The sequence below is a fragment of the Zonotrichia leucophrys genome, chromosome 5 (assembly GCF_028769735.1).
Source record: "Zonotrichia leucophrys gambelii isolate GWCS_2022_RI chromosome 5, RI_Zleu_2.0, whole genome shotgun sequence".
NCBI classification, from domain to species: Eukaryota; Metazoa; Chordata; class Aves; order Passeriformes; family Passerellidae; genus Zonotrichia; species Zonotrichia leucophrys.
Window position 1 is genome coordinate 45,230,339 of NC_088175.1, and position 102,482 is coordinate 45,332,820.

At 38.3% G+C, this 102,482-nt stretch overlaps 1 protein-coding gene across 1 annotated transcript; it reads right to left on the minus strand.

Moving 5' to 3' along the window:
- Window positions 1–3,832: 3,832 nt before the first annotated feature.
- Window positions 3,833–90,677, minus strand: PDE3B (phosphodiesterase 3B). Its single transcript, XM_064715009.1, has 16 exons — window positions 89,511–90,677; window positions 22,208–22,258; window positions 21,332–21,577; window positions 18,778–18,923; window positions 16,249–16,355; window positions 15,881–16,091; window positions 15,254–15,327; window positions 14,650–14,753; window positions 13,783–13,917; window positions 12,187–12,298; window positions 11,344–11,457; window positions 9,570–9,769; window positions 8,054–8,257; window positions 7,665–7,826; window positions 6,144–6,396; window positions 3,833–5,789 (listed from the first exon to the last, which is right to left on the minus strand). The coding sequence occupies exons 1-16, from the start codon at window positions 90,486–90,488 to the stop codon at window positions 5,563–5,565; spliced, it is 3,324 nt and encodes a 1,107-aa protein (XP_064571079.1). The 5' UTR covers window positions 90,489–90,677; the 3' UTR covers window positions 3,833–5,562.
- Between the last annotated feature and the right edge of the window lie 11,805 nt (window positions 90,678–102,482).

A 102,482-nucleotide genomic window follows, 5' to 3' on the forward strand; every position in this document is an offset into this window, starting at 1 on the left:
AGGATCTCAGTAAGTTCTGCAGTTCACTCATCTGGTCCACTAACAGTTTTACAAAAAGCTGTTTTTCAGACTTTTGGGGTTTTTTTGCAGAGACTTTCTTAATAGCCCAAGACAATCTATTTCAGTGAGTCAGAGCCCTCTCAATCCTTGGACAATCAGTCATGTTTGAGCCTTGCCACCTGAAAGTGTTACTTCTTGTCCTAAACACTATAAACAGTGAAAGCATTATTCTGATTACTCTTTGAAACAGTCTCATAAGGTAACCTTAGAATATCTCACTCAAGTCTGATTTTCTCTAGACTAGGAAAAAATCTTTTTAATTAATTTTATATTTCTCCTTCTCTTCAGGCCACATCATCAGCCCGACTGGTCTGTACTGTAAATCTCTCTAAAGGACAGGTGTTTTTCCTGGGGTGTGGCTTCTGAAATTAGAAACTCTATTTTGGTAGTGACTTGGTTATGATGAATTGAATTAAATGACTATAAACCCATTCTCGAAGACAGAGGGCCTTACTTATCTGCTTTTTTGACTGAAAGAAAACTTAGTTAATATGAGTCAGATAAACTGGCAGTACTACAGATTAATAAATTCCACTAGGATGAATGTCATGATAAAAAAAGGGGGCATGCTAAGCCCATTTGAATGACTATATATAGGAGCAAGTTTTCACATCTGACAGGCACAGGAGACAGAACCTGCACTCTGCTCCTCATGTGCAATAATTAATGTCAACCCTATCCTCAGTATTTTTGGTATGATACCTGCATTTAAAGCTAAGCATTACCTTTTGTTTTATATGCAATTAAAATGAAGATATTTTGATCTCACTCAAGGTGCAAAGGGTTCTGCTGATCCAGAGAGATGAGTCAGAAGTGACTCATCACCTGTTTTTTGGCAGGATGTTTAGAACATGGACAAACCACAAGGTGAACGGTAGGGATCATTTGAAACACCGTGGTCTCTCACCAGTACTTAAAGGCTGGCTTGGTTAAACATCACGGGTTTTTTTTTTTTTTTTCCTTCTGAAACCTCACAGATAAACCAGCAGACAGAAAGTACCACCCCACTGGAAGATTTTTATACCATGAGATTCCACAGATGGCATCATTCTGCCAGGGAGCAGAGCCTGTGTAGCAGAACCTACCACAGGCACCAGCAGCTACCTCCTGTGATCTCTTTCTGTGTCCAGAAATCACAAGATGACTCATGGTGCACAGATTCCAAAAGAAACCTTCCTGTCAAACATTTCTGGTTGTGTTGTGCCCTTCTTAAAGGGTGTCTGAAGTGTCACACAGAACCAAGTAGGTCAAAATCACTTACACACCTAAAGCCAAGTGCAATGGAATGTTTATCCTGTAGCGGCTTGATCCATCAGCTCTCTTTCCTCTAAAAATGTTTTACTCCTTCTCATTAAGCAGAGGACAAATAAACTGATTGCTTATAGCCCTTTTTAGCCCTTTTAAACTAAGATCAGACAGATAGCAGTTAAAAATAGTGTTCTTTTGTCACCTTCATTCCTGAGAATCCACAGTATAATTTCATAGCAAGTTAAAGACTTACTTCAGAAGATATTGCATAAAAATTCCTCATTGGAAAAGTGAAAGTAATTCATTACCTCATTTGCCTTAACATAGACATGACTGAAGCAGCACATTGTCCAGAGACAATTCTGAAGAGAGCTGGAACAAAAAATGCAAAATAAATACTGCCTTGGTCATATTTCTGGTACCTCATTTAATCAACTTGATATATTTGTTTTCACTCATTTCATTTTTATTGGCCACTGAAGGATCAATTGCCTAAAACTTCTATCACAGCTTAAGTTGCGATGACTGCATCACTATTTCCATCACTATTTTAATTTCATTTCTAAAAATCCAAGTATTCTTGCTTGATAAAGACATACTGTGTTATGAACACAAACTGGCCTGAGACTATCAACAGTGCCTCTCTTCTGAATATCTTAAAATATTTGTGTGTCTGTGCCATCCTTACCCTCTTGTTTCCAGTTCTCATCATCCAAGCTAATTCCATCCTCTTAGTCCAAAACATCTCTCAGGCTGGGATTCCTGCTCTCACACTCACCAGTGTATGAGACACAATTCTGCACATCTCCAATGGTTTTTTGGACAAAAGGAGAAGTGCTGCCATGTGAGTGCAGGAGCCACAGAGAATCACAGGATGGGTCAGGCTGGGAGGGACCACAGGGATCATCTGGTCCAATCCCTCTGCTCCAGCAGGGCCATCCCAGAGCACATGGCACAGGATTGTGTCCAGATGGTTCTGGAACATCTCCAGTGAGGGGGACCCCACACCCTCTATGGGCAATAACACACTCTGGATTATCTCAAACTCCGTCTGTGCTTTCAAAGGATCCAGAAGCCAAGATTCAACTGCACCTACCCCAGGAGCAAGCACCAAAGCTGAAACTTTGAGCTCTTGAATTCTGCTAACTCCTTTTGCTGATTCACCTGCTCCTGGTTGTGGTTAAATCTGGATGTAAATACAAAGAAACTGTTCTGTGCACAGAGCAAATGAAGTCTTACACAAACTTTTTTACTCTGGATTTACCTTAAGTAATCCCAAACCGTTCCTTTAATTTTGAACCTTACACTCACCATTTAACTTTGTCATGGAGGGAGAACTCACAGGAAGAGGTCCCAAGTTATTAATTTTGACTTGCTTAGCACCTCCTCCACATCCAGAGGACTCCAGGAAGCACAGAGAGAATTTTGCCCTTATAGAAACTTTGTAGGTCTAGTTCTGTGCGTATGGGTGCAAGTAATCCAACACACGTTGGAAAAGAAGGCAATGAGAAGATGGGACACTCAACTTAAACCTGAGAATATTATGCATAAAAGTTGTATTTCTGCGTGGCATAAACTTCAGTGTAGGATAATTTGTTCCACTTCTTGGGGGGGAAAAAAAAAAGAGGTAGTGTTGCATTAGAAAGTGTTTTAAGTATGTTCCTTTGTGTGGTTTTCAGCACTACTCAGCATCCCCTGGCAGCTGTGAATTACTGAAGTGTGATCACAGATTTAAGAGTGAAATGCCTTATATGGAAAGATGCTATTTTTGACAACAGCTCAATCAACATTCAGAGGACCCTCCATTACCATTTTTGAAAGATTTAAGACCAGCTTCAGTTACAGCCACATTCACTTCAAACACTCCCTGAACCAGCCTTTGTTAGTCTTTTTTCCAGTCTTTTCCCTTTGCTCTTAGAGTAACAATTAGTCACATACTGTGCACACATTAAAAAAAAAAAGGCACTTTAAAGTTGATTTAGAACACATTCATAATTAAATGTATCTTTGAAGCAATCTATTATAAATATCTAATTGGAAATACATACTAGCATTACAGTTTATTAAACACTGATGTTTGCTGCTTGTCACTGGATTTTAAAATTGCTTCAGTATTCCTAAAGAGTTTAAGAGAAACCTGAGGTAAGAAAGTTGCTGGCAAAGATGTCACCACATATTAGTCCTGCCAATGCTCTAGTAAAACATAAAATCTTAATTCTTACCTTGTTATACTTTTGTTAATTTTTAAATAATGACATTTTAAGGGAAACTAAAAAATGGAAACTTGTAATGTAAAATAACAGAACAGAAACTTTGGACAAAATAATGAGTATCATTTTTCAAACAAAGCAAAATGATATTAAACAATATTAAAATGATATTTGATGTACACAAACACACTATCTAAACACAAAAATGCTGAGAACACAGCATACTGAAAGAATCAGAATTTTTCTACATTAACTGTAAGAATATATGACCAAAGAAATGTCAAATACCAGGTGTATGATCAGTAAGTGCCAGCTTCAATAGTGCAACATTTTATTAATGACAGAAATATCTGGTTTAACACTGCTCATGTTACAAAAAAGTGCAGTGACAGTGATAATGGCAGCAAAGGGGAATTTGGCACTGAAGATACAGCAAAAGCACATTTCAGTGGTCTTTTAAGTGCATCAACAAAAGGCTCATTAGTGAAAAGAGCAAAAAGAAAAAAAAGCCCAAACCTTTCAGTTATTTAAACTGGCCAATGAAACAGCAGAAGGAAAATCTGTGTAAAATAGTGTAGTACAGTTTGCACAAGGTTATCTTTTTTTTTTTTTTCCAAGTCAATTGATGCAAACACAAATATGCTGAGACACATTTAGAAATAGCACACGTGCATTTGGGTTTTATTCAGTTCAACTACACAGCATTTAAGGTTCAGTACTAAAAGGAACACTTTTAAAACCAGGCTTATCTCTGGCTTGCTTACCTGTAGCCTAATTTTCAACTTTTTTGTTTGTTTGTTTACAAATTAGACCTACAATGGTAGTGTTTCTAAAAATACATTGGGGTGGAATGTGTAAGTTTGTTATTTTAAAACTCAACAATCTAAAATGTGGTACAGTACAATGATTTTTATCTTGTATCAGGCTTTACACAAAGTTTCCACCTTCTGGTTTCCATATGTGTATTTCAGGATGTACATCAAGCTTGAAGGCAATAAAAGCTGTGTCTGTGATGGAAAAAATGTGTGGGGCAAATTAAAATAGCCATTTTGCAACAGTATTTTATGTCTTAAAAAAAAAATCTTTAATTCTCCTAAAGCTTTACATACAAAGAATAAATGAGATACGATCTTATTTCCTTAAAATTTAATATGGGAAACGGGTGCAAGATAAAAATCTATGATGTGGTTGACTTGTTTTTAAAGTGGACCTGAGTAAGGGCAGGAAATACAACATTATGAGTAAAAGAATAAAATTCCTTCATAATTTAAGTAGCTGAACAGGTTTTTAATGTTCTACCACAAAACAGCAAGGCAACAGATGAGAATGGCCTTGTATTCAATGAATTATCATGAACATCCACTGCAAACCTGAATATTTTCTGCAAAAATAAAACATCAGATTATGCACAATAATAAAAAGCATCAGAAATAGATGCACCTGGATTTTCTTTCCTCTTTTTAAACCACAAATATCAGAATTCAGCACTTCTGTCACAGTCCTTGAACAGTTGCTCTGAGATGACTACATGAAGCACACTACTGCACTAAGCAGACACCCCACAACAGGCTTGCACTGCAGCAGTAACATGGTTTTCATGTAGGCACAGACTTTTTTTTTCTCATTCATGTTCAAAAACAACATGAAATAAGCAACTCAAGAAAACATTAGGATTCATCCCGCGGTTCCTGGTTAGCGAAAAGTTCTTGCCACTTTGGTAATCAAAGTTCAAATCACTGAATGTTTTTTTAAAAACTGCAGGTACCTCAAGGAAAAGTGGAGTTCCATATTCAGCAAGGCAGCATTATATCAGGATATTTTATACCAACTAAGGCATAAAGAACTTTGCATCAGGGTATACAATACTCAATCTCTGAATAAAGTTCCGTATTCTGTGTGTGGCAAAAGTGCATAGGAGTGGGATTCCACCAGAGCACAAAGAATCCTCTCACAGTATTAAGGCCTTCGATTTTATGTGTGTGAGCTGGAGTCAGCACAGTGGAAAAAACAGGCTGTCATCACACTGGACACCACTGGAGCTCCCTTAGCACGCCTTCTCTTCCCCTAGCTGTCGTTCATCATCTTCATCAGCTTCCTCAATAACCTGAATGTCATCTGCTTGAGGTAAAGATGAGATTTCAGTCAGCAGTTTGGCTCCTTCTGTCTTGCTTTTCTCTTCCTCTTCGATCGCTTTCTTCCATATTTTGTGATTTTCACTGAGGTGGTGTATTAGCTGGCAAAATATTCGTCTACCTTTTTTTCTTTGAGCTTCTGTAAAATTACAAGCATATTGGATTGTTTGACATTCTGAGTAATTGTATTGTACACATACAAAACCAACGGCACATTGCAAGCAAGATGTAAATTTCCGCAAGGCACGTGGATTATTCTGAATATTTAAACAGAGGCATGGCACAGGATATCAACAAGTTTCTGTTTTAAACTGCACATCTCCTGGTAGCAACAAAATTTTTGTTAAAAGAGGAAAATTATGAAGCAGCATAATAATAATCAGCAGCATAATAGCAAAATCTACAAGGTTTTTACTGCACAATTTCAACTGCCACTGCTACATCTGAAGCAACTGAAGGACAACCAAGCACCAACTGAAACACAGGAACTTACTTAAAATAAGATCATCTTCCATTTCTTCATCATCGCTCTCTAACTGTGCACCATCATCATCTTCAGTGCTTTCTACATCCTCCTCCTCCTCTTCATCAACCCACTGCCCTGGAAGTAACCCAGCTGCATTGTAGGAATTACAAAGGGGGCCAACTATGTGAGTGATGAAAGATTCCTGCAGTTTCGCCAGCTGGGGAGATGAACGATCCATGAAGGGGCTTATAGGTAATCCAAGACTTGCTTCCTCATCACCCTGAAAAAGAAAGGAAAAAAACTTACCAGAATTTCTCACAAAATTAATTTTAAATTCTTATTTTAAAAATTACTTTTAATGAACTGAGTAATCTCCAGCTTCCTCAGGAGGGGAAGCACATGGAAAGGCACTGATCTCTTCTCTCCAGTGAGCAGTGACAGGGCTCGAGGGAATGGCATCAGACTCTGTCAGGGGAGGTTCAGGCTTGGTATTAGGAAAAGGTTTCTCACCCAGAGGGTGTTTGGGCACTAGAACAGCTCCCCAGGGCAGAGCTCACAGCACCAGCCTGACAGAGCTCAAGAAGCTTTTGGACAATGCTCTGAGACACAAAGTGATTTTTGGGATGTCCTGTGCAGGGATAGGATGAGCCCTGTGGTCCCTTCCAACTCAGGATATTCTGTGGTTCCATGAATCACCACATGGATTGTATTCTTTTACTGGGGAGAATAATTGTACTGTACGGACTAAGTAAATGAAAGTGTAATTAGGCCAATTTAAAATAAAGACACTTTATGGCTCAGACTTGCACAGTCCATAATCCTCCCTCCAGCTTTGCTTGTGTTTGGATGAAGAACTAGTTCTACTGGAGCTGCCATTCCTCTGCCTTTACAGGATGGCTTCAGAGCAGGCAGAGATTCAACTTCAACTGCTGAGCTGATGAACAAAGTGGCAAAGTAATCAGCCATAGCAAGGCATGCTGGTAATGACATCCCCTGCAAGGCCACAGGAGAACGAAATGAGTTATAACATCCAGAGTGAAGTGGTTTTTTTCCCCTCCATTTTATAAACTGGAGAAGAATAACACTGAACACTTGCTCATTGAAAAATCTGAGCTGTAATTACTTATCTCAGCATTTCCATGGACCTGAGAGTTTTAGAGCTGAACATACAGTTTCACTCTTGTGGATTTGGAACGTATTTTCACCTAGAAACACATCTGCAAACTCAACTTCTGAAAGTGGAAGAAGTTATTTTGATTTATTATCATCATGCTAAAGAAAGAAGCTCTCCCCCTCAAAAATCCCCTAATATCTGAAAAATGGAGAATACTGGCTGGAAGCTTGTTTTCTAATACAATTATTAGAAACTAAAAGATCATGCTAGTAAGCTACCTGTGAAAATAAATTTCAGTATTCAGAATGAGAAGATGGAAATACCTTACCTGAAGATTTAAAACAAGGAATAAAGCTTAATTTAGTTAAACCACTGGTAAAACAAAGTATTATCTGCCCATCATTAAAAGGGAAAATTGCTCTTTTCATACCCACCTGCTCATAAAATTCATTGACAATGCCTTCAGTCCATTTCAGGTGCAGGTCTCTGATTTTGGCTGGGCCATTGATGTCAGCCAGTTTGATGCATATCTGACAGGCCAGCAGGCGATCGTTCTCATTGCTCCACTCTATGCCATTGCTGTTCATGTCATTGACCTGGGGCAGGCACAGACACCCAGTTCAAACCATGGGTTTATTGGGCAACCTACAAACCATCTACAGCCCGTTTGTACAAAGGAAATGCTCTACTTGCATTTCAATAGCTTAAATTTAAATAATATAAAATTTTAAATGCAAGTAATTAAAACCAACAATAACTGAGAAGCAATGATAAAATCTGTATATCAAGACCAGATCAGTGCAGACACTAAAGTGGAACAAACCTTGGCATTAAATTCTGCCAGGAAATCAAAATGCTTCTTGAGGTCTGTGGCAAGGATTGCTTCAATCACTAAGAAACGAAAGCGCTTGAACTCCACGTGATCAAGGTTTGATAAAAAGTTGTATTCTGGTCGTGATAAGAAAAGATTCCAGGCAGATGCAGCATGGTGATTTTCTAGGACTGATCTGTCATTGTAGAGAACAGCCTACAGGGAAAAAAAAACCAAGCAAGGAATCATAAATTACACAGAGAAGTTTTAAAGTTAACATTAAATATTCTGGAATTTCAGAGCTAGTCAGAAACAACATTAGGTAAAAATAAAAATTATGTTTTGTCATCTAGTTTTGGGGTTAAAGTGACACTATAATTACAGATGAGGGAACCCAGCCCCCCCCAAATTTAACAATTACCAACATTCTTTTTTTCTTTAAAAGTTTTTAATGATGTGTTAGTGACAGCTACATTCAGACTGCAGGCACACACACAAAAACCACTTAAGACTTTGCACAGTGTATGTGTGGAGCAGTGTGTTTTATGTCACACAGTGATGTAAAAAAAAAGAAAAAATATATCTATGTTTTTAATTCCTCTTAATTGTATTGGAAAATCAAAAATGACAAAAACCCCAATCCAACAAAAACCAAAGAAATAAACAAAAAAGCACAACAAATAAAAACCCCACTAGAAAAAGGACTCCAAAACAAGTAAGAACTGTCATAATGGAAAATGGTGCAAATTATCACTAGTTTTCAAAGGGCTATGTTTAATGCTAACGCACAAATTTTAACAGCAAACAAGCTAACTAAAATATAAAAACAGTAGCAGATTTTACTCACAGCTTCCATGTTTCTAAAAACACCCTATAAAATAATTCAATACAGATTACACAGAACCTGAAAATAACTTAATTTTGCCAATGCTTTTTGCAAATTTTCAAGGAATGCTTGCATTTTTGTGACTTGTGTAGTTTGGTGGTGTTCTTCCTTGTATGCTGTTTTCAGCAGAAATACTTAAGTGCCTACATCCTAAACTCCTTTGTAATAAGAAGTTGATGAAAACTAATTGGAAAGTTCATTTTCAAATCCTTTATCTCCTAAAAAGCTGTACCATTTTCTGATGTATTGTTATTGTTGGTGTTTTTATTATTATTTAAGTTTCTCATCTGCAACTTACTAAGGCATCCAAACAGCCATCATGGTTGATTAACAGACCTAGGGCCAGCTCTCTATGAAATAATCCTTTACTCTATCCTGCACTGGTTTATATTGTTATTTTCAATTTTGCAAACTAAAAGTTGTTTCTGCAGGCATACACAACCAGTACGTACAAAGGACATCAGAATTTAACAGGATAGAAAAATAAAAATATTATGCAAGTATAGTACATGTTAATTTCCCCATTTCTTAAATCAGGCCTTAAATACTTCAATCCTAAACAACTTACTTTAGACATACAGAATAGAAAAAAATTCTTTATATTGATTTCAGACGGAAAGAAGCAATTTTCTGTGTTCCTACCTGAGGTGCATTTGTGGCCACCAGAAAAGCATTTGTACGTCCAGGATGATCATAGTCGTGCATGGCAGCTGCTACATACAAAGCCATCAATTCCAAAGCAGGAATGTTGGAAGCCAGGCAGCCATAACTGTCATCAGTAATAGGACAGCTTTTTGAAGAAGTGTAGATGACTTGAACTGGAGCAATACCACTGGCTTCATCTAAAAAAAAAAAAAATTCAAAGTACAAAACCAGAATATTTTTTAGAACATTATTTCATTCATATTTGTAATACATTATAAATATATATAAACAGCCAGACACTGTTGCAAACACAGTACATTTATCCTTGCTGTCATGAAGCTGAATAATTGTCAGACTAATACTTTAAAAAAGAAAATTAATGATAATTTTTATAGATTAACAATTTTGAAGAAAATTTGAAGTGCCATTGAGTTGCAAATTTGTAGCACTAACAGAGCATTCTATTGCTTGTCTCCAACCTGAATCTGTCCAAGAAAAAATTAATCAGCACCTCCTTAGTATTTTTATAATTTTCCCAATTCTTGAACTTGCAAACCTACAGGAAAACTTGGACGGGGGCAGTGGAGACTACTGCAAAAGGAATTAACTCCATTAATTTAGAAATAATTGCATGATAAGAAGACTCACAGTTTTATTATCATCTTTCCCATGGACAAAGTCACTACTTTAAAAAAAAGGAAAAGAAATAGCACTTATTTTATCAATGCATAATATCAAAGGAACTCCCTTGCCTTAATAGAATAAGTAAGGATTAAAAGCCTGAAAATATTTATACTGGAAGAGTTTCCAAGCAATAAGATCATAATTTCTTATTTTAATTTTTCTTTTTTGTAGAGGAGAATAAAATTATTGTTATCACTTTTCTCCAGTTAAACCAGTCCCAACCCATTTAACACTTGGAGAAAAAAAAGGCAATAGGGTGCAATCAATATATTGGATAAAGAGAAAATCCCAGCCTTTTAAAAGCCATATAACTTGTGTCTTTTTTTCTACTATACACTTAAAACAGAGTTCTTGATTTTATTTTATCTGAAATACAAACCACTTAGCATCAAAGTCTATGTTTCCAATCTTTTTTTAAATCCTTGACTTATAGGATACGATTAGGTAAAAATTACAAATACTAAATTTAAAAGTTTCTTCCATGAAGTCACAGAAAACACAAAAGCAAGCTTCACTGGAAGTACCTTCACACAACATTTGAATTTGGAGGTATTATTTCCTTTTCACGGATGCTCTTATGCAGTTATTGTTGGGGTAGTCATTTCAGTGTTTGAAAGTCTGCATGGGATACCTAACTGAGAATTCTAAAATAATTTTTATACTAAAGCCATTAAGGAGAACTTCAATTAAGTTAAATACTTTGGTATTTTTCCTTTGGTCTATTTAACTTTCCAATAAAGTTAAGAAATATTAGCCTAATGTATTTCAAATGCTAAAAATACCCTGACTATGGCAGAATACAGAGGTTTCATTCAGCATAGAAAATTTATTAAGTGAACCAGTTTTCTTGGCTAACAAACTAACCATTACTCATCTACTAATTTTTCTAAAAGTCAATTCCATGATATTTCTGAGTGGTGTGTGCTTTGTGATTTTTTTCTACTGCATTATATTAAAGTACCAAAAAAAAAAAAAAGTGAGTCATAAGAATAATTCTATATTTTCTTCCAGACTAATTTGGTTTATCTGCTGTAGCTTCATTTTAACATTCTTCAGCAAAACAAAACCAGCCTGTGTGAATACACACCTATTTCACTCTCCATTATGTGCTCACTACGGATTTGCTGGAATCCAGGAATGGGCCGTGTGGTCAGGTACCACACTGCATGGAGAACATCCGTGGCATGGATACGATTGTGATCTGAAAATCAGCAAGATACAATTCAGAAATTGTTACCTGAAATGGCACCACATGGAATAATAAAAACAACAAAAAAAGAAACGTACGAAATGTACTAGAAGTGAGATTTTGATTAAATCTAAAAGGAAAAATAGAATTTAAAATGTTAGTGGTAGATGTATGTATCACTGAACATTTTTAAGAAGGCAGTTAGATAAACAAACAGTGTCTATGTACACTTCATCCTACCTGGGCCTCAGGAAGGGATTAAATGGCCTTTTAAATCAATTATGGTGAGAAACAAGCGTGGCCTGGAATCTGATACCTACAAGCACCCGAGCTAGGCAAACATCTGTGGAGTGGGGAAGTGTGGTTTTTTGTTTTGTTTTCCAATAAATTTGGCTGCCTTGCACAGCCAGGTGAATAACTACCATCAAAATTCTCCATTTTCTCCTTACTTTGTTAAGGACCTCACCCAAATTTCTGTTAAATCAGCAACTATTCTCCCATTGACTTCAGTGTGTTTGATTCCACCACTATTTCAAATTACCTAAGATTATCTTCAAACTCCAAATTAACAAATTCACTTTCAGAGTCCACCCGCTTTGTCCTGCAATTCTCTAGACCCATTCTAAGCTCTTTCAAATGCATTCACTAAAAACACACACTAAGCTGCCCAGAAATACAAATTCCCACACCAAAGGAGAGCCACTGACAACAAAATTCCATGTGACACCAGGGAGCACTTACAGGGAATATCCCGGTAGCCGTTCTCCAGCGCACAGAAGTAATTCATAAATTCTTGAGTGGGGATCTTGAAAATTTCAAACAAGCCAGTGTCTTGAAACAAGGTATAAGTAACCTAAACAAAGATTTAAATTCATTTAAATCTGAAAGATTTAAATACTGATGCACGTTTTGCTTTTTCAACCTTAAAAATATTCTTGTTTTTAAAATTGTACTTGCCAACAGGCATGGACATCACTGAAATTCTACTAAAGAATTATTGGGATACTATTGTCATAGAGATATATTTAATATATTTTTAGCAGAAAAATGTGGATTTTTATGATCCCCTCAATAACGAATAGTAAAAGCTTTTATGTCAATACCGATAATTCTATGCACAACTCATTTGTAATAATATACCCCAAAAGTTTTTTATAAGGCTAAATAAGCCATGCTTTATTCCATTAATGACCTAAAAAGAAGAAATTTACATTCAGACTTATTATTCAGAACTTCAAATGATTTAATTAAAACAGCAAAGTCATTAATAATAAAACAAAACAAAGAGAAACAAGCAACACCAGTCCTCCAAGTTGTTTTGAGACTTTGGCAAAGTGATGCTATTTCTTGTATTTATTATGATTTCTCTTGAGTGTTTTTAATAAAACTAGCTGGTAAATGAAGAAGTATTTCAAAAAGGTACTCAGAACTTGTATATATTTATATAGACCATATATTATTATTTACATGTAGAACTCAGTGTACTTCAGTGCCTAATCCCCCCATCACCCACAGCTGCAAATATTTTAAAAAAATTTAAAACAAGTCACTGCTACTCATTTTTATAACCTTTTTTTCCTAGACACAGGAGAGGAACAAGAAGTTCTAAAGCGTGGGAGGTGCTCAGAGGAACAGAAGCTGCAAAATTAGGGGACATCACTCCAGGGTGGAAAACTAAGGTACTGGAAATAAAACTGTTTAGCGGTCAGATCAGAATTGGATTGCTAAATCCACTCTAAAGAAAGAGGCAGAAGCTTCCAGATGACCTTGATGAATGGGACAAGCTGGGGAAGAGCAAACAGGATCCTATTCTTGCACCTGCCAGCAGGATTGGCTTCAGCAAACATGGAAATGCATGGAAATAAATCAGAAAGAGCTAAAAGAGATACTACATGCAAAAAGCAGAATGGAAAAACAAATCCGCTGTTTGTAGGATCAAGAGGTAAAAGGCTGCTTAAAAGATCACTTCTCTTCCCCAACAGGTGGGGCAGAAATATTTTACTGAAATGGAGAAAAAAGTAATGGTTGCCAAGCAGAGTAATAATTCTGAAAGCAGGAGATAATTCTGCACTGGAAATTATGGCAAAACCTCATCAGTGTGAGTCTATTTACATTGAGAAGGAAATTCAGAAAAACTGGAGCATGTTCTCTATAGATAAACAATTTTTTTGGTTTACAATGACATGGAGTACATGCGAAGTCATATTTCTGCTTTTGAAGATAGTCACATAAATTCAATTTCAAGTATTCACAGGAATGTTGACTGCAAAATTTCTTCATGGTTTAAATAAAGGACAGCTTTACCTACCCTCCCTCATATAATAAAGGACAACAAACCTGGCTGAGGATCCTTCCAGACTGATCTCCCATTTCTTTTACAAGGTCAAAAACTTGGAAATTCCAATTGCTCATCTTCTCCATCAGTGAATCATGGTCTAATAACATTGTTTCTAATGTAGAACTCTGTTCCACCTGTATGAGATTAAGATACTTTATCATCTCTAAAATAACAATGAAAATTAATTTATCAGTTGTGCTGGCAAAAAAAGCCTTGAAAATGATAAATCATTAGTGAATTTATTGAATGGAGCTGCAACTATGGCTATGAGAAAACCATAAATCAATATCACAAATAGCACACTTAAAAGCTTGAGTTTCCCTGTTTTGGGCAGCAGATTCTGGGGCTGTCTGAGATAGTGCTAAATTTTCCTTCTTATTTTTTTTTTAGATGAGTTAATAAAAAAAGTAAAAATACACATAGGCTAAAACCAAAGATTTACTGAGCTTTAAGAATAGGTTAATTGGACAAGTCTTAGAAACACCTGAATATAAACCCAAAATGTTAATAGCACTGTATTGGACATTCATTTCTGTGTCTCACTGCCACAGCTGCATCTCTCATGAAGTTCCAAAAGAAAATATTAGCCAGTGTTTGAGCATACCCTCTCAACATTAAATCTACACAAATCAATATTGATCAACAAAATCAATACAACCACAAGCTTTCCTGACATTTGCTAGTGACATTTATGCAAGACAAACAATTGTTAAACGAAAATTTGAATTCCAACCATGCATTGTAACCCTTTAGAAATTACTATTTTAGCAACATAAAGGCCTCTTCACAGCAAGTTAGAAATGATAAAGAAATAGTGAATTGAGAAAAGTTATTGCAGGGGGGTTTTTTGGCAATTACATGCTTACAAGCAGTGTATTTTGTGTTTGATCGATCATTTCCTTCTTTTCATCTTTCCTCTTCTCTGTATGGTGGAAAGATTCTTTGGAGACATTAGCACTTGCAATTTCACCTTAAAGAAAACATACACAGAAATACGATATCAGTAACTGATTTGTAAATTACTCCTGTCTAATAATTTTTTAATTGATCATTTGTCACAGAAATATAAGTAATAGCTTGTTTCTAAACTATTTTATTTAAGAAATATGCAAAAAAAAGTCATTGAGGATAATATTTATTAGACAAAACCTATGTGAAGATAATGAAAAGCTATAAGCATAGCTTTTATTAAAAGTGATTAGTTTAGCTTAGTTAGTAAAGCACTTGTTTGATACATGGAATACAGAACTATAAAGGTATTAGTGGAAGCCTGTTTTAAAATTCTTACTAGGAAGCAGGCAATATTTCATCTTATTTTGATTATTCTAAAACACAAAACTAAGTAAAATGCATACACAGGTTAAAATATAGGAAAAATTATACAGAAATACTGAAATTTTAATTTAACTGGCTTGGGGGAAGAAAAAAGCACTAAGTTATATTAAGTATTTGTCTATTTTGAAACCTCACCTGATTTTCTCTCTCTGTATTCTGCAAAGTCTGGTTCTGGTATTGGAACAGGCTTGAGTATCTGACGTCCACAGCTTACAGAATACATGAAAAATATTTACAACATTCAGTAACTTCCTTCTTTTGCTACTGCTGTCTTCTACTGAAAAATATCTGCAGATTACTTTTTTTAAAAAGGCTTGTAAAGGTTTCTTCAACAACTGACCAGAGTATTTTCTCCTAAATTTGGCACACATAGATTTAGTCTGTCCTTAGATAATAATGAACCATCACCTCCCCCAGACTTAGACCCCTGAATTATTAAAGTAGAGCTTATAACTAAGAAAGTATTCAGAAATGTAGAATCCAATTCCCAAGTAAGAAACCCTCCTTTTCTAAAATTCCACAGAACATTGCTCCTCTTACAATAACAGCTGCGGAGGAGGATGGGCCATGTCAAAGCAGCAACATACACTCAGCATTCTTTATTCTCCTCTGGATAACACAGTTACAGATTATTAGGAGATTTATGAACATTTTCTATCCTAGTAGAGGCACAGGTCTTGATTTTTTGTTTTCGTTTTTATTTTAATCACATTCTTTTCAACCCACATGAAGCGACTGAAATGATAACAGAATTTACAGTACCTGCTACACATATAACCTACAGGTGTTTTAACTGGCTGCTGCAAATCTGGAGAGCTAGGTGGGTGTCCTGGAGGCTTGTGTATATTAATGCTTGGTTTGGTGAGGAAATCAGCAGTGTCAGGGAACTCCACAGGTGACCAGTTGCTGAAAGCCCCGCTGGAGACAGATCCATGGCTTGGTGAGCCCACGGGACTCAGGCCGGGAGAAGCACCTTCCAAAACAAACATGACACGGGGTCCAGATGACAATAAGATCATTGCTGTTTACAAAGGGAGGATTTCAACAATGAGGGACATGCTGAAGTTATTTTAGTGCTGTGTTTACATGTGATGTGCCATCCTGTTACTGTACAAATGGCATGATCCTACCTGCTCGTCTGGGAGCCATGTGATGAGCCAAGGTCACAGAGGATGATCTTTGCTTTGGTATTGTCAGCAAGTTTGCACCAAAAGACCCATTTGAGTGAGATCCTTGGCTGAAAAGAAAACAGTGAGGATTTTTTTTCTCATTGTTTCTTCATTTCTCTTCCACTTTTATTTAATAAAATGCTTTTAAAATAGCTACACTGCCCTGTGACAGGTCCACCACCATTCAAGAAAAATACTACAAAGCTGTCGAATTCAAAACCAGCTAGAAAATACATGTCAATTTCATGAAATAAAAACTGCTATGTACTGATTGAAAACATCAAAAAACTTAACACATCCTAAAGCGATGCAGTAAATATACTCAGATTATGTGTGACAGGTTTTAGTTTCTAACACGCTACTTTCCTTGAATATTTGAAGCAGGCTGTTTCCTAACAGATTTGAAGGTTGATCACTTTGGAAATACATAATTAAAATTACTAAATAATTAATAATTAATTCTGTGGTTTTAGAATAATTAAAACCTTACACAGCCACAAATTTTGCACACTCACTTAGGTGTTTTATTTATTATAAACTTAAAACTGAAGCTGTTTTTGACATCAGTGTTTTGCTTCCCTGGCCAGGTCCTTAAACTCGATTGCTCAATCCTGCCATCTGCTGTTCCAAGAACAAAATTTCACTCCGTGGTTTAAAATCATATTTCCTTTAGGGAACAAAAATGTAGTATGCAATTAAAAATAACTATAGTGTTCACTTCAAAGTGAAAATAGTTAATTTAAAACTATTTTTCTTCAGGAGGGGAATATAGTATTTACCAAAAGGTCCAATACAGAATTAATTCTTGATCTCCCAACACTAGTTTAAATACATGAATATGAAAAATGAGTTCAAGAATAAACATGGATTTATTCCTGTGTATCTCCAACTACAGGAAAGGGTCCAGTGGAGGCCATAAGATGATGAGGGATCTGAAGCATCTCCCATATAAGGAGAGGCTGCAGGAGCTGGGCCTGGTTAGTAGAGAGAAGGCTGAGAGGGGATCTCATCAATGTATATAAATATCTCAAAGGAGGGCTAAGAGGATGATGCCAGACACTTTTCAGTGGTGCCCAGAAAGAGGAGAAGGAGCAATAGCCATAAACTAAAACATGAGAAGCTTCACCTCAACACGAGGAAGAACTTTACATTTTGAGTTTGTGTTTGAATGAGAAACCAAGTCAAAAAATCTGCATACGAATAAAACAGAAGTTCCCAAGAGCTGCTTTTGAATAGTAAGGAAAGTGAGGAAGCCCTCTGAAAATGTACACTGAGATTGCAGCAGGAGCGCTGAGTCTCAAATTGAAATCCCATGGTTGCTAAGGTTAAAGCAATTTCTCTGGTCCCTGGTTATTTTCAGTGGGGAGGTTCATATATTTGGACACCAGCAACCAGGTCAGCATGAAAATATAATCTTTTAATGACTACTACTGCTTGCATTAGAATCTTCAATTGTAATTCATACACAAACCGCAATTAAGTTTAACAATGTAAAAACTTAAAGATCATCTTTTATTCAAGGGAGAAAAAACACTGAAAGGGACAAATTATTCAAGTGGCTCACTTTAATATTAAATATAATGCTGATAAGTAAATTCTTGGACATGTGTATGTAAATTCCCATCTACTACTAATAATTACCAGTTATCAGCATAACTCATATTTTCTTTTCTAAAAATGCATGTTATACTTTCCTTATGACCTGTGTAGAACCATTTAAAGAAAAAATACAAACAAAAAACCAAATCAAGTGAAACACTCAAATAACCGAACTGAAACCCAAACAAAAAAACCAAAATCAACAAGAGAAGCAAAACCACACACATTTTTACAGATTTGAGAAATAAAGATGCACTCATTTATACATTTAAATAAAATTAAATGTGTGAATTTTCACTAATATACAACTTTATACAAAAAGGAAAAAAAATCCCATTCATCTTAATCCTAATTCAGAATGTTATCTTGATTCTGGAAATAAAACCTCTATTTGCACCATATTTACTAACAAGTAGAGAAGAGATTACTACATTAATTTATCTTGAAACTTGCTTGATGACTGGAGAAATAATAAACATTATAATGTCCACAACAGCAGATATCAACCACAAGAAAATTGTCTCACCTTTTTAATTATGCATGGGCGTATGGAATTTGGCAAGTGATACATATATTAAACAAAAAGAAGGAGGCAGTCAAGACAAGATTAGAGACTAGTTTGTTTTGCAATCATGTATGCTGGACTTTTTTTTCATTTCCTACTCAAGTTTATATCAAGTTCTACTTACTATGACAGAGCACACTATTTAACCTCAGAACAACCTGATTTCCACTTAAGATCAACCTGAGTTACACAGCATAGTACATCATTAACTTTTCCAGTTTATGCTGGCAGAATTTGGAGCCTTAATTCACAGGACTTTACATCCAGTACTTCTGCTGCCAAGTTCCACCACTATTATTGCCCTTAAAACGCTGTTCAGTGCTTACCTTGGTGTGTTATATTCCTGATGGGATCTCTTGCTAATGCTACTCCTTTCCCATCTGGATGATGTTGATTCCATAGATGACAAGCCAGAAACTCCTGAGGATCGTCTCAGCTGTGGGGTTGGCAGGCTGCTCCTGCTACTTAATCCCTGTTGAGTAATTTGACCATGGTTAAAATCCATGCAAGTAAAAGCAGATGTTAAAATTTTATTTATGGTTTGTAAGGGCTATTTACTGCTCATTTTTACAGCCAAACAGCTGATGTGGTACCTTACCACAGGTATGGTCTCTTACTCCAGGTGGGGGTCTCCCAAGGCCAGGAGATAAGAGATGTGCACACTCAGGGGTTTGCCTAGACAACTTCTACTTGCCTTGACTGTGAAATCTGTTAAAATCATGACTGTTAATAACAGCAGAAACCCACCCATCTGGAAAGCATTCTACTGTCATACACTGGGAGATCTGGGGACAGTTCTAGGGACAGTCCTGATGGAAGTAGAAACTTTCTGTTGCAGAGTAGCCTTGCAATGTTTTTTGTCTCATATCTAATTTTTTTTTCTGAATACTGGGCAGTTCACACTTCCAAGAAACCCACAGGGAAGGGTCAGAATTAGATAAGCAGTTATGACTAGCCCAAGGTCTGAAGCCCATTTACGTTCTTTTCCCTGTTTTTAATTCCTTTCCTATACAGGAGAGCAGGCAGCTCAACACTGAATCATGGAATGGTCTGTGTTGAAAGGGACATTAAAGATCCTGAAGTTCCACCCCACCATGCCATGGACAGGACGCCTTTCCCTAGACCAGATTGCTCACAGCCCCACCCAATCCTGGCCTAATACCCCATCTAACCCTGCCCTCTTTCAGTTTGAAGCCATTCCCCCTGTCCTGTCAATACATGCTTGTGCAAATTCCCTCTCCATCCTTCCTACAGGCTCCCTTCAGGTGCTGGAAGACCACAATAAGGTCACCCCAAAGCCTTCTCTTCTCCAGGCTGAAAAGTCACTGTAGGAGAGGTACTTCAACCCTCTAATCAACTTGATGACCCCCTAATCAACTTGAAAATTACAACTGAACACACTTTGGAAGCCACTCAGGGAAGAGAAATAAAGATGATCCACAGCAAAAAACTATGGAGAGATCTTTTATATTCCAAGTCAAGGAAAGAGAAAGTGGGAACCTTCCAAAATCATCCATATTAAAGAAATACTTTCATGGTGTTTTCTTTGCTGCGTTTTAACCTGGATTTTTTCCTCATATATCTGTTTTTTAAAAGCAAAAGGAATCTTTCTCTTGCAGTAACACACATAGCCCAATATTTGGGCTTACTCTTAAACACACCAAAGCCAAAGAATTATTGAATGACTGTGGCAAGCACTAGAAAACTTTCTATACAGGAAATCTCCAGAACTTGAGGAAAAAGTTACTTTTTAGGAAGGAAAAAAAGAGAGCAGCTGTGAAAAACCATAATATTTCAACCTCACATATTCTTTATAACTGGTCTCCAGAAATTATTATTTTTCATTTCACACTGTTTTGACTAGCTATAAGGAAATTTTAAAAATCAAAAGGTATGCCAATCCTTAGCAGCTTTTAAAGACATCCACAAAGAAAAACATGCTGAATGACTGCGATCCCTGCCCAACTGATTTCTGCAGGTATCCACTGTGATATTCCAAGGAATTTCATACTTCAGTGGTTCTTCAGGATATTCAACAGAGTAATCTATAGGTACTGAGTTTTTCCCCCCAGAAATATGGTTCCCAACACACATTTCACAGGCTGATTCAGGCTCCAAAACACTAAACCAACCAGATGATCAGTTTGGGCCATGTTGCCCACTTCCTGGAAATGTAAACAACTACAGGGCATGTCCCAGAGCAGCCTCCACAACAAATCGCCTCAAGCTGTCAATACTGGGCTAGAAATATTAGCTCTGGTGCTCTGCAGCTGAATTCCTATATCATAATTTTTTTCTTTAGCATTTCATATAGTAACTGCACTCTTGCATTCACTTATTAACCCAGGGTAATGGAGAAGTGACAGTAGATTTTACACTGGTCTCATAAAGTGATTTGCTGAAGAAAAAGAAGGGATACTTTTCCTCTTACATAGCTGATTTGCTTTTGTGTGATGGCTGGTTTGCTGTCCACAAGAGCAAATTTCTTGGGGAAAAAAGGTCAATCAAAAAACCACATTGACAGTAATGGTTAGATAAAGAATGCAGAAGAATCAAGAACAGCCCTGCTTGTCCCATATCATGAGACTCTAACACCTTCCGTTTATATTTGCTATTATTTTGAGGAATGTTGTGGTCAGAGTGCAGACCAGTGCTTGCACTGTCTACCCATCAACCACTTGAATTTGCATTTTAGTACTTATCTCCACTTCATTCAATGTGTTTTCACAGCTGCTCCCTTTTGACCTTAAACATTGTCCCCAGGTACCCTCTAGAGAACCCACTGTGCATACAGGAGCATTCCTTCTAGACGAATTTGCCTTTATCTATTTTTTTTTTTTATTGCAACACACGCGCAAATGCAAATAAAAGCTGTTAAACCTTGAGCAGCTTCCGGTCTTTTTCAGCAGGATCCTCTATTTCAGGACAGGGGAAGAAGCCAGGGAAGGGAGTGAATGGGCTGGCCTTTGGCCTGCACGCTCCTGAGACAGCACCGATGAGGCTGTTAATGCTCCGGAGGGAGGAGATCACGTGTGGGGGCAGGCATGGGTCACTCAGGAGCTCCGTCAGCAGGTTCCGAGCCTCGTTCAGCACCGAGAGATCCGCTCCACTCCCACTGCCAGCGCTCTGCAACACACGGAAACACTGAAATCTATCAGCATGCCAAAACACTTCATGCTATTCTCTGTTTCAAGTATCTTGTGCGTTGCAAATTTAGCAAAAATAAATTTTTTTTTAAATCAACGCAACACAATTTCTCTTAAATATATATAGACATTCAGACAGCAGTGTCTACGCAATAAAAAGTAATCCACAATTTAACATTGTCTTTCAGCTTCCTTTTCTCTATTTGAAATCTGTCGGCAATTTTTAAATCTCTACATTCATTACTTCGTCTCAGAATTAAACTTGCTATTCCTTCTCTTCCAACAATATCAACAAATTTGGGCAGTCAAACTGTTAGAGCCCCTTACAGAGGTACAATTTCCACAACCTCATAATTTTTATTAACCCTGATTCTACTGGAAGAAGTTATAAAAAATTTATCCAAACAAAAGTGATTCATTTTAATTTTGCATAATTCTCTGAACAAGAACAAGAAGAGCTTACTACAATGTAAGAGACAGCGGGAAAAAAATAGGTAAATACAGCATCAACAAAAGAACAGTTTGACAGTTTGAACAGTTTTGAAATCTGTACTCAATCACATTTCACACAAAAAAAAAAAAAAGACAAGTAAATTCATAATATACTGACCTGGTAATAGGGCTTGTACCATTGCTTCAAATCCCAATCCCAAAGTATCATCTGTAAAGATAAAAAAAAGTAGAAAAGATTAATAAAAAGGTAATTTGTAAATGGTAATTAACAGGTAAAGGCAATTAATAAAATGTGATGTGTTAATGTTGAAAAACAGCAGTGGCATAAATTTTGATTATGAGATGCAAAAGGAAATGTCTCTCCCTTTGTTGTTTCATATGTAATTAGGGCCATATTCTCAGTTAATGCTCTCCAGCAAGAGCCCTAAAGAAGAGTTTAAAGAAATTGCATGCAACAGAGACATTGTGATGACAGAATAATATGGCCTTATTTCAATATTTTTGGATTGCTCATAAATCATTCAACATACACATTAATTTTGATGGTGATGCTGCTTTCCTGCTCCTATTCACTTCAACATAAAAAAGCAAATCCAGGCTAAAAACTCTAAAATATTTTTTCTTTCAGAACCATTGAAACAGAAGCATTTTTTGTAAATACAGTGAAGAAAGCATTACATTAAATCATGCACTTTTAAAGGGGGCAAAAATCTCTCCAAAGAGGTTAAAAATTGGTCTTTTTAAAAAGATTTTCTTGCAGGAGGTTTTGTTAAGCTTTGCTTGAACATTGCTACAAAGCCCCGTGTTCTGAATAACCTCACTAAACCCACCAAACCCACAAAAGAACGTCAGCAACACAATCTGAAGATGCTATCAGCTTCAAGTACGTCAACAGCACTCACTTAATTTGTCTTTTATACTGACAAAAAATGAAAACAACATACAAGAAATGAAATTCAGATGTCTGTTCTGTTTCAAAAGCTTTCAGTCTTCATGACTTCTCGACAGACTCTAATTACTCTTTGATAAATTAATCCATTTGCAAAACGAGTATTCACAAATTAAACATAGCTTTTCACTCTTTTACATTGCTACAGAGCACAAATAACATGCCAATACCCCACTTGGCAGTTAATACTTTGCAATCCTGAAAGCTCTTCTGCTTATTTTTACAGGTGAGAACTAGGTATGTTTTTGTTCCTCTGGCACTAACAGCATTTCCATGGAGAAAACACAACGTTCCAGTCTGGTGCTTGTCCAGAGGAAGGTGCAGAAAGTGTCAAAAAAGAAACACAGGTGGGGACGTGTCAGCAGTGCCCGGGCAAGGGAGGCACTCAAAGGCACTTTTTCTCCTCAGCTGCCATCACAGAGATGCCACTAAACTGTGTTTAAAGTTAATAGTTATGACATCTGCTCGCTAGGAAAACTGAAGAGATCAACCACGAAGCATGTGCTTGAACTGGGAGTAAGTTGTGCTCTATCAGAAAATCATACTGGGTAATACTGGGTAAAGCAAGCAGATCAAAATCAAGAATTAAGAATTTAGGTATTTGAGAGTTTTGGGGGATTTTTAAAGTGAGTAATCTAGCTACCATGTCTTTTTCTTTTTTTTTAACTGTTTGTCACTGACAAACAGAAGATAATGACCAACATTCTGTGGCCATACCCATTTTGCCATGATGCATTTGGTTTCAGCAACATCTTGCCAGACTGGGTTGTTTCTTTTCATTTGTTTGTTTGTTTGTGTGGTTTCATGAAATTTTCTTCATTGCAAAGCATCTCTTTCTAGACTAACGTTTCCTTACTGTATTGAACATCAGTAAATCTTTTGGTTTCATTCTGTCCCCGCACACAGAGACTGCATTAATCTGCTTCATTAACTTTTGCCTCAATCAGCAGCAGAGATCAGCTGTCCACATGGGTTTTGTTAGTTGTATTAGTAACCTTTGATACTAATGGGCCACAGAGTTGCGTCAGCTCGCTCGTAATCGTGCAGCCTCCATTAGGGGACACAAAAGGTTTTCCTCTCAGAGTATTTTATTTTTCTTTTGAATATGTGGTATGTTAGCTGATTTTATTTGTCTGCTACAAATGAGCTCACAATAATAATAAAAAAACCTTAACTAACAAACAAAATACCAAACCAATAAACATCTTGCTTACTCCAGAATGTTTCTGAACCAAATCATTGGCTGCAACTCTTTTATTCATCCTTTAAACAACATGTACTCGTACACATGTTCACATAAGCTATGATTTTGGGGGTCAATCTTTGTGACTAAAAAGGTTCAAAGCCTTCCTTTTTGTATAAGCCCTGCTATAGTAAATAAACAGGTTCTAATGACCCATGCTCACCCAGTAAACACAAGGCAGAAAAATCTTCCAATCTACTTTCCATGCAAATACTTGTCCGATACTTTAAATGACAGGGCATAACTTTATGCAGTTTTATTTAAATTAAAAATTTCACAGCTTGGATTCATCACTGAAAATTTTCTGCTGTCATTTAAACCAGAAGATTTAAGCTTCTTCACTGCTACCAATTTTACAGCAAAAAAACTAAAACAGTTTTGAAATTAATACAACGGCAGTTTACATATACTTTTCTATCAGATTTTTCTTTAATTCATTATATATCACCGTTAACTAGAAGCCATATCTCCTGAGAGAAGACAAGGCAGTATATTAACAAAGCCAGCAGCTACCACAGCCTGTCACATTTTCAGGGGTCATTCCACACTCTACACATCAAAGTTATTAAAATGGACTGATGAGAAGTTGAGGTACAAAGTAGCAATTTCTGCTGCTAAGCACGACTGGAAAAAAATGCAGATCTCTAAAAACAAGGAATATTTTTCCATGATAAATCCGACTTGGTACATCTCTGCACTAAGCAAATCCTCGCAGGTTAGTAGTAGTGAAAGGGGGGACACCTTTCCTTAGGTGCTTAGAAGGCACCACAAGATGGCACTCAAAATCCAGAAAGCCTCCCCCACAACCACAATTTCTGGAGAAAGAAGCAAAACACAGCACGATATTCCATAACACACCTTCTGCAGAATTGCCAGGGTTTGAAAGTCAAGGAGGGTGACGATTTTAAATGGTAACAGCTGATAAATTCTTTTTCTTCGTTTGAATAAAAATTTTCTCTTAAGAAAACTTTATTGTTTCTCTCACTACCTACCAGACTTTAAGTAGCCTAACTCCTTGCATTGCAAGTTAAATCTGGAATACAAAACAAGCAGCATTTCTGGCATTATTTTTTCTTGAGAGCTTGGCAGTCTAAGTTTTATTTCATTACTGTGCATCAACAAAAGTTAAAGTATTCCCAGAGTCACAAAAATCTCACAACAGGAGTGAAAAGACACCCTTTATTTTGACCTACTGTGAACAGACCCAGAGACCTTAAAATAGGTCTTAGGCAGAACCTCAGCAATTTCTGATTTTGCAACCATGAGACTTGTTGCAGAAAGATCTGTACTCTGTAATACTAAGATTTTGTAATCCATTGCACATAACGTTCTTCCCTCACCTCCTCCATCAAGAAACACCTTATCTAGGATGGACTTGAGTCATAAAAGTTCCAAGCTGCAACTTAGACCTCTGCTCAGTAACTCACACACTTCGGCTTTGAGCATCCATGATCAGTGGCAACATCACAGCAATCACATTGGAGCCCCTCTGAAAATCCAAATTCAGTGGGCTCTGATACTGCAGATGAACCTCTGAAAGGCAGCAAATCTACAGCCATTCCCACCAGAAATGTGTATAGGACATGCCCAGTCAGATTGGAAGAGAAGTTCTCATTCCAAGCCCAGAGTCTTCCCAGTTAATCCAGAGAGCCATGAACACTCTTTCCTGGTTTTGTATAATTGCCTGACAAGCTGGTCAGGGGTTTGAAGGACAGCTTCAAAAGAAAATAGCTTCAAATAGGAAAAAAAAAAAATAACCAAAACAAAAACCTACACGTGCACCACACCTTGTTCTGTAACAGTCAGGGTCTGTATTACTTTCAACTATAATAATTGAATCTATTTAGTCTCTGAAATAAATTTCAATGTGGCTAAAAGAAGACAAGCCAGCTTAGACAACTCCTTTAAGTACAAGTGACTTTTCCCTATTTGGCCATCATCAGCCAGCATGGGTCAAACTGAAACTTGTCACTCAAAACAGCCTAAGAGCCTCAAGAGAATTAATTTGCATCTCTGAAAACAAGTTTTTAAAGGTTAAAAAAGTTGTTAAAGCTCAACAAATTCTCCCCAAAGTTGCTGTTCTGAGCAATGAACGCTGTATTCTGTACTACGGGTGTTCAGTCAGATCTTGGGAGACTTTAAATACCTGTCACTTAGAGGATATATGGAGTAAAAAAAAGACAGTAGGCATCAGGCCTGTTTTCTCAAACCATAAAGACAATATTTCCATGTACTTCAGAAGAGATCTCATGCTACTTGAACACAAGGATATCAACCTAAACATCACCAAAGCTTAAGGACAGCACTGTGGCAAAGCACACACCATTAGCAATATCAGAAGCATGTTAAAAAAATAACAAGGTAATGGTGACAGAGGCCTTCCCTAAACCAGCTTCGAGCTGCAACAGCAGCACCAAGGCAAAGCTGCTTTTCACAAAATAAAAGGCAGTAAGTGTTCCTCTGAGAAGTTTATAGTCTAAGCAAACTAAAAACAGATGAGAAATGGGAGAAGACAATCAAGGCAAACCAGCAGGGCTTCAGGGGGTTTGTTGGGTTTTTTAATTCCTGTTCCATGGGAAAGGTTATCTTTCCTGTGGCAGTGCACCCAGTGGTTCCAGGGCCAGGAATAGATGTGCCTTTCAGAAGAGTTGATGCCATGGCGGGTGGAGGCTTTTTACATCATCTTTATACAAATACCACAACTCCATTTGTCTAAAGATCTGTTTGAGGAGCATTTTCAACTTCCAAAGGCTTAAGCATGGTAAAAGAGTATGGATTTTACTTTTGTCAAGCTATAAACGACTGAAATTACGATAAAAGTACATTAAGCATTTTTAAACCTTTTTAAAAAAAATTAATCTTAAAATATATTCGACTAGACAACTGTGCAATAATGTTTTCTTAATAATTTAACTTATAAAATACAAAATCACATCAGCTTAGCTACTCTAGAATTACTTGTTTGTGACACGTTATAGTAAGAACAATATTAATGCTTATGTAGAGATTACAAATAAACAGCTACAAAAAAAATTTTGGAGCTTTAGAAATCTAAAAATAATTTTTAAAAGCTGAATAAAACCAACGATATTCTCCTTTTCCCAAGCTGAAACGCGCACACTAAGGCCACACACAATGTTAAAATTTGTATCACTGCTATACAATTCCCTAAACCTAAAACAGGATTTCATTTCACTGATGATACTTTTTAAGAGATTCAGTGTGCGCTTTACTGCCCATAACAAAAAGAAAACTTGTCCTATTTGAGAACATCCGTTCCATTCCCCGTTCCAAAGTTATAACGGAGAAAAACGAGCACAAAATTGAGTTTCTACTTCTGACTGAGTCTTTCATTGATCAAATATAAAGGATTCCTAGTTGCCAGTAGCATCTGTTTGACACCATTAGGCATTAGCTCCGTAAATAAGTATTTCCATAGCAACCAAGCATAGAATTAACTAAACAATGAAACCAACACCACAGCAACTTGATTCAGAAATCAACTCTGCAAAAAATCACCTCATTCAAAAGGCAAATTCTACAACTAGACAAGAAATAAATTTATTGCAAAATATGAAAAAGATTGTGTTACGTACCCATTTCTTTTCATGACTGCCTCTCAAACAAGATTGATCCATTGCTTTTATTTCCAGATTAGTCTTTTGTAGCAGCTTACAATCAATTACCGTTTTTTATCCATGTAATTTAATAATGCAAAAAAAACCCCAGAGCATTTTACAATCTTGAAGCCTTAGGGGTCTTATTTATTATTAGAGGTCTTTTCCCTCTTTGTAGAAAAGGTAGACGTTGAAAAAAAGTATGTTAATAAGTAGTTAAATTTTATACAGTACAAACTAAAGGTGATGCAACCAAAGAATGAGTCTCAAAGAAGAGGCAGCATTATTTAGATAAAACAGACAACGTTCTGTTGTGAAATCCTGCAGGCCAAAACAGCAGCCACTTGCTGTGATCAAGACAAAATGCAGTCCTCAGTACCATACCCTGGGCATTTAGAATCATCATGGTATTTCTCCACTCCCTAAACCTTCCCATGAAAATAAACGGAAGAAGGGAAAAAAACCTACGGTATTTTTGGAACCCTAATACTTATCACTTCCTGACTCTATACACAATTTATTTATCCAAGGGTGTAAAATGGCCAATGGGTTGTGAAGTCTGCAGATAGCCACAATCTTTGAACAGAAGCTGTGTGTGCTTTCATGGTTCTGAGGTTTGGACACATATCCTGACGGAAACAGTCACATCCCCTGTCCAACGACTCAGTTGTTGACTCTGCTGCACTCTTTTATGAAAGACATTACTTTTGCTTTTTTAAGAGGCCTAAAATCTTCCTTCAATGAAAAGAGATTCACTTCTTCTTAATTGACTTAATTAACACTCGTCTGTACACTAAGTAGTACCTGCAATATATTTGGCTGGGCACGTAAGAACAGCACTGGATCATGCAGGTGTCTTGCCACCACAATGTTTCCAGCAGACTCCAAGTATCCTGATCTCCCTTGCAAATACAAATCTTTGACAAGAGCTGCACCTAAGTAAGCTTTAATAAGTCACTTTAAAGTTTTCACAAGCTTAGTTACTATTTTCAGTAGCTTTGCCCTCAGCACAGATACAAAAACAGAGCAAAAATGCTCCAGTGTATGCTAAAGCTTCAAAGAAGCCTTGAGCAAGCTCATTCTTACAGCTAATACTACTCCCTGCAAGCAGATTTTTTTTTGTTTGGCTGAGGTTTTGTTTCTTTTTTTACATGTTTGTTTCATTTGTTTTTTTTAAAAAAGACATGCTACTTCTGCTTTTGTACCCAGGAGTATCAGCAGGACAGCGTCTACTTTGTCTGCTGTAGAAAGTTCTCAGTTCTTATTGCCTGTTTTTTTTTTTGATCTGATCTTTTTTTAGATATATTTTTTAACATCTTTAAATGTTTCAAAAAGGTTCTAAAAGGTAGAAAGTTGAGGGGTTTTTTCTTATTATGTAGGTAATGAAAAAAAAAACTGTCTAAAACCACACTTAGATCATTTCCTGTTCCTTCTAGGTTTTGTCAGACTTGCACGTCAGAGTAAAGGCCAACCAGTAATTTATGACAACTGGGGGAGGGAGGGCAGAGGGGGGGGGGGGGAAAAGCCTGCTATGTGCAGATCCTTTAATTGCCCATTATAAGCATTTTCTTTTGGAGCATGTGGTTCTAATCACCATCAAAGGAAAGCAATAGTGCTAGGTGGATTACCGCTCTGCTCCGGTGCAGTTGCTTTGGTGTTCTGGCATTCTGCACCACTTTCACTGTCATCCAAAACCCAAAGCCCTTTATTTTTTTTAAGTGATGTTTATTTTGCAGAAAGCAAGATCTAGAAATTGCTCCCCAAACATCCTTTTCCCATTTACCTATTGGCATTATTTTACAATTATACACAGTAAAAGCCTTTACTGCTGTGTTGACACACTGTTAATGCATCATGTTGGAACAGACAGAGGGAATAACATCACATTTTATCTTCCTTCAATAGAAGGATGTGCAAAAATCTTATGCTGGAATATTTTACTGCATGCTGATGTATGCTTAATGCAGTAACTAGAAACACTAAGAAATGAACCAATTTCTCCTTCTTACAACTTACATTTTTCAATCAATTGACGTTTTTCCACCTATTACCCTGAAATACAGGTTTGAATTTTTTTATTTTTTTCCTTAACAGCAAAGAGAAACTATTCCATAGGAACACAAGTGGGTTTTGCAGAATTCAGCTGAAAAGGGGGGATACTGAATTTTTCACTCAGAGTTTTCTCACAAATATTCTCTGTAAAATCTCACACTTATGTATAAAATTACTTATATTTTCCTCTCTCCCCACTCCCTCTCTAAAACAAGAAGCATAAAATTAAACTGTATAACTCATTTAGTGAAAAATTACCACAAATCTGAGAATGGTTAGCATCAAATGAATTAGACCAAATTATCATCTAGTTCAGTATCTTGTCATTAGCTAAGGATATTCTTAAGAAAACAGCAACAAAGCCCAAGAATCCGTATGTTAGAACATTTATTTCATTAATATTACAGAAGTCAGTGGATTTTTCACCTTTGTCTTTCTCAGACCTAACATAATGTTCCAACATCACGCACAAAAGCATTTCAGAAATTAAATGCACATTTTGCAAAGTTCCCTTTCACTGTGGATCCGTTGCACAGTGAGGAAGCAAACAACCAGCAGCACTTTCATGCAGCTCACCCACTGAACAATTTGTTTTTGCAAAAGCTCCAAGATGTTCTCCAGCTGACTTCAGGCACAAGACAAATTTTTTCAGACTACGAGGCTGCATTTTCATATCCCTCAGGCTACTTCAGGGACACAACACCTTCAGCAGAACAAACCTCTAAATCACTGAACACCGGCACTTTTCACTCCATTCTGTTAATTGCCATCTTAGGAGGTTTTTTTTCGGCAAAATTGCCACAGGGTACAGGCTTGACTCAAATGACTGTTGTTTTCTTTCAATGACTTGAGGATGACCCAAAAAGAAATATTAGAAGGACTGGAGTTAGAGAAGTAAGCTGAAAGAAGCTGGTCAAGATGCCAAAGAAGATATTATGTCATAAAGGAAAGCAAATATTGCTGCAGTGCTTTGGTTGGAAGTTATACAGTGGGCCTGAACTGACTCCATCCTCAGCTGATGAAGCTAAAGACTTAAAAGCAATAATTTAAAGCCAGATGAGAATATAATTATGAGGCTGATTACAAGAGCAAATACGTTAGTGAAAGTTAAATCAGTATTAAGAAAATTAATCTTAATGGACAAGTTTCTGGTTGAAGTGCCAGGAAATACAAGATGATATCTCTTAGGGGGAGAAAAATATTGAAAGTCTGAAGAATGTAATACAGATTGCTCTCAGTAAGAGAGGGGAATGCAAATTGCTGCATTCTACAGAAAGTGCCAATTTACTTTTCTCTAATGTATTCATGGTAAGTAGTACTTTAGTTGGCAGCTTCGAAAGCAGCTGAGAAAAGAACCAAATGACAGCAGATTTGAAAAAAAGCAGATTCCTTTTCCCCACATAGTAACACTGTGATGCTGTTCTAAATGAAAAAAACCAACAATGATGCCTTCCCACTTGTTCCAGCATTAGGCGATGACTAACTTAAACAAAATGACTTGGGGAGATCCACTTTGTGCCCAAAATGCAAATCTTGCATAGATACTTGTTTATCTTACATGTGCAAAGTGAACACAGGAATTACCACCACCAGTATGGGAGGGTCACAAACATGGTTGCACCTTGCCTTATGATCGATTCATCAAAGAAAATATGCAGTCAGACTGCTCTGGCAGTGGCTACCATTGACTAATATGGTGAAAGAGTTCTCTGTGAAAATACTGAAGGCTCAGATTTCAGCTAAAAGAGGGAAAAAGATTCCCAACCAGCCTCAAACTCCAGAAGTCATTGTGAAATACTGTGGGTTTAATAAGGTTTAGTAGCACATACTTCTTTACATTATCTCCTTTATGTAGGTGTAAACTGGATTTCACATTCTGCTAATGTGGTAACTAGAGGTGCCTTCCACAATCATAATTTCCTAAATCAGATGTTCTTTTTTTCACTGGCTTTTCACATATTAGGTTCCATTCTGCTGTTTCAACTATCACAGGACTCTCACACACTTAAATACACAAGTGTGCAACCTACTAAACACACAGGTAGTGGAAAATTGCATCCAAAAGCCTATCTCCATTCCATTGTTTGGATTTACTCTCTAAGCTACTTTGCTACCCTATTAGTAGAGCACAAGTTACAGTTACCTACAGCATTCTTATTGCAAAGGTTTCTAAATACCATCAAGTCAAAGCCTAGCACAAAAAAAACCAGGGGAAAAAAATTTATGCTGACTTGTTCCCTAGTTTTGTTTCTATGTTTTCCCACAATTTTGATGAGCGAAATCCTGATCCAACCTCCCCTGAACTAAAAGAAAATATTTTTTTAAAAAATCAAACTTTTGTTTCTATAACATAGGATGAGTAAAATCATTACTCAAAACTCCCACTCCCCTCCAAAAGAATAAACTTCTTATAAATGCCCAGACTCAACAAAATCTCTTTTTTTCCTTTCACTTTGGTAGCAAAACTCAGATGGAGAAACTAATAAGAAAGAAAGAGGTCAAGATGGGTCAAGTGTCTTCCAGTGCCTGCAAGATAATAAGGACAGCTTGCCAGTTTTTCCTATACAAGCAGAAAAGCATTGGAATCTTCTTTTAAACTGCAAGACAATTTTAGCAAAATCATCACAATAGTGAAAGTTACATAAACATCTACAGAGAACAACATTGGCAGTGAGAATATAATTTGCCATTTGGGACAAGTATTACTTACAGTAAAGTTGCAGTGTAGCATGCCCAGTAAATCCATCAAATTTTATAAATGCATGCAAAGGAATTTTCCTTGGGGAACAACACTAATTTTTTTGTTTCTCAGCCTTTTTTTTAACAGTGTTTAATGTATTTGCTATGAAATCTTTTTCAGAGTGTGTTTTCAAAATAGTTGCTAATAAGACAAACCTAAAAGAACGAAGCTTACGCTCATCTGTGACTAATTCTATGTTCTTATCAACAAATTCATCTCTCAACCAGCATCTCATAGAACTTGCATATGTTTTGATTTATTTTCTGTAAAGCAGAAAAGCGGAAAATACCAAGAATTTTAACCATAGAAAAACAATGGGACGCCAAGACTCCCAGCAATATCTGACTAGAAAAATACTGTCCCAGTGAGAAAAGCAGGAAAGCATTGACAAAACTTATCAGACCATTTTAATTTGCCATTCCATAAAAAAAAAGTCCCCAAAACCTCATAATCTTTATTAAAAAGGCAAATATTTATATAGCTTGGGGGTTGTTAACCAAAAGCTATGCACCTCATGATTTATAAACAAATGTTTCTTCCAATTCAGGTATTATAATTTTACTCTCAAATTAATACATATAAAAATATAATCTGCAGCATTTCATTATTTAATTTAAACTGATATGAAGCAATTAAAATTTTCTCTCTATTTGAGTGTTTTTAACATATGAGTTTACTTATGACATCCAAAATATGTATTTTAATCAAATACTCTTGCAAAGCACATACAAATTAAAGTATGAGAATGTCTGGACAAAACAAATATTCAGGTATTTAGTCATTCATGTAAGATAAGATTTTATTGTAGGAACCTTCAAAGGAATAAAATCTGTACATTGTGTTAAAATCAATCACAAACTATGTCTTGTACCATAGGACCAGAAAATGACAGCTACACCATCATCTTTTAAAAGGATGCATAAAAATGTAAGGAAAATGTCAGAAAAATTGGGGGGATGAGATAGGGACAGAACCCTACGAAATTAATTTATAGCTACACCATGTAAATGTAATATTGACAAAATCAGTAGGATTTTCTTCACTAATACCTTGCCAAACAAATCTACAGGACTTTTTGAAACAGACTGCAACACACCAATAAAAGTGGACCAGCCAGTCAGTGTGCTTTGATTTAAAAACCAAACACAAGCAAAACACAATGAGCAATTTTGATGTGGCCTGCCTTTAGTGATCCTGAAGAAATTACATTTACATGGGAAGAAAGGAATGGCTCTCCTCAGGATGAATGATTTGTTAACACATAAAAAAATAAAGAAAGAATGAGAGTGGAATGTTCACAAAAAATAAAAAAAAAAAACCCAATACGTACTTCCTCAAAGATTCAAGCTGAGATCTACCCTAATCAGCCCACTCGAAATGAATTTAAAGAGCAATAGATGTCTAAAGTGCCAACATGCATTGACAACACAAAATTCCTGAGTGTACTCAGAAATAGAGTTGATTGTGAAAAAACAGCAACAGGCCTTAATATAGCGATTAAATAGGAATAAAACCTTGCTGAAATTCTGCACTAATGAGTAAATGCTGAGAAAAAAATTAATTTTAAAATATTTATATAGAAAGTTGTGTTTTTATTATAGCAATAACAACCAGAAAAACATCTTGGAGTCAGTTGCTTCAGCCCAATTCTCAAAGATGCTAAATGAAATATTAGAAAAGGAACATCAAACAATACAGACAAAACAACGTCACTGCATAGATCTGAGCAACACCCGCAGTCCGAGCTGCAGAGAGAAGTACTGAAGAAATAAAAAAGGGCAGGCTAATGAGAGAAATAAAAGGGATGGAGCAGCTTCTACTGTGAGGAGCTGCACAGGCTGTGAGACTGGGATCCCTCAAGCGTGAGGAAAACAGGGATTATTACAATGCCCTGTAGTTACCAGTGGCATGGAATGGTTGGTCTGTGCTGTTCACAGGCTCTAGAATGGGGGCCATGTAATTAGACCATCTGGCAGCAGGCTTAAAACACGCCTAAGGAGGTATTTCTCACACACTACATAAATAAATTATTGCAGTAATTGCTGCTGGTTTTTACAGGAAAAAAATGTAACCAAAGATGTTAAAAGCCTTCACACAGACTCATCAATCCATGGCTACTCAGCACAGCCCAGATGTATCCTCTAGCTAAGGATGACAAAACATGGCAGAGAACCCCAGAAGGGAAAGAGCCACTTCTGAAAGAAATGCCACTACTGACTATTGCTAAAGATAAAAAGCCTGGGCTTGATATTATCTCCAACTAGTGTAAAGAAATTAATTATAAAAATGGGCCCATCTTAGAAATCTTCCTAGTTGCATGAAACTGTAAAGTTCTTTATATCCTTGGGAAGTTTCCTAATGAGGCTTACAGAATTGCTCCTCCCATCCATTTCTGTCTGAAATAGAGATCTCCAGGATTTTCTGTAAATCTCAAAGAATTATTCAGGTTGGAAGGGACCTCTGGAGATGGTCCTGTCCTACGCTCTTGCCAAGGTAGGGTCACAGGAGCAATGACACAGGAACACATTCAGGTGGGTTTGAATGTCTCCAGAGAGGGAGACCCCACGAACTCCCTGGAGCAGCTGTTCCAGTGCTCTCCCCCCTCACTGAAAAGTTCTTCATTTTGAGGTGCAACTTCTTGTGCTTCAGTTTATGGCCATTGCTCCTTGTTCTGTCCCTAGACACCACAAAAAGAGTCTGGCACCATCCTCTTGACATCCACCTCAGAGATATTTGCATGCATTATTGTGATCCCCTCTCAGTATTCTCCTCTCTTGACTAAATAGGGACAGCATTCTTCCTCCACTCTTGCAGTTGGGAATATCCTTCCCTTCTCCCCACCCAATATGATGCCAAGGGCAGCAGCAGTCTCCTACTTCACCCAGAGAGTTCCACACGACCCACTCATTCACTTTAAAAGAAATATACTTTTATAAAATATATATTATCCACCTGGTTTGTTTATATTATGGCTCAGATATTACTGAATCGATTGGCTCCTTTTGCAGAATAAATGACATTAATGATCTAGCCCTCCTCCAGCAATAACTAAGTTTGTGGCTTCTTCAAAACTTAAATACACAACAGATCAAACAGCTTGGGAAAGCCTAATTACATTCCTTTTCAGGCTGTCTGTATTTTTATATACACATATGCATATACATCTGTCTATGTACACATGTATATACACACAAACTCTACAGAAAAGGGTCTATAAAGCATCCAATCACATTATAAAAGCTCTTTAAAACATCTCATTGCACTAACAGTATTATCACCTCTGCCATGCTAGAGCATCAGCAAACTAAGGAACAAATGAAGAAACATTAAAACATCACCTTGCATAATGGTGAAAAAACACATGGAAAAAGTAAGCTACAGAACTTTGGCTTTTTCATGCAATGCATCTCATCTCTTTTATTTTTCATTACACTTTCAAAATGTGAACATCTGGCAGGCAACTAAAAATAATCAGGAAGGTTCAATAGAGACAAATAGGGGGTAGAGCAGCACTTGCAGCAGCAGAGATCTCAAGTAACAAAATGCAGCCCCAAATATTAAACACAAAACTGAACCAAGTGCAGACAGCAAGGGAATAGAGCTGAGAATTTGCTTACAATGGTACTGAACTAACCAAACACATTGATCAATCTGTTATCACACATCCAATTAGAATCTAATTTTGGAGATCAGAGGAAATTGCAATTCTAATCCGAAGATGACAGGCACTGTCACAACTGTAACTAACTGCTGTAAAAGACACAGGGTACACATCTCTGAACATCATCACTGAGCAGCTTGAACAGGCCTAAATTCAGAAAAGATGTGTAAGAATTCTTGAAGAGATTATCACTTTCCTTAAAACTAGCTAGAGACCTTCAGAAGCAGCATTTGAGATTTGAATGTGTTCATTATAATTACATTTCTAAATGAGAACAAGTTTAGTTCTTTCCCCATGCTTCATCCTCTAATAATTTTACTATTACTGATTGGAAATAAATTAGATGAGCAGTAGCAAAAGGAGAAAAGGAGGGCAAAAGAGAAATAAGGAAAATATTATTGTGAGATCCTAAATTACTATTCCTTAACTCACTATTTTCTTTCAGAAGGATTATTTAATATTTTTAAAGTATTTTACAGACTTGTCAGATTTTCATACAAAGATCTGCTCTATTTACACAAATGCTTATTTTTTAATTTGATGGTAGTGGCTGCTGATCACATGATCCATAAGAAAGAAGAGGAAAAATAAACAAACCGTGTATAGAAAAATTTCTATTTATGCTAATGAAATTGGAAAAAAAAAAATCTCAAAAAAATCTCTGACATAGAACTTTATACACCATAGACACCATTAAATAAAGATATTTTGCAGACAAAAGGTTAAAATTAGGCAGCCATAAACTCAGAAAAGAAAAACAGATGGAAAGAATCTTGTCTGAAATATATGGAAACACAGAATTATTTATTCTATGGTACCTTTTTTTCCTTTACTTTTTTTTTTAAATCCTTTCTTTTCAATCTGCCTTTTTGTGCTGCCTAACTTTTTGTATTTGTTTCTGCCAAGGACAGTCAGCTGGCCAATAAGGGCAATTAGATCAGCAAGACATCACATAATTGCCATGGATTTTGACCCAAATATCATTCAGGAGGAAGCTGATGGGAAAAACAAAACAAAACAAACAACAAAAAAGCCCTTAAATTTTTAGGCAGACAGACTTCATAAAAAAGATACAAAATAAACAAACAAAAAACCCCAAAGCTAATTCACCTGAAAATTACCCACTACATTTGCTGCTTCTTTTTTTGTTCCTGCTTTCATAGTTCTACAATAAGACCCCATTAGTTTGCCCTTATTTCAACCCCTTCTCTCCATCAGGCCATTAGGATTTCAATCATTCCAGGCCCATGAGGGCAGTGGTTCTTTCTTGTTCAGAGAACACAGTTACCATGGAATCACAGAACACCCTAAATTGGAAAGGACCCACCAGGATCAGAGTCCAGTTCCTGGCCCTGCACAGGACACCCCAGAGTCACACCCTGTACCCAAGAGCATTGTCCAAATGCTCCTGGAGCTCTGTCAGGCTGTGAGCACTGCCCTGGGGAGCAGTCCCAGTGCCCAAACACTCTCTGGGTGAAATCTAAACCTTTTCCAGATACCCAGCCTAAATGTCCCCTGGCAGAGTTTCAGGCCATTCCCTGGGGTGCTGTCACTGGTCACCCCAGAGGAGAGATCAGTGCCTGCTCCTTTGCCTGCCCTCGAGAGGAAGCTGCAGATTTCAACAAGGTCTGCCCTGTCTCTTCTCTGTTACACAGTTATCAGTCAGAAATGCTCATTAAAGACCCATTACTAATTCCAGGTTAAACTGGACAGGGAGGACACCCTTCTTCCTTTGGAGCTCTGTGCTGGCAGATGCCTCTGCTCCCTTGTGCTTCAATTATGCCACTGATTGCTGAAAGTATCTTTTAACACTGAGGAAAAGCAGCCACAGCCGCTTTAACAGCAGATGACAAAGCAGGATACACAAACAGTTATGAAATACTAAGCCCAGAGGGACTAATTTTATTCTTTAATTACATAAAACAGAGCAGAACATAGTAATTTCTGCACCCATCCCATAAGTACCAACTGCTTTGCTCTAGAACCTATTTTTAATGGTAATGTCTGGGTCTTATCACAGAAGTTAATTTTAGTTGAAAGAGAGAATGTGTGAATGAATGCTTTAAATATTTACTCTAGATTATGTCATATGCAGCATTATTGCACTAAATCACCTCACCTCTTCAGATTACATGGGAGCACAGAAAACTCATCCTCCAAAAATTAATGATATTTTAAAGACTAATTTTGTGTTGAACAATTACAACAAGAGAGAGTGAGAGTTTATATCTCTCTTCAGATTCCAACCTCCTACAGTATCTTTTGCATGTCCAAGGAGGAGTCCTATGACAAGTTCAGCAGAGCAGGAAGATCACTGTTACACTTCAGCTCTTCCTCTCAGGAGTAAAATAAACAAATCTTGCATTTCAAGACCATCACAAATACTGGGGGGCTGAGGGATCAACATCTGCCATAACCTAAACTATTTAAATGCCTTAACAACTAAAAAGGAATTTATAAAAAACATCATGATAAAGACAGACAGACTTTGGTTCCGTGGGCAGTTTGTAATCAGAACTGCTCCCAGGTGCTTCACAGTCAGGCAGGAAAACACAGATTTAACAGCAGTCCATGTACAAAGGCAGACTGGACCAATATTACAGATCAAAAGCTCTGACAGAACTCAACTTAAAAGAATTGCTTCCTCAAGGAAAAAAAAAAGCACTATTTTCTCCAAGATAAATTTGGTTAGAGACCGATTCTTTCTCAGAATGTATTTCCCCCACATTTATAGAAGGTCCTAACTGAGCCTGAAGTAGATTTAGAAAACTTTCCAACTTGCTACCAGAGCATGAAAGTTTAGGACTTCACTGGAGGAAATTGTGGGTGTTCCCCAAAAAATCCTTTCATTCCTGGGGACAAGCCCAGATCAAATATCGCATTTGTCAAACAAAAGCCTAATTGCAAAGGTGTACACAGACATCCAACTCAGAAGCAACCCCCATAATAAATGTGGTTCTAAGGCATGGTTAAGTGTAAATGAGAATCTTTGAGGCACAAACTAGAGAAGACAAAAAGCAATTTGTTTAAACAGATGTTACAGTATGGGAACAAAAGACTAATCAGACAGCAAAAGTAGTAAGTTGCTCAAACTTAAAATTGGTGTGTAGTTTTAAGAAATGGTGATTCTAGGATAAAATTTTTAGGATTAGCAAGGTTTATGGCAGTGAAAAGACACACAGAAAGGCAAGGTTTGTGCGACTGCCCATGGGTCTTGATAGGAGAAGAATTTTTCCAGTCTCCAAAGCAGTAGTATGTGCACACCTATGGAATTGAACTATGGATGAAGAAGCATGATAACAGAATTCTTAACTAGAAGGAAGTTGCACAAGTCTCATGCTACTTTTAAGAAGGAGTTTTCTAGGACTCTGGCTATAAGAATTCTTCCTGTGAGCATGAACTCCAGAAGAAAAATGTTACAAAAACTTAAGTAGACCATTGAAGTTCTCCTATTGTATGCTATTCCATTTCTTTTCTTACTACAACCCTTACTGCGTGCTCTTACTCTTGTTATATAAAGGCTATTTCCTCTTTCTGATATAACTTTTTTTTCACCACCTTCTTTCACAATAGCATCAGCAATGGTCTTTTAATGTAATTTAACATTTTCATGCTGCTTATGTTATAGTATCTGCACTGTCCTACGATTCTTTCAAAAAAATTCTTGTTAAAAAATAGACACGATTGTAAAACGTGCTATTTAGACACTTCCAAAGAAATTTAGCAGGGTGTGCAAAACTCACTTTGAAACATCATCTCATCAGGTTTGCTCTCTCAGAATAGCTTGAAAAAAGTAGCAATGCCCTAATTTATGGGTGCTTCTCTCACCAGCCATCTGCCTCAAGCAAAACAGCTGCCAGTGATGCAAGCTGGGAAAGTGGCCAACCTGGCTCACGTGCAACTATATAACCAATAGAGCAATTAATAAGTCACAAAACAGTGCCCAACTATGCAAGAATTTCTGAATCTTGGGGCTCAGAACAGGGTTAAGACAGCATGAGAAAGCCTGAAGGAACTCTCAGCATTCAACTCCACTGTATGGATGTTCCAGCACCACCTGATCTTCCCTTCCTAGTAGGTTTCTTCAAAAAAATGAACCCAGATGCCAATATTTAAATTGCAGGAAATATCTTAAATAATTGCTTAAGCCCCAAGACTCACATAATGCTACTTTTCATTTAAAAAGCACAGGGTATTTATTCATGAAAAATGAGTCAATAATGATTTACACAAGTGACATTATTCTACCCTATTTATGCAAGCAAATTAGAACATTTTTTCTATTGTCTTCTTCCAAATATCACCATCTGAATTTTGTGTATTTTGTTTTTTAAAAGAATTAATAATTTAAAATTTAATAAAGAAATCCTCTCCAGACACGAACTGAAATGCAGCCAGGGTTATTTTTTGGCAGGTAGAAAGCAAGATTCAAGCTGAGCACATCTCAGGAAGTTTTGACAGTTGTGTCATTTCAAATTAATTTTTCAATGCTCTTTTGTTCACAGCAAGTTTCACTAAGTGTAAAAATATAAGAAAATTAAGGTCTACACATGTTTCAGTCTCTGGGGCTTCCATCAGGAAGAAATCAGGCTGTGTTAGAGCTAAAAAGATTAATCTACACTTTGTGTTTTGTCAGATTAACTGGAGGAGCTGTGTATTATGAAACTGTCTCCAGGTTTATTAAAAAGAACACAGACTGATCCATATGCATAATATAAAAATCAAACCAGAAACGTGATTAAACATGTAAATAAGCCTTGTTTGGTAGCAGTTTCCTGTTTTGTTTTCTGACATATGAGGGATACTTGTTTGTCAAACTATTGTTACAGTACCATTTCTTGGCCAGCATCACTACAAAAGGAGATGGTCAAAAGTGAAGAATACAACTATACCTCTGTTACAAGCCCAATCCCAACGTTACTTCCCCAAATAACAGTATAAATTATATTAGTTTCAAATGCAGACAAACTGAGAAGATGCCTAAATCTCTCCTACTTTCTCTCTCTCCCCTGCAAAACAAATTAAAATAAAACATAGCAATTTGTTTACACTTCTGCAAAAATCAAAAATTATCCATCACATTCAATTAAATAGAACATTAGAAATTCATAAGATCAAAATCAATATGGCAAATTTTAGCTCCAAAATTGTAAGCATCTTCTAAGAGGTACATAACAGTCCCATGCTTACTCAACCAAGCTACTTGGTTCAACAAGACACTTTCAGAGTAGAGAGGGAGCACCTGGAGGAAGACAGAACCATAAAGAACTTCTCTTTAGAAACTCCAGGATAAAAAGGCAACAGGGAAACTCCTGCTTGATTAACTGACACCTGCAATGAAGTTAAAGATTTACTGAAAGGAACTCTGTTCCTTGCAGTTTTAGCAAATGTTTTGGAAAGGTCTCGCTTCAAGAGAGAAAATCCAGAATCAAAAATTCAAGACTGATGTCTCAAAAGTCACGTAATAAAACATTGCATGGAAAAAGAGCAAAAGGGGACAGTCAAAAACAATACAACAAAACATTGAAATGAAATTAAGACTGCCATGCATTCACTATGTTTGTGAGGTCTTTCTCCCACAATAACCTCTATCTGGCAGAGCATAGACAGGATCTTGCCCTGAAATCATTAATACCTGCAATCCCAAAACTTAAAGGAACTGGATCATAAGTCACATATCTAGCCCTTCATCAGTTTCTTTAAATGATGCAACATGTCCAAAAGCTAGCAAGCAAGAGGGGACAGATGTACAGGTAAATACAGACAGCTCAGACACTGTCCTGCACCCTTCTGCCTGCAAGGCAGAACCACATGAGCTTCACTTCCTTTGGAAACTGAGCTAAAATACATATTATACCCCCAATACTATTTACTGAATAAACATACCTCTTCCTCCAAAGGAATTGTTCTTTCTGCACTAGTAACTTCTAAAAAAGGAAATATAATAATTCAAATCTATCAGTTGCATGAATCTAGAATGATAAAGTTGTGAAAGGCATGAAAAAATGCAAGGCAACTTCCCCAGAACATTGAAGGGATGCAAAGGAGCTGTGTTTCTCCTGCCACTGCACAATCTCTCCATTCCCACATCACACAGAAATGCTGAGGCCATGGGGTTGCCCCTCAGACTCAGAGAAGGTCAATATTTATCTCTGACCTCAGCCCTGGCACAGTTTTGCTACTTGCACCACCCTAAATTTAGCTTCGTAAGCCTCAATACAAAGTGCACTGTCAATACTCACAAATCCCTCTGTCACCTTTAAGGAGTGAAACAAAAACAATCAAAACCTTTACAAAAATATTTAGCTAGATAATAACTCCACAAACTTTTATGACACAGCATTTACCCAACTAATAACTGGCTTTAGAACAAAAGGCCTCCTATTACCTCACTATTTATACACAGAGGATAAAGCTGACAGGACAGAAATGCCTATTTGGGGCCTGCCATTTACTTAATAAAGTCATGGCATGAGGTACAAGCCAAGGATTGACCACTTCTGAAAACCAGGAGCCATCTGTCACACACCAACATCCTGCAAGCACTCCAAGGGCTTTAGGAGCATCTCTAGTCAGCCATACCAGGGCACAGTTGTGAAATTTTCCATTCCACTTCACAACACTCCTGATTTTGTGGGAAGTTTAAACCCATAAATAATCATTTTGCAGAATAAGGAAAGAAAAGAAAATGCATCTTTATGCAATATAAATGTGGTTTGTGTAATCTGTAAAAAGAGTAAGATTTCAGTTTTTGTAATGCAGTCCTTTTGGGCAAGGATCAAGTTTAACTTGAAAAGTGAAACAAGTTACATGAGTCCCACATAACAATAAAACTAAAATGTATAAAATGGCTAAAGAATTGTTTCCTTAATTTTTTTATCCATAATAATAACAAGCCAATTTTTTCTTTTTTTTTTTTCTCTTAACTCCCCCTCCTCTGCCATAAGCTCTTGTGTGTTTAAAGTTAAAACAATGACAAAGACATTTGCAGGAAAATCAAAGTGCTACAAACCAAGGAAGGTCAAAAGTGTGACGTCAGAACTGAACTTTACTCTACAATGACACCTTTTACACCTCACTATCACATTTCAACACACAGGTTGAATGTATTTTACCTGTTTGTTTTTCAGTGTAATACCCAATAATTTTTAAAAATCTACAGATCTCCAGGGTCCTCTTCAACCTCAACCACTGTGATGGGCACACAGCAAGTCTGGAGTCCCAAATGAGATCAAGCAGACTTTTAAAATTTCAGGAAAACTCTAATATTTTTTCCCATCATTGAATCACTTTGTGAAAGAAAACAAAAATTTGCTTGTATGCCCATATCTAGACACTGAATAACTTCAGAACTGGGGCAGAAGCTGATTTCTTAATGAAGCTTAAATTGGAGCTTTTTGCCTTCTTTGCTTTTCTATACTAGTTATTATATTTTGAAACAAAAAAATGAGTACATAAATACTCACTATCAAAACACAAACCAAATACAATCACTAGCTATTTCCAGGGGTATAAAAGTAAACAGAAAAATCCTACAGGTTGATTTCTGCATCATCAATTTCCTAATTTTAGTTAAAAATTCCAGTACCTCCTGCCACCACCCCTCTTCCTTTGTGGCATTGATCAAAAATAGGAGGGATTTTAAAAAACTACTTGATGACTCATAGTTATTAGATCTACATGGTTCACACTATGGGTTTCTCATCCTTGAGTGAACCTTTCTGGAAGCAGGCTAACAAATGTCTTTCCCAAAAAAGCTCCTGAAAAACTTTCTTATTTCAAAACAGCCAGAGCTTCTGATAACACCACAGATAACACCATGCTGGTCATAATTTTATACACAACTTCTGTGAATTCAAACAGTGTCATTTGAAACTTTGAAAGGTCTAAGGATGCAGCCTATTTTCAAGTTACCACTCTGAAAAACTACATCAGACACCATAAATCAAATAACTCAAGAGGCTTAATGGTCTCTCTGGGCTCCCCAGCAGGGTGCTGAGGCACTGGGCAGAGGATGCTAAAGCAGCTCCTGCCTTCAGTCAGCTCAGGTAACAGCCCTGCTGCAGCAGAGAGAACTAAACTCATTTAAAACCTTTTACCACAGCTCTGCCATTCCAGACACACGTCATCATGGCCATTAGGGAATTTCAGAGAGCTCCAAGTTGCCTAAATCTGCACAGTGCCATGGTTTTGTGCTGAGCTGTAGCATAAAATGCCCTGGATTTGGAAAGCAGTAAGCCCCAGATCAACACAACCTGTGGAAATGTTTCAGGGGGTATGACAACATGAGGACAACATGCTTGGAGTATTGAGCACCTGATAAATAAGGGCTGATGATCTTACACCTCAAGCATGTGTTCAGTGATTCCTCTTTATGGCATCACTCCAAGCTGATTATGTACAGCGACTGTCAAACACAAAATACATGTCCAGTGAAACTACAGGACTGGTCAGAAATTACAGAAAAAGTTTATGCACTCCATCAGTCTGACACATTGCATACAGAAGAAAATTTTTTAAAAGGGAAACAATTTTGTCTGGAAGATACTTTCTACAAAGTGCCACTCACTATGCCCCTTGACTGTGGTGGTTTTTGTGGCAATAATATAAACTTATGGTCATCTTGATTTGACTTTATCCTCTTTTTTTAAGACAATCTATGCCTTCTTCCCCTGAAGAGCTTAAATTCCCAAAACATCTTCCTTAAAATCTGGGATTAAGCTGAGAAAGTGCACAAAGAATCACATAAGCACCAACCTTTTGAAAGTTTCAGACAGGCTTTTTTTTCTCCACTCAGAGACAACTTGTGAGCTGCATTTTATAAAATTATGATAGCAAAGGCTACTTTTAAGTGGACAGATTGACAGATAAGAGAAAACAAAAATATTTTTCCTTTGAGAAGACAGCAGTCTGCACTTGGACAATAGCAAAAGCCTCTGCCAAGCAGAAACAAGTTTAGAGGTCAAAACCTAGTGCCAGTATTGCTATCGTGAACAATAATCACTGTATCCAAAGAATGCCTTTGCTGCTGCATTAATATTTCTTCTGTGAGGAAGGAAAAATGCAGACTGAACCTCACAGGATTGCCAGATGTCCTGCATAATTAAGAAGTTGTGTTCTAGTGGCCAAATCTATAGCCTTATGAAAAGCCTTTATGGTACAGCTTTTCCTGCATTTCTGAAGTAACTGTTGTTTTTCCAAACACACAAGAGTCAAGGCATCCAGAAGAAGTGGTTATTATGCAGATAAATTGTACTTTCCATGCACAGTTAATCTGCATACGCACACTTGAGTTCTCTGACATCGTCCAAGATTTTAGCATCTAAACTCTGGCAACCCTAAGATATTGCCAAATTTCCACAGACAAAGAAAGAGCCTGTTTCAGCTCCAGATGTGATTGTGACTAAGGAGCTGCTTCTGACCCCCCTCCTCTCTCCCACTGACCTTGGCAAAATACTTGTAAAATGGGACTACTTATATTCATGAGCTGCCCTCTCAGAACTTGTTCATCACTGCATCCTCAGTCTGTACACAAAATGATTACTGGGGGCAAAAGATGCAAATTTGACTTTTCTGATATTATTAACACACAAATGTTGAACCAAATTGCTACAGGCTGGTAGGAAAGAAAAGTCGTCAAACTGCTGAGAAATCAGCATCTTACATAGCAAGCAGACACAAGCTGTCATTCTGAAAAACAGAATTTGCACTGATGTAGGCAGGAAAAGCTGTGAGATGGTTTCTCATGGTTTAAAAAATTTAAGAGGACAGCCGAGTAAATGACAGAAATTGCCTGCCACAGAAGAAGAGACAGCTTTTCAACTAGATATTCATTTGACTTCATCTGTTTAAACCTAAATCTTCAGAATATATGTCAAATGATGAAACCTTAAAAAAATACATATCTCAAGAGACTCTTATCATCTATGTAAAACTGTCAGTCACCTGTGACACTGTGAAACTACTGTATAGAAAATTAACTCAACCTTTAATCAAAACAAAGAGAAATGCTGAGATTCCTCATATTAATGTTTTAATAAATTCAATCAACCCATTTAACTTTCTTATATATGCTGAGCAAGCAGTAGACCAAACTTTTTTTAGTATTGTAAAGAAAGTGCAAAGTAAACCCTTAGAAGTTATGAGCAAAGTAATAAAAGCTCTAAAATTAAAAAAAAAAAAACTTTTGAAGCAACAGGGTGAATCCCAAACCCTCAATATATATGCCTCTTAACTCTAGAAAATGTGAGTTACGGGGTTTCTCAAATGGCAGAAGCAGAGTAATAGAGCCTGACTCAAGACTGCTGCAGTTTCACATGGAGGTGACTCTGTCCCTGCTCTCTGGGACATTTTCCTAAGCATTAGGGCCCCTCAGACACAACCATCAGACAATTAGAGTGGCTCGAGCTGCTACTTTACAAATGCTCCAACAGAAGCATCTCAGTCTTTTTAAAAACCAAAGTACTTCAAGTTATCATCCCTCAGAGATAATACACAGGGAATATCTAACTGCACTGGAAATAAAAGCAAATCCACGGGCAATTACTGCAGAACAGCTGATGTACCTTAAACCAGCCAAGCCATGGCAACACACCCACCCACACAGCTACATGATCATGGGATAAAAGGTTAACTTAGACCATTTTAGAGCAAGGAAACAATTTAGCATTTCTTTCTATTCCACACTTTCAGTGTGATCTCATATGTTCCTTACTGTAATCCTTCCAAACTGTGATGCAGATTCATTTTCTAATGTGTTTTTTACAATGATGTTTAAAACAACATCTTCTCCAAGACAGATGAAAGCATTATGATAAATACTTTAAAGACAAAGACAGAAATACAATTGACATAGACTGGTTAGCGGCATAACAATGCTGTATCAGGCAAAGATTCTTTGTCACTCACTTTTTACAACCACAAAATGACCTTCTGTCACCATATTTTCAACTCTGAAACAAAACAAGGCATAGCTCTTAAAGCTTCATCAACTACAGAATGTCTCTAATTATCAACACTGATTATTTTCACTGAACACATCCAGGCTGTACCTGGAAAAGAGAAAAATGATAGCTGGAAAAGGAAAGGTTTTATGATAATCCTTTCCAATGGAAGAGATTTGAGGGCTGTTTATATGGTAACATTTCAGGCAAAACTGCAATGCATAGATGCAGGTTTCTCAAAAGCATCCCATGCTTTACTGCACTTAAAACTCCAATATTTGAATTGAAATATATCAAAATCACAGCACCACTGCCACGTGCTGCTGTGTTATTAACAAAGATTTCGATTCATGACTGGCAGAACTGGTTCTGTTGCAGCAGAACAATTGATGAGCTGTCACATTCCTTTTTGGTGATGTGTTCAAGCGGTTCGTCATCACTCACTCCAGCAACCCGAAAGCGTTTGTCAAAATTCCATGGAGAAAATGTATCTGTGGAGCTCTCAGTCACACGAGGTAGACTCCAGTTTGATGCAATGGTTACGTTTGGGAAATATCATGCTAATGTGTGTGTCTAAATAGAAAAAGAAACAAACACTCTCCGTGTCAAAACACTAAGACGTAGTTCTAAGGGACTTGCAGATGGGCAAGTGAGGCAGAAATTTTGTCTGCCTGCAAGGATTATAGCAAGTGTGAGCTGTCACATTTGAAAAACAACAGATCAGGCCCACAGAAAGAACAGAGTGCTCTGCTGCTTTATTGTTCAGGGTACAGCCCCAAAATTGAAGACTACAGTTGAAAACTGCTCAGCCATTTTTCTTTTCACTTCCTCTGCTTTTGGTATAGTGCCTCCCATGATAACACCTGAATATTCACACACATTCTTACACAATTAGTAACAAAGTGCTTGCAAAATATTGCAGTGCTTTACTGATCAATACCTCAGATTAAAAAAAAATTAAATTATCTTCCTAAATTTGGATGCCTAACTGAAGGTTCAGTTTCTTTCACAACTTAGACTTTAGCCACTCAAAGTAGGATTGATGGACTTCAGTTACAGCTGCTGGTTCCTGTTACTGCAAAACAGATCCACATTCACAAAACACAAAGCTAACAAATAACAAAACTGAAACACACACAGGCTGTTAGGAACCACGCGGGAATAACAAGATTTTAGTGAAATGCCAAGGATTTCACACAAAGAAATTTTGGTGGCAAAGTCAGAACAAAATTCAGTTCTCCAATGTAATGTTTAACTGTCTCAAGCCTAAGTACATCTCTTTTTTTCTGATCTCCAACTCAATTCTTTACACTTACTTGTGGTCACAGAACTGGGAAATACATTGAGAAAACAAAACAAATCTCTCAATGCTCACTGTGTTGTACCAAAAATTTCAGGAATTGGAGGGAAAAGGGGGACAGAAGAGGTGTATGGAATTATATATTTAGAAGTGGAAAAATCATAGGCACAGTATTATTTAATTATTTTAATTTTTCAGAAACACAGCCCATTTTAACTTTCTTGTTGCTACATCCTAGTTGTTCTCAAGGCACACCAAAACTCTGAAATACCACCAGTTGTCATCACACTGATGGAGTGAGAAGCCAACAGACCCAAGCCATTGGAGCAGGGAATGGCAGAAGTCAGCTTAGGGTTTCTTTTTCTGGTGAGTATTAGATATCACCAAGAGCCCTTCACAGGAACTCTTGCAGCAGAGGGAGATGGTGTCATCCAGGTTCCTGATGTTCCTCAAGAGGCTCAAATTTCAGCATGTTCTCTCCAATACAAGATTTACAGCCTCAGCCATTCAGCATTAATCCAGACTCACCCCATCCCTCCTTATTCCAGTTTCATTCTTCAGCAATCTCCAGCTATGTTTACTCACCAAAGCCTCCTTGTCTAGCATGTCAATCTCATTACTCCAGACATAAAGTTATCCCACTCTCACTCAAGCTCAAACTACCATTTGAGCCTCCTCTCCTTCAGTCCCAAATTCTTCCCCTCTGCTTGCCAAAACGTTGGACTTATTTTCTTCTCCACACCCACATCCCGTTCTTATCCCTGCTGCAATCAAATCAAGCAAGACAAGGCAAGGGAGAGACAAAGCACAGAGGAAACTGTTCTCCTGTTCACTTCTGGGGCACAGCCCAAGCTCAGAGAAAAAACTACAGGCCAAGTCCACTTCAGATCAGATCATACACATTGTGATTAAGTCCCCAGGTACTATGTTACAAAGATGAGAGAAAATGGAGCATATGCAAAAAAACATTTTTAAAAATACAGCTACTCTAAGAGCAAAACTTCAGAAAGAACACCCCACACATCCTTGCCATAAAGGCCATTTCTATTCAACTTCCAGTGTTGTCCTGCAATAGAGGACTTTGACACAATATTCAAACCAATGAAGGAAAAAGAAAGAAACAAAAAGGTAAATTTAGTCCATGTGCCAATTTAGTAGCTTTCAGTTTGGAAAAGGGAGGCAAATACAAATTAGATTATAATTTAGAAATCAATTTACTAATCAATTTTGACTAGACAGGCTTAACAGAGGCTTGACTTCCCTTCAGACTCCTTTATCTAACCTAACAAATGTGACCTCCTATGTGGAGAGGTAAAAAACCATACAAACATTAACTCAAATACACCTAGGTTCAGGCCAGGTTTCACATTTTCATGATCTATGGCATTATGTAAAAATGAGCTTCACGTGCTTGTATTTTGAGTTGCTCGGGAGGGACTCCCTGCATTCCTACTAAAAAAATACACAAAGTAAAAGCAACTTGTGGACCTACTGTATATCCTGTAATTCTTGCTGTCACACACCAGCTGCCCCTGTATTTGGCATTCCAATCAAACCACATTCTTCCAGCTCCTCAAATTCCTGATAACTGGTAATTCAGGTGACAAAGTGGAGGGAGCACAACCTTCTAGAAGTCCAAGCAGACTGTAGTAGAGAGATCTTTATTATCTGCAAACTTGCAGTTCCTTCAAAAAATTCTCACAAGCTGGTTTGATGTAAGACTCAAAGTAGCAGTGTTGTTTCTTCCCCAAAACATCTTTCTCTGAAATGAGTCATTTAACATTTGTTATGATTTCTACCAATTTGCTGCTATGAAAGTCGTAATTATTGGCCAACAATTCTTTAGAGCTTTCTTGGAAACTTTTCATTAAATGACTTGCATTGGCCAACTTGCAGTCAGCAGGGACCTAATCAAATTTAAGTAGAAGGTTGAACATGACATTCATCAGTTTGGGTGGTTTTTCCTCAAGTGTCTTGAGAACCTTGGGTGTACATTATCTGGTCGAGTTTGCTGCTCTCCTGCTAGCAAATGTATTTTGCAACACTTAAATTTTACTTAAAGCCTCTGAAACATTGCCAGTGAACTTCCAGCACAGGCATTTTCTCCAGATTCTCCCACAATTAATTTCCTCAAAACCAATATTTTCTTTACCTGCTGTGGCCTCCTCTTGTATGGATGGTTCCTTCTGTTTCTGAGAGCCTGCTAGTTCTACAGGCATTCTAGGAGGCTTCAAGCTTCTAACGCATTTGTACAAACACTATTAATTTTTTAGTATATCTTCTACAAGCTGATAGATTATTTTTTATCTGCTTTGAATTATTACATTTATTCTGTCTGTTCTAAATACAATTATTTTAAGAATACTTACTTTTCCTATGAGCCCTTTTTAGCATCCTCTTTAATCATGGCATTTCTCTTTTTATCTTTACATCTTGTTCTGATGAATGGCATGCATTTGCCTCAAGTCTCCAGTATGATGTCTTGGAACAGTCCTGATCTTGCCTGCAGGGATTCTATTTCATTTACTTTCCCCTTTTATTTTAAAAGTTTTTCTGAGCCCAGGTGTAACAGATATTTTGCCTTCCACTTCTCCAACATGAATTCTGACTGATCATGGACACTGCCATCATTATTATAAGAAATGCAGAAATGTTCTCTGATTGCTATTTTGAAGGAGAGCCTAAATATCTTCCTCAGGAAGAAGTTAACACTTGTGTTTCCTTTTCCGATTGGCTGCTCTAATAAACAATCACTGATGTTATCTAAACATTTCATCCCAGCACCCACCTTCATGCAAAATCTGCACCAGCCACATAAAGATATGCCTAATTCATGTAGTTTTAGAATTTTTCAGGTACCAAGACCTCAGAGGGGAGAGAAATCTTCAGTTAAAATTAATACTGATACTACCTCCAACTCATTCAACCTCCAACAATTTATAATTATCTGGATTCTTCAGATTTGTGAGATTTTCACTATTCCTAATTCAACATGAAAGCCAACTTGTAAAAAATGGCAACAGTGTTCTTTATTTTGTTCAGACTCAAACTATACTAGCGTGTTATTTCTACACATAACATCGCTCTCCATTTCTAATTTTCTGAATAAAGCCTGGTATAAGGGACTATCAAACTTGTTAAATCCTATACCATAAATCTAGAGTACTACTGATGCAGTGAGGAATTTTTACAGACCTTGGAAATACATTTTTCTGTTACAGATTGTTTAGAAACCATCTCTTAGTGGTCCAGTCCATCAAACAGCTCCTTCAACCCTTATAATAATGAAGATATTAACAAGCAGCAAAAGATCCAAGCCTCAAAAGAGATGCCAGTATCCTCCTCTGATGGAGGAGAATGACATCAAGCAAGGACCTTTGTGTGGCAAGGTTTTGGTAGCAGGGGGCCACAGGGATGGTTTCTGTGAAAAGCTGCATGTGTGCAGCTTATTCATTCTATATTACATAATCTGTAGTGAAGGACAAGAATCATATGGCCTCACTTCTTTCTCCAGTTTAAGAGGTGCAAATTTCTGACAGTTCTATATGGAACATGTAAAGGAAGGCACAGATTTATACTGTTCAGAAAAATATACTTCAAAGCTCATTCTATCATTACTTCCTTCAGCAACCTTAAGAATCCAAAATCAATAAAAGTTTCACACCAGGATAGGGATAAGAGAACTAAATTTAAAATACCCACAAGACATTTAATTTTTGAAGAATTCAGTCATTGATATTGAAGGCTTCTAATACTGCAGTGGGAAGGCACCGCAACACAGAGTTAAAGCATATAAACATTTTCCTCTAAAATTCACAAGATTTCATCAAGATGCTGATGTAAACATCAGAGCAAGTAGAAGTTTGTGCTGTGCTATCAGAAGTATTCGGGTTTCAATGATATTTAAAGGCACAATGTGACTTGAACACAAGTTGCTCTGACTGCTGTGCTACAGAATGGGAAAATGTTAAAGGCATCTTAAATGCCTCTTTCAGAACACTAAACATTTATTCTGCTCCCACCACCTTCTGAAACACAGATTTAGTATGTGCTGATAAGTTTACACTAACACAATGAGCTAACAGACTGTTCCAGGTTCCTGGTTATAGCAATAAGGGTCTGGTTTTTTGCAAGTTTAATCCCATGAACAGAAAGATGGGATATGTAATGAAATGTGGCCTATTTCTACAATGACAGGAGAGTTATGAGCAGTCATTAAAGGTGCTGAGATACTTCCAGCTCATTCACAAAGCTAGCAAGGAGCATGCTAGAAAACCAGAGAATTATAAGCTAAAAAGCTCAGGCAGCACTAGCTCAGTAGCCACTGAGTGGCTGGAGTTCAACATTGACTCAATACTTAAATATTTGCTCAGCTCCTTTCCCAGGATTCACAGCCTGAGAAGAATTATGTGCTACTGCAAACATGCCCTCAGCAGTACCTGCACTAGTTAGCTGTGTCTACACAAAACTTCACACCAACAGGTACAGCCTTCCAGGATAATTCTGCTTGCAAGGAGCCTCAAGGGGTCACAGAGTCACAGCGTGTCAATAGCAGACGTTTTCTTTGAAAGAATAAACGTTATCCCGTATCCTCGTCTCACCTTGGAGTGGTTGCCAACTTTATTTCCCTTGTGATAAGTTCCATTTCAAGCCTCATTTCTCTCAGGGTTAGAACTCCAAATGTTAATGAGCAGTTAAGCTTTTACACCAGGGAAGGAATTCTCTTTGCAACTGCTGTTACCCAAAGTAGGATGACAACCATTGCCATCCCAAGTAGTTCAGGAACAAATGATGTACACCACATAAGACAACCAAAAATTTTTGGCCAAGAGGAACAGTCAGTTTCTGGAATAAGGCAAAGCTACCAAGAGCAAAGAGAGAATAACTAACATTTCAGAAAATATGCTGTGAATCCACTCTAGAAACACCACATAAAACACCTGGATCCAAAAAAGCACACAGCAAAAGGAAATCAAAAAATAAAACCTACATGTCCAGACTGCCCCCACAAACTGCACTATGCATTCACATACTCAGCTGAAACTAATTCTTTCAGCCATACCTAGCTTAGGTACAAACCTTGCCCTTTTTTTGGCAGCCATATGTCAACTATCCCTCACAGAAGTGTTTATTCTGGGCTACAAAAATCTTCTTCAGGACTTATTTATGAATATTTTTGATTTGTAACTTTATAAATGCACTCTATTAGCTAACTTTTCTGTTAATTGTCTAACACATGCTAACCAAGCCCAAGGTGTATCTGTTGAAGTTCTCCTAGCCTTGCAAGGTGTTTCTGAAAACAAAAGCTGCCCAACTTTATCTCTGGAATAAAAGCAAAAGTCATATGAAATTTAGGAAGAAGACATTTACAGGATCAAAGATCAAATATATATTTTCCTAATCTTTGTATCAAAAAAAAAAAAAAAATCTCACTGATAGCCAGTTATCAGTGGGAGATTATTTAAGTTCCAGCATCTCATACATATTCATATTCACAAATTTTTGTATTTCCTTATTTTAAAAATCCAGCAAATAAATCCTCAAAAAGTTATAAAGAGTCAGCATGGGTATTCTTGCAAATCTAGAGCCAAATACTTCTCAATTTGTCTATTATAAATCTACAGAGAGAAGGTTACGGATCAGAGCCCAGTTACAGGTTCACAAACGAACAGAACATACAGGATGGTAACTAAGAAACCTGAGACCAGAATGGTTGTTATAGGCTGTACTGCAATTAAGAAATATAATAAAAGCCTGTTGCTTTGTCTCAATTTAAAATAATTATGGTTAAGTCATAAGTGTTCTTAAAAATGTTATTTTACTATTTTATAACCCTTAATTCAAGAATGGGTTACAGTAGCTGCCTAAACTGCTTAACAAATTAAAGAACTTCATTAAAATAAATTGTTATAGAATTTAAATTTATTTTGTAGAGTATCCCAGAGCAGCATTTTGAAATTGGACTGTTATAAGATCACAAGTCATAAAAAATGAACAAGGAAACAATGACCTTTTCTGTCTATACACCTGTATTTTGGGACCTGCTGTAACTGCTTTTTGAACTCAGTGACTATGAAAGAATAACTTTTGGAATAATACATTTCTTCACAAAATCTTTAAAAATTTGTTCTCTGTGAACAACAGCAGAATAAATACTTGCAAAAACCCAAACTGTATGTCCAAGGTGCATCCATTTCTCTGGAATTACGTAAAGACAGTTGAGGTAAATCCAGCTGATCTCACAACATCAAATCAACAACATTCCCCTGCAAAAAGAAACCAATGTAATACCATGGTATCTTAGCACAGTGGGTGGATTTTTCTGCTTTTCTTTTGTCTCCAGAGTTTTTTTCCACAAGAACATCTGCTATAATTGGGCAGAATTTTGAGTTGCATCAGCCTGCAACAAAAAAATCCTAATAGCAAATAGTTATTAACCTTCAGGAAATAGAAAACCTGTGTATTACTGCAATATATTCAGAATATAAAATCTCATGAAGTTTGCTATGCCAAGAGGGTTTCTAAAGCACCTTAAAATAATTTTTAAATCAATCACTTATTGTCATTGCTACAGTGAACTCCTGATTGTTGCAAATTCTGCCCAAGGAACTAGTCAACAGAAAGTTAAACACATTAGAGTACTTTGTTACAGCACAAGAACCAGATGCCATTAGCATGGGCTAGGAACAAGGCAGACCAAACCAGAGAGAGACAGTTCTTCCCCAACAGGGAGGAAGCAAACTGCTTTATCAAAGGATGCAAGGAGTTCAAATGTGTTCAAGAGAAAACGGGACAAAGGAGGAAAGGTCCATCCATTGAAAAGGAGACTGAACAGCATTGACAACTAAAGAACTGAACCACACCAGAAAGTCCCCCAAGGTGAAAACAGGTGGAAGTTGGGAGAGTGTGGGAAGGTGGTATGGGAGAAAAGAAAGAGTATCATATGTGGTCATATTTTTATCCTTCCATTGGCTTCTGATTACAGCTATTTTCTTTTCCCCCATGACCTTTAATGCACTTAATTGCACATTAGCCCTTGCAATGGACGGGAAGATGATAAGCAGCAACTTGTGATTGTAGTTTTTATTGATTTTTCCCTTGGTGTGCTGCTTCTAGAGACACTGCAGTAGCAGGCAGATGCACTGGACAGACAGAAAAAGTTCTAACACACCCTTTGGCCCCAAAAGTCTTTAATATGACATCTTCAAGCCCAGGAGGTAGAAGATATTTAGCTGTTACAAACAGATGTTAAACTTGACCTTAGACAAATATCAGAGATTGGAGACAGAATATTAAGATAAATGAACTTTTAATCTGACCCATTTTTATGTTTTAATATTACTAAAACTCAGAAGTGACTTCACCATTAGTTTAAGAGCAGTTTACTGAATTAAATGTCCTTTCCTAAGTCTGACACTCCTATTGAAAGCTGAAAAAATATCTTGTAGTAAGAACGTGGCTAAAGGGAGTAGAGAAGCTACCCTGTGAGGAGAGGCTGGGGGAGCTGGGCTCACCCAGGCTGGAGAAGCAATGGATTTTTGGCTTTGGGGGGAAAAGTCCTGCTAGTGTCTAACAGGAGGCCATCACAACAACAAAGCCAGGTTGTACTCTGGTGCAGAGTGTGAAGATGTGAGACAATGCTCAAACAAGGAGTTCAGTCCAGAGGCAAGGAAAAAATGTCTCACTATGAGGGCACACAAGCAGGGAGACAAGGTGAAGCAGAACGCCCAGAGAAGCTGTGCTGTCTCCAGCCATGGAGGTCCTCAGGGCAGGAGGGGATAGCACAATATAACAACAACACATGATACGTAAAAGGTGGATGGAGACTTCAAGATTGGCAAGACCACCACCACAGCCACATTCAACCTGGACCTTATTTAGCTTGACCCTTTCACCTTTATACTTGCTAATATCCTCCTATGTCCCACAGGCACTTTTTTTTTTTTGCTTTAATCTAAGTTTATTTGGAGCACTTGCTCTTGGCTTTTATTTTGTTCTGAAAGTTGCTGCTTCTGTTCTTCAACCTGAAGAGGAGATTCTATTCTTGTTGTTTTTCTCCCTGCCCTATTATGCCATTCAGTACTGCTACTACAAAAGCTTCACTTTTTGGCCTACCATGACTACAGGCCCACTACTTTAATGAAAAGATTTTCATACAAAGAGGTTTTGCTACAGGTAATTTCTATTCATTATGGGTGTGCTGCAAGTATATTCAAGTACAAAAAAAAATTTGCAAAGGTATTTTAGCCAGCTCCACTCCAACTCTATTTGACACAAAGGCATGCAGTGAAATATTCCAAGAGTATCATTCCAGTTTTTCCAAACGTATAGACTCTGGCCAAAAATCTCTAAGTGAATATGTTTCACTTAAACTGGAAATTGTAAGCCTGCTTTTGTTTCTACCAGTTCTATTTCCAACCTTGAGATCAGGTATGTGAAAGCTTCATGCTATGACACAGCTTTCTTTCAAATTCTCATTCTAACTGTGCAGCAGAAAATAAGCAGCGCAGCTTCCCCTTTAAAGCAAGAGCAAAGAGAATATATACCCCCTCCTTATCATCCCCTGCAAACGAGATACTGTGGCATATGCAACAGAAGATACAGCTGCTAATCAAAATAAAATATATTTTAAAAAAATAAAAAAAGGAGCAGGGCATTGCAAACAGTACGTACGCTTATTTAAAGCAGTAATCTCTTTGGTCTAATCTAGTTACATACTTTCGTCTTTTCTAAGAGTCTGCCCACAGCAGATAAACACACAAACCTTCTTGTGCTGCACCAACTGACGTCAGCAGTCGCTTAGGAACCGCGTTTGGTGCAAAAGTGGTAGTACCGAAACTATGTTTACAATTGAAAAAGAATGAAGTATGCAGGGCTCACCAGAGCCTTGGGAAAAGAGACACACATTTATAAATGTAAACTACAAAAGAGCTGCTTGAAAAATTCGCTGGGCTTTCTGAGATATTTTATCTGTTTAAGTACCTTTATTGCTCTATGTAGTCACCAAGATTTATTTTTTATATTTTCAATGGTAAAATTTTCACCCTGCCCAGAAGAAAAAAAAAAAGAGTAGTCGTCAGTTTTGTCAGTTTAGAATGTAAGCTTTGAGCTTCTTTCACTTCTGTATAATCTCTGAATGAAATTTCAAATCCAGTAACAACTTTATGGGTAACTGTTTACAGGGACAAAGCCCTGTTGTTCCCAGAGTGCGAAAACAAAAGATGCCACGAAACAAGCTGCACCAATAGAAATAATTATCCCATCACTATTTTCTAAGTAGTCAACTGTTTAGGAAGTCTAGTATTTAAGGAACTTAGAGGTGCTGTATTTTAAATAACTCAGTGGAAAAATTATTTAGAAGACCATGAAGAATAAACAACAGATGCAAAGCTGTTTGAGACAACTTTCTAAAACACCTGAATTTTTACAATTACAGAATTTGAATTTTTGAAAAAAATGTGTGTGAAAACTCTATGCACAGGCTTACTTATTAGTCCAGTGTAATTTACAAGTAAAGCTCAAATTCTAAATTGCCTGATACCTTCCATTCTATAACGTTGCTAACCACATCTGGAAATCCTTTGAATGAGAAAAAAAAAATGCGAAAAGTTTTTAAAACGGCATTTGAAGTGCTAGATACATGTATTATACTTCCAGTAAGCACTCTCAGCTCCAGTCGATGGAAATGAAGCAGTTTTCTCATCAGAGCTGGCCCTAATAGGAATGCACTGTAATGTTAGACATCATAACAGAGGGAGTCTGTATCCTGTGTGCTCACATTCCTCCTGCTGGCTCTGAGAAAACATGAAGGAAGAAGCTAAAACGCAAGTGGCCAAAAAAAGGACACTGCAGAGAAGAACACAGAATAATTTGAGTCAATATTGCAAAACCCAGAATGCTTATTTTCATATTCTTTTGACAGATATCCAATATGAAACCCCACATTCAGCAGTCCCTCTCAACCCCTGAACTGTAATTATTTACTCAGACCTGAGGGGTGGTGCGTGCATTTATCAGGTTTTTGCTGCACAAATCTCCAATCAAAAGCAAAATAAAAAACAACAAACAAAAACTGCACAGAAAGAGAACACAGTCTGCCTAACATAACCATTATCATAAATTTAGGAAGGCTAACTGGAATATATGTTATATCAAATGAAAGTGATCAAAATCAGGAATAACCCCCCTTTACTTCACCAAAAAAACCCACCATCCACGTGCAAAGTGGAAAAACTACAGAAAAGGCAGTAAACAGGGGTAAAGCTCTCTTTTTAAATACTTAGTTCCTGACATGCAAAGAATTTTACCCGTTCTCTAAAACCAAAACGTGCAAGTGAAACCAACTTGATCTGAAGCAGATAATGACTGATTTTACTCATCTCAGTATTTTTTGGTCTTTTATCAGGAGCAGGAGAAAGCGCTGATTCCAATTTAGGGGTGATTCCAATGCACCCCTAAAGAATATTGCCTCTGGACAAAGTGGCAAGAACAGCCATATGATACCAAACTGAAACATTTCAACACCACTCAAAGGTCTAAGTAGTTTATCTGGAAATGAAGCAGAGTTATCTGAAGAAAAAAAATGGCTCTGCTAAACTCAGCAATGCCTTACTTATTGATCCAGATAGAGTTCTGAAATTGCCTCAGCTTGCTTTCTGATTTATATGCCTCTACCTGGGCTCTAAGTCAACTGTTCCAGAATTCTGAATTTACCTCCCATCACAGCAATGAGATTTACCTCTCATCATGACAGCTGAAAACGGAGTTGCCAATCTTCTACCACCCCCAGAAAACAAAGCATGACTTTCCTGCTGCTGTATCTGGAACCAATCAAGGTGCTGAAGGGAACAACTTGCTGCTCAAATTGAGACTTTTGAGGGGCTACAGCACAGTTCAACTCTGCTTCCATGGACAGCAGCAGGAGACACTGTTCTCCCAGGTCTGGCAAACCTCCCAAAGACTTGCAGAAGCCACCTGGATAATCTTTTCAATATGGCTTGGGATAGGAGGGAAAGAGCAAGAAACAAATGTCCAGTTGTTACCAAAAAACAACTGTGCCTGTGCACTAAGCACAGACTACACAGAATTCTAGTCAGAATTATGCTCCCACAATGACAGCTTTGTGACCCACAAAGAGGTAAGGCTTACTGGGGAATTATTTTGTTGTTCTAATAACTGGTCTTGGAAGTGGCCATGTTTCAAGTAAGTGTCTTTTTCCTTCTTCACCCTCCCCTTTTTAAAGGTTAGCTAGTTAATTTTAAAACAAACAAAAACATCACCTCACTGCTCAAACAGATGACAAATGCCTATGAGCAATGTAATAAACTATGAACATAAAACCTGTCTTTTCTGCCAGCAAAATGTGAACTTGGAAATACAATGAAAAACATTCTTACCAACACTTAAGTTCTATTTCTTAGAGTGGGGCAAAAATAATTCTGAGCATCAGAAAAGAGTGAGGAAAATGAGTGGTAAGCAATGTTAAATCTTCAAGCTTTCTGGTCATTTAGTGAAAAGAAATTCTATGAAAACTCATATTTTGCTTGAAAAGCAAGCTTCTTTTCTTCATCTTTTTATCTGTCCATTTTACTACTCAGGGCTGCACAAGAATAGACTGTGACCTATCCTTTTATTGCTGAATAGATGGATCACAAAATAACATATCAGTGAGACAACTTTCTTTTACATCCCAGCAGCAGCAGTGAATCAGGCCTCACGCCAGATCAAAACTTGTACAAGCTTATCCTCCAAAGAATGGCTATTACCATTCCTATCTAGTAGCCTACTACACTGAAAAAGAAGTTGTAGACTCTGCAACAAATGCACAGAGCACAAAAAAAGAAAAATTAAAAAAAAAAAAAGTCAGCCAATAAATAAGTCAGTATTTCATTTATACTGGTGCTGTCATTGCTAGACAGCTCATTTCCATAACTGGTAAAGACTGAGGAGCAACAAATTAAGTCCTTCTAACATCTCAGGAAATACACTGTCATGTCTCACTACAGAGGAGAGCATCTTCCCAAAATTTGAATAAACATCTCAACAAGGAGTATTAGGACAATAAATACACTTTTTCAGTAAAAGGATAAATGCGTCTGTGAGGAGCACAAATGATGAAATCCTAAGAAATTTTGTCTTATGACTGGATTACCTGGCAGCTTGGAGTTGGATGTCTATCCTTTGTCAAATTTCACTGAAATAAGCAAGGATTTTAAAGGTACTAAAGATGAACACTTCAGGCTGACCAAGCTGAGGCTGTTCAGCCTGGAGAAGAGCAGGCTGCATAGAGACTTCATAGCAACCTTCCAGTGTCTGAAAGGGGACTACAGGAAAACCAGGGAGGGACTCCATCAGGCACTGTTATGACATGACAGGGAAAAATTACTTCAAACAGAGAGAGCAGGTTTAGATTAGCTATTTGGAACAAATTCTTTACTAGGAGGGTGATAAAGCAGTGGAACAGAAAAGCTGGAAGTGTTCCAGGCCACACTAGATGCGGCCCTGAAGAACCTGGGCCAGTGGAAGGTGCGCCTGCTCACGGCAGGGGGCTGGTGGAACTAGAACATTAAGGTCCCTTCCAACCCAAACCATTCTACGATTTTAGGAATGATTATATGACAGGAGGGTACTTGAATTAAACTAAAATGCATGCACACATACACTATGTGCTGATATATAAACTTGTCTATATTTTCATTAAGGTCTTCATTAAAGAGAGGGTTATATATCCCAAATAAATTACCCTAGAGAAGTATGTCCAAAAAGAAGGTCAGAACTGCCACTTCAGAGACAATTTGGAAAAGAGACACCTGTGGTAAGGGAACAAAAATTCTCTACCAAGTTCAGATACATTTATAGAGTTATAGAAGTTTTTAAGATTGGGAATGAAATTTAAAATCAAGTCCAGCAAGGTTTAGTACTACCACCACACTGACCATTAAACCAAGTCCTCAAGTACCCTAACCACATGGTTTTTCAACAGTTCCAGGAATGATGACTACACTGCTCTCCCGTTCCAATGCTTTACAACCCTCTTCATGACAATTTTTTTCCTAATATCCAATCTAAACCTCTCCAGGGGCAACTTGAGGCCATCTCCTCTCATCTTATTGCTGGCTGCCTGGAAGAAGAGGTGGACTCCCACCTGACTACCACCTCCTTTTAGGCAGATGTAGAGAGTGATCAGGCCTCTCCTGATCCTCCTTTTCTCCAGGCTGAACACCCCCAGCTCCCTCAGCTGCTCCTCACAGGACTTTCCAGACCCTTCCCCAGCTCTCTGGACTCACTCCAGCCCCTCAATGTCCTTCCTCGGTACAGAGGTCCAGAACTGGACACAGCACTCAAGATGTGGCCTCACCAGTGCCCCGTGCAGGGGACAATCCCTGCCCTGTCCTGCTGGCCACACTGTTGTTGACAGAAGCCAGGATGTCCTTGGCCTCCTTGGCCACCTGAGCACTGCTGGCTCATGTCCAGCTGCTGTCAACCAGCACTTCCAGGTCCTTTTCTGACACTTTTCCAGGCACTCTTCCCCCAGCCTGTAGTGCTGCAGGGGGTTGTTGTCACCTGACAGAACAATGTCTTGTATTAGAATTTAACAGGAAAATAAAATAGGAAACAGGAAATTATTCTTGCAAGACTTTTTGTCTTGTATCATAAACTTTAGGGATATATTTATGGTTTAGCCTCTTGAAAGGACTATGATTTCAAGAATCAGTGCAAGTTCAGAACTAAAGCTTCAATCATGAAAGATGTTCAGAGGAAACTCAACTTGAGAGCTCACAAAAACAAGCTGGTTAGACTAGAAAAAGCTACTTATAAAAGAAATGCTGAATCAAACAGTTCAATTAATCTCTCTTCAATGAAAAAATCTATATTGGTACTTGAAAAAACTGATGTAGAAACTTCAAACTTACTAACACCATAAGACTTAGTCACATTACCATGTTTAAACAATGTTGACTCCCACTTTCACACTGAAACCATTTTAATTAATTGCCTCAGGCCACAGAAAATGAGCTACTACTTTGCAAACTAGAAAATGCAGTTTCCCAGTGTGTATAAATGGTTATTAAAAATGATTACAAATGCTTAAACAAAGATATTCTGTACAGTTCATATCACTTATCAAACTAGTGAGAATACAAAGCAATATGGTTTAAATGTCAAAATGCAAAAGCTGCTACTTGATTTCAATAATTTTGGATTATATTTTTGACATTGGCAATTTTAATAACATAAAAGCTTGTGTAGCTCTCTTGAAGTTAAGATATTTCAGTGTGAATATACAGGAAATTTTATAGTATTTAGTCATTAAATAAATATCTCAAATTGGGGTGGGGAAGACAGGTATCTTCTGTGAATGCTGGACATTCTAATTTTCTTTTTATCCTTTTATAAAATTTTTAAATTTTGAGGCAAAAGTATTTTTTAAATTCAAGCTTCAGAGTAAATGCTCTAATAATCATTACCAAGTAACCAACACAGCAGAGTGCAGCAATTCTTCAGACAAAAAAAAAAACAAAACTAGTAAAGCCACACAAAGAACTCACAAGAAGCTGTAGAATGAATGGCATTAATTATCATGTCAATATTCCTAATTTTCATATTGAAAATTTGAAACATTTTGAATACATAGTTGAATTTTCTGACAAAACATTGTCTTCTGAAAGTAGTCTTATTTTGTCAAAATAAGAATCCTTTACAAATATTCCAAGAAAAGAGAGACTAAAATTCTCTTTTACATAATGAAACCTAAAAAACACAAATCTATGATAGCTTTTTTTAGCATTTTAACAAAGCAACAAAAAAAAATCTATGAATCAAGCTATATATTAAATACCAACGCAAACACTTAAGGAGATTCTAAAGTCACTTGTCTTTGATGTGTGTTTCTCACCAATAGATAAAAAGGTGACCTTTACTTTTCCTCAACTCACACAGGGCTGTAACCAAGCTAATTAATTAAAATCTGCACACAGGACATTTGCATTGAGAACCAAGCCTGTAATATATAAAAAAGATTTTTGACTGGAGGCCGCCAGACAGTGAGGTTTAAAAAATAAAGCACGGAAATCAGATTAGAATTGCCTGGTCTGGCCTGGGGCTTTATCCCTGATGGCACTGAGCATTTACAGGAAACATTGGCTAAATTCACAGAGCATTCAACTCTTGACAGTTTGTCAGCCACAACAAGGAGATCTGGCAAAATATTTAAAGTCCTGTGGGCAACTTTTCCAAATATTTAATGTATCAGAAAGATTAATGGCAGAATGGAATTCAGCACAAAACATCCACCCATGCCCACCCAACTTCCTGAGCAGATTTCACAGGATACTGTACCATTAGCAGCATTACATACAGCTGGTTTAGGGCCACCACAAAGAGGAGTCACTGTGTCCCTTTTCTTGAGATATTATAGGGTCATTTATAGCTCTTTACAGTCATTATAGCGGATGACAGCGAAGAGCCACACTCTTCAAAGTGCTTGCCAAACTGCCTCAGTCAATGAATAATTCTCAACTATTTCTTACAAAATATTTCTAATCATGTTTTCAGTTGAGAAGTCCCTTCCACTTCAGCTCCTCAGTGTATTTCTGCCAACAAGCCATACTTACTGAAAGCCTTACAGGGCACAACCCTGGCAGTGTTCAAGGCCAGGCTGGATGGGGCTCTGAGTATCCTGGTCTAGTGGAAGGTGTCCCTGCCCATGGCAGGGGGGATAGAAGGAGATGATCTTTCATTCTATTCCATGATTCTCTGATATTCTGGGGATTCTGGTGACAAAGGACCCTGAGCATCCTTCATACTTCACACCACGTTGGCTAGAACACATTACCATGTACAATCACTACCAAATAGGTAAAGCCCTAAAAACTGATTGGACATTATAAAATTAAAGTGTTCTAACTCCATCTTCTGGCTAAGAATAATTGATATGGAAAATCAAAAATTATCTAGTGAAATCAGCTTGACATTAGGCTTTACTTACAAAGTTCAGGCTTATGAAGTTTCCTCTTTATGTGATTAAAGCTTTCTCTCCAGTTTACTTCTCACTTCCCTCTCAGCTCTCCCAGGTTTGAGTTTCATCTTTGTCTTCATCTATGTAATCAACATTTTTGTTCATGTTTTGGTTAAAAAAATGTGTATTTAATCAAGAGCAAATTTGCTCCTTATCTTCCTGAACCTTATTTTAAAAGATAATAATAATTAGGTGATAACTAACAGTCCTTGTGTTAGGAACACATCACTAGTTGCACAATGCAAGATTTAACAATTCAGATTTCATAAAGGAATAGAGCTAACAAATCCAAACAACAGGGCCACAGATGTTTTCACACAATTCTCTCTGATCACAAACCTTGAGACAGTAGAAGAAAACACAGAAAGTTCACAAAAGAAACAGATACCTAAAGACATCTCTGTCTATTACTCAGCAGCTGAATTTGTTCAAAAGCTGAAATGAGACACATGGTGCTCCTGCTTCTATCTCCACTCCCAATCCCTTCTGCAAAAAAAAAATTGTCTTGGTGACTTAAGGCATCTTACACTGGTGATTCTGCTTGATGTAGAATGAGGTGACAGAATAGATAAGCAGATAACTCTACAAAATGAGCATGCCACAGACTAGGAGTTATTACGAAAGCAGTAAGCAATGCACAATTCGATTGCTCAGTTCCACATTACAAAAAATTGTAAAACTGGATGGAAAAGGAACTCACAGGAACAAAGTCACAGGACCTACTTGTCCCATGAAATTCAGCCTGGGCTTGAAATATTAATGAGAAACTGACATTTTCATCATATTTTCCTATTCCTTGTTAGTCACATATGTGAATTTTTGGCAACGTGAAGACTAAGAGACAAAGAGGATTACTGCAACGAGCTGGATAGAAGCTTCCTGACTGTAGCAATTTACTTCTCTGGAATTTCAGGTACCCACAAAATTCAGAAAAATCATCGCATAGAAGTATCAGAGGGACAGACACTTGCTGACTCAGTTTGAGAGGATTTCCACTTCTGCACTCCCAGGTAATAGCTTTTCTTCACTACCACATTACGCATTCAGTCCTGTAGATGGAAGCATGATGAATTGATGAGAGTGCAAGAATAAGAAGGTGACCCACAGAAGTGTTGTTACAGTTTCATAAAGTTTTTGTTTTATTTCGCTCCAAGAATTATGAAGAATTTTCACATAAACAGAGCAGTATTAAAGCACTGTTTTAAAAGACTGCCAAATATTCTGGTGTTTGAGAGAGCCTAATTCACATGTGCCCTTCACCAGTTCATTCTGTACTGACATATCAATGCAGTAGGATTCTGCCTGTGATCACACGATCTCAAATTGTTCTTCAAACAAACCCTCTGCTCCATTTATGTACAAGTCTCACTTAAATATCTAAATTGCACCCTTCCATTCAAAGCCTTTGTGAAAACTTTGTGTAAAACATTACATGTGGCAAGCATGGTACCACATTTGCCTGCAACTGCTTAATTTTATTTACCTGTTTGCCATATTTCAGCCACCCAATGCCAAAGTGTTTTGCTCCTTTAAATCAAAAAGACAATGCAGAATATATGGCTCACTCAAGACATGGAAAAAAAAAAAAAAAAGGCATTTGGGCGTGAGGGGATGCTCTTTTGACTGATTTATTGGGAAGTGCTAAACACATCCATTCTTTACACGGCAGTGCCATTAGTTGTCTTAAATCAGCACAATTTGGCAGGGCCACAATAAAGCTGCAGCCCTGCCCTCCCTCTGCTGCTCATTCCCACCCCTGGGTGACTCCCCCCTCCTGCAGCAAAAGCCTTTACACAGACACGTGGCAAGGAGCAACAAAAAAGAACTGATTACTTTTAACACGGATTAGTTCCCCAATTTAGTTCACTGTGTAGTCTCATGAATGCTTGTGTCAGCACAATGGGGGATGGTGCCAGGGCAGGAATGAGCAGACAGGGCTGGGAAGGATCACTCCTCTCAGTGTTAATGCCATAAAGCATTCAGGGGACTGGAATATTTGAGTAGAGGTGTTCAGATTAGAAACCTAATGTCCAAAGGTCAATATTAAAAAAAAAAATATATATATAATCACTTTTTGTGATTATATAAAAACTAATTGAAATTGGACATAGTTCTTAGCATCAAAAAATTATGCTCTGACCTCAGAACTCATAATTTTAATCAAGACTTGCACTGCAATTGTACCTCCCAGCCAACAAAACCTGCTGTTGCACCACACATTTTACTTGGTTCTGCTGCTAGTATTCCAAGCAAAAAAAGAGGCAAAAAAAAAAAAAAAACCTAAAGAAAAAACTCACCAGTATGTGAATGAACAATGAGGAAGACTGGGGTGAAAAACAGAATACAGTAGAGACAAATACAAGAGGTCAGCATTCCAATTTTTAAAAAGTAAATAAATAAAGGAGGGTGGGAAGAAAGGAAGGAGGTACAGAAAAGTTACTGATAGCATTAAATTACTTTATTTTAAAAGTTATTGAAATCTTGGCCTCCAGTATGCATCTTAACAAAAACATTTCCTCTAAATAGGTACAATATATAGAGGATAACACTTGAAGTCAAAAATGCTTATAAAATTACTATCCCAGAAGGAGACTGTAGTGGAATATGAAGACTGAGGAAAATCATCTGTAACAGTAATCTAGAGCAATGAGAAGGAGAAACGAGGTCTCCACTCCACAGGATTTTAGCAAACTGTTACATTCTAGTGATTAGTTAAGGACTCAAATTCTGTGTGGACACCAAACACATTGGGAGGAAGCCTAACAGTGAAGAAACTGGGAACAAGCTAGTTACTTGGACACAGCAAATAAATAAACCATGAAAATCACAAAATAGTAAAGGAAAACTTGTGACATGCCAGGAAAATTTAGAGATGGCTGTGGCATGCTTCTCTGTTATTCTCCGTAGCTTTTATCCTCTGAAAATCCAAAACAAACAAAGAAGCCCAATGACAGGTTTACCACAGGCTGAAATGGTGATGTTCTAGGGTGGAGATGTAGAGAAACTTCCTATTCATAAGAAAGAGGAAGATTTTATTATCAGGAGAAAGGGGCTGGAGAACAGAAATATATCCACATCATTTCCTCTGTTGATCTAAATGATTACATGGAAATAAAAAAAAAAAAACAAACCATTCCCAGCAAAGATAGTTTGAAAATAAAAAGACCTGGAAGAAAGTTATTCAAATTAGACAATGGGAATAATACTAATAATAATTTTTTAAAAGTTGCCCATTTAAAGGATTCTAGTTGTCATTTAGGAATATGATGAGGACACAAAACAAAGAAAACACCCCCTTGTGCTGCTCAGAAAAGCAGGCAAGCATTCCTGATGCACAAAACTTTCCACGCAAGGTAGTCTGACTGCTGGTCATTCTAGCTTCACACACAAACAAAAAAAAAATTGTCAGTCACTTCCTTCATGTTTTCGGTGGAATTTTCTACAAAACAGTTCATAAGAGCTCCAAAAACATTTTGCTGACTTGTAAAAATCTCAATCAGAAGGAGATGGTAGAGACCTTAATCCCTTTTCTTTCATAGCACCCACCTATTTGACTGGTTCTGTTACAGAACAAACATTATGAGACAAGATGACTTGTCATGACACTGACAGATATAAACCAAATGTTTCCCCAGGAATTGGACAAAACATCACTGATTTTGCTGAAAAACATGCAGTCCTTTACTGTAATGCCTGAAAGATGAAATAGCCAAGCAGCATCCAGTTCCATCTGTTATTACAGACTTATCTTTTGAAACATGCATGTATACCAAACAGTCTGGCTGAGAATCCACAAAACAACAACTGAGTATTGTCAGCTCATAAAAGGACTTTGAAAATGGCTAACAAGTGCCAGAATGAAGATCAAATACAGATAATTAAATAATGTTAAAAGTTAGGCAGAAACATAAGTATGTGATCATGTAATTCCCATTTCCTTCATCGAAAGAAAACTGACATAGCTTAGTGGGCTAAAATACTAAAGGATAAAACAAACTATGTACTGCATAACTTACAGGAATTGCACTAAAAAATTGACAGAATTACAGGACATAATCAAACCCAACATGGACCTGATGACACCACAGGCTCCATTTCACTGTCCAGAATTGAAGGGGCAAAGAAAACGAAGGACTGAATTCTGATTTCCAAACCTTGCTTTGTTAACATCTACACCAGCTCTGTATTCATCACCCAGATTTAACTTCTAATACCCATTGATTTCAACAGTAAAACTCCGTATCTTGCAGCTGAGCCAACACAAACCCACACCAAGTACAGCCCTTCCCAGTGAGGTTGTCTCAGTGAGGCTGGGCAAGGCAGCCAAAAGACTCTGAAATATCAGCAAAACCTGGTGTCCTTCCTTTTTAATGGCCAATAAACCCCTGGTGTTTTGGCCACCTCCGCACTTTTTTTTTTAATTTAAGTAAAATATAATTGGAAAGAAACCTGCACAAAGGTCCCAGGCCACACAGACAGTGATCACCATTTGGAATGCAACCCCAGTGACCAGCTAACCATAAATGACACTGGCCTGCAGTCCAGAAAATGTCCCTAAGAATATGGGCTGCCAGACTCCTACAGCCAAGGCAATTTATCATCTGTGCCTTGTATCCAAGGGTTTGGGGGGGAAGGGAAGGGGAAAGTAGGGTTTGAAATTGAGAAGGTTCAGGGATTTGTTTGGTTGTCTTTTTCCCTTTATGCTTTTAATAAAGAATTAAATATTTGAAAACCCAAGTATTCAAGCATTTAAGTTATATTGACTTTTTAAGCATTGCACAAACTGAGGAACATGTGTATTCTGTATTAGCCTTGTTACAGGTTTAACCTGTTGGTCACTGTATGATTTTTCCCTAAAAACCCCAACCATAGCTAGCCACGAGACAATACCCATACTAACAATATACATCAATATTAAGCCAGTTAGTGTAAATTTGTTTACAGTTTTTAAGTGAAATACGGGAGATATGATGATTTTCTGAGATAAAACACACACTGCTTTCAACACTAACTGGTTTATATTAGTGGCTAGGTAACCACTGGAAATAACTGAATTTTAATCAAGAAAAAAAGGATTTAGGAAAAAAAGCCATTGCTTTAGAGGTTAAGCCTTAGGCAATGTTAATTTTGAAAACATTAATTTTGATATGTAGCACACACAAAAACTTCAGATTAATTGCTGGAGTAGGCGATATCAAAAATGTTGGTGAAATTTAATTTTGGCAACTAGGGAAGTTCATTTTCATACAGATCATAAAAACGTGACTGCATATTTTTGAGAACCAAGCACAGCTACAACACACTTTTACAGAAGCGGCACGGAAAGTTTAAATAAATTGAATTCTTTTCCCAAGCAGCGCTTCACAAATTCTCTCGAGCGCCGTGGCAGTCACAAGCAGAGGGCTTGAGATGGAGCCAGTCTTTCCCTTTGTAACAGGCGAGTTCAGCTTGCAACACTATCAAAAATAAAAGAACTGTAAGCTAATTGCTGGCGAGTATGACGCAAGCGGTTTCCTAGGCTACAGCCCAAGTTGCTGAAGTGCCTGATCCAGCATTTCCTCATCTGTTTGCACTCACACCAGCAGTCTGACAATGTAGTCACTGCATCCTGTTTCACTCAGCAGCCAGAGAAACGCTCGGCTTAACCCTTCACTTACAGCTCCCCACCCAGCCCAGCTCAAACTCACTTCTTTCACAGCCAGCCTTTGCGTTTTCTCACAACTTGGCAGCAGCTGCCTTTTCCACTTTTAATTGAGAAGAAAAAGATGAGAAATAAATAAATTACAATTATTTTTTTAAAGCATCTTTTAAATTCTATTTCTATTTGCACTACTTGAAAGTTTCGGCCACAAATTAAATGCAAAAAAATCAGTCGCCCGCAGACTTTACATAAAGCATAAAAAACAGACTTTGCATAAAATGAGTTATATGTATTTCTGATCACAACTTTACAGCTACAGAATTTTCCTGATTTTATACTATACTTAAAGTAAATTAAACACAAATACCAAGATAATCTATCAAACTGCTTCTCATTCAATTCAAATAGATGTAGAATTTCTAAGTAGCCATAGGCTCATTCGTAAGTAGCAAACATATTTTTAAAATGTACCAAAAACCAGTATAGACACCAAGGAATATACAAGAAAAATCACATTTTCATCTAAAAAAACGTAGAGAGCATGGATCCCATCAGTTCGCATGGAAACTGCAGATCCTGGAGAAAAAAATTACAAAAAAAAGAACAAATGCTGGCTTTTCTGGCAATACATTGAACACACAAAAAAAATAGATTATTTTACAGTTTACTTCTTATATGTGAATTTGAATTTGGTCATTTCAGGACACGAATAAACATGAAACAAACTATTTTCAGCACAGAGCTTTTCTGTGCTGACATCAGTGCTTATCCGGTGTAAAACACGACTTTTTCTGTACTATGGGAATAGCTGTGGGCCACAAAGAAAGCAAAAAGGTGAGATAAAAGTAATTATTTGTTGTCGCTGCTGTTGAAAATTCTGGGCAATTCTTCACCAAGGAGAAATGCTCATGAAATTTGCTGGTGAAAAATGCTCCCCCCCTTCACAGAGTGATCTCCTGAGTGCACTTTCAAATGGGAAACCCCCTCGAGCATTCTGAAATGGATGACAGCCAGCCAGAACAACCTGTCACAGCAGCTTCCTGACCACCAAAGAGAACTGGGTACCGAAACTGTGAAGGTGCAGGCAGGAGGCAGTGGCAGGGGCTTTTCAGAATTCCTCTCCCCAGAGCTTACTCACTCGGGGGCCAGTCTGCATCACGCCAGAACTGCTCTGCAAGAAAACGTCCTGATTTTCCACTAACTGGCACTCTCATTCTTTCTAATACACTGTGTTCCTCCTTTTTCTTGGGGAGCCCTCCTGCTCAAATCTAGCATCATGCTGTAACAATATTCCAAAGCAAAAAACAACAAGTTTTATGCTAAAAAGCCCAGGAGTACAGAGAAAGGAGCAGCCTGAAATAAAACTCCTGAGAACAGTTATGCACTGTCACCTGTACTTCTGTAAAAAAAGAAGAAAGCAAAAATTTAACACAACAGGATCAATGTTCTGGCTTAGTCAGCAATCAACTATTGGCTAGCATCTCAGTGGTATATTTCTCAAAATACAGATGTTTCCATCAGTAGGCTTTTCTACTCTATTAATATAGATTTTTCTCTGCATCACTTACTAGCTTCTTCCCATTCACCTTCATTCCTCTTATGTTACTCCTGTGTGCTATAGCACCCATAGTACATAGTTTGCAGGAAGGCAGAAGAAAAACAGAAATAAATGTTTTCTTCGCCCATAGACAATTTTCCTCAACTGAATGGAAAGGCAGCTCAGGAAAAAATAAAGGAAGTAGTCTGGTTTGTAATTATGGAAATTCCAGAATGAGATCAAGCCATTTTAGGGATGAGGAGCAGAAAACCAGGGATGGCACAAGGCATGTTGAGGAACCCTAATGTCCCTATAGGGGAGGGAAGCAAACCAACACAGCCTAGCAAGATACAGAAGATTCCCACCCTTATTGTATTCAGCAGTGGATTAGGGAGCCCTGAGGAAAGTGATGAGCCATATGATGGCTTTAGCTTATGGGATTCAAGATTCAGGTAAGTTCTCCAAAACTAAAACATAAAATGGTTGGATGTCTTTGATAAAATGAGTTTTTAGGTGAGTGGATTAGAACCAGACAGAAGAACATACAAGTTCTGTCAGAGGACACTAAAAGATATTTATACACAATTATGAACAAAAGTCTCTGCAAGAGTTGGAAATCTATCCAAATACTACTGACTTAGCACTTTTACAATCCTCAGAATTGTTTTCTGCCTTACTACAATCCACTGACTATGGAATTCACCATCACAGTGTTGTTTTCTCCAGCTCTGTCTCCTGCTACACAATGAGAAATAGAGCTCTGGTCACCAAGCTAGGAGACATCCCAAATGATGCTCATGGCAAGAGCAAGGCAGGGAACTAGCTGTCCTCTTTAACTCTGTTTTTCCCTTGGCTTACCCATCTTACTGAAATCTGCAGGGGCACCACTGCAGAACATCTCAGAGTGAATCAGAGCTGATGGCAAGAACAAGACAGACCTGGAACACAGCTGGGAATCTAAGAGATATGCTGAACCAAAGTATTACTCAGATATTGGAGATATAGTTCAAAATTTCTTTTAAATGAAAGAAATGTTCTGTGAAAATCCACTAAAATGTGCAAACCTAAGAGAGGTAAATAATGCTCAAGGCATCAGGACAAAAAGTACTCCTCTGCTCCTGTTACAGCCCAAGCTATAATCAGAACAAAACACCACAACCAAATTCATTGTCAGTATTGTACAGACCAGGCAAAGCTTTCCTGTAGCTCTCAAATACTGCAGGAAAGTACAATGACAAATACAAATCCTCTCAGTCTTTATTTCCATTTTTAACAGTGAGGTGAAGAGCAGAAGATGTTCAGTATTTATTTTCTGAGGCACAGCTCATTCCATACTACCATTAGTCAGCCAGCTCCTCTTGCTACAACTGTAGCCCTTGAGTCAATACTACTCCTATTTCTCCCTCCTCACTTGCTTACAACAGGCGAGAGCAAGGCAAAACATAAACAAGATGTCTGAAGAAACATCTTGTTTAAAAAAAAAACAACAACAAAAATCCACCTGAAACACCAAACCAACCTAGAAATCCTTTGTCCCACCATCCAGGACATAAACAAACAGGAAATTGTTTTGAAACTACTGAACATGTGCTGATGCTGTCATCTTATTGCAGGGGTTCCATACAGTTGTCTCATTATCACAAAAGTTCCAAACCTTCTTGGTGTTTCTCGTGGGCATCTCCTCAGAGCACTGCCCCTTCCTTCTTCACAAAGCAGCCACTGACTCCAGTTCCCCTCTCACCCAGCCACCCCACTCTTTTATAGCATCTTCTTCTCATTGGTCACAGCTGTGGCCTGGTAAAGTCAGGCCTGTTCCCAATCTTTGATAATTGGCCCAGCTGCAGCTCTTTAGGGGTAAGATTACTTTCTACACTATCTATTTTCTTATATTCTATCCCCCTACATGTAGATACTCTTTGGGCAGCAAAGAATAAGCTCCCAGCCACAAAGCCCACATCTTAAGAGCTCAGATGTGACAAATAAATTTGCAGGTGCACTTACAGAGAAGGAAGCAGAGCAGTGAGTGCCTTGCAACTAACCTGCAGAACTAAAAAAGCAGAATGAACAAAGAACTTCACAATAAAATACGGTATCAAGGTAAAAGAGAAGGTATGCATGACTGTAAAAAAATAAATGTACAGCCAAGGCAATTTATCATCTGTGCCTTGTATCCAAGGGTTTGGGGGGGAAGGGAAGGGGAAAGTAGGGTTTGAAATTGAGAAGGTTCAGGGATTTGTTTGGTTGTCTTTTTCCCTTTATGCTTTTAATAAAGAATTAAATATTTGAAAACCCAAGTATTCAAGCATTTAAGTTATATTGACTTTTTAAGCATTGCACAAACTGAGGAACATGTGTATTCTGTATTAGCCTTGTTACAGGTTTAACCTGTTGGTCACTGTATGATTTTTCCCTAAAAACCCCAACCATAGCTAGCCACGAGACAATACCCATACTAACAATATACATCAATATTAAGCCAGTTAGTGTAAATTTGTTTACAGTTTTTAAGTGAAATACGGGAGATATGATGATTTTCTGAGATAAAACACACACTGCTTTCAACACTAACTGGTTTATATTAGTGGCTAGGTAACCACTGGAAATAACTGAATTTTAATCAAGAAAAAAAGGATTTAGGAAAAAAAGCCATTGCTTTAGAGGTTAAGCCTTAGGCAATGTTAATTTTGAAAACATTAATTTTGATATGTAGCACACACAAAAACTTCAGATTAATTGCTGGAGTAGGCGATATCAAAAATGTTGGTGAAATTTAATTTTGGCAACTAGGGAAGTTCATTTTCATACAGATCATAAAAACGTGACTGCATATTTTTGAGAACCAAGCACAGCTACAACACACTTTTACAGAAGCGGCACGGAAAGTTTAAATAAATTGAATTCTTTTCCCAAGCAGCGCTTCACAAATTCTCTCGAGCGCCGTGGCAGTCACAAGCAGAGGGCTTGAGATGGAGCCAGTCTTTCCCTTTGTAACAGGCGAGTTCAGCTTGCAACACTATCAAAAATAAAAGAACTGTAAGCTAATTGCTGGCGAGTATGACGCAAGCGGTTTCCTAGGCTACAGCCCAAGTTGCTGAAGTGCCTGATCCAGCATTTCCTCATCTGTTTGCACTCACACCAGCAGTCTGACAATGTAGTCACTGCATCCTGTTTCACTCAGCAGCCAGAGAAACGCTCGGCTTAACCCTTCACTTACAGCTCCCCACCCAGCCCAGCTCAAACTCACTTCTTTCACAGCCAGCCTTTGCGTTTTCTCACAACTTGGCAGCAGCTGCCTTTTCCACTTTTAATTGAGAAGAAAAAGATGAGAAATAAATAAATTACAATTATTTTTTTAAAGCATCTTTTAAATTCTATTTCTATTTGCACTACTTGAAAGTTTCGGCCACAAATTAAATGCAAAAAAATCAGTCGCCCGCAGACTTTACATAAAGCATAAAAAACAGACTTTGCATAAAATGAGTTATATGTATTTCTGATCACAACTTTACAGCTACAGAATTTTCCTGATTTTATACTATACTTAAAGTAAATTAAACACAAATACCAAGATAATCTATCAAACTGCTTCTCATTCAATTCAAATAGATGTAGAATTTCTAAGTAGCCATAGGCTCATTCGTAAGTAGCAAACATATTTTTAAAATGTACCAAAAACCAGTATAGACACCAAGGAATATACAAGAAAAATCACATTTTCATCTAAAAAAACGTAGAGAGCATGGATCCCATCAGTTCGCATGGAAACTGCAGATCCTGGAGAAAAAAATTACAAAAAAAAGAACAAATGCTGGCTTTTCTGGCAATACATTGAACACACAAAAAAAATAGATTATTTTACAGTTTACTTCTTATATGTGAATTTGAATTTGGTCATTTCAGGACACGAATAAACATGAAACAAACTATTTTCAGCACAGAGCTTTTCTGTGCTGACATCAGTGCTTATCCGGTGTAAAACACGACTTTTTCTGTACTATGGGAATAGCTGTGGGCCACAAAGAAAGCAAAAAGGTGAGATAAAAGTAATTATTTGTTGTCGCTGCTGTTGAAAATTCTGGGCAATTCTTCACCAAGGAGAAATGCTCATGAAATTTGCTGGTGAAAAATGCTCCCCCCCTTCACAGAGTGATCTCCTGAGTGCACTTTCAAATGGGAAACCCCCTCGAGCATTCTGAAATGGATGACAGCCAGCCAGAACAACCTGTCACAGCAGCTTCCTGACCACCAAAGAGAACTGGGTACCGAAACTGTGAAGGTGCAGGCAGGAGGCAGTGGCAGGGGCTTTTCAGAATTCCTCTCCCCAGAGCTTACTCACTCGGGGGCCAGTCTGCATCACGCCAGAACTGCTCTGCAAGAAAACGTCCTGATTTTCCACTAACTGGCACTCTCATTCTTTCTAATACACTGTGTTCCTCCTTTTTCTTGGGGAGCCCTCCTGCTCAAATCTAGCATCATGCTGTAACAATATTCCAAAGCAAAAAACAACAAGTTTTATGCTAAAAAGCCCAGGAGTACAGAGAAAGGAGCAGCCTGAAATAAAACTCCTGAGAACAGTTATGCACTGTCACCTGTACTTCTGTAAAAAAAGAAGAAAGCAAAAATTTAACACAACAGGATCAATGTTCTGGCTTAGTCAGCAATCAACTATTGGCTAGCATCTCAGTGGTATATTTCTCAAAATACAGATGTTTCCATCAGTAGGCTTTTCTACTCTATTAATATAGATTTTTCTCTGCATCACTTACTAGCTTCTTCCCATTCACCTTCATTCCTCTTATGTTACTCCTGTGTGCTATAGCACCCATAGTACATAGTTTGCAGGAAGGCAGAAGAAAAACAGAAATAAATGTTTTCTTCGCCCATAGACAATTTTCCTCAACTGAATGGAAAGGCAGCTCAGGAAAAAAATAAAGGAAGTAGTCTGGTTTGTAATTATGGAAATTCCAGAATGAGATCAAGCCATTTTAGGGATGAGGAGCAGAAAACCAGGGATGGCACAAGGCATGTTGAGGAACCCTAATGTCCCTATAGGGGAGGGAAGCAAACCAACACAGCCTAGCAAGATACAGAAGATTCCCACCCTTATTGTATTCAGCAGTGGATTAGGGAGCCCTGAGGAAAGTGATGAGCCATATGATGGCTTTAGCTTATGGGATTCAAGATTCAGGTAAGTTCTCCAAAACTAAAACATAAAATGGTTGGATGTCTTTGATAAAATGAGTTTTTAGGTGAGTGGATTAGAACCAGACAGAAGAACATACAAGTTCTGTCAGAGGACACTAAAAGATATTTATACACAATTATGAACAAAAGTCTCTGCAAGAGTTGGAAATCTATCCAAATACTACTGACTTAGCACTTTTACAATCCTCAGAATTGTTTTCTGCCTTACTACAATCCACTGACTATGGAATTCACCATCACAGTGTTGTTTTCTCCAGCTCTGTCTCCTGCTACACAATGAGAAATAGAGCTCTGGTCACCAAGCTAGGAGACATCCCAAATGATGCTCATGGCAAGAGCAAGGCAGGGAACTAGCTGTCCTCTTTAACTCTGTTTTTCCCTTGGCTTACCCATCTTACTGAAATCTGCAGGGGCACCACTGCAGAACATCTCAGAGTGAATCAGAGCTGATGGCAAGAACAAGACAGACCTGGAACACAGCTGGGAATCTAAGAGATATGCTGAACCAAAGTATTACTCAGATATTGAGATATAGTTCAAAATTTCTTTTAAATGAAAGAAATGTTCTGTGAAAATCCACTAAAATGTGCAAACCTAAGAGAGGTAAATAATGCTCAAGGCATCAGGACAAAAAGTACTCCTCTGCTCCTGTTACAGCCCAAGCTATAATCAGAACAAAACACCACAACCAAATTCATTGTCAGTATTGTACAGACCAGGCAAAGCTTTCCTGTAGCTCTCAAATACTGCAGGAAAGTACAATGACAAATACAAATCCTCTCAGTCTTTATTTCCATTTTTAACAGTGAGGTGAAGAGCAGAAGATGTTCAGTATTTATTTTCTGAGGCACAGCTCATTCCATACTACCATTAGTCAGCCAGCTCCTCTTGCTACAACTGTAGCCCTTGAGTCAATACTACTCCTATTTCTCCCTCCTCACTTGCTTACAACAGGCGAGAGCAAGGCAAAACATAAACAAGATGTCTGAAGAAACATCTTGTTTAAAAAAAAAACAACAACAAAAATCCACCTGAAACACCAAACCAACCTAGAAATCCTTTGTCCCACCATCCAGGACATAAACAAACAGGAAATTGTTTTGAAACTACTGAACATGTGCTGATGCTGTCATCTTATTGCAGGGGTTCCATACAGTTGTCTCATTATCACAAAAGTTCCAAACCTTCTTGGTGTTTCTCGTGGGCATCTCCTCAGAGCACTGCCCCTTCCTTCTTCACAAAGCAGCCACTGACTCCAGTTCCCCTCTCACCCAGCCACCCCACTCTTTTATAGCATCTTCTTCTCATTGGTCACAGCTGTGGCCTGGTAAAGTCAGGCCTGTTCCCAATCTTTGATAATTGGCCCAGCTGCAGCTCTTTAGGGGTAAGATTACTTTCTACACTATCTATTTTCTTATATTCTATCCCCCTACATGTAGATACTCTTTGGGCAGCAAAGAATAAGCTCCCAGCCACAAAGCCCACATCTTAAGAGCTCAGATGTGACAAATAAATTTGCAGGTGCACTTACAGAGAAGGAAGCAGAGCAGTGAGTGCCTTGCAACTAACCTGCAGAACTAAAAAAGCAGAATGAACAAAGAACTTCACAATAAAATACGGTATCAAGGTAAAAGAGAAGGTATGCATGACTGTAAAAAAATAAATGTATGCGCTATCTTGCATGTAGCTGAATTGTGTATAACTCATAATGGACAGTCACAAGTAACAGATTCTAGAAACATTTTAATGCCCATAACTACAAATAATTATTTAATTCCTCTGTGTTAGAAGGTGTAAGTTATAAAATGTTCTATAATTTTTTAAAACAATAATTTGATTGGCAGGTTTCTAAATAGTAAAGTATTTTGTGTCAGAACATTTTCATATCTCTGTTGAAACAGACACTTGTAATTTTGGACCAAATTATGGTACTGATCTTATAACACAGAACGAACACAGTGGTAGGAAGAGGTGTTCAAATTATTGTAAATGAAGAAAAGGTAAAAAACAAGGACAAAGCAAGAAAAAGGATATCTCAAAAAAAGACAAGCAAATAAGCAATTTACTTTTGAACATTAATTTCCCAGAAAATTATTTTCCTTGTACTTTTAAGGCCCAAATAATTAGGAATAAAAATGTGACTTCTAAAGGCACACCAAACCTATCCATCACCAGACAGGTGAAAGAAACATAGCTCTAGGAGTGTATTCAAGACTGTTAACACTTGTTAAAGTTATAAATTACATTAAGCTCTGTGAATTTTTAAACAAGTAAGGACTATAATCTCAATCCTTAAACACTGCAAAACACATGTTCTTTTCCACTTGAAAGCTTAAGTGCTCTGCTGACTCTAGGGAGCTTCCTACTTGAACAAGTGTTAAGGCAAGCATGGAAGACTTACAAATCTTCAGAAAGGAGATTTTAACAGCAACTACTCTCATAAAGGACAAATTACATAGGACTAAATGTACCTTTAGAGGTCCATTATTAAAGCTGTACTGACTTGAAATGGGATCTCTTTATTACAAGAAACACAGTTTATATATTTTAATATTTTAAATATTTTCTAATGTTGTGAGACACTTTCCTAAAAAATATATATAAATTTCATGTTTACAGGTGTAATATCAGTTTCTAACTTAATTTGTCCTGAAATGTTATGCCAAAATAATGAGTTATGTAAATTTTACACGTGAGTTTTACTGAGTTTTAACAAGAATGAAGCTTAGGGTCTCTTCTCTAGTTTTGATTTTTGCTCTTCATAAAAACTTCTTATCCATCATATATAGGATAAAGTACTGGGGTTTTTTTTGTCAGACCATTCTGCAGATGTCCCTGACAGTCATTGCCTCAAAGGATTTGAAAGCACAGACCACACTCAAAGCAATAGCCAGCATCGCATCTGCCTCTGCTCATCTACTCCCATTTTCGTATTTTCATCTTGACATCATAGAAAACTTATTATTTTCAAACTTCTTTGAAATTCTCTGGCATATAATGAACAGGCTGCCAGTTATGAAAAATAAATGAAGTAACAGCAATGACAGAAAAAAAGGACTGGTCATTAACACAAAAGCTGTTCCAAACTCTTCCTTCTCAATCCAACTTGTTCAAGCAGAGACTCCAAATAGAAGGAAAAATTAGACTTTTTCTATTATGAGGGCATGGAAATATTCTGCTGTGCTGAATAAAAAATAGCAATAAATGCTGATAAAAATTCTAATTAATGCTTTCTACAACTGCCTAAAAATAAGCTAAGAGATACTTATAATCAAAATACTTTCAACTGTGCTTTGCCATAACAGCAAAATGCTGTCATTTACATCATGGCAATAACTCATTTTGACTTCAGACAGACATATTACAGTTCTTTAATCTTTAGAAAGATCCTAAGTAGCATTCCACGGATTTTTACTATTAAAAACAAAAGAAGATGACTAAACATCTGTATGAATAATCTGTGGAAATTCTCTCACTTCAAGGTTTGTTTGACATCTGCCTTTTGAGCATTTTCCAGTGATCCCCAAAAGGACACTCTGCTGCCCCAAAAATGCAGTTAACTGAAAGAGGGACAGAAGGACGATACATGCAGGGTGGACAAGACAATCCTGGTTGTGTTTTTTAGTTAAGATATGAAATATACTGCTCTATTCTATACTAACATGTTAGGAATAATCATGTAATCATCAATGATTTCTTTACATCTGTGCCTCAGGCCCTTTTGTATGGACGATCTCAGTGGAAACAGTAAAACCTGCACCAATTTTCATCTTTCCCTGAGCAAAATAAAGTCTGTTTCTCGCAGATCCCACTGGCCAAGAGGAAAGCTGTGCTAGCGTGCCTCTGCTCCTTCCAACCTCAGCCAGTTCCTTCAGGGCACTCCTGCCAGAGCAGATGGCGTTTCACAGGCACAGCAGGATCTAAACTTTTTCAGCCTGCTAATCACACCTTCAGGTTTCAACACAAACTTCCCTCCCTTTCTACTCACACATCTGCTTGTATCTGCAGAAATGCAGTTTAAATAAACTGAAATTTAATTTCATACTATGTAATGAGGGAGGGAGAATGTGTAGGAAACTATGGAATTGCAAGAGCAGCTATGGAAGAGCCTGTGAGTGAATTTACACATTACACTGTCTAGGTGGGAAATCAAATGAAATGAAGGCCATTGTGAACAGTAATCAACATAATAATCACTTAAAAAAAAATAAAAATTATGTGTTTTGAGAGAACTCTTAAGTCAGCATCCTTAAACCACGCATGACACTGGATTTTATTAACTAACAACATCCTATGAATACAGAGATCTGTTCCTGCCTCAGAGGAATCTCACAAGGAGTCAGCTCACTTTGAGAGGTACAAGCCCGGCTGAGAGGCCACTCCTGCCTGTAAAGCACACACGGTGTGAGGTTCCTTGGCCACCCCACAGCCCTCACACAGGAGATAATGAGGTATCTGAGGACCACTGCTGAGCAGTCATCACATATTGATAAACAGGAGGTGTATCAACAAATTCTGTGAAAGGATGGAAACTCTTCTGGACAGCCAGAAGGTACTAGGAAAAAAACTCCTTTAAAAACCTTGTACTTCTTAAATGAGTAACATTAGAGTAGTCAGAAATTTAGAATTCTTATAAAATAATCTACTAGGCAGAAAGAACAAAATTATATTCTTGAAGTAGCAAACAGGTATCACACAACAATACTTAGGAGGGAAAAACGAATATGTTGTGATTGAACATGCAATATCAACTGACTCTAAGAAAAATAAAAAGACCCTAAGTGGAAACACAAGCCTTTAGTTTTAAATCACAGTAGGAAAAAAGTCATGCAGACATTAAGCCTAGTAAAAGAATGTCTTTTTTACCCTTTAATTTAGCTCCTATCTTGTTAAAAGGCATTAATTAATTAAAAACAAATGAAGCATGACCAGTAATGAAGGTTAAAGAGACATGCTAATACCATAGTGCCTGTGCAGGGAGTCATAATGAAGCTGCTATTTCAATAAAACAGATGAAATTTCCCTCTGGTAACTTAAGTTTTCACAAACTTTTATATTCTGAGCTTTGCTGACAAAAGCATCCTGGCAGTAGATATTAACAGGCAGGTGTGACACAGGCTTGCTGTGTCACCACTCCTCAGAGGTACAGTTCCTCTGGGGTGGGGGAGCAGCACTGGATGCTTTGGGCATAATTAATGAACTCACCCCAAATTAAACCCCATTCCTATTTTCTGTGACCATCATCACCATGGACACAGCTAAACCAACATGCCTGTAATGACAATTCACACCAAAAAGCCTGGGATTTTCCTCATAAAACAGGGAAGACCTCTCAAAGCCAAAACCAAAGCACTCAAATATAGCCTCATACAGTACCCTTTCTACAGTATCTTGAGTAACTTAAAAATAGTAAATTATAGAGGGAAAAATATCATTTTCATAGTCCATAAAACAAACTTTTATTTACCAAATGAACAATAAATGGAACATTTGCTGCAAACATTTGCTGCCTTTAACTTAGTGAAGGTATTTGGGTTTGCATAAAGGGACATTAAGGTGGGCAACTCAATATTGGGTAACAAAAGTTGTCAACATTACCATTTGATCAGACATTGAATTGGAAATATGCCAGGTTTTTTCACACACTCCTGTACATCTGAAGTGAACACTGGTGGCCACAAATGTTCTGCATAACAGCACCATTTTTCATAAATACTGAACTCTCAAACAAATAGGGGGATATAAAAAAACTGCTTGAGTATCTGTGCCCTGGTCTGGCCCTCTCCCAATAAATTTGCACTTGTTTCAAAAGAATGTGCTACATACAAAAGCTCTGTGTGAAAAAGTGAGGATGGCCCAACACATCAAAACTTACTCCTCACCAGCTGCCCGTATTGATATAAATGATATCCTTCTCCAGCAGAATGATCCATTTTCAAATACAAAACTGCTCTGGAAGCTGACATTTTGTTTCAGCAGTCATGCCTTGTTATGGCCCTTCCAGTTGCTAGAACAGTTTGTTTTGCCACACTCATCAATAAGGCCATTCACTTCTCTGGTCTTCCTTAAGCACAGAGTTCCCTGACCTATTTCTTTCACAAATATCGGTAACACTTCCCTCCCCCAAATATCATCATCTGCCAGTTTACTTGTTACCCTGTGAACTCTCATTTTTTGACATCCATGGCTCCTGTCTGTTTTGAAGGCTCCAGCACAGTTTTACTGTCACTGGATTCTTAAAGTTATTGATCCTTTTTATGCTTCAGTAAAAATCACTCAGACATTGCACAGTTTGCCCTGACCAATCCAAGCCCCAGCTGTAACCTTAAATTTTCATTTCTGCTATTGAGTTGCAGGAAAGTCCCTTTTTTTTTCACCATTAAAATTTATTCTGTAGTGTCACTGCATCTTGTAAAGCATTGTTTTCAGTCACTGGAGAGGACATGCTGAAATTCAACATTTCCTTTCACTCTCTTATTCTCATCTTGAACTACTCTTTCAGCTTGTTCTCCACATAGTTTTATCCTGAAAAATCAGTGAGATTCCAGCAAAATATTCTATGTTTGTAGCATTCTGTGGTCTCTCTTTTCTTGTTTGGCAGACACAAGTTTCTCATCTGTTTTCCTCCAGAACTTTTTACATCAACAATAGAACAGTACATCCCCCAGTCTCTCTGCCTGTAATCCCCAATCTTTGCACAAAAGTACAAGATTTACCCTTTCCCATCTTCAGCAACTGGTATCATCTAATAGTTGTGTTTGGCTTTGTTCATTGATTTCTTTTGAGGGTGGTAAGGCTGCGTGAAGTCTTCATTTTAAAGTATCAGAAAAGCAAAAGAAGACTAAAAAGGCTTTTCTTTAGAAATATAAGTTTCCAACCAAATGTCACATAGGGCCCAGGCTGTGACAGACTCCCCACCCCACCTGCATCATTCTGGTGCTCACTCATGACATGAGACTGTCATGGGGATTCTGAGAGCTCAGCTCTTGCAGACTTGCCCTGCATATCCCACAGGGTTTCTTCACTTCTCACTCATGTTTTTTTCATAAAATTTGCTGGGATTTGATCCTGTAAGGCCAATATACTACAATCAGTTCCATTGCTCAAGTTCAATTATTAGAATAGTACTATCAGGCATATACACATAGACACACATTGTGTCAAAATACGAATTTTTGTCAGGAAATTATACCAAATTTCTGGCCATTCTTTTCCCTTTCATATTTAACCTCCCAGAATACACTGTTCACACACCCCAGCATGGAAGCTGCCCCTGTTTTTCATTCTAGAGACACTTCTAGGCACATTTTGTTTCTCATCTCTACAAGTTTCTTTCCTAAATTTAAAACATCTTCCTGGTCCAAGCTGAAATTAGTACTTTATGCAACTTATTCTGCTATTTTTCTTCAACACAGTCAATTATGCAGCTGTTGGAACTGTCTCTCACAGTTTCTTTCATTTCTTTCCTACCCATACTCTGTAACATGCTTCCCTCACCTTCCAACAAATTTCTGCAGCATTTCCACAGCAGTGGTCTTTGATCTCCTTCCTTTCTCCATTTAGATTTTCTTTCCAGGAAAACACACCTGAAGCAACAGTCAAACTCCTTTGCTACACAGACAGCTCAGAGACATTCTTGCCTGCTTTTATTTATGCAGAATATAAATTGCCACCAAGTCTCAGATATCTAAAAGCAAGCTTAAGTTAACTCAGCTAACAGAGCTCTTAAGGGCACTCAGTCTTCCTAAAATCCTTCTTTGTCATTCTCGGTGGTCCCAGGTGAAACTGTGCCAGAGGATAATATCTTAAACTCTGACCTCTCTACAGGCAAATCATGATTCAATCAGCTTTTCTTTGCGGTATAATACTACAAGAGAGACAGAGACAGAGAAAGAAAGAGACAGAAACAGACAGAAAGATGGAACTTATACCAACTTTTACTTCTCATTTCACATTTCATCTTGCTCAATATATTTTGCCAACATCAGAGAGAACCAGACAGAAACAACAGAATCCTATTCATCCAAAATATGGTTGCAGAAAGAGTTTTCCAAGTCTGTTTCTTTCACCATGGAATCCTTCTCTTTGCATACTTCTCAAACTCAACTGCATCCCATTGGAACTGATTCCATCCACAGCTCAACACACACTGCTACCTTGATTTTTTCCCCATAAGACACCCCAGAGAGAGGAAGATTTGGTGAACAACAGAAACACATCTTGCCATGCAGGTACAGCTGTGGTAACAGTCACTGGAATCATGAGGGGGAAACTTCAAACAGCAAAGAGCTGGTTTGTCTAACACACAGCAAGGAGAATCGTATTTTGTTACTGGCTGCACTCAGCAGGTAAAGGTTCACCTGTTTCTGGGTTGGAAACAGCATCTGAGTGTAACAGATACTAAAAATCTGTTTCAGTATCAGATTATAAAATACACATTAACAGACAGCTTCTGCACTAGGAAGTTTATGCCCTGAAAACTTAAGGACAAAGTGTAATTTGTTTCACAAATAGGTAACAGACGCAGATGTAAATTTCATGAGCAAATAAGGAACTGCATTAATTTCAAGCTACACAAATATTTCAGACTCCTCAAATCAAGTCCTGATGTTCCTAAGGTAATACATCAAAGGTATGAGATAGCTTGGAACAGAAACTGGGGAGAGGTGGTGGTCAATCCAACCCTAACCACAAGACAATTCTTCCTGTAATTAACAGAGTGCAACATGAAAGCAGTCTTTGTCCATGAAATATCCCAGCTTTCCTACATGTTTGAACCCAGTCAGATAACCAGAAAAAGTGTGTGTCAGCTCTGTTTGCAGACTGTTTGGGACACGTATCATGTGTACTTAAATAGGAAGGCCGATTCTTTACTCAAGGAAAAATTTGAATATTCTTTCTGGATTCTGAGAAGCTCCTATGCAAGATTTCCTACACATAGGTGTTTGCTCTCATATACATGTCCACTATCAAGTTAAAGAAAAAAAAAGTCTTACTACCATATTTTTCAGGACATAGTGTTTACAAGATTTGCAATATTGACAAGCACCTTTCACACTCCCTGATTTGGATTTCAGACAAAAAAAAAAAAAAAAAGAAGTGCTAAATGTGCAACAGTCAATGAAGATAAACCCTTTGATATCAGTAGCAATAGACAGAGCTAACAGATGACCATCCAATTAATACATGCAGTCAAAATATGACCTACACAAAGTTTAAATACCAATCAATACTGCAGTCTTAGTGCAATTCCTCATTGAGTCCGAGATGAATATTACAGTAAGTATTCAAACAGACTATTTACTGCTAAAATCATACCAATTTCTATTGGCAGAAGTGTTAATGTAGTAGAGTCCAGAAAATGCATTGCCTTCGCAAAATTTTTAGCTGTAATTTGAATCATATTGTTTCCCACAACATGTATTCATATATTTTGATATTGGCATTTAAGTATACTTACATAAAAACATAAAGAGAATCTGTTCAAGTTTCTTTCCTCCCACCTCAAGCTATGTTGCTAGACATACGTACTGCAGAAGAGACACACACAGCATGAATTTGAACACTTTGATTGCTAAAGGAGACACAGATATTCATATAAATGGTAAAAATAATCTAATTTTATCAACTTCCCAGCCTTATAGTTACTGCACCTGTTGAAGTCCAGAAAGCAATACCTAAGTATTTGTCATAAGGATTACTCAAATTTGCAAGCTTTTACAGGATCATGCTTACAGGGCCTCTTTCCACTTGTACCCCAGAAAAGAAATGATCGCTCCATCCAATTTCTGTGTGCATGTGCTGCTGGTTGTACATTTCCCTGTGTGTTAGTACTCCATCCTGTTCCCACCCCTCTATGCATACAGACCCCTTGGAACTGTTGGCTTAAAAAAAAAAGAAAAAAATCCAAATAAATATCATTATTTTCTTGTATACTTAAGTAGATAGAGAGCACATATAACTTCATATCAACATGTTACTGAAAATTTAAGGTCAATACTAACATTCTCTACTTTTATCAAATAATAACTAAAATCTACACAAAATGAGATTGTTCTTATCGAAAAAAAAAAAAAACCCAAAAAAAACCAAAAAAAACAGTCACTGGACTAATCTCCCCAGAGAAGTAATGCATTCCCCAACATTAGACAAGTCTAAGATTTAGCAGGACAGGGTGCTGGGCCAACTTGTCTAGACAGTGATTTTGCCAAGAAAGGTATGACCAGATGATCCTTGGAGTACCCTACTGACCTGCTATTCTATACTTGACATAAACTTCTTCTACATATAAGAGGTTTGGACAATCACATAAAATACATCTAATAGAATAATAACTTATATCTCATTCATTAAAGTATTTCTGTCATAGTGGACAGCAGCATCTTCCTAACAATGTTCATTCAACTCCTTGAAATATTAATATTGGTAAAAAAACCCACTGTACTGCTTTATAAAGACTTGCAAAATGTGTGATCAGCCCTTAAAAAGAGCCACGCAATAGACGGTCTCTGAAAAGCATTAAGTACACACATTCCTTCAGTTTCAAGGAAGCAATATAAAAGCCTTGTACTGTTTATTCAAATAAAGTCACACATTATGGGTTTACTTCTCTCTACTCCTGCCCAAACAATTGATTTTTATCAGCTCTGCAATGTCTGATCTCTCTCCAAGTCAGACAGGAGATCAGAGGATTTAACCTGCGTTATCCTTGTAAAATTGCACATAAAATACAACAGAGAACACGTATCTGTGGATCTCATTTAAACTGCGCTTAAAAAAGCACAAATATTTATTGTAAAGCATAATAGATTATTAGGAAAATGAAGAACTTCATATCTCTTTGTTGTTCACATCTCGTGATAACAAAGATATCAAGTTCTGGAAGTCTACCAAGAAGTTACATTTTATTATGAACACATATGATTTAAGCATTGCCAATAAATTCTACATATTTAGTTACAGCTGACATTTATGATGTTACTTGAAGAATAATGAATGCCCTAACTTGAAATATGCACATGCCTTTAAGAAGTGAGCCGAACGTCAAAGGAAGCTTTTAGTAACTTGCATATGAACAAATATCTTCTATCAGCTAGAAAGGTTAATGAAATCACATTTTCTGAGATTTCTGCGCTACAGACAAATGTGAGAGCAAAAGAGACCATTTACTATCCAGAAGGGCACAGAGAAAGTAAATTATTATATGATAGTCCCTACATATCTTAACTGCTAGTAAAATATTTTAATGTTTCTTTCATTGTATGCATTAGATAATCTGCAACGTACTGAATGAGTTATTTCTGAAGACTGTCACAGCATACTTGCATTATAACCTTTTATGCAGAAACAATTACTGTATTAATCACTGTAAACAATTACTGTATTAATTCTGTTGGGCAAACTCGGGGGGAAAACGCTCGAAAACTACTCCACCGTTTCAGATTCACTACGTATTTCATCAGACCTAATCCACAGTCAATCACAAACCCTGCATTATAGAACAAATGTCAAGGAAAAACTAGAAAATTTCATTTGGCACCCATGAGTTTCAGGCACGACAGTAACAGACGGGGGATTCTGCAGCAACAATCACTTCGCAGAAACTGCTCACTTGCGCGTTTATTAAACACACTCCCCTCATTCTCCCTCCTACAACGGGCTGATAATCCACTTGCAGCAGCCTCGGGCCAGTTCCAGCACAACTCGATGTTCCTGCAGTTGATGTGCAAGTGCCCAAATAAAAACAAACTCCCCCACACGCACAGGGGGTTTACGCTACAAAAAACAAGACTCATTGAAAAGTTTTCCGGGAGGTAGAAACCAACAGAGTTCCATTCAAGAAAACTGAGCGTTTCGGGCATCCCTCCAGCCCCTACTGAACAGCTCTCTCTTCAGTAAAAAGAAGTTTCTTAAAACCCATCAACCCAAAAGTAACGTTAACTTAGGTGGAGCGAGGAGCAGGGGGTGAGAGAGAGAGAGAGAGAGAGGAACAAACGACAGTAATCTGCAGGGCAGAAGGACAGCTGCCACTCAAACAACGCCAACGCTCGATAAATAATACCCCTCAAAACCCGGCATTTCTTTAGCACTTGGTAATGGTTTTGTCGATAGAAAGCGGGAAGAACCAGAAGTGCCGGGCAGCTTAGAAAGCTGCGGTTTCTTTCTCTCGGAAAGGCTGCCAGACGGTGGGGGGCTTCGGAAAAAAAAACCCAAACACGGTAACTACAAGCTGAAGCTGACTGGCTTGAGGTTTTGCTCTAATCAATAAGAACGGCTGTTAAATAATTGAGATTGCATAAAAAAGAGAGCGAGCCTTCTGTCCTACAGCAAATACATTATTATGATTTAGCACCCACGCAGAAATAAAGGGTTATATCGATTCTGCAGAACCGAGCTGAGAAACCCGCAAAGGGACTAACATTCTCCTCCATTCGTCTAGCAGGAGTTTGTTAGTGAGCAGACATCCAGCACAGACACACACAGCAGCCAAGAAAAGCTATGGAGTGGCGCTCACTCCTCCGAAAGTTTCTCCTTCAAGTTTCGGAGAAACCTACCTGCTCTCTGGAAATGCAAGGCAACGAGGGTCTCCTAAACATTTTGCAGCTGCCGTAGTAGCTGACCGAAGTTTCCCCTAGGGACACGCAGCTAGATCTCCTCCTGGGTCTTATCACAGGCACTTTTTCCTCCGCGCTGGGGAGCCGCGGGTGGCGGTGATGCTGGTGGTGCGCTCCTCGGCTCTGCGCCGAGAAGATGCCGTGCTCCCCGGCACAGAGTGCCAGGAGGCAGCCTGCCACCCCCACCGTGCCGGCCAGCAGCGGGCCGAGCGCTGGGGGCAGCGCCTGGAGGCTGCTCAGCGACACCAGCCACACCAGGCTGCACAACACCAAGACGAGGAGGCTCCGGCTCAACTTCAGGGAGCTCTGCGGCAGGGTCAGCGCTGCCACCGAGAGCAGCACGGTCAGGAGCCTTCCTAGGAACATCGGCGGCTCCTCTTCGTGCCCCTCCGCGGGCAGCAGCCACTGCAGCGCCACGAAGTCCCCCGAGTAGCAGCACAGGGGCAGCGCCAGCAGCCACCAGCGGGTCGTGCCGCCGCCGTGCTCCCCGCGCCGGCCGCCGACCAGGTAGCAGGTGAGGAAGAAGAAGGCACAGGCGATGCTGAAGAGGGGGCTGAGGAAGCGGGTCAGGCACAGCAAGGCGTGCAGCGGCCGCGGGCTCCGCCAGCTGCTCCCGTCCTGCTGCTCCCGGGCGCTGCCCCGGCCGGGAAAGGCCAGGAGCGAGAGGGCAGCGGCGGCCAGGACGCCCAGGGCGAGCCGAGCCCGGGAGGAGGAGGCGGTAGGAAAGAGCAGCAAGGAAAGGAAGCTCTTCGGGGGGTCCTGCCGCAGCGGGGTCGCGCAGCTCTTCACGTATCCGTTCCGCAGGCTCTCCGCGGGGGCGGCCGCCCCGCCGCCGTCCGGCTGCGGGCAGTGCTGCGGGGCTCTGCCGGCCCCGGCGGGGGAGGCGGCCGCCGCCGCAGCTTCTCGCTCTTCCCTCATGGTGGTCGGGGACGCGGCAGGGGGAGGACGGCGGAGAGGCGCGGGTCGCGCTAGCTGCGTCCCGGCCGCGCCTCCCGCATCCCTTCAAGAGAAGGGAGCCGGGCTGAGCCGCCGCTCGTCCACCGCGGGCAGCGGCGTCCGCGGCATGGTGGATGAGGACAGGAAAAAGAGAGAAAAGGTAAAAGTCTGGCTCGCCCGCTCGCGTTCCTCAAACGGCTCCAGCGGCGGGCACTCGCTGCCGCCTCCCAGCGCCCAGCAGCGGCAGCGGCCGCGGCGGAGCCGGCGGGGGTGGGAGTGAGGCGGGAACGGCTCCCCTCGCCCGCCCCCTGCCTCCCCTCCGCCTCCCCTCCCTGCCCGCCTTCCCTCCTCCCCCGGGCCCCGCCAGCCGCACTTCCCGCGATCGTTTTTAAAATATAAATCTGTATGTCTGTGTGTACGCAGCCGTCCCCCGTGCGGGGTTCGGGCCGGCCCTCGCTCGGCGCCACGGCCGCAGCCGCAGCGAGGGACGATGAGGAAGCGATGGAGGGGCAGGAACGCTGAACCGGCGCGACTTTGTGCTTTATTCTTGTCATCTAGCTTCGAGGTGCCGCGGAAAAGTTATTCGTACGGGCTATAAAGCACAAGCAGAGTATCGAAGTGTTTTCCCTCTGAGGAGCATCACTTTTTCCTTTTTATTCCTTTTTTTTTTTTTTTTTAATACCCGAGAAGTAAGTATGAATTAGGTATGAATTAGAGTAATTATCTACTTTTTTTTTTTTTTCCCGCCCTCGTTAACCAAGTTACAGACTAGACCTCATTGCACGACCAGGTTTATTTGCACAGCTAATACCTTTGGAATGGATCAAAATAATAATTTTGGAACGGATCGTTGGAAGTGTTTAGACTGCTGTAAGGGAAAACAGGCAGCTAATGAGATTTTGAGTAATACCTTTGCTCATTTATTCTGTTTGTTTTTTTCTGTAAAAGTAACTGCTAAGCACTTCTAAATTTATTATAATTGTGCATGTTTACCTTGTTACTTAGAACAAAGGTCCTTTGAGCCATGTTTCCACATAATATTGTACGGCTTTACTTAAGCTTGTTCAGAAATCAGTTCGGGTAAGTCAGTGGTTGCACTTTTTGCCTTTTTTATTTAGACAAGGAGCTCTTGAAATTATTTGGTGCCATTGCTTGTAATCCCCTCCCTGTGAGCAGCCCCCGTGTAGCAGCTGGTTTGTGAAAGCTGTAGGGTGGCAGGAAGTGCTGCTGCAGGACACGGGCCTGAAAGTTGGCCATAAACAGAAATTGTCAAGTGTGATTCCTGACAGAAAAATGCAGTATGCAATGGCAAATATAGTCATTTGCAATGGTAAATTTCCCTCTTATACATGGCAGGGAAATTAGTAATGATTTATTTTTTAAAAGACAGATCAATCTGGTGGAATTTTAATACCATAGTACATCTTCCTCTGTTAGAAATACCCCTTCACTCTTTTTTCAAAGGAAAAAAAAAATCTCTCCTGACCTGGTACACTTAACAAAGATTCTGTGCCATCATATTGGTTCTAAAACGTTTTTGAAAAATGAAAATGTGTAGTTCCTTTGGGATTATATTCTTACATTTTCTTTTATTCATATGTTAGTGGTATCAATTGGACCACAATCAAGTATACTTGTAAATGCTTTTAAGGCTGAGAAATACCTTGCTTTTATGCATATTCTTTTTTTTTTCTTCCCTTGTATTCAGCTATAAATAAATGCATTCCAGAAATAATTCACTGGTGTAATCTTCATTTAAACACCTTTGGGTATATTTGCAGCAGTGGAGACTGGTAAGTGCCTAAGGAAGACTACAGAGACAGGACATCACATGATCCCTAAATACCATGGATGCAACCATCTGTGGCTTCAGCACTTTCTGAATCAGAAGTGGTGTCTTAGTGTCTTACTCTTCACAGTTCTTGGTAGGTTTTTAATCCACAAATTTTCACAGTTTTTTTTTTTTTTTTTTAGGTTCACACAGGCTTTTAGCATCTGCAGTGTAGTACAAGAAAAGATCCCTACTCAATGCAACTTGACCACACAAGTGTGAAATATGGTTGTTTTCTTAAAGTTTCCTACCTGTCTTAATTGATATTCTTCTCATTTTGATAGAAACAATGAACAGTTGCTCTCCAGTCACCTTGTCTCTTCAATTCATGATTTTATATCTTTCCTCCGTCTTGCATTTATTTTCTAAGCTGAAGAGTTTGGGCGTATTTTTTTCAGATTCTTTTCATGTTACTGGTTTGTTTGTTTTTTTTTTTTTTTGAGCAGCACTATATACTTTTGGAGAAGACCAGGAGTTATACCCAGTATTCAAGACAGAAGCCCAGTCCAAATAATGGTTTCTACCCTTATAATTCCTGTTTCTCATTTGTTTTGCTTTGCTAGGGAAGTGATACAGCAGATAAACCAAGCATTGTTGAAAGTGGTTCTGTTGAACATTGAACAGTGTTTTCACAGTGTTAAGTATATAGATCCCAGGCTCTGTGTTCTGATTGTTTACATCTACATCCACTAGATAATTTTATAGGTAAGATTAGGGTTTTTTTCTGTGTTTACATTACAGTTATCTACAGTAAATTTCACCTGCCTATGAAGTCAGCGCTGGGAGGCTGTAAGCACATTCTCTCAGTCAGTAACTTTGCATTAACAGTATACTTTAACACCTTCTCATCTTTTTTCAAATCATTTATCATTAATTAATTAGCTTTAATTTGAGTGACGTGTGCTGAAGAAATGTATACATTCCAAAATGTAATGGGAATATAGTTGGTCTTCAGTAATGTCTCTGTTCCCTAACAACACTCTTCCTCCCACATTACAGGACCCTGTCTTGAGGAGTTTCCAATCTAATAATGAATTTCAGTATAAAGAAAACTTAGTTTGCGTACTTCAGTGTCTGTTGTAAATTAGAATAGCAGTAACTAAATTGCTCCTTGTAACAGAATAATTTTTAGAATAAGGAAATAACTTTCTTATTAGCTATTTCTTAAACAAATACAGAAAAACATATTGTTTTATTAAAATTGAAGACATTTATGTCAGGGGAATGTAATTTTATTTTGATCATCCTCCAGTTTCAGTACCAAAACAAGATGGGTGGCTCAGTGATTTGAGTCAGGTTGGCTGTCTCTGATTATCTAATAATAATAAATACTAATATAATTAAATTTTCATTTTAAATAGTGATAAATAAGATTTTCAAAGTTAAGTCTGTTTCATCAGTAGCCTCCCTGTCTTTATGCTGAGGCAGCTTTCTTGTTCCTGCTTTTCTTATTTTCTCCTTTTCCTCCTGAGCAGAGGGAATGAGCCAATGTCTGGGTGAAAGTTTGGCTGCCAGCAAGGGCCAAGCCACCACAATAACCATGTATACTCAGCACTGGAGGTCTGATCAAGAAAAACTGTTAAATCTTAGATTTTCATTGCAAAGACTGACTCAGCTGCCATCACTGTATTTTAATAGAGAATTTTCATTTGTTTGGTCAAACTCAAAACCAGATCTAATTTTAAAGTAGAATTCTTCATGGATGAAACTATGAAAATAAAGGTGTTTATACCCACAGCATACTGGCAGTAGAATAGAACAACTCATAACTAATTTGGCAGTAAAGACTCGCTTTTTCTTCATTAAATCTATACTAGCAAAATTCATAAACTGGTGCTATCTATCTCTACAGTGAAAAATATTTACTGACTTTATTGAGCATTTACTATATGTTGTCAAGTTGTGTTCATTAGTTTCTGCTGATCTTGAGACATGTGAATTTGCTTTTGCTTCCTAAGTGATTAAACTTGCAAACACTTAAAATCATATTTTGGGAAGATGGGTGTATATTACTTTGTAACACACTTCAGAAAAGCATAATAGTGATGAATATTTTGGATAGAAATAACTATTTAACATAAGAATATGAACCAAAAGCAATCATAAAACAGTTAATTTAAATCCTCCTAATTCAGAGGATAACTATTTTTATAGCATTGTTTTGAAGGTTTGGTTGGGGTTTTTTTCTGCTAAGGAAATTGCAAGTATTTATTTATCCAGCTACCTCCACATTTTCCAGTGTCATTATTCCCAGTGATCCCTACAGTGATAAGTAGTCAATGACCTTTGCATGGGATGAACTACAGCAGTCTGATAGACCTGCCTGTTATTCATCACAGTGGTAGAACAACTGCAACAGCACAGTGGCATTCTGCTAAAATATGAGCTAAAAGCTCACATTTTCCCCAATGGTTATTATACAGGCAGAATAAAATGCCTTCTTAAAAAACAACTGTGCCTTTTCCCTGCCTAAAAAGAGAAATGTTTGTTTTTTTCTCAATTTGGTGAAAGAAAAAACAAAAAGGAAACTCACTGGGAAGACCAGACCTACCAACTGGTACTGCCTCTGTGTCAATGTCCCCATTTACACACTCAAACTTGCACCGAGGGATCTTAAACTAAATTTAAAATGTCGTTTATCGGGTGATGTCAACTGCTGATTATCTTTGTCCTTGTTTTCTGTACTGGTTTGGTATCACTTCAGAACGTTGCCAATAATAAAACTGATGTGTAAAACATGAAGGAATAGTTTTTGAAATTGTAAAACTGATTTATAGTCTTTCTCCTATTACATTGGTAGAAATAGGTAACCCATCAGTATTAGCATTTCTCTGAAAATACCAAGGTGCTCCTTCATGTAGTGAAGAACCTTTATATTCATAAAGGATGGACTATCAAGAAAATAAAACAGCAAAGTGTAGAAAAGATCAAATTTATTCAAGTGGATTATTATGACAACTGAAAACTAGGATGTGGGAAATCTAGCTTGGGAAACCGTTATACCTAAAAACCAGTCAATTTCTTATAACTACAACTCTAAAATACTTAATCTCCTAAGGCAAAATATTGCTGGGAACCTATGACTAAGCTATGGCTGACAAACAAAATTTTCACTTAAACCTATGGTGGGGGATGTCACAGTGCCCGGGCTGAGCTCTGCTCATACATGCCCTTGCACAGCTCTGCCAGCTGAGAGATAAGCTGGAGCTGGGCACCTCAGAGCTGAGGGGAGAAGCGCAGTCTCCGCCTCTTCCAAAGGCCCCATCTTGGCACTCTCTTGTGCCTGGGCCTGTGCACAGAGCTGTGGCTCAGGCACAGCCGCATCAGGGCACGGTTGTGCCTCAGCAGCTGCAGCAGCTCCTGGCAGCAGCCGCGTCCCCGCCTGCAGCACGGCCCTGCAGAGACCGAGGGGCTCTGGCAATTCTCCTGCAAGACACAGAACGGGGACAGCGTGGGGCTGAACCCTCTCAGGATGCCTTTGGACACCCCTGGAGACACTCTGGCCTGGCTGGGCTTTCCTGAGCTCAGGCTGCAGGAAGAAGGGCCCTGGCCAGCTCAGCCTGGTGTCCCTGGGGCTCAGCCCCTGGCCCTGATTCCTCACCCAGGGCCTCAAATCCCCCTCTGCCTTGGGGCCTTGGGCTGAGTGCTGCCCAAGAGGTCCAGGACCCTTGGGATCTGTCTGGCGTTTCTGCTCCATGGGGGCTCTCATGCCTTGCCTGACCCCAGCTTGATCCAAGGCCTTGTTTCCTCCTCACCCCTGCCCCCATCCCACCTGCCTGACACCCCTCCCTCACCTCTCCCCAGCATTTCCAGAGAGCCTTCTACCAAGACAGCACCTGAGGACAATTTCTGTCAGCAGCAGTTCCAGGACTAAGTCCAACAAAGCCTCTGCTGCCTTGACCCACAAGGGGGTCGTCTCAGGGCCCATGGCCTGCGGCTCCATGTCCTCGGGAAGCTGGCCCAAGGTGCCCATGTCCCGCTCAGGACAGCTGGAATGGCTGTGGGGCTGGACCAGCATCAGGAGCACATAGGCCTTCAGCAGCCACTGGGAGCCGTGGCCAGCCATGGTGCTGCTGTAATGTGGCAAGGGAAGTATCTGGCCTGGATGGTCAGTGTCTGGCTAGCATAGGGCAGGCCAACACCCCGCTGCAATCCAAAGCGAGCACCCCTCGGCGTCTGAGGGCCTCAGGCAGTGCTCGCCTGCGGACCGATCTCACCGCCAACACGGCTGGAATAACGAGCTGGACTCTCGATGGGGTCAAGTCAAGTTTAATGAACACCCAAGACAGCAACCAGGGAGAGACCCCAGGGAGAGACCAAGAAATGGGAGTGAAACGAGGTTATAAAGGGGGTGGGCGTACAAAGGAGGGGTTTACACTGAACCAATAAGGAAAGTGGAGGAATGAACTTAACATAACTGACATAAAAGGAAAACCAATGAATACAAAGTAAAGGAGGGGTCCTGGGACCACAGCCAACCACAACCCCCAGAGAGAAGAAAATTCTCGAAAGTTAGGAGGAGTGGGGGGTGATTGACTGGGCCCAGGGAGGAGAAACAGTTTACATATAAGGGAAGGAGAGGGAGGGGAAATTATATAACCAAAAGAACTGACAAGGCCAATGGCGGGAGTTGCCATGGGGATAACATAACTGGCAGGGCTAAACTGGGGGAGGGCAGAACCATTTACATTAAACAGGGGAAAACAATACATAAAATGGGGGAGTAATACACAAAATGGGGGAGCAATTAAATAAACTAACCGAACGCACTACAACACTGTAGGTTGAGCTGCCACCTCAGCACACACCCTGGCCATCTCTCCGCACCAAGTGCTGCTCGTGCTCTGGGCACGGTGACAGGCTGGGGACAGTTCCCAGGCACCATGCTGGCCCCAGAGGCTGTGATGTCACAGAATGGCAGAATCGATTGCCTTGGGAGAGCCCTGTGAGATCATTGATCCCAGCTGGAGACCCATCCCCAACATGGCAGCTCCAGCAGAGCACTGACTGCCATGCCCACTCTTTCCTTGAACTCCTCCCACACCAAGGACTGCACCGCTGCCACAGGCAGCCCATGCCAATGTCTAACTGCCCTCTCACTGCCACAGGCAGCCCATTCCAATGTCTAACTGCCCTCTCTAGGCAAAAGTACTTCCCAATGCCCAACCCAAAATTCCCTTTCTACAGCTTAAAATCCTTGTTGGCATTTGCTCTCTCATGTCCTTCCCTTCTCTGAGAAGACAGGCACTGCCTTGTCAGTAAGTTGCCTTTAGGGAGGGGAAGAGACTTTGCCCATGAGTGCTGCTCAACTCTTTCTGCCATGCCAAAGGGCTGCTTATTCTTTCGTGTCCCTTGGATCTTGGGAATTGGAGCACAGTGTGGGCCAAGAGACAGCAAAGGTGCTCAGTGAAGGGGGCCCTGCTTGAGGCTGCGCAGCAATGGCAGGGATGTGCCCCAGGCCTTGGTGCCTGCACCGGCTGCAGCAAGTCCCCGTTGCACAGTTGGAGCTGGCGCCTCACACAGCCCTGCAGGAAGGATGGAGAGGCCTGGAACTGCAGGGGATTCCTGTGGTAGAAGGGCAGGACCCATCCCTTGGTTCTGTTGAACCTCTCGCTTCTCCCAGAACTGGTTGATACTTAAATCACCATATGATAGGATACCTGCACCTGTGTAACAGTGGCTAATAATATTATGGCCTCTATACACAAACAGATATTTTCATTTTCTCTTTTGTAGTTTTTAAATGAAAATTTGTCTGCATTTCAAAATATGAACTTATTTTTGCATTGTGTGTTCTCTGTTTTAGTGTAGAATAACTAGATATAACTGATAACATTATATTGACTCTCTTCACTCAAGGCTGTAATCCTGCCATCCTCTTCTGCCTATTGCTTCTGACCCACACATCCAGAATCTGTCTAAATTTTACCACATCCATTTTAATATTTCTTCTTTTTAATAACTGCCATCTGTTTTTTCTGCCCAATTTTATTTGTTTTTTGCCAATGCCCTGTAATCTTGGTATGCACGGCGATCAGCCCTGTTGAGAATTGCTTTTGTTTTCCCCTCAAAGCATCTTTTTCTCATGTTCTTCAGACACATGAAATACCGACATTTGCTTATTCCTTCATAATGTAGTGCTGCCATTCCTATCGGTTTCTCACTGTGTGGACAACTTTTCCATCTATTTAGTAACTTTGGACATAGTTGCCCAGCTCTTCACTTCATAAAACCTTTTTCTGCTTTCTTTTGAATCAACACAGAAATGTTCGGTAAATTCTAGAAAGTCATCTTTAAAGTTTCTCTTCAAGCACTTCATACTGTTAAGCATCAAATTAATAACAATCAGATCTGATTGTTATTGAATGTAAACCTGCCCTGACTGTAGTCCTTCCCCTTTTCATGACAAAAGAAATTATCAATTTGGCACCTAATTTGGAAAGTTTCTCAGAGTAATACTCCAGGAAATTATGAGACACATCAGTGCTTTATAGAGACTCCTTTTTGGCTTTCTCATCGGAATCTGGGATCATTTGTGTGGAAAGTCTTGTGTATGATTAAAGAATCAGTAAATTGATGCCATGTTCAGGGAATAGTATTCTTCTACCTGACTACTGTTGAGATGTGGAGCATAGGAAAGAAAAGGTGGGAAGAGAGGATTTACTTTGTGTGCAAGTTCTGAGTTAAATTACTGCTTTTGCTGCTTTTCTTTCATTCATATCCATTAGAAATTTGATGGCCAAATATCATATTTTGAATTGGCTTTTCTTTGAATACTAGAGTTTGAGAAATTAATTCTTCAATTAAAGACAGTTAGAATTACATAGGCAGTAATTGTGTCTGCCTCAACTTTTTTATCAGTTGTGCATCAATGCCTGAATAAATAGAGAAATGGCATTATTACAACATACCAGTTAGCAAAAAAACCCCAAAAAAAAACTCCAAGCAAACAACAAACTAAAGAAATATTTTGCCTCCAGAAAACCCATGAAAGTGTGGCTTATTTAGAGAAATCAAAAGTTTTGACCAGCTTGCAATGCTGGGAGAAACACCAGCATTGTGCCTTATCATTCTAAGTTCATGTGGTGACAATCACTGTGGTTACTGTGTAGAAACGTGCTGCAGCCAGCAACTGGAGCTGCTTGGATCATCTCCTGGTTTTCCAGAACATGTGCTACATGTTCTCTCTTAAATGCAGCCTGCATCAGTGCTAAGGTGTTTGTTCATCTCCAGTGCTGAAGGCTGAGAGAGAGCTGTGGTGGTTTGTAGGCCACCAGACATAATGGGAACAAGCTCCTGAAGGAGATGGCAAAATGCAGCTATTGGAGGAATTCAAAATATATTGGTGAAAGAGGCTTCTTGTGCAAGTGTATTCACTAAGCATGGTGTCAGTATTCTTGCAATTAGGTGTTGTTAATCTGTCATGTCTAAGGGTGACAAAGAGATTCAGTTGCATTCCACATCAAGCAAAGCACTCACTTTCAAAGTTACAACACTGTGATCTTCATCATGTGGCAGCAAAGACTGAGCTACTAAAAATTACATCTTCTTGTTGAGTTTCTCAAAAAACAGGCCCATGGGAAAGAAGACTGGAAAAGAGTAATAAAAAGTAAGTTGTTTCTTGTATGATAAGGTGTCTTTAATGGCTGTTGTGCTTGTCATTTTAAAAAGCATGGGCAATGCACTGGAAAGCACTGGAAAGATGGAGTTGCTGTGGAAGGCCATTGTTAGATGAGATTTCCTTTTTCTAGTGAAGGAAAATATCCATGAGATGATCTTTGATAAACTAATAGTGAATAGCAGAAATACTGTATCAAGTTAATTAAACAAGAATCCTCTTTAGAAACTACGAAGACAAAAATCTTTCCTATGCCCATGTTTTTATTTTTTAGAAGAAGCAGCAGCATGTTGTTTTTTGGTACTAAATCCAGATGCTTTCACGATTTTATTTTTTAAATCTAAGGGATCATCCTCCTCATCTGAACAAACTGGGACTCTCTGGAAATGGACCAACATGTGCAACCCCAGATAAGAATGTAATGATGTGCACCTCTACAGCTGAAATGTTTCAATCATAGACCGGCTCTCACTTTGAGGGTGAAAACTTCCAAAATTATTTTTAATGTTTTACAAACAGAATCTGTTGATGCTGATGTGATTTCACCAGTTAGGCTATGTATAATCTACATGTCCCTTCAAATAAAATTGTCTAACACTTCATATTGAATGTATGGAAAATTTTCATGAAATTTCATAACTTTTAAAAACAACATTTTTATGCTATATATAAAGTATAAATGAAAAAAATATTGAGAAGTTGTTCAGAAAGTACACATTTAAATAAATTCATATGTCTTTGGCAATTGTTTTTTTCCAAGGCACCATGAATTTGGATGTTCACATCCTAGCAAAAATAAAGATAATGGGCTATCACATTCAACAAATAGCTGTCAAAGATGTGGCTTTAAGACACTTGAGAACTGTGTAATTATATATGGCACTAATTATTTTACATAAGCTTATTTAGAGAATAGTGGTATAGTTTGGGGAGGGTTAATAATAAAAACAGAGGAATTCATCAAACATTACAAGATTTCACTTTTTCACCCAATTATTCAAGTACAATTTGTCACCCTATATTATAAGTGAAATTGGAGGTTAATAACAAAACAGAAGGTGACCATCTTCATATGTAGCACTTCTATAAAAAGTTTATTTTATGCTGAATCGTGTTTTATTATAAAATCTGCACTTTCAATGAAATAGCATTGAACTTTAAAATACATACTAATATTTCAATGTCGATTCAGTCCTTAGCTTGCTAATTGAAATTTCTGTCTTGAATTGAAATAAAGGCATTTTATGGACTCTGCTTATTAATAGAGTTAAAGATTAAATCTAACTAGGGAGCTGGTTTGATTTTTCAGAGAAGTCTGACTTAGTGCATGAGCATCGGATGCATAAATATATTCTGAGAAAGATCAAAATCAGTCTGAATCAGGTCATTTACTGGGAGGGAGAGGGGAGGAAAAAAATGAGCTGAGTCTTTCAGTGAGCTTCCCTCATTTCCAGGTCTTTCAGATGCCTATTTTATTGACCTTAAATCAGTAAGACAGGTCCTTGTTAATTAACATTCTTTTAAATTCTGTTAAATTGCTAAAATTACATTATACTGTCAGCAGGCATAAAATAACCCAGTAAAGAAATTTGCTGAATTATACCTCTTCAGGGTCTGGCCTGTTTCAGCACAGGCTTGAAGATAATCTCAACTGTTTTGCTTGGCTGTATTATTCCATTCAGTTTTGGTCATGAAAATCTTATAGACTTTATAGTATTTAGAAAATCATCAGACTTTAATGCTTTCTTGTTGTAAGTGCTGGACAAGCTTGGACCTTGAAGGAAACAGCATAAACAGAGTCCCTAATTGTTTTGTTCATAGTTCAATAAAACTGGAACCTTCAACTTGAAGTATCAGATTGCAGATGTCTGACAAACAGTGGAAATATGTACAGTATCTTACCTCTTGAATAAAAAAAATCTGGACTTTTAAGCTTTCTGGTCTTCTGTATTGTTTGGAGATTAATTTTATTTTTTAGCATTCAAAGCAACAAAGGACTAACAAGACAGTCTATGCAAGCAAATCTCCAGAACAAAAACATGTTCCAAAGAAGGAAAAAATGTAACAGAATCCTGTAATTGTGACTTAGTAATTATATCTTCTAGAGATTCCACATGAGATTAAAAATACAGCAAAATTATGCAATTAAGCTAATTAGCTTATTAATGTGGAAGTATTTTGTCATTCTAATCACAGAAGGAATTCATCTGAGTAAAAAAGCAGACAGGAATAAATTGTGGTAGGAGACAGAAATTGTCTGGTTTAAAAATAATAAATTTATGTGGTTTATGTCTGTCCTCTAAAACCTAAGCACCTGCATTTCTTAGTTAATTTTATTTTTATTACTTGTTAAGGGCAAGTTGCTGATCACACATAACCTGAGCCTTCTGTGTTGCTCAGGAAGACATCACAGGCAGTGAAAGCATTCCAGTTTCAAACAACTTGGCTCAATAATTTTTCCTATTTAAGTCCTCTTTTGTAGCTAAAAGTCACTTTGTTCCTCATACAATACAACAGGATTGCTTAG

What these genes read in the sequence shown, in the direction of transcription:
- PDE3B (XM_064715009.1), bottom strand. Translation starts at nt 90,488, where the DNA reads ATGAGGGAAGAGCGAGAAGCTGCGGCGGCGGCCGCCTCCCCCGCCGGG. An exon ending in CTTGCATTTCCAGAGAGCAG is followed by an intron (nt 22,259 to 89,510) that starts GTAGGTTTCTCC and finishes TTATCTTTACAG; the next exon opens with ATGATACTTTGGGATTGGGA. An exon ending in TGGCAGAATTTAATGCCAAG is followed by an intron (nt 7,827 to 8,053) that starts GTTTGTTCCACT and finishes TGCCTGCCCCAG; the next exon opens with GTCAATGACATGAACAGCAA.